Source organism: Mustela putorius, unplaced genomic scaffold (assembly GCF_011764305.1).
Source record: "Mustela putorius furo isolate JIRA1106 unplaced genomic scaffold, ASM1176430v1.1 tig00003834_pilon_pilon_pilon, whole genome shotgun sequence".
NCBI classification, from domain to species: domain Eukaryota; kingdom Metazoa; phylum Chordata; class Mammalia; order Carnivora; family Mustelidae; genus Mustela; species Mustela putorius.
Genome location: NW_025421987.1, coordinates 79116519 through 79260697, shown reverse-complemented (window position 1 = coordinate 79260697; position 144179 = coordinate 79116519).

The following is a 144179-nucleotide window of genomic DNA, read 5'->3' as shown; positions in this document are numbered from 1 at the left end:
GACACTGATAATGTTAAATAACTCTCATCTTATAGGCATCTCTCACAGATTGGCAGAGCAAAAACACTCAAGAAGAGATAGCATATAGAGGCATCTTATCCACAAGGGAAGATATTCTAGGGGCCATTTTGACCCTCTCTGCCAGACCAGGGCCAAGCTAAAAGCAATCTTCAAAGGAGGGTAAGCTTCCAACAGTGGTAGGAACTGAGGACACCCCGGCATGCCATCCTGCACAGCGCTGGTAGGCGTCAATCACAGCGTGGGCCTCATCTGGCTGGGAAGTACGCTGTGTGTATAGAAACTCAAGTGCTCACCCTGAATGCCTTTGTTAAAGAATTCACACTTCAATTTTCTTATTTCTTTGTTTAAGATTGAGTAGAGGAAGAAGACCTGGAAGAAGCAAAGACAGGAGAGAGGAAGCTTTGTTACCCAAGAAACACACTGCCCTCACCACCACTCTCAAGCTCTGGTTCTTAATTCCAAATGAAGTGTGCAAGGTCTGATAACCAGTTTCCCTGTCTCTAGGCTGGATAGCCCCAGGACCTGCTGCAAGGGTCATCATGAAGAATAAGTGGGATAAAGCATGAAAGATCCTTGGTTTTGCACCTATAGAATAATAAATGCTCGTTTAAGGGTAGATATTATCATGGTGATTAGTGGTGTTATTTTCTTAAATGGGCTTAGGTGAACAGATGATGAACTCACCTATCTTATACCAAGGAGCGAGTAAGAGCTCTCCTCTGGAAAATGGGTATAAACATAGCCAAACCAAGTCATATCACAAGGCAGCAATCCTTCAAAGAATCAGCACAGCCCTCTTAAGGCAATGATGCCCAAAACCGGACAAGGGCCCCCCACCCAGAAGGAGAATTACAGAACAATATCCCTGATGAACATGGATGCAAAACTTCCACCAAGATACTAGCTAATAGGATACAACAATACATTAAAAGGATTATTCACCACAACCAGGTGGGATTTATTCCTGTGTTGCAAAGGTGGTTCAACATCCACAAATCAATGTGATATGCCACATTAGTAAAAGAAAGGACAAGAACTATATGATCTTCACAATAGATGCAGAAAAGGCATTTGACAAATTCCAGCATCCATTCTTAATCCAAACTCTTCACAGTGTAGTGACAGAGGAAACATACCTCAATATCATCAAAGCCATCTATGAAAAGCCCACAGCAAATATTCTCAGTGGGGAAAAACTGAAAGCTTTTCCCCTAAGTCAGGAATATGGCAGAGCTGTCCTGTCCGCTATCACCACTGCTATTCCACATAGTCCTGGAAGTCCTAGCCATAGCAATCAGACAATAAGAAGAAATAAAATGCATCTGAATCAACAAAGAAGAAGTCAAATTCTTACTCTTCACAGATGATGTGATACTCTATGTCGAAAACCCAAAAGACTCCACCCCAAAACTGCTAGAACTCATATAGGAATCCAGTAAGGTGTCAGATTATAAAATCAAGATATGGAAATCAGCTGCATTTCTATACACCAACAGCAAGACAGAAGAAAGAGAAATTAGAGAGTTGATCCCATTTACAATTGTACCCCAAACCATAAGACACCTAGGAATAATCCTATTGAAAGAAGCAAAGGATCTATACTCAGAAAACTATAGAACACTCATGAAAAAAATTGAGGAAGACACAAAGAAATGGAAAAATGTTCCATGCTCATGGATTGGAAGAACAAATATTGTGAAAATGTCTATGCTATCTAAAGCAATCTACACATTGAAAGCAACCCCTATCAAAATACCAACAATTTTTTTCACAGAGCTAGAACAAATAATCCTAAATTTGTATGGAACCAGAAAACAAACAAACAAACAAAAACAAGTAAGCCAAAGGAATGTTGAAAAAGAAAACCAAAGTTGGTGGCATCACAACTCCTGACTTAAATTCTATTACAAAGCTGTAACCATCAAGACAGTATGGTACTGGCACAAAAACAGACACATAGATCAATGGAACAGAATAGAGAGTCCAGAAATGGACCCTTAACTCTATGGTCAACTAATCTTCAGCAAAGCAGGAAAGAAAAAAGACAGTCTCTTCAACAAACAGTGCTGGGAAAATTAGACAGCCACATGCAGAAGAATGAAACTGGACCATTTTCTTATAGCATGCACAAAGATAAACTCAAAAGGGAGGAAAGACCTACAGGTGAGATAGGAATCCATCAAAATCCTAGAGGAGAACACAGGCAGCAACCTCTGGGAACTTGGCTGGAACGTCTTGCTAGACACACCTCCAAAGGCAAAGGAAACAAAAGCAAAAGAAACTATTGGGACTTCATCAAGATAAAAAGCTTTTGCACAGTAAAGGAAACAGTCAACAAAACCCAAAGACAACTGACAGAATGAGAGAAGATATTTGCAAATGACATATCAGATAAAGGGCTAGTATCCAAAATCTACAAAGTACATATCAAACTTAATACTGAAAGAACAAATAAACCAATCAAGAAATGGACATGAACAGACATTTCTCCAAAGAAGACATTCAGATGATCAAAGACACTCAGCAATAGGGAAGCTCAAAACAAAGTCACCTGACACTGGTCAGGATGGCTAAAATTAACAAGTTATGAAGTGACAGATGTTGGCAAGGACGTGGGGAAGGGGAACCCTCTTAACACTGTTCATGAGAATGAAAGGTGGTAAAGTCATTCTGGAAAACAGTATGGAAGTTCCTCAAAAAGTTAAAAATAGAGCTACTCTATGACCCAGCAATTGCACTACTGGGTATTTACCCCAAAGATACAAATGTAGTGATCTGAAGTGGCACCTGCACCCCAACGTTTATAGCAGCAATGTCCATAATAGCCAAACTATGGAAAGAACCCAGATGTCCACCAACAGATGAAAGGATAAAGAGGAAGTAGTATATAAATATATATATATAATAGAACATTACTCAGCCATCAAAAAAAGAGAAATCTTACCATTTACAATGACATGGATGAACTAGAGGGTATTATGCTAAGCGAAATAAGTCAATCAGAGAAAGACAATTATCATGTGATCTCAATGATATGAGGAATTTGAGAAACAAGACAGAGGGAAGGGAGGGGAAAGTAAAGCAAGATGAAGACTCTTAATCATAGGAAACAAACAGGGTTGCTGGAGGCAAAGGGATGAGGGGATGGGCTAACTGAGTGATGGACATTAAGGAAGACATGTGATGTAAGGAGCACTGGGTGTTATATGCAACTGATGATCAATTGACCTTAACCTCTGAAACTAATAATCACTACATGTTACTTAATGGAATTTAAATTTAAAAAATAAGTAAGAAGGTAAAAGTAAAAAAAAAAAAAAAAAAAAAGGAAATTAAAAAAAAAAAGAATGGCAATGACATTAGCTATGGATTCCCTACACTGTTTGTCACTTTAGACTCCACGGAACACTCATATATGTTTGCAGTGTTTCTCCTTTGGGGCAGGACAAATTATCATGTGGGACTATCCTGTGCATTGCAAGACACTGAGCAGCCCTGGCCCCTCCCACCACACAGTCATTGTAACAACCCAAATAACATACCCCCCACCCCATTTCCAGTTGCTGCATGGAAGACAGAAGTGCCCTCCTTGAGACTTTCTAGTACGGCGTGTATCTTTACATCCACTTTACACTTGGGGAAATTGAGGCATAGAAAGTAATGGACCCCGTTCATCAAAACACAGACAGTAGAAAAATAGGAAATGACATAATGCATGTCACCAATACTAATCAGCTGCGCCAGAGGAAGGAAAATTAACTTCTTTCCAACTACACACAACCCTTCCCCACCCCCATAGACATTCACCCAGTGAAAATCAGTCCTAATGAGTTACTGATAATGGAACTGTATTACATCCCTCAGGGTTGAAGACAGAAAAAGGTTAGAAGTGCTGAAAAGCACTCAAATTTTCTTTCAGTGTACCTAGCTATAACAATAGGGACTAAAGAGGGAGAGGAGGAAGGTCCAGGAAGGGAGAAATCACAATTCTAAAACCTGCGTACAAGGAAAGCAAATCCCTCAAGTGATCTCACACCCATTTCGTTCTCAGGTTTTTCATATCTTGCCCATTCATCTGTGAGCAATAGGTCACAAAAGGATGTTTACCAACCCGCATCCAGTTACAGCATTTGTAATTTGTAATCCTCTTTAAATGACATAAATATATTTCCTCTCAGCCTCTCATTCTGTCATGTGGTATTATGGCATTTAGAGGCCATTTTTTTTTTTTATTGGCAAGTATTTTCTACTATTTTATTGGAGTCAGTGAGAGGGTACAAGTCTATATAATGAGATTTATTATGCAGTCAGCTTTTCAGGAACAGATTTCTTTTCAGTAGGGAGAGACACCTGTGTTTAGTTGTGTTCCTTCCACCTTGTATGAAACAGACTATATGGTGGTGCACTGTGCCTGTCCGGAGAGACCACTGGTTTGGTCTAGTGGCTTTATTTTAAGCCTCTGAATCAACTGTTTAGCTTGAAAGGAAACTGTGGCTTCTGCTATGCATCAAGCTCAGACTTTGTTTTTTCGAAGTCTTCAGAGCTGAAAGCCAAGCTTGACCTGACAAGCTCTGAGACTTGACTCTTTCCTGCATGCCTTGGACCCTAAGAATTAAAGAACACCTGAGTTCTTGCTAAGATAAATAGAGGCTTCTGAATTCCTTTATGTGCCAGAGAAGGTTCAACTTCCATCCAAGCTCATCTAATATTTGGCTGACTTTTCCTACTGTTTCCCCCATCTAGCCATACTTTTCATTGCTTAGTAAAAGAAAAAAAAAAAAAAAAGAAGGAGGAGGAGGAGGAGAAGAATCCAAAATTAGAAATGTAAAGCTAGGATCATAAAAAAACATTCAAAATGATTTCAGCAAATCTCCTACACACACGTACACACACACACAGTGACCATGGAGACCAAGGTGGGGGAAGGGCAGGTGGTGATAAGGTTTGCATTTAATTCTGAAACCTAAAAAATATCTTAAAGTCACATGGGTTTTCAAGTCAAACACATTTGGAACACCAGCTAGCCATATGCCGACCCCTGGGTGAGGTACAAAGGGAGAGCTAGAGAGGGACCAGAGTGAGCAAGGGCAAACAACACGTCCCTGAAGCGTTCAAGGCACTGGTCTTCCTAGAGTGGGAAGGGCAAAGGACAGCTCTCACACTTCTCTGGGTCGACAGGAGCTGACTGTCTAGCTGGAGGATGAGAGACATGGAAGTAGGAAAAAGAAAAATCCTTACAGATAGCAAGGGGTAGCAGGGGGTCAAAGGAAGGACAGATTCCTAAACAGTCAATGGAGCATCTGATCTTCAGCAGTGCTAAGGAGCTCCTGCTATCGAATGACAGAGGAGCCAAATGACTTTTTTAGTGGGAACATGTGCCACTTTATTAGAGACAATCCTCGTTTAGAGGTGTTCACTCATTTCTCAAGCAGTTTGGGGGCACCTAGCACGCCAGTCAATGGCGATATATTTTGTTGGCATGTTGCACTCAAGTTACTCGCTGACTTTACAGATGGAGTGTTGTTCCCACTCTTCATTTGCACCTTATAGAAGGAAAAGCCTTCTGTACACTTTGCCACATGCCCCAGCAGGACTTTTGCATCCAAGAAAGTGGAGCACGTTCATCTACTCCAGCGACGCTGGATGTCACATGACTTACTCAAGCCAATGGAATGTCATTCGTGAGACAAGGTTTTAACTGTATGTGCACCACTTGCCTTGGCCTCTTGTGCTTGCCATTTCTATAAGAAAAAATTGCTCTAGAAGTCACTGGTTCATAGAGAAAGCTTATGAAAGAGACTTGTATTTGGTTCTCAAACTTGAGGCCAGCCTTAATCAGTCAAACCACAGCAAATGTACAGAGCCGAAAAAGAAAAATATTGGTGGCTATAAGCCATTGCGATTTTTAGGGTGTTCGTTTGACAGCACTATTGCAGCAATAACTTATTAATACCCTGACCCATAGTATGATGCATGTAAAATTTGTGACAATGCCTTCTAGGGTGACCAATTCCCCTAGTTCCCCTAGGACTACCTCTGTTTTAAAACTGGGAAGTCCTGCATCCCAGACAGACTGGGACATTTGGTCATTCTAGTGCCTTCCTACTTCCAATTTCCAAATCATTTCTGCCTACTGGTGTCAGCCAGAGTTCTGCTAGCCAACAGACACCCCAGGCGCTCATTCTGCTTCCGACGGCTCTTGCTGGCCCAGACCCCACACCAGCACTTCTGCAGCTCCCTTTCTGAGTCTGCCCTCTATGAGTCCTTTCCCAAGTGCTAGACCCACCTATCTTCTGTTTCTCTGCAAATCTCGCCTCGCTCCAGTAGTCACTAGCTGCCGTTAAGATGTATTTATCACAAGTTGCCAATGGTGATGTGTTCTTCCCAAAGATGTTTCTTTTTCAAAGAAGACTCCCAGAGTGGCAACGCCTTCACCCAGGGTTGGCAGATCTGCGTGCTGCTACTGTCCCCATCCCATACCCACGGCAGACATCAGCAATCAGTTATGACCCTCCTTCCCATTAAGCCCAGATGTACACTCAAAGCCCTGCTCAATACGGTGCTTTTAGTATCCACTTCAAGTATATTAGAGCTGGAATAGAAAACGAATCCCATATGTCAATCCTGCCTTAGGCCAGAGGGGGAAGAGAATGTAACTCTGGTGGTGAGAATCTCACCTGATTCTACTTCTGAGGTGAGGTGCAGGTAGAGCACAAACAGTACACTGAGCATCGAGCCGCCGGGAATCCATTTCTGTGAGGCGGATCGAGTTACTGCGATTTTCCTGGGCTCAGCTTTTTCATTTGTTTAAAAAGAGAGCTAGAGAATTTCATTAATTTCATGGCCATTAGGCTAAGATATTTCTCTCTGAAATATTATGACTTTAAAGAATTTCTTTGGCATTATCCAATTCTTTGGGACTGAGGTTCTATGAACTCATCACAGAGGGGGCTTCCTTGGAAGGACAGAGGATAAACAGCTCTGCTGACAGGACGGAATGAGACCACGGCTTTTAAAAAATTCCCTTTGTTGTAATGTGTTCTAGAAAAAGGCAAGGAAATGACTTATGTTTTCTCATCAGTATCATTTCATACTCTATCCTCTTCCTCATCATAGGCCCAGGGCAGCTTAACCTGTGTTCGGGGGTGAGGATGGAAGGAAACCCCATAAAGAGGATTTTCCTGTTTCCCTATTAAATGAACAGTGAAGACACTGGGAAATCACAATAAGTTGTTGGAATCAGAAAATAAGGGGTTTTTTTTAAATTTTGTATAAACCTATAATGTATTATTAGCCCCAGGGGTACAGGTCTGTGAATCACCAGGTTTATACACTTCACAGCACTCACCATAGCACACACCCTTCCCAATGTCTGTAACCCGCCACCCTCTTCCTATGCCCCTCCCCCCAGCAACCCTCAGTTTGTTTTGTGAGATTAAGAGTCTCTTACGGTTTGTCTCCATCCCGATCCCATCTTATTGCATTTTTGGAAAATAAGTTTGAACGTGAAAAAGATGAAAGAACTTGACAAGTACCTTAAGCCCTTTAAACTGGTATGTATGAATCTCTAAAACTGGAGAAACACACATACCTGAGGAGGGGAATTCATTATGCTGTCATGGGGGAATTCATGAGAACTTACCTCAAGCATTTAACTTGATGTCTGGTACATTATGAGTGGTCTGCAGATGACTGTGACCATTAACACTATCAAACGTATAAGTTTGTCAGTTGCCTTGTAAACAATCTGAAGAAAGACCTATAGCGTCCTAACCTCTAAGAAAAAAGCCCTGACATCTAAGAAAAGGGCAGCCAAGGAGATTTGTCCAGGCCTTGGAGCACTGGAAATGTGCACACTTTTGAAAAGAATCAGCCATTGGGCCTTCCTTACCTGGATCAGTATCAGAGAATGATGAGCCCATCACTTCCAAGCAGGCATCCCTCAGGACAGCTCTGTAAATTTTATTTATATGACATTCCAGGGGGGAAATAAAAGTGATAGGGATGAAAAATATCAACATTGCCATAAACTAGGGTCAGGAAAGAGAGGACTGACCACAAAGAGGCAAGAGGGAACTGTTCAGGGTGATGGAGACTGTTAAGGGCTGAACTGTCCCCTGCAAATATGTTGAAGCCCTCACCCCCAAATCTTCAGAATATGACTGTAATTTGAAGATAGAGTCTTTAAAGCTGTGATGAAATTAAAATGAGGCCAGGAGGGTGTACCCTCAACCAACAGGACTGGTGCTCTCACAGGAAGTGGAACCCTGTGACACCAGAGGTTCACCCACAGAGGAAAGCATGTGAGGACACAGTAAAAAAGCACCGTCTGCAGAAGACTCAGAAGAAACCACACTTGCCAACACCTAGATCTTGGACTTCCAGCCTCTAGAATCAAGAGAAAATTCCTGTTAAGCCACCTAGTCTATAGCATTTTATAAAGGTAGCCCTAGAAAACTAATTTAGATCTAGCCTCTATTTTTATTATGATTGTGATTACAGGATTATTCATATTTTCCAAAACTCATGAAATTGTATACCTACAAACGGTAGCTTTTACTGTATATAATCATATCTCAATAAGCCTAACTTTTAAAAAAGTTACTAGTCAGATTTTTTTAAATTTAGCAGGAATGATATCTCTGTGAAGAATTTCCTAAATAGAACTTAAAAAAAAAAAAATTTAAATGGAATTAAACAACTGAAAATCAAATACTACTCTTTAAGTTTTAATTTCTCTAGTGCAAACAGTTCTACAAAGCTAGTAATTATGATGTAATGCAATCTGTACTGTTACAGGAGTTTTCTTGTATTATTTGTCTATAAATGTTTACTGGTTCAAAAGGATAGACTCATCCTTAAAGCTATGTACCTAATCCATTATCTATTAAAATTAACTGTCAATCTATAGCCCCACTTATTTGAAGATTTTAAACTATTTAAAACTGTTTTGCTTCTAAGACTAGACATTCATCATTATCAAAAATTAAAACTTTATTCCTGCAATAATAAACATACATTTGTATTTTAAATGGACAGAGATTTCGTAATATAAAGCACATTACACATAGGATGTTTACCTATATTTTATGTGATTATTCAGATAAATGTGTTTTGTTTCTACTACTGGTTTTAGCATGCTAATAATGCATGATAATACAATCGTGTAATCATTGAGCATCCCAAGTTCAGAGGTGCCATTCATAATATTGAAGTGGGACGTTTGATTACTCAGCTTTAAAGGCCATGGTCAAGGTCAAAGCTAAAGCCAAAAAAGCAATTTGGCCACATTCTGTATTGAGGTTAAAGCAAAAATTTAGTGCATTCCTCTATGAACTGAATTGGAAATAACTTATTCTGCAATTCTGTTTATAATGATCATCAAAGGTGAATCTATCAATATTCAAAATATTCATTCTGCTAGATGAGAAAAAGCAGACAAGATAAATGTGTTCTCGTTCACATAAACAAACAGGTCTGCAAATATACACCTCCAGGGAACATCACCACAGTCATCCTAAGCACCACATCTTCCATTCCCCTAAATTCAGCCTTCCTCTTGTAGCAGACCGTCTCCCTTGACAGGTCTCTGAAGCTACAGTTCAGAAGCGATTGAATTAGAATTGCAAGGGAGTAACTCTGCCCTTTCCTTTTTCATGCCTCAAGATCTTTTGGGAACTCTTGATAATTTACAAGAAATTTTTGGCAAGGCAGCCTCACCAGCAGGATTGGCACCCTTCCTGGGCCCGCCTGTAACTAACTTCATGACGAATGCTTTAATAATATGGCTGTTTGCTGCCTCTCACCCTTCAGTGCTTTACTCTGAAGACATTTGTTTTTTAAATCTAGTTGAGGAGAAGGCCCTGAACAAAGCTGCTTTTTCCGCGATTCTTTCCATGGCCTGCCCACGGGTCAGCATTTAGCAATGCCAATACCTCAAAGCATAATTATCAGATGAGAGATTTCCTCCTGAGGCAACACAAGCTGTTTCTTTCTGCCACAAGGTAAAACGTGTGCACTATTCCATAATCAGGCAAGTAGGGAAAATCATTGCTTAGCATATGCACAGCCCAGAACACAAATTCTACCACCAATTGGTTACAATATGAATTTAAGTCAGGAGAGCCAATTTACTAGTCTGAAAATCCCAGCCAGGAAACGGTTTCTTCCTTTTCTACCCAAACAGCCCTCGTGCACAAATAATAGTGTCTAGGAAGTAGGGATCTTCTATTAGTATTGGTAACTACTTCCTGGCATAGCCATTGTCTTCATAGCCGCAATTACCTTGGGTAGGAAAATGTACAAAATGATTCCCACAGATTGTCCATTCAAATAGGCCCATCATTGCAACATGGGAGTGAGCTGGAGTGACCCTAAAGCTAAGATGGTGCTCAGAGGAAAGAGAGCTGGGGTTGGCCAACTTCTGTCTAGCTCTTCTCTGACCTGAATATGAAGGACTAAGCAAAATCCCTTCCCCTCTCTGAGCTTCACTTACTGCTGAATGGGGAGAGTGACATGTGGAAGTTCTTGGCCAGCTGAAGTGCCATCCAAACATAGGAGATGGTCAGTAACAGAATCACAGCACAGTTTCCCATCAACCCTAAACAAAGGTGTGAGTAGCACAGTCCCTAGTCTGGTGCTACATAGGGTGGGTATAGTTAGGAGCCCAGTAGAGATTGAACCCCTTCCTGTGTCTCACCCCTGTGTCCTCACAAGAGGACTTTTCCTTTCCCTGCACCTTATGCTTTCAGAAATTAATTTCTTCAAACATTATTTGGATTCACAGAAAGCAATCCCAGAGTACACACCCGATTCTTTAGACAAGTGCTTCTTCTCTTACAGGCATTAAATTCAAGATCTTGAGGCTGAAAGCTAGGTAGACATTCTCCTCATACCCTGTGGGGATTAAGTAGTGGCCCCCATGGTACAATGTTCAGACTTACAAACTTATATTTTATTCCTTCTGATGAATACTAGCACTATGTAGTGGTGGGATAATCAATTAAAGATACTTTCAGACCTTGGGAGACTGAGTTATAAGGAGTAAAAGTCAAACAGAAACAGATGATGTGAAGAGAATGTGGAAGCATTGTTTGAGAAAGGAAGAAATATTGACTATAAGTGGAGAAAAGTAACTGGAGCTGAATGAAGACGAAGTAGAACAAAGAAAAATGTAGACATTCAAAAAGAGAACAATGACAAATATTTGTTGAGTAAATATTTATCTTAGGGAAATTGTTAGGGAGTACTAGAGTTTAATTATTAAAACTTTCAAGAATCCATGGAATTCATCTCACCAGCTCTTGTTGAAACCTGCTAGGAGTAGAACCTGTGCTCTCCACAGAGTAGAACCTGTGCTCTCCACAGAAGCATAAGCAAGAGAAGAGACGGGTGATATGCGTTCAAGTCCCAGGGCCGCCCCTTCACTGCAAGACTCCCGACATGGAACTGAACTTCTCTGGGCCTGGTTTCCACATCCTTAACATGTGTGGTTGGATGACAGCAAAAGTACAAACAGGAGATCCATAGGCTGATCACTGAGTAAGCCAAAACTTAAACATTTTGGAAACCATTTCCTAGAATTCCAGACTTCTGGATTTTCCAAAAGAGGTCACATGGGATCCACTTCCTACATGGCAGCAATAGGGCTGGAGCTGATTATATGTGCCAGGAAACTCCTCCTTCGCAAGTGGTGCCTGGAGTCTTCAAATGTGCCCCTACCTATGCTTGGACTCTTTGCTCTGCCTCACTCCTGTAAATCTCGTGCCCGGAAACTGAACCATTAATTCACACGTGAGACACCAGAGGGCTGTTCCCTATCAGCCGGCTCAGGGCCCAGACTCCATATTCTTGAGAGGTCTGCAAGTAGAAATGAAAATTTCAGTGCAGTAAATTCTCTTCCCACTTTGTAATTTCAATCACCCCATTCATTACAGAAAAACACTTAAAGATTTGGATCTAAAAAATTGAAACGAACGTACAGATGATCTAAAAACTCTTTAAACCTTCCGCCTCTCCCATGTTGCCCTGGTGTTTATTTCAGCTTCATGCTCATCCACTTGGCTTCCTGTCCAACTTAATTTCTGTCTCACAGTCATATTACATGGACTTTCCACAGTAATTAATTTCAAGGTATAACATGAAACTGGTTCGTTCAAACTGCACACATCAGAAAGCAAAAATGCTTATTTAATGAGAGTCATAGCTGGACGCCAAAGACAGAATTCTTGAAGCTTTAGACAAACCTGAAGGACTTCCTGCAAACACTAAATCTTTGTCTTTTAGCCCTTTTTAAAACTACTTCCTTAAAAGAAAATCTATTTTGACCAGACCTCACACAAACATGAGGTTAAAAATGTTTGCCTGACACTTTCCAATCCCCCTGCTTTGAATGCAGCAGTTTGTTTTGCTGCCATATTTCTTTCAAGCGATGTGCTTTGTGAAAATTTTAGATTCATCAAAATACCTATGAGCAATTTTTTTTTAGTAGAAAGTGTTAGCTAGCTGCTTGCATGCTTTTGAATGTGAGAGATCTTACCATATGTTGCCATATCATTTAGATTATGTCTAACTGATGCCAAAAATCTGGAGGAGAAAAAAAAAAAGGAGATTCTATTATCTACATGCTTTATTTGCAAGTCACCAAACAGTTAGATCACCCAGCTGTGTGGCACCATAGAGCTAAAACATCTGGGTGATTAGCTGAATTATTCATTTTCATCAAGATATTTTGTCCTCCTCTAGACAATATTGGAGCGTCACACGTGGGTGTGCGTGGTGTATGCACGTGTTTACATATGCAGAGGCATCTCCAATGACAGACTGAAAGAACGGATTCAAATGCGGAATGCAAGGTCATACTCTTCTCTCGCCTCCGGCTGGATATTTCTAACCACCCATGGCTCTTTTCCATCTGTTCCCCACTAACCCTCAGAGTCAGGTGAAAGCAAAAACTGGGCGATCGGCTCCCTGAGGCCCAGAGACGTTGCATCGCAGCCACAGCCTGCAACCCAGGGCTGTGCGCTCTGACCCTAGGCACGCCCCAAAGCTGGTAGCAGAGGCACGCCCAGCGCACTGTGGGAGGGCCCAGAACCAGCCCACAACCGTGTGACTATTGGGTCACTCTTTGAGAAGCGTGTATTATGCTCTAGGCTTAATGTTTTCTTGTGTGATCTCACTTAAGTCTCACACTAACACTATCAGGCAAGAACAACTATAGTCTCGGACACCTCCTTTCTTTTTTTTTTTCTTTTCTTTTAAACAACTAAGAGGACTCAGAAGTTAAGCTCCAGTAAGTGGTAATGTTTGCGACTGAAGACAAGTCTCACTTCAAAAAACACACAATGCAGCCAGCCACACTGTCTGGGTCTGGGTGGCATCTGGCCCTGGTCCTCAACATGCCACTGGAGCACTTTCAAAGCGTGCCATTCCAGGCCTGAGGGGAGTCCTGGCGAAGCCCCTTCCTGGCAAGACTATAAAGTGGAGTGACAGCAACAGCCATCCCCGTGCTGGTCCAAACCTTTACTACTGAACCTTAGTTAATTCCCGAAAATCTCTGGACAGGGTTAGCCTAGAAGCAGGAACTAGAGTTACTGTTTTCACAACCATGGCGACGCCATCTGATCGCCAACCTAGGCTCAGCACAACCTGAGCTGCCATACTTCCAGAATTTTCCACCGAGTGTGATCTCAAATGCTATGCTTCATTGTCTGTCTGTTTTGATTTAGAACATGGAAAATTAGACTGCTAAGCTCCACGGGAGACTGACCTCATCTCTCAGCTCGGTATGTCTCAACTATTTGAGGGAGGGGTGGCTGCAATTATTTTTAAGGCTCACTATAGGACTTTTAATACAGCTCCATTCAACTTGGTGTTTAGGGAGGCACTTCTCCAGGAAAAATAATAATAATAATAATGCCCTTTTTTTTTTTCGGTTTTTGTTCTTGGAATCTAGGCAGGCATGATATATCACACCATGGTACCCTGAGGGAGACAATAGAAGGAACTGAACACAGAAAACTTTTGAAACAAAACAAGCAAATAATTGTCATCCCAATTATTTCATTATGGCTGACAATAGAATAACACAAAGATCTGAGTAGCTCCCAGAATGGCACGACAGCCATAAAAAACTCAAAACACAAAGAGCCATTTCTAAGAGACAGCAGAATCCATACAATAAGCAATGTACAGTAAAACCTTGTTATTCGGAGCACAGCTCTTTCTTCCCCAAATAGTATGTAATTCAAAACAATTCCCACTCCTCAGCTGCCTAGACTGTCTTATTGTTATTGTATTAAAATACAAGCTTACTTTAACCTGGCTAATTCAAAGTCAAATGCTGCCAGCCCCTTACGTGCTTAACTAAGGAGTTTTACTTCCACTTTGTTTCATCTCCTGGGGTCTAACTACCCCCAAATCAGTTTCACAAATGTAAGTACACAGAGTAAAAGAAAATCACCACATTGAGCAGTAATAACATATGCAGGAACATGTTAAATGTCTGCTGTTTTGTGACACTCCAAATTTCTCTTAAAATTTTCCCTTATGTTTAGATATTCAACTACAACGTGAATACATTCAAAGTCTAGGAAAGGAAGAAGGTAAGAGATTCAATCTTTCACTGGTAATAAGATCCATTAACAGCGCACAATAATATCTCATAATAATACAATTTACTGGTACTAACTACATGCAAAGTACTTTAAATATATTATCTCATAGAGTCCTCACAGTATCAGCCTCATTTTATTGGTGGAGAAAGAGAGGCACCAAAAGGTTAAGAATCTCGCCCCCAGACCATGAAGTTTCTCAGTGGCAGGGACCCCGGAGGTCTCTGTTTGAGAAGACAACAAGGAAGCCCTGAACTCCCGAGGTGGGACACCATCTTCTTTCCTCCCCCTTTCATTCTGTCCTCACAGCACCAGCACCAGACCTGAGGTCACCGTCACAACCCTGTGGAAAAACTCAACCTCTGGGTCTCCCATTCTATCCCTGATTTGCTCTTCCCCAAACATTAGAGAATTTCCCAATCCACAAACAATAATGATCCCTTTAATAGCTGAGCAAATTCCAAGAGCATCTTGCAGCCACCACTTTGAGACCAGGAGAGAAGGGACAACTCTCATATCTGGTGTCCTATAAGGATTTCAGGCCGCTCACTGCCCACACCCAGGTTACTCAGATCTTATCAGGGCCTAGCTGATTCTAGCGGTTACAGTCCGCTCTGAAACCTGTCTGCTCCGCTACTTAGAATTTTCAGTGGAGCCCGCAAACACCTTTTCCCCAACATAATTCTGACTGGACACAAATTCCCAATACCACATGCCCAGGTTATTAGATGAGGGTAGCAGATCCTTGCCACTTGCCCATGTTCCTTCTGCCAGATTGACGTTCCCGGCCCCAGTCCAAGTGACCATCTTCATCTGGGAAGCTATGCCCGTAGCCAGTGATCTACCACCTCAGGCACAGAGGGCCGACCCCTTGCCTGAATGGGCAGCCATCTCCAGGGTGCAGCCGGGGATAGGTCTCAGCTGAAGCAAGGCTCCAGCTGAGACTCCCCCTCTTCCATTTCTTACCCTTTTTCTGTTTTCCTCACTCTCCTTCTCCTGAGGGCACCTCCTCCACAAATCACCCTCAGGGGAATCCCGGACTTGGGCTCTGCACCTAGGAACTAAGACCCTGGTCTTAGCTGCTCTTCCAGATCCAAAGCTCTAAAACTCACCCAGTCCTATCCACAGCATCTAAAATCTCCTTCCTCAAATACAATCTTCAATTCATTCAAGCTCCTGCACCATCTCCTTCCTGCCTACAAACTCCTCAGCCTGATCAATTCCAAACTTCCATAAAAGGCATCATGTGGTATGTTTCAATCTCTATATAAAGCTTTTCCTACCTATAGAAATAGAAAACATTCGTAATTTACCATCATGTTCCTCAGCAAGTTATACCAAAAATCCACTAGACGGTGTTCTACCAATGTAGCTGCAGGTTTGTGCACCAGGAAGAAAGCCCAGGTGGAGGTCTAGGAAGCCTCCGTATCACTCTATTGCCTCCTGGGATTGAAGAGCAGACTTGCCTCTGGTGCCACAGCTGATAAGATTACCTGAGCCAGGACAATTGCCCAGTGAAGATTAATACCATTCATCTTCAGGTTGGACTGTGAGCAAACTTTTGTCCTCAAGTCGCAAACTCTGCTTTCTTGGCTCTGAGACCAGGGCACCCTTCCAATGGTGTGAAACATGGGGACCACACACTTCTTTCAGAGATTAATGGTATGTGTACATGCAAGCCTGTAGGCATGTGCATATGCACACACACACACACACACACACACACACACATACAGTAGCTCCAGCTTGGGGAGGGCTGAAGGCAGCAGGGCACGCTGGCCTGGGCACTTAGAAATTTTCAAGAGCTGAAAAGCAACACATTTCCTATCTAAGTAAGGTTTGAGTATTGCACTGAGTGGGCACTAAAGGTTTGTAGGAAGACAGTGAGGTTCTGATTCTCCCTGCAATGAAAATTCCATCCCATTGTTATCCAAAGATTCGCTATCTAGTCCAGAGAAGGGAAATCAACTCTCCAACTCTCCAACTCATGAGACAGATACAAAAACACCAAGTATTTTCTTTTTTAGGTGTGCCTTACTTGTTTTTCAAATTTCCTTCCAGGGTGTATCTTTTCCCCATTTCTATTCAAAAGATAGGTGTTGTCTTGCTATCTCTTTTTTTTTTTTTATTTAAGATTTTATTTATTTATTTGACAGAGATCACAAGTAGGCAGAGAGGCAGGCAGAGAGAGAGGAAGGGAAGCAGGCTCCCCGCTGAGCAGAGACCCTGATGTGGGGCTCGATCCCAGGACCCTGGGATCATGACCTGGGCGGAAGGCAGAGGCTTTAACCCACTGAGCCACCCAGGTGCCCCGCTATTTCCTTTTTAAACAAAAAGAGGGCTGAACTGGAAAGGGAAACCTCTGTATGTGACCTTAGGCAAGTCATTCTCTCCTTCTCTCAGTCTCATTTCCATCATCTGTGAAAAACAAGGTACTGGACCAGGTTCATCTAAGCCCCCGTCTTTTGCTAATGTTTTATGAGCTTTACTGGAACCACAGAAGTATAGGCCTAACAGAGGCAAATTACCTGGGTTCATATCCCAGACTCACTACTATTGATGTCCTTGTCAAGCCTGTTTCAACCTTTGCTGGATGTGGATAAAATGAATTTCTCTCTCATGGTATCAGAGTACAGATTTAATGGCATAAATATATAGGATATGTTTATAACTCTGCCAAGCACATGCAAATATTCAATAAATATTTAACTGTTATGATTCATCCTCATTTCCCCCCCCAAAAAGGCAGCTTGATTTCACCACTAGAAGGCATTAAGCATCGGTAGCCCCAGATATAACAACATTTAACATTTATTGAGAATTATGCACTACGTGCTGTTTTAGGAATTACATAAATTACATAAATTATTTCATTCAAACCACATCACAGTTATATGGGGTTCAAATATTTTCCTCTATTTTAGGGATAAAGAAACTAAGGAACAAAGAGTCTTAACAAAATAAAAATGTGCACATGGTCATACAGAATTCATTTTTCAATAGTTCCAAACCAGCTCCCCTGGACAAGAAGTCCTAATTTGGAGCATGTGCCATTTTCCTTGGTGTAAATCCCCCTGCCATGGCCAGTTAGTTCCAAGCTACCCACGTGGCACCACTGAATGCAGAATTGGGAAGAGATGGGCACAGTTGGCTCTCAGGAGCCTATGGAAGCACCCCACGCCTCTCTGGATGCTGCTGGAATGCTGTGGAGGGAACTGTGCCTTCCCAGGCCACACCACTGACCTTCACCGAGTTTTCACAGCCCCCATTCCTGTGGCTCAGCAGTACTCAGAATGCAAAGTCATGCCTTCTCCTAATAAAACATCTAATTTTAAAAAACAAAACTATTTTGCTTGTGTTTTAGAGTCCAAGTTTCACTAGGGTCTGAGCTACTTATTAACTGTGCATTCATTTCCTTTTTGTTAGTGGACAGGAACCATTGTTTCATTGCTAAAGGACTTAGAACTGATTTCTCTTATCTGCTTCTGTGTGTACCGCAGTTAATACTGTAATTTGCAAGGTATAATAAACAATGTTAAAAAAATGGGTTTTTCTCTTCATTTATAAATTTAATCTAGTCATCCACAATGTATAAATTTCCTGGTTGGTATGTTTCAAAATGTCTGGAATGCACAATTACTGTATATGATGAAAAGTGTATATTGTGCATTTTTCTTATTCAGTATTTCATGCAAATTAATGTTTCTCAGTTGAAATTGTTGATTCATTTCTGCTGGCTTTTTAATAACACATTACCAGATGTTTCTAAATCTCTCCATACTATTCCAATTGTTGATCAAGCCTGATGTACAGAATTTCACCCAAAGAGCCTTTTCTTTCTAGTCCCAATTTAGACTAAGCATTGACTTAGCGTTTAAAATTTTACTATAAGAATAAATACAAATATTCTGTTACTAATCCTTTGTGATGGCTAAAATACCATCTTGGGTACCTTAAAGCAGCTTATAGGATTTTATTCATAGATAGCATGCCTGTGACAAGCGAGGCGTCAAAGTAGAATTGTGCTTCCCCCCAAACCACTAGGTTTCTTCTAGGCCCCTAGCCTTCCGGGGCCACGATTCTGATCTCAGTTGCATGGTAGTGACCCACGCTTGAGTTGGGAGAGCCTCCCTAAGCAGTCTCTGTCAGCATTCAGCATTAAGAAAAGCCAAGTCCAGGACCCAGGAGGCCTGTCATGCCCTAACCACACTCTTCTCAGCTATGCAAGTCCAGTAAGAAAAAATTGGGTTGGATGTAGAAGCTGCCTTTGGCATTTTTCTTTTTTGTATTCTTTCAGCACCCAGGGCTTCGCTCAGAGGTCTGAACCTCTGAGAGCTTCAAACAAATAAATGCAAGCTTTGTGTTCCTTTGTTAGCAACTTGAGTTCATCCTAGACCCCATTACCAAATGTCTTCATCTTCACTGACAACTGTGGAGATGGGCCCAAAGAAGATACTGTTCAAAGGTGGGATTCAGGGACTGTCACAGCAGAAAGTTTTTAATGGGAGGACATCTCCCCCCACCCCGCCCCCAGTCTTCACAAGCACACTGTGTGCCCAGCTCTTCCTCTGTTTAGGGCCCCACCTCTGTGTTCCCATCCCCCCCTCCACCTTGGCGCCTCACCTCCCTAGTCATTCTCTTTGCGCCATTGACAACCCATCCCCCTTTAGAGAGGACTAATGTCCAGTTCTTTCCTCTTCTTCCACCACTAGTGACAGCTAATATTTACTAAAAACTCACCATGGGTTGCCCAACTTCTAAGTGCTTTACACACACTAAGTGATTTCATCCTCATTCCATCCCTGGGAAGTAAGTACGATTATCCCTCCCCCCCTTTTTTTTCACATGTGAGGAAACTAAGACACAGAGAAGTGAGTAAGCACCCAGGTACCCACAGCTGACAGGTGGCAGAGCTCATCTGCTCTGGCTGCCTGGCTTCTAATTGCGTGCCCTCCACCATCGTACCTGACTGCCTTTCTCAGGCAGTGTGCAATGTCACTCCCTTCACCTCTCCTCATTTTAACCTGAGGAATTGGATGGCATCCTCTCCCAACCTGTTCCCACCCTGATGCTGAGTCTCTCATTCAGGTTCCGGCTCTCTTGCCACCTCTACTAACCTGAGGGCAGAAACTCTCATTGCAGTCATATTTTCTCTTCTTCTTTCTTTTTTTTTTTTTTAAGATTTTATTTATTTATTTGTCAGAGATAGAGCAGAGAGCGCATGCAGAACAGGAAGAGGGAGAAGTGGGAGAAGCAGGCTCCCCGCTGGGCAGGAAGCCTGATGCGGGACTCCATCCGAGGACCCTGGGCTCATGACCTGAGCCGAAGACAGACACTTAACCAACTGAGCCACCCAGGCTTCCCATCAGGCATCATTTTCAACACCACATGCTACTTCTGTATTTAAACGGCACAGAACCAGATCTTTTCCCCCACCACTGGTGATAACTATTGAATATTTTTAATAAGGCTGTCTTGTTTTTCAAAAGAGAATAAATTGGAAGAAGGTGTTTTTCGCCCAGCTTCATCATAGGACTAGGTTACATAAGGAGACCTGTGTCTATGTCTGCCAGAGCTGTTACTTCTCTGGGGTTTCAAAGGAGCCTTGCCCCCTCCTGATGCTGAATTTTCTTCCCAGGGGAAATGCAGGCAAAAGCACTGCTATCGGATGATCTTTTTTAAAAACTCTGTTCATTTCAAAGTTGCCACGTAGCATTGGTTTTACTATTAATATCCAAACACAAGGAGAACATGTGAGAAAGGATATAATTGGACAGTATATTTAAAGAAGGTAGAAGTGAAGAAACAAGATGATTTCAGATAATTCAACTTTCCAAACAATACTTTACAGAGATGAATACAAAATGATCCATTTCGGCATCAACAGGTACTGAAGACTGAACTCCCTGAGAGACCAATCCCTAAATCAGTAATCCAGCAAATACATACTGAGAGCCACGGTGTAAACTTTGCTAAGCACTTATTTTTGTGCCCACGAACTGTGTTAGCCAATATACATTATCTTATTTAATTCTCACAACCAAATCTCTGAACAATGGGACTCATATCCCATTTTATAGATAAGAAAACAGAGGGGAAAGTAACTTGCAGCTGATAGTGGGTCAGGCAGCTGATAGGTCCAGATTTATCGGACTGTATAGGCCCAAATTCTTCACATTGTGCTTTTATGATTCTCCAAGAACTGAAACAAGAAAGGGAAATAGGAGGCATTTATTGCTCTCAAATCGCTTACTGGTTGATAGGGGAGATGACACCCTTCGGACCAACTATAGTGCAAGGTGAAGGGCAGCCCATCATCCTGGAGAGGATCTAAGGGAGCTCAGAAGAGGGAAAGAATGTTTCTGACTAGAGGGATCACAGCCAGCTTCATGGAGGAGGTGGTATTTAACTGAATTCTAGGAGATTTTTAACCAAGAGGTTTGAAGAGAAAGCATCCCAGCCAGAGGGAACAGTAGACACCAAGGCCCAGAAAAGCAGAAGCTGAGAGGGTGAGTCTATGAGGACCTTGGAGAAACAGTAAGAAACAAACCAAATCATGCTCACCACTGTGTTTCTAGTACTTCTAATAGGTGCCCAGGAAGAGGTAGAATGAATGAATGAATGAATTTGGGTACTACTAGCAGAGAACAGGCATTGGAAGACCTTGAATATCACAGTAAGAGACTGGATATTCTTCTGGGAGCAATGTAAAACATAAAACTTTTGAGAGATACACAATCTGAGCTTCACAATTGTTAGGAAGTTAGTCAAAGAATAGACTGGCTAATAGAAAAATTCGAAGATAGGAAGTTGATCAACAGTCTGGGCAAGAAGGAACGAAGGTGGTGGCCATTCAGACAGAAAAGAGGAATGGACGGCCAAGGGCTAACCCCAGAAGACTTCCTCTTCCCCTACAGCTCCTCCTTCCTTACCTCATCTGGAGCAGTAGAAAGCCCTTACACTGATGCAAATAGCGCTGTGTGTAAATAGTGCCTCAACAGAAGATGAAAAACAAAGAGTTAATTAATCATCCTAACATTTTGTCTGTAAGGTCAACCACTGGATATTCCCAAACATCAGCCTGGAAGATTCCAAATATCTACCTGTTGGGCAACAGTTAAAGTCCAGATATCCCAATTTTGGACTGAGGTGTTTTTATTGTTTTTGCCTCAGGGTTTTTGTGTTGGGTAAAGCCAAGATCATCTTCAAATTACCACCAAAGTAACACTTTGCCAGTCAAGCACCACCTATTTCAACTTTCTGCCCTGACCAGGGATCTACATACACTTTTCTAAGCCCAAGTCATGGTCCCATTTTCTGAATTTTGTAGGAAAAAAACAGGGAACTATAGAGCTTGGCCCTGCACCCTACAGTTGCAGTTGGGAAGGTCTTCACTGCTGTTAGCATTCCATTTCAAATTATGAGGAAAGAATCTCTGAAAAATGCTTCATTTTGAAATATTAGCCAATACTAGCAAGGTGACAGAGAAACAGGGCTAGAGAGGGCCAAAATGACAGCTCTTGTTTGGTCTCCTTCCCTGTTCTTCTTAAAGAAGAGAATAGAGAACCCAGAATAGAGAACCCAGAAGATACAGACCACACGTGTCCAGTTCCTTTTTCCCAGGCTCACTCTTTTGGTAAGCCCATTTTGCCATGGAGTAAAGAGGGAGACTAGGTAAGTTCCTCCCAAGCCTTCAGCTCTGGAGAATGAAAGCTGCTTCTCATTGGAAATGCACCCAGGTCTAACTTAGATGAGCACTGATTGATGGGACCTATGTCCACTATGTATTATTAAGAGAAGAATGTTTCAGAGCAAAATTAGGGAAGGGAACTATACTTCTACCTCAAAGTGTTAGTAGGGCTCAACTCTCATAAGTGGGATTAGGAGTATTTTTTAGTCTTCTTTCTCTTTATCTATACTTTCACATTTTTAATCAAACAAAAAATTGCTCTTGCAACAAATTTTTACTTTCAAAAAGTGTAACAATAGGTACAAAAACTATATTGACAATTGCTGAGTACTCAAGCTCTTATGACAGTTTTGTGACAATGCCATGGTTTACCAGAAACAAGGCTGGGACACAGCTGGAACTATGTGGAACAATTTCCCAGCCCAGAGCTCCCCACTCCTGATGCCTCTCATTTGTCTTCACCACAATCACTGCCCATAATTAGGACACATGAGTTCCCCCAACAGATACCCGATTTCCCTCAGCAGTAATAACCAGAAGCACAGAAAGACTATCTTCATTCTCTTTTCTCCCAACACATTTGTGCTCTTTGGTCCAGACTTTCTGGAAACTAGACAACATTCATCACCCTCATCTATTAAAATCATGCCAATGCTGGTAACCACAGAGGATACTTCCTTATCACAGAGATACCTAAAGTTCAGCATCCTTCTCTCTGGCCATTACAAAGTCACTTCGAAGCAAATTTTCCAAACATGTTGGTCTGTCTTCCAATGACCAATCAAAGTATTACCTTGCTCACATAACTTATGAATGCCACATGTAAGAAACAGACACTGGGAAGGACATGACCCAACCACACCACAAGAGTCTTTTTCCTCTCTGTACTCACCCCTCTGGTTCAACTACAAAGAAAACAAACCAAAAAACAGAATCCCTTTCAAGGTCTTGTGTCCTTTGTAAGCAAATCTGTCACAAATGGAATGCATCTTAATTTAATTTACTGATGGCATGTAATAGAATGAGGTCAGAATGCATTTTTCAGATGTTAAACCATTTTGTCCATTTTCCCTACCAAAACAACTTTTCAACCCACAAGCTCGTTTAAAACTGTTTTCCCTAACTTTTCTAAGTACCAAGAGTGATTATTAAAATTTCAATAAAAAGTAGAATGTTGACCTATACTCTTCTCATAATTGACCATTTCTAAAACAAATCAAAGTGATTTCTAGGTCACACAGACAGAAAGCATATCTTTTAGAATTGAGGTGGACATGAGCTCCCTAGACGCCCTCCCCAACCCCTGTGTTAGCTCCCTCTTCTCACAACATGTTGTGCTGATTGCCATCTGCGGTTTTGGCTTCACCTAACAATGTGAAAACTGCCTAATCTTCCCATGCAGTTGTCAACTGTAGCCTCATCTTTCTTGTAACAGCTCCTCAAACAAAAGAAAAACAATAAAAGAATATGCTCTCCCGTTAAGCTCAACAACGAGCACAACAGTTGAGTAGCTCACTTTCAGTATGACCGGTTGGGGCCTAAGGATTATTTTATGAATGGCAGCCACCATCATACAGAAAATGGGACCAAGCTAAAGGACAGGTTTATAGGTCAGAGAGCTAATGCCCACAGTGCTAACCCAAATGCCTGTAGGGGCCCAGCAGGTAACAAAGAGCAAGGGAAATTGAGAGTAAGGCACAGGGAGAGATGGAACCTGGGGTGAGGGGGTGTAGAATGCGCCTTCCCATTGAAAGGTGACAGGTGATTGCAGCCAAGTGCCAACAAGAGTTCAGTGCTGTCAAATCTGATTTTCCTACCAAGAAAGACCTGTCATCTTTCTTAGATGCTTAAAGTTAGGATCAGCTTAACAGGGAGGTTCCAAGGGTAGTTAGATGCTTTCCCAACAGACATTCAGCTTTGCCTGCTGGAAAGGGCCATGCCTAGGAAAAACACCCCAGCAAGCGCTGAGGGAACCATAGCCAAAGACCAGTAAAATATCCAAAATCTTGTCACTTCTATACTCAAAAGGGATGACTTCCAAGAAATATTTTGGAAAAGAGTATTTTGATATTTCTCAGATGGTATACCATAATAGTGACTGCCTGTACTGTGTGTCTTAAGGCCCAGCCTGAAAGATGGTTCAGCTTGCCTCTTCTCAGGGAAGAACCACTTAAAAAAAAAAAGTAACAAACAATCAGGGAAACAAGTAAATAAATACGTTTTACACAAGTCTCTTTGATCCTGGGAAGATTCAACTGGAGAAGGCTTCCCATAGGTGAACTGTGTAAATTCCCTGATTTACATTATTTATCACACACTAAGTTCATGACCAATCCCTACCCCATTTCTGTTCTGTGCATCCCAGTCATCCTGCCATTAAAACCATTTCAATAGGGGCGCCTGGGTGGCTCAGTCATTGAGCATCTGCCTTTGGCTCAGGTTGTGATCCCAGAGTCCTGGGATCGAGCCCCACATCGGGCTCCCTGCTTGGCGGGAGGCCTGCTTCTCCTTCTCCCACCGCCCTGCTTGTGTTCCTTCTCATGCTGTCTCTTTCAAATAAATAAATAAAATCTTAAAAAAAAAAAAAAAAACCACCCTCCAAATGACAATGTAAGAAAATACATATGTCTGGAGAATATGCCATGGTATTACTGGTGTGGGAGTCCCTAATTCTGCCTGGGAGATAGAGAGGGGGACATCTGAGCCAGTCTTTAAATGACTGAAATATAGGAAGGATTGTTCCAGAACATGACTCCTGGTCTAGAATTTCGTATTCACAAAATCCGTTATCAGGTTGCAAAGTGATTACCAAGTAAATTTTTTGGCTTGTTTTCATTTGTTTGTTTGTTTGGTTGGGCTTTATTTTTATGAGGAGCACCAGAGAAATTTATAAACTCTTTTGCAGAGTCTCATATTGTCCTTGAATTTAGTTGGGGTCAAATTATAAATGTTTCTCATCTCTTTCCCTAGCTACTTTCTTTAAATAGGATCCCATAAAGTGACACAATGACATTTAATAATAAACTCAATGCATAAAACTGCTGAGGTGTTTGAAAAATATAAAAGCTTTATGACAATACATATCAAATGATACAGAATATGAAAAGTCCTGGAGCATTAACAGGATTGGCTAGAAACAAACCTATCATAAATTAACTTCAGTTTTATGCAAGTAGAAATGGCACTTATATGGAAACAGAGGAAGATTTTCAAAACCAATACTTTTTATGTTACTGGGTTCATATCCCAACACCATGGATGGCCCATTGTCATCTGATGATTGTGCCAGCCTATTTAATTCTTGAGACCTTAATTACGGTACTTCCCAGGAGATGAACTATGGGTGAAAAACCATGAGTTGGTTTTTCCTTTTTTTTTTTTTTAACACAACAAAGTAGCCAGAAAAACAAGTCTAAGATTCTATTAGAAAGAAAGAAAAAGAAAGAACGAACGAACGAAAGAAAGAAAGAAAGAAAGAAAAGCATGTATTTTCAGATTTATCATGCCACATGCCTTCAAGATAATTATCATTTGTCATTTTGGTTTATACATTTTAAAATCTGATAAAAGATAGGCAAAATTAAATCAAATGCTTTTAGCAGGCACTTAATGAATTCCCCCTACTAATGTTTACATTACTAGGCTATCTATTTGTACATCATCTGTCATTTGTTTCCAAAGGGTTCTATTTTCTGATATGATACTTACAGTGTGTTATGAATCAGCTAATTATGCAATAACCTTTACCAGAAGCAAAACCAAAATTACATGGATTTCAGGTCAGTTATTTCTAATCCTCATTTTAAATTACATCTGTCTCTTAAGTCAGGAGACGAAGAGAGAGGCAGTTGGCAAACAAGCCACCTACAGCTAAAACCAACTGATGGATTTGTTTTGTTGGACGATAATAGTTCATAAGAGCTGTAAAGCAAATGATTTATATTTTCATAAACTAAATCCCATGTATAAACACATGATTTTCATTCCTAGCTCGTCGTACAAGTTGGTCTGTACTTAACGGTCTCTGCCTCGTGAATTGCCTATGATATAGAGAAATAATCTCTAATGATTTCCAAAATGCTCTCCTTGGAAAGGGACGGATAATAGAGGTGAATAACCCACTGTTTCAATATTTATACCTGTTCAAATGGGTTCAAAAATCTTAATTTTGTTTTTCTAGTTTTCATTGAATGTATGAGGTCCAAAAATTGCCTCTGTGATAGAAAATGTTCTGCCTTGATGGATTCTGTGATCTTTGGGCAAAATATGTTGAATGATGAAATGTCTGCCCCTGTTTTCCTCTTCCTACCCCCACCCCCACACTCCCAGCCCTACTCTCTCCCTTGCTACCTTTACAGTATTTGGCACATTCATGATTCCTAGAACACCAGATGAATGTAGAGCAATTGATGCTGAAAACAGGGTGAGTTAGAATGACTTCCTTCTTCCCATCACTTGTTAGCATTTGAAGAGAAAAAAATATTGTCGGTTTTGGTAGATGGGCCATGTGGTCAGCCCACACATTGGTTTGTGAACTAATTGTTCCAATTAGATGAGTCAGTAGAGATTGGAATGTTAATTTCCTCAAGAAGATATTTGTCACTGTGGTTCTGAAGCAAAGGCATAGTGCTTATTACCACCCAGCTCCAAGACAAGGAAACCCCCTGCTGTGATCTTCCTCAGGTGATTTTCTAGAATAAAACGGTCTCTCACTATCACTCACTTGTACCATGTAATACAACCTGCATAGGAATGCCGAGAACTCCAAGTGTGTCTAGCCCAGTACATTTACATGTTCTGATCTAGAGTTTCAGGACCCTCCCAGGAAGGCATAAGGAGCTGCTTGATCTCCTCTTAGGCACTAACCTGATTTTCTTTACCTATGGCTCCTTCACAGACCCACCCCTTTAAGCAAAGCACAGTATTGACAACAATCCACTCACACAGCTAACAGAGTCTTGGCAAAGAGAAACATCTATTTTTAAATCCTTCTGAGATCCTTTGTTTCTGTCAGATGGTCTTTCTTTTTCTTATTTTTTTTAAGATTTATTTATTTGCTTATTTTACAGAGGCAAGAGGGGCTGAGGGAGAGGGAGAAAGAGAATCTGGAGGAGACTCTGCTGAGCATGGAACTGGACACAGGGCTCCATCTCACAATCCTGAGATCATGACCTGAGCTGAAATCAAGAGTCATATATTTAACTGACTGAGCCACCCAGGTGCCCCATCTGAGTATTTTTCTGATTCAAGGAGGGAAAAATGTTTTCTGCACAATTAGCAACCAGATTGTCACCTATCAGATCTAATAAGGGCTAATATATTCTTAAATGATGAAGATAATTGTTACAAGGAGGCAAAGGCCAAATTTCTGAGTTTTCAGAAATTTGAAAATAGCCGTGAAAACATAGCCTTTTCCCCCAGCATCAGGTAAACCACCAGACTGCATTTTCAAGGAGGGATTACAAACCCAGGGGCCCACCCAGCAGGACCAGGATCCTTTGGCGAACAATGTGAGCGCCCATTATGACAAAAGCCTCAGGGAAGATACGCGCCCTCAAACTACTTTTTTTTTCTTTCCAGAGCCAAATTTTTGAAAGAACTTTTTAATCCTGGCTCTCTTCACCTTTACACTTCCCACTCAACCCTCTTATTGAATTACTGTATTCTCACCTTTCCTCCTCTCCTTATAAAAGTCTCCCCAACTCCTAATAAATCCTGTGTGTCCCTACATTGAAGGTGCCCCTTTTTGAGATGTCTTTGTCAGTCTCCCCACCCAGCAAAGCACTCCGACTTGCCACTGGTGGAGTACAATCTATTGTCATCATCTACTTCTAAAGGTAGCCTTAAGACAGAGTTTCATACAGACCAAGAGTCTGGCTCTCAGGCTTACAAAATCAGAAAGCAGATTTTGACAACACATCAAGAACACAGTCATTTTTTAATAACAACTCATATTAACTGAGCTCACAGAGACCAGTGTATGAATCAGAAAGTCAATTTATTTATAATAAAAATAACTGCCTTTTGTACCAGAGGATGCCCATTGCTGTCCTGCCTACAGAAGTCAAAACTCTCTCAGGTTGCCTGGAGAACATGGGACCAGATGCAGGCAAAAAAAGGAAGTCCTGGGACGCCTGGGTGGCTCAGTTGGTTAAGCAGCTGCCTTCGGCTCAGGTCATGATCCCAGCGTCCTGGGATAAAGTCCCACATCGGGCTCCTTGCTCCGCAGGGAGCCTGCTTCTCCGTCTGACTCTGCCTTCCACTCTGTCTGCCTGTGCTCACTCTCGCTCGCTCTCTTTGACAAATAAATAAAATCTTAAAAAAAAAAAAAAAAAAAAGGAAGTCCTACAATTCAAATATCATAGCTTCCTGCTAAGTGTGTCTTCACCTCCAGCAAAGTCCCAGCCCTGCGGTGAGACCCAAACTAAGTCTAGCAGATAACCCTTGCTCCCTTTACCCTGGAGGGTGCTTCAACAGGCACACTAACAACATTTTCCTCTAGACTCTGCTTTTCTATTTTGTATACGTTGGTCAACAAGCAGTCTAATCAATAACTTTCTTCTAGAAATTTTAATGTAGGTTGCAATTCCAGTCCTCCTGACCTTGGACATAATCTCTTTTGCATAACTCCAAGCCCCTCTGTATTGAATCCTCAGTTTGTCTTAATCGACCCATTTCCAAACTCTGGCCATTGTGACCTGTATCTCCTACAATGACCAGCCTGGCTCCCAGAATCCCTGCAGACTTAAGTCTTACACCAAATCTATTAACGGTCTTGAAGAAATTAAAGAATCCCAGGGCTGACAGATTCTATACTCAATATCAAGTCAGCCTTACTGTTGATCTGGGGAGGATTCTAGGTCCCTTATCCCCTGGAACTAAGCCCTAATGTCAACAGCCCATGTCAGTCTCTGGGAACATGCTTTGTTCCCCTGTGGCTGAATCCTTGCCCTGGGCACAGTTGCTTTTGGACAAGAGTCTTGCTGGCCGCCTTCATGACAGGTCTTGGCTCCCCCAGACCTCTCTGACACCAGTATCTGCCCTCTTGCACCTCCCTGAATGTGCAAGAGGGCAGATACTGGCAGACACTGGCAGACACCGGTGTTATCTGCTGCTCTCCCGCTTACAAGCCCATCCCAGCCCCTACCTTGTTCTGATAGGGGTCATCTCATCTTCAGCCTCAGGCCCTTTTCTTTCCCCATCTCTGGTTCATCTTTTTTCTCCTACCAGACAGAGACAGAAACAATGAGATGAATTAAATTTTCTTTTTCCAACTGTTCATCTCGACATTAAGTAGTCACATAATAACTCATAAATAAAGATATCACTTAGAAATTCTTCACTTCTCATTGGAAATATACCGAAACAACATGAATTCAGTCCAGATTAGCAGGCCTTCCCAGAACACTGGCTTAGGAATCAGAAAATATGGCCTACTTAATAAATGTCTATTGTCAATGGAATACAGGCCTTTGCTTCTCTACTCTGAAGTTAAAATGACAGGGCTTCCCCCAATTCTATGACCACAAAAGGATCAATTTTATAGTGTATGTGCATGTGTATCTATTTGTATGTTTATAACTCTATTTTCTCTGGAAAGAGAAAAAGTGTTCTACAATTATTTATTAATGATGTGGCTTGTTAACTTGAACCAGAGACTATTCACAAGAAGGTTTTAGGTTGAGAAAGTCCTATAAACACTAATGCTACAAAACAAAAGAAATGAGATAGGGCCTCTCCCCACAGCCCACTGATCTATGGCCACAGGACCGGCTCAGGCTGGGGCCCCCAGAAGGGGAAACAGCTGCGGCCTGCTGGACTAGCACAAGCTACATCACACCAGCCAGTGTTGCAGAGGATCTGAGGCTACCCAGAAGCAGCTGGGCTGCCCCCCAACCAGATTATAAATTCCTCAAGGGCAGGGAACACATCCTTTATAGTTTTCCTGTATCCATATGGTGTGGGGTGGGGGGGAGATTTTTGAGCTAGCAACCCAGCCAGAAGCTGAAGAATGTTATCCGCCCCCATCCCCAGCCAGCCTCCTCCCTTATAATCACAAGAGGAAGACATTCAGGAATAGCTTTTAAGAAGTGCCTCCCTCCTTCCTAAGAAGATATGTAAGTAGTTCAGGTTCTCCCACACTTGAAGAGGAGACTCAAGTCCATTGATGTATGGAGTGAGATGTTCCTATATCAGAGGATAACAGGCCAGCCAAAATGTTCCGTTATATTCACTTCCCATTACCGTGATCTGCTGAGCTAGCAGCATCCCCTCCCCATATAAGGCTTACTGAAGGGAAGAGCCAGACCAGAGACAGACCCTGTTCAAACACCAGCTGTGTGGTTGGAATCTCTGTGACTAGAAACAGCCCAGCCAGAATCAATGGGGCCTTGTCTGGACACCTGCATTACAGTGCCAGTGCTGGCCAGGGTCAACTCAGCCAGAGTATTTCTGATGATGGTATCAGGGTGGGGGGTGGGGAGTGGGGGGTCCACTCAGGACTTCGGAAATAAAAGGATCTACTGAGAGATAGGAATATTGAACATCATACTCAAGTATTCTCAAAACTTAATTTAGTCCCCTGTCCGGCAGATTTCAACAAATTTGAACACCCAGCCAGGTGAATGGGCTTATCGCTAAGTATGGTTAAATTCTTCTAGCTTCCCCGGTGCCTGGGCAGCTCAGTCATTTAAGCATCTGCCTTAAGCTCAGGTCATGATCCCTGGGTCCTGGGATTGAGTCTCACATTGGGCTCTCTGCTCAGTGGGGAGTCTGCTTCTCCCTCTCACTCTACCTTTATATGCTCCCTCTCTCTCTCTCAAATTTAAAAAATACATAGATAAATAAATAAATAAATTCTTCTAAATTCCTTGACTGGACTAGAAATGAAGTTTCAACTTAAGGGCCAGTTCTCTCTCTTTCTAATTTAATGTTGCCTTGCTCATCATCATAATTATTACCATTACTAAAGTAATCCACGCTTGTGAGGAAAATAAAAATGCAAACGGTATATAAGGAAATAAAGTAACATTTTCATATTCTTTCTGACCCTTTCCCCAGCCCCAGCTTGACCCTCCCTGACCTATTTCCCAGAGAAGATCCGTATTAGGTCTGCAAAAAAACACCTCAAAATATTGCACACATCCTGTACAAGGGTATATGCACTGAAAACCCATACACACACATGAATACAAACATACACATATTCCTACACTCACACATATACACACACCCATACGTGTATACATCTCATTTTCACAAACTGACCATGGTCTACTGTCTGCAACATATTTTCACTAGAGAGATCTTTGGACTTCAATATAAAAACAAATAGATCTCCACATTCTTCTAAACAGCGTCCCAGTATTCTGTGACCCAGCCACATCATCAGCTATTCTGTGGTTCTCTTCTTTGCATCATCTTTCCTTTGGAGTCCAAGGTTACAATAATTCTTTCTGAATGTATTTAAGCTCAGTTTCCAGTGCGTGGAGCTGATTTCTCCCATTGCTGCCCCCACGACTATTGTTACTGGTATGACTGGCTGTACTACTGTATATTGAAGCTATCTTTGTCTCTTTGCCTTTGCCCTGCATACAATGCTGTGCATGGTGGAGACGGCCCTCCTTGTTGTCATGCCTCCTCTAAACGTCTTCTGTGTTTCATGCTCTGCATCTCCCTGTGCTGGGTGGTTTCCAGAGACATGGTCTATCTACTTGGCTTTGCTGACCATGCTCCCTTCCCATGGTTTATGTTCTCTAGGCTGCATTTTTACTTAGTCCCTGAAGGATAGATTTCAGGCCTTGGGCACTCTCTGGGGAATCACACCCTGACTACATAGCTACAAGGTCCGTGACCTTCCCATCTCTAACATTCTAGTTCAAATGACACATCTGCTGGGTCCAGACTGGCCTTATCCTATCATATTTCTCTCAAAGTCTCTGCTGCCCAGGTATCCTCATATTCCAGAGGAAATTCACTTTATCCCAAGTTTCCCAGAAGAATTTCTGAGTTAAGAATCATTAAGGAGATTTTCACCTTACCCCCACCCTTCCTTGAAATAAAGGTCTGTTGTAAAAACATTACTCTTGCCCAGCCTTGTGGGGCCAAAGAACAAAATTATGCTAACGCAGAAAATAGAGCTCCTCTTTGAACAGCTCCTCTTTGAAAATATCCCTCCAGAAAAGTCTCCTTAGGATCTTGGATTTTGTTAACACCTTCCTATAGCGTCATATTTGGATTCCACCAGCTCCAAACACATTAACATTATTTAAATGGCAGATAGCAAGACACATTGGCTTTCCTGCTCCATAGGCAGTTGGGAAGGGCAGTAGAAGAATGGAATGCAAAGAGCCTCTTCTAAAATCATACTTTGCAGCTGTGCAGCATATCATAATGACTTCACAAAAAAAGCATGCAAAATCTCCAAGAAGATGTCAATCACATGAAAAAAAGAAACAATAATTAAAGCTCCCAACTAGCCAAGAAATCCTTTCCCTCTTCATTAATGGCCCAAGACTTTTTTCTCTTGAGTGGAGGGCGTCCCTTGTGTAGACACAGCTTGATGGCTGTAAGGTTCCAGCTGTTTAAGTGGAGTCAGCCAATATCCATCAGGATGTTAGACAATTGCCAGGAAAACTCTGACAAGCAGCTCATTTTTCATCTAAGAATTCGATTGAAATTCTATCTCCCTCACCCGTGCAGTTTAATTTAATCGATAGAACATTACACTATGTCACATTTAGTATTAAAAATAAATGATACAGACCAGATATTTGAACACTGGGCATTTGTTTTCACAGGCATTTTGACTTTCCAGTGGCAAACATCCCAACTTGCAGTGCAAGAAAAGCCAAACACGAGAAAAGTGTCACTTCAAATTAAGTAGCTATCGCTTTACATTTATTGGGGTTTTGGTCCCACACTTTCCTAGGATTTCCAATCCCTTTCAACTCAACCAAAGTTCTCATTAGTGACAAGGCCTACAGAGAAATGAAAATGCTTGACGGCACAGCCTTTCACATTTATGGATTGCCGTTAGGAGTCGAACATGACAGATGTCTTGGGTAGAAAAGGAATATTTGCAGCAGATTATATCACCACTGTTCATTCAAGCAAACTGAAGCGGCATCACAGCTTAGAATTTCAAAACGCGGAGTAGTTATTTCAACGTATTAGTGGACTTCTGGGTGACGATCTGTTGCCGGAAGTAATAACCCCAAAGCATAAATCTAAATGTGAGCTAAATCCATGGTTGCACAACGGACCCCCACCCCCGCCAATGTTTTCAGTTGAGATAGAAGCAGAGAATTTCTGGGCTGGAAGGAATCTTGGAGATAATTTGAACCCAACTGTTAAGTCCTCCTTTTTTAAAATCGAGGAGGAACTTGAGATACCACAGCCTCCGTGCCATGCTCAAGGTGACACAGTGGGTGGCAAAGCCAAAACTCTAAGCCAGCCCTGACTGATTTTGATGGAAAGGTCATCTCTCCTTTCTTGATCTCCAGAACAATAGCAACATTCCACCTGCTCGTCAACCTTGATCCGACTTTTACTTTCGGCATAAGTGCGGGCTTCCAAAACCTTCTCTCCCGGACTCACTTTCTCTCCCACACACTCGTAGGCCTACTCCTGACTTCTCAATATTTAACATGACTAACATGACGTGTCTTCTCTTTGGTTCCTCAGACCTCTCTCAGATCACTCTCCAGAATGACTCGGCATCTGTTCCTTGGGTTCTAAGATGGACACCTCCATGCTACTGCCTGGCCCATTCAGGTTCCAAATTTTCCGTGTCTTCTGTCTTCTTCCCTATTTAAACATCCCAGCGGAATCAGCCTTTGGCTGGGATATCCTTCTTCCTTGTTGTCAGGACCTACACTATCAGCAGATTTTAAGTGTATTCCTTTCCGTCCCAGACACACACAGGCTCCATCAGAGGTAGGCCATTATGGGTGATTTCAGTGATACAGCATTTTATCATCTTTATTTTTTCATGGTTTTTAGGCTTTTAAATTGACAGGTTTTTTTGTTTTTTAAACATGTAGATAACTACGCCTGCTGATAGCAAGCATACAAAGAAATGGAAATTATCATATGCTACTGGTGAGATTATAAATTGTTACGACTTTGTAATGTAACCCAATACCTTAAAAATGCATGTACCCTCATTGGGAGGGAGACAAACCATAAGTGACTCTTAATCTCACAAAACAAACTGAGGGTTGCTGGGGGGAGGGGTGTTGGGAGAAGGGGGGTGGGGTTATGGACATTGGGGAGGGTATGTGCTATGGTGAGTGCTGTGAAGTGTGTAAACCTGGCGATTCACAGATCTGTACCCCTGGGGATAAAAATATATGTTTATAAAAAAAAAATAAAAAAAATGCATGTACCCTCAGCATTACTCTCATACCAAAACCAGACAAAGATGCCACAAGAAAATTAAAGGCCAATATCTCTGATGAACACAGATGTGAAATCTTCAACAAAATAAAAGTAAAGCAAATTCAGCAATACATTAAAAGGATCATATACCCTGATGAAGGGAGATTCATTCCAGAAATATAAGGATGGTTCAACATCTGCAAATGAGTCAATGTGATGCACAAAATGAAGGATAAAAATCACGTGATCATCTAAATAAATGCAGAAAAAGCATGTGACAAAACTCAAACCCATTTATGATAAAAATTCCCAACACAGTGTGTATAAAGGGAACATACCTCAACATAATAAAGGCCATGTCTGACAAACTCACAGCTAACATGAACTTAATGGTGAAAAGCTGAAAGCCTTTCCTCTAAGATCAGGAACAAGATAAAGATATGTGCTCCCCACAGTACCAGAAATCCTCTCCAGAGAAATTAGGCAAGAAAAATAAAATGTATCCACATTTTTTTTTTAAAGTAAAATGGTCACTTTTTGTAGATGGCATATTACACCTAGAAAACCTAAAGACTCCATCAAAAAATTGTTACAACTAAAAAGTGAATTCAGTAAAGTTGAAGGATACAAAATCAACACAAAAATCTATTGTGTTTCTATAGAGTAATGACCAAAAAATGACAAAAAAAAACGAAAGAAAACAATCCCATTTATAATTGCATCAAAAATAAAATACTTAGGAATAAATTAAGCCAAGAAGGTAAAAGACATGTATACTGGAAACTACAAGATATTAATGAAAGAAATTAAAGGCAAAATAAAGATAATCCATGCTGACAGATGGAGGAATCAATATTGTTAAAATATCCATAATTCCCAAAACAATATACAGATCCAATTAAATACCTATCAAATAATGTTTTTCAAAGAAACAAAAGTAATTAGCCAAATTAAATAGCCAAAGGAAACTTGAAAACAAGAACCAAGCCGGAGGCATCATACTCCCTAATTTCAAACTATATTACAAAGCTGTAGCAATTAAAACAGCATGCTATAGGCATAAAAACAGACACTTAGATCATGGAACAAAGAGAGTTCAAAAATGAACCCATGCATGGGGCTTCTGGGTGGCTCAGTAGGTTAAGTGGCCAACTCTTGATTTCAGCTCAGGTCATAATCTCAGGGTCCTGGGACTGAACCTATCGAGTCAAGCTCCATGCTCAGTAGGGAGTCTGCTTCAGGATTCTCTCTCTATCCCTTTGCCCCTCCCCCCACTCACTCACATGCACTGTCTCTGTCTCTCTCTCTCTCTCTCTCTCTGAAAGAAATAAATCTGTTAAAAAAAAAAAAATGAACCCACGGTCAATTAATCTGACAAAGGAGCCAAGAATATATGATGCCAAAAGAATAGTCTCTTAAATAAATGGTGCTGGGAAACTGGACAGTCACATGCAAAATAATGAAACTTGAACACTATCTTACCGCATACACAAAGATTCAAAATGGACTAAAGATTTTAATGTAAGACCCAAAATTATAAAACTCCTAGAAGACAACTGCCTATGTTAATGCATGTCTTGGTGAAAAAATTTTTTAATCTGACACCAAAAGCAAAAACAAAAGCAAATATAAGTAAATGTGACTACTTCATACTAAAAAGCTTCTGCACGGCAAAAAACACCAATAAAATGAAAAGGCAACCTACCAAATAAGAGAAGATATCTGCAAATCGTACATCTGATGAGGGAGCTAATATCCAAAATATAAATAACTCCTATAGCTTAATACCAAAAAATAAGCAATCCAATTAAAAATGGGCAAAAAAAAAAAAACCTGAAAAACCTTTTTTTAAAAGAAGACCTACAGTGTCTTGGCCAACAGGTACATGAATCATTAATGTCATTAATCATCAGGAAAATGGAAATCAAAACCACAATGACGTATCACCACACAGCTGTCAGAATGGCTATTTTCAAAAAAGGAATGTGTTGGCAAGGATGTTGAGAAAAGGAACCCCTTTGCACAGTAGCTAGGAATGAAAATTGGTGCCACTAGTGTGGAAAACATTACAGAAGATCCTCAAAAAATTAAAAATAGAATTACTGTATGATCCAACAATTTTATCTTTGGGTATTTATCTGCAATTTGGGTATTTTTGTCTACAGTTCTATTACCAGAAACACATCCTAAGCAAGTCATCAGAGATACACATGTGCTCACTATGACAGTTTTTATCGATGGAAAATATTGGAAACCACGTAAATATCCAAAAATAGAAAAATGGTCATGTAACTCATGGTACCTTCATACAAAGGGACTCTAATCATTGAAAGTACTGCAGTAGAATATATGACATAAAAAATCACATTCGCATGAATCACATTCACAATATAATGGCATTTTAAGCAGCTTATAAGAGTGTGTGTTATAATGCCTTTTATTTTTTTAACTTACAGTTACAAACCTGGAAATTTATAGTCACAAAGCTTGTCAGCAAATAAAAAATGTTTGCTCTGGTCACCCTAAGTAGTACGATAGCAAGTGATTATATTTTATTCTTTTCATCGATATACTCCAAAAGTTCTTTGGTAAGTCTGTTGCTTTGTAAATAATGTTATAAATTATATCAAAAAGTTACCCTGGAACAATATTATGACCTAGTCACTTATTTATAATAACTATGTGTATGTATTAAGCCCTGCTAGGGACTCCCATATACTTATAATTTATACAAAGATGAAACAGAAATCTCTGATCTCAAGCAGCTCACAATCCAATAGGAGAGAGATAAAACCAACCAACAGAGCTCCTGTTTGATGGGGCGAGTACATGAGGAGCACAAAGGAGGGCATATAGAACTCCGAAGGAAGAGCTGAAGAGAGGGGTCTGGTAAGCAGGCATTCACAGAGTTAGCCACACAAGAGCACTCACCCAAAAGCACACCCCCTGACTTCAGGACTTTCTGACGTGCTCCTATCAGCATATTAAAGACAACCCCTTTATGAAACTAAAGGAGAAAAACATGGCTTTTTGTGGCAACTAGAGATTTGCCTCGCATCAGACTCCCAGGTGGCAAAGCTCAGCCCTGAGAGTGACTGAAAGAATGGTCAGAAGCCCCAACTCCAATTCCCAAGGCAGAAGAGGGATGATCAGCCTCCCAAGTAATTCCATCTCTTCACGTCTCTTTGGAGAAGGTCTCAAAGCAGTTCAGGAAGCACCCAGTTCCCTGCCCCCTTCCCCTTGGCCTTGTTGGGACCACAGGAGGCTACTGTAAAATCATCTTGAATCTGCCAACAGCCTAGAAATAGCTTTTCTTCTTGTGGGGGAAGGTGGTGAAGGAGATAGGCCAAAAAAAAAAAAGTGCCTTTATTAGGACACTTTGTTCATTTTGTAACTATTTCAATAAACACCTGTGCATCGGGTCACATGAGAAGATAAAGCAGAGAACTGACAAAAGCAGCTTCCCCCTAACGTCATAAAAAGAAACAGACTCATACCGGGACTTCCTTTCCTCCTAAGCCAGCACTCTTTCGAAGCACCACCTTCCCTCCAGCTGTTTCCAGGTGCCACCATGTGGTTTTAGAATGAGCATGGAGACGATCCCTGACTACGCCCCTAGAGTTTCCATAGCTTTTCCGCAGGGTTAAGGGTCAAGGCACGTCAGCCATGTTTTTAGCGTGGTGAAAGTAACTAGGCACAACCCCGCCAGTCCTCATCAAGCATGCAAGGACGAGAATACCACCAGAGCCCTGTGCCCACACGTCCTCTAGTCTAAAAAGCAGATGCCCAGTAGACGCTCAAGAACTTGAAGATCTCCCCAGAATATAAACAAGCCTGGATGTCTCTGTGACATTTCCACTGAAGCTACGGATTGGCTCCTCCTGCTTTAGTTCGCCAATGACCAATTCCTCCCACTGCTATTTTAAGGCTAGGGCTTTTCTCCTCCGGGAATTGGCTTCCTCAAACCACTTGATATACAAGTTCTAGTCTCTTAGGATCCTTTAACGTTTTTGCTCTAAAATTTAAAAATAACCTATTTCCGATTATTGTCATTCATTGCCATCGCTGGAAAATGTCAGCAAAGGGCTAGAAGTAACCTCCCCAGCTTCTCTTGCAGTGAAACATTATGTTCTCAGAGTTGTTTATAACAGGAAGAGAACTTAGAATTAGGTAATGCTGATGATTTAGCAGTCCCCTGTGTTCCAAATACTGACAGACGCTGAAGCTCACAATGTAACCTTTGAGTACACATAAAAAATACATGATAAAATGGGTAGTCCCGGCGCCCGATTTCCCACAGGCCACCATCAGCATTTGGAGGCGACAAACTTTCATGCCTTTGATCACAGGAAAGTATGAGGAGTGATTTTGCTTAACCTTAAAAAAAAAAGGGAGAGCTTGCTAATAATTAACTATATAGAGCCTCTGGACTTCTCTAGAGAACCTTTTAACTCTTTCAAAACTACCTTACAGGATGGATCTCTGATGGTTTTGTAGAGCACAAGGGACATATATAGCATGACATTTAAAAAAAAAAAAATAGGCTAGCCCAGTTTAATATTCTTTTCAACGTGTTGAAAATTTTATCCTAATACCTATTAACATGTTTTGCGAGATTAGAAAATTTATTTATTTATTTATTTTACTTCTCTCTCTCCTCTAACTATCTGGATTTGCATGATATGCTGACATGGTCAAGCGCTGACAGAATCCCGTCTACTTGTGACCTGACATCCTAAGAGTCAGCGAATTGATTAGTCACATCAAATGAGTATTTTCTGTACTACTGACTGAATTGACACAGTTACCATCTTTTGGAACTGTGTATTGAGGGGACCTTAAAGAAACCCATAATGTTCCACAAAATACTGAGAAGACTTTAACATTGGATCTCTTCTTTTCCCTTCTCACCTTTTGGCTTCCAGAAAATTAAAAATACGTAATTATCTTAGAGTTCACGAGAATTCTGCTTCCAAACAAACCCCTCAGTTTGGAGTTACAAAGTCTCCACAATAGATTTTACTGATAATAAAAATAATTGCCTTCATAATTCAATCCAACTTGTATTTTACAAAACATAATAATAGACAAATACAAACCAGTGCATATATTCAGTTTGCTGGAGCTTCTAAAAGAGGTAGTTAAAATTTCCTCCAGACAATAACGCATTGGATTTTTAGATCCCGCAGCCCACTATTAGATTAACAGGCATTAGCGTAGCTGGTGTTTGATCCTGGTACAGATAGATGATTCATATCTGCTCACCCACTCTTAATCTTGCAAGGTAAAAAATTAATGAGACTGCTACTCTAACAGATATGTATTAATAAATGATCACTTTAAAAATAAACAAAAATCTCCATGATAAAATTTGTTACCCTCAAATTTTAAATGATAAGATACTCATTCACCTACACTGACTTGATGGTCTGCTTTAAGATCTCAAAATATCGAAATAAGCTATGACAACATCAACAAAGACCTCTTAATTCAGTAGTAGGTTAAGCAGATAGGACATTAAACTGATCACTTTGAGGCTAACACTTGAACTTTTCTATATCTGATATGTCATCCCTCTTTTATGCTAGTCCTGGGTAAAATTAATCTTTCAAGCCCCCCGCCTTCACCTAACAAGTCCCCTCTCTTATCAGTACTGTCCCAATTCCACATTTAACCAGAGAACTGAATTTGGAGTGAGGTGGCCTCAAATTACATATTGACCTATCCCTATCTAGCCGTGTAAACTTTATTTAGCACATATGAACTCAAATTTCTTCTTTGGTAAAGGGGTTTTGCACCTGCTTGGTTTGCCTTTGTAAAGATCAAATAAGACTTCTAGGACTTTTTAAAATATGTGAACATGATACTATGTAAGCTCCTTCCACCAGTGAGAATTAAATTCAGCTGATGACACAGACAACCTAAAATCACAATGACTTCAGCCCTACGACACAAATAAGAACTTCATTTCTTTCTCACAAGAAGCATGGAGGGAAGCTTTCTGGGGTTGGCGTAAGGGACCAAACTCTTTCTCTTTTGATGATTTTCCTCTTAATGTTCCACCATTCTTAGCACCTGACTGCCTAGTTACAACCCAGGTGGTTACCACCATCTCTGCATTTCAGATGGCAAGAGGAAGAGGGGGCATTTGCCGCCCTATAAGGGTACTTTCAGGAGTTGCACAGGACACTCCAGGTGGTACCTACCTGCCAGAGTTCAGACGCATGAATGTGCCTAGCTGCGAGTGGGGTTGAGAAAACACATGCCCCATTGAAAACCAGACATCCAATCACAAGAAGGAAGGAGATGGTGGTTATAGGCCATCACCAGCAGTCTGTGACCTTTTCTCTGACCTCTGTAAGAATGCTCCATGTTTGAGGGCCACCTGACTTTGAACCCTTGTTAAACCTTTCCTCTCTGGGTTACATTGCTTTTGACCTCTATCTCTAGTTTTTAGAGGACATGGATCACACAATAAACTAACTATGAGAGAACATTTAAAAGCAGATAACAGTTTACTATTGCCAACATTTCCAACAGCAGAGCTCTTTTACAACTTCTTCCTACCCCGTCTGTACCATTCACTGCCAAAAGTCACATTTAGCCTTGCAAAGCATTAAACTAATTACATAAATTCCTTGATTAAAACTTCTAGCAGTACCCTCTGGCTAAGGAGATCACAGGTTCCCATTTGTCCAAGACATTCCTGGGTTCGGCCTCTTACCCTTAGTATCCCATCTAGTGTAGCACTTGTCCTGGATTTTTACTTTTTTACCAAAGGAATATTAAGTTATCCTTACAAATATTAATACTTGTACAAAAATTAGCCATGATGTGCTTACTGGACCTCTGCTTTGGATTTCCAGCATCTGCCATAGTCTCTTCTAGCACTATGCGAGAAGCATGTGCAATGAATAGATTTCTTAGACTTTGATTAAATCAGAAGGATAACCAGTAATAATCCAACTCTCTCTTCCCAGTCCCTTCAAGATCCAACCTAAGTTACGTCTCCCAAGGACAGCATATATCATTCATAATTCATTCTTTATAATTCATTCATAAATTGAACTGCATTTTGATACATTTGGGGTAGAGTCCGTTAACTCCTAGTCCAATGTCACTGCCTTCAAAGTAGAGGAAGTTACCAGGCAGACAGTTGGCTAGTCAGGTGGAAACATGAAAATTATCTTGTGCAGAAAATAGAGACTGAGAAACCCTGCTCAAGGGGACACAGAGAATAGTTAGAATGTTCTTACTACAAAGGTTGATCACTTGTTGTATAGTGTAGAGCTTTATATTTTATTATTAATGTATTTCATTTTGTCTAAACCTTTCCAGTGCCAAGGAAGTAAAAAAAAAAAAAAAAAAAAAAATCAAACTGAATGAAAAATTAAGACTGAATTTCCATTTTTCAAGAAAATGGGTGACTCATGCCATTAAGTAACTCATGCCAAGAATTTGCCAAGAATCACCATCCACTGTGTGTGCTACTGGTATTACCAGCCCCCTGAAAACCCAATGACCCAGACCTTCTGAAGAAACACCAGCAACTCCTCCAAAAGTTAAGAGGTTTTGCCCAAACATGGTAATTTAGTATGTGCAACCAGAGAAGGCGAGTTTCCATATCCCACCGTAAAGCATGACTTTTCATTTCCAACAAATGGCTTTTCTAAGTTAACATGGCTCCCTTTTTATTCCAAGCTTTCTTGTGCAAGTATGAAAATAAAGTGATAGTTTCCTGTGTGCTGCTATCTCCCCTAGCAGAAGAAAAAACTTCAATAACTTATGTACAAGTTTCACATCAGACTTTCTAGCTTCAAATAGAAAGGCAGTTCATTCAAAAGGGGTTCAAGTGCCTTTGACTTATGAAACAAAACCGTTCATTAGGCAGAATTGAAACCTCTGACATTTTTACAAATGATGTTGTACAGTTAAAATTTTCCTTATTGCAAGTAGCTGTGGTGGTAGTAAACCATTAGAAATTTTGATGGAGCCTGGCACTCTGGTAAAACAAAAGATCTCAAGGAATCTTTTTAAAAGACAGGAAGGATGCAAACTCTAGTTAGAATTGGTTGTGGTACCCATGTAACTCATAAGTTTGTCAGAACAATCCATGGTATAATACTATTCAAAAAACAATAGTATTGGGGGGAAAAAACACAATAGTATTTGAGAATTGTAGATCTCAAATGTTATATATACATATACTTATATAGTTACAATTATTTAAAGCTTTTAGTGAATTTTGATTACTAAAAACAACGCTTAAAACAAGGAAGCCATTGAAACTCATCCCTCTAAAAGCAACAGAAAAATTGAACTAAAAACAAAAAAAGATGACAAGAGTTTAGAGGGTATGTAAGTTTCAGTTTTGAAATTCTGTAATTGTCCCCCAGAATAGATTGCTTGTAGGGAGAATCATTTGATAGAGTTATTTTTAATTGGGTAAGTTTTCATTCTCTTCTGGAGGGGTATAAAATTGAGAGTGCCTGTAATTTTGTAACATTTATATTTGGCAAAAATTCGACATCATAAACAGAGAACTTATTTGATGATTTTTGTTAAACAGATATTTGTTGAAAATACACTGAATCGAGGGGAAAATAGCCTAAGATGTTTACACATTTCAATAGGAAAAAAAACTGAATTAAGAACATCTTCCATTTAGCATAATTTGTTTTGAACATTCCTCAGTGCCTTTAGGGAGACTATTTTCTCAAAAAAAAAAAAAAAAAGTTCACTGGAGTTATCAAACATTCTAATCTAGGTACCATAAAATAGAGCTTTAAACATTACTATTTTACTAAAACATTCAAAATAAAATCACATTGAAAAATATATTCAGAAAAACACTCATCACCTGTTGTTAGAGATCATTATAAGTAAAAAGCAGATTAAAATATGACTATATCAAGAATAATTGTTTTGCTCATATTTTTATCATTCACATAGCTTTTAATTTTGCTTTGCTGTACAAAATATTTTTATGTTTTTAATAAGCATTTTCTCTTCAAAAAGTTTAATGGAATCAATAGGATGGTCAACAAGCATCTAAAAAACTAACTTCTAGCAACTTTTAGCATCTTCTTTTACTCTCAGAAGTGTCCCAGTTTGGACAGTAAGTTTTATGGTCACCTTAGCGACAGCCAACAGAATAAAACCACATTCCTTGTGACATGGCTCTCTGAATCCTTCCTGCCTCCTCTCCACATTTCCTCCTCAGCCCTCTCCAAAGCCTCCCACACTCATGCCACACACCGCTGCTCACATGGCTGGGGGCAGAGGTCACCCATGCTGCTCTGCGCCCACACCTGCAACGCCATGTGCTTTCATAACCCTGGTGAATTCCCACTCCACCCTAAATCCAAGTCGAGGATCTTCTTCCAGCTTTCCCCGGCTTTCTCCTCCCCACTGCCCACCCACAGCACTAATGACATGCTGATCCACGTGCTCCCGGAGTTTTCCAGATGACAACCCTGACTGCCACAGTGCCACTGTTTTGTTTCTGGTCCTTCTTTCTGCCTGGATACAGAAAGCTGAGAAGTCATAGACATAGACTTTTTCATCTGTGTACACTGAGAGCCTAGCCATTACCTGACACGTAGGGCCCATTAGATACGCATCTGTTCAATAGAGTGTGTTGTATTGGAAAAATGGCCTTTCCTAATCTCCCGTTCTATATTTATACTTAAGGCCTTCCCAGAACTTGGTCCACTAGTGGCTGAACCCTAGCAAGGCCTGGTATTCTCTGGAGGCTGGTGGATTTATGATCATCTACTGGCATGCTCTTGCTAGGTTTCTAGGGTGAAGAGTTAACCTAGTGATTCATACAACCACATAAAAATCAGATAGCAAATATGTATGTACACACACACACACAAAAATGAACCCGGATAAATAGGCCAAGAATGGGCCTACACACAAAGTCTGACAAAAATCTACAACCACCAGAAAGGGTAATAAAGAATATAATCTAATTTTCTCCTTAAAGTCAGCCAGAGCTTCCTTCTACTGGATAAAAGGGTCTCAAGAAGAGCCTCTGTCAAAGTGAATTGATGACCCAGAGCATGGTGGGCCTCCAGGTTGTGTTATAGATAGAACTTGAAGACACCTATAGGTGTGAGTAATGCGTGTGTTATTGACACATTGAACAGATAACTCTGTCTCTTCAGATGTCCACTGTCATCAGGAATGTTAAGTATTGCTTAGGCAACAGTACAGTGGGAATGGAAAGGCTTAGAGCTGGACAGGTCTGTCAGCATCTTGACTTCATCTCTACCTGAACCTCAGTCTCCTCTTCAATAAAAATGTGAACATTGCCTATCACTGGGAATTGTTCAGAGAATTAAAGAGCTGATCAGGGCTTGGCTAGATAAATGAAAAAGTTGCTCTATTTCTTCTAAAGCCCATCGTATTGGACTCCCAGCTAACCTGCTACCATGAAGCTCCCCTGATCCTTACGCTTGGAAGTCACCCAGGCCCCATCACTGCCCAATTCTCTTGGTGGCATTTTCAGCACAGCCTGCCTCCCTAGATCCCAGGAAACTGTCCTGCCCACGGGTTTCTCTACTGCTTTATCGCAGGCAGAAAGCAAGAGGGAAGCAGGCTTCTGGGAGCCCACCCAAATCTGGCTGGATTCCACATTCAGCCCAGTGATTCATATCCTTTGAGTTGCTGAATGAACTCCAAGTGTTACCAAGGAATTTCACAATTCACAGCAGGTAGATGCAGAGATTACAGAAGCATTTTCTTCAAATTAGTGACAATGTGTATTTGTACCCACAAGAATAAGTCACCTTGGAAAGCACTGTAGCAGAATTTTCTTCATATGTCAGAATAGATCGCAAAACACCAATGTCACTTTATCACCTTCTAGTGCGTAGGAATGCACACATGCATGAGAAATCTTATCACAAGGGTCCAAATTTACCAGCAAATAGTTTACATCTTTTTAAATGTGAACAGTGAATTGATATGTATAAAACTGAGTAGACTGATGAATGATTAGGTTATTCGATAAATTCACTTTAGATAGGATTTAAAATCTTTCAAGAGACATTTTTTCCTCTCATCAATACAACTGAATTTTTTTAGTCTCTCTAGTACGTATGGGGAAATTTTCTTTTTTTAAGTTTTTATTTTCATTCCAGTTAGTTAACATACAGTGTAATAGTAGTTTCAGGCATACAGCACAGTGATTTACCATTTCCATACAGCATCCGGCACTCATCACGAGTATGTTCCTTCATCCCCATCATCTATTTCGCCCCTCCCCCACCCATCTCCCCTCTGGTAACTATCAGTTCATTCTCTAACATTGGAGTCTAATTCTTGGTTTTCCCTTTTTTTCTTCCCCTATGCTCATTAGTTTGTTTCTTAAGTTCCACGTGAATGAAATCCTATGGTATTTGTCTTTCTCTGACTTACTTTGCTTAGCATAATACTCTCTAGCTCCATCCGTGTTGTGTCCATCATTGCAAATGGCAAGATTTCATTCTTTTTTATGGCTGAGCATTTCATTATGTGTGTGTGTGTGTGTGTGTGTGTGTGTGTGCAGTTTCTTTATTCATCAATGGACACTCACATTGTTTCCACAATTTGGTTATTGTAGATAATGCTGTTATAAACATAGGGGTGCATATACCCCTTTGAGTTACTATTTTTATATTCTTTGAGTATATACCTAGTAGTGCAACTTCTGGGTCCATAGGGCAGTTCTATTTTTAACATTCTGAGGAATCTTCATACTGTTTTCCACACCGCCTGCTCCAGTTTACATTCCCACCAAAAGTGTAAGAGACTTCCCCTTTCTCTGCATCCTTTCAAACACCTGTTGTTTCTTGTGTTTTTTAGGTTAGCCTTTCTCACAGGTGTGAGGTGATAGCTCATTTTAGTTTTGAGTTGTATTTCCCTGAGAATGATGTGGAGCATTTTTTCGTGTGTCTGTTAGTCATCTGTCTTCTTTGGAAAAATACCTATTGAGGTCTTCTGCCCATTTTTTAATTGGATTATGTGGGCTTTGAGTGGTGAGTTTTATAAATTCTTTATATATTTAGGGTACTAATCCTTTATCAAACATATCACTTGAAAAGATCTTCTCCCATTCCATAGGTTGCCTTTAGTTTGGTTGATTTGTTTTCTTTGTTGTGCAGAAGCGTTTTATTTTGATGCAGTCCCAATAGTTCATTTTTGCTTTTGTTTCCCTTGCCTCAGGGGACTTCTTCTAGTAAGTTGCTATGGGAAAATTTTCCTATCTTTGGCTTTCAATTTATTATTTTTTTCTTTAATGGACTTTAGTCAGCTCATTAAATCACACACTGGATTTCAGTTTCTCTTACTATTTTGTAGTTCTAGAAGATTTGGGTTTTGTCTTTTAATGTTTTATAATATTTCATTTAAACTTGTGTTAGTGTTTTAGCTATATCCCTTGCATAATTTGTTCTCATGGTGGCCCTGGGGATAAGAAAATGCACTTCTAATTTTTACAATCTAATTCGATTTAGCATTTTATCACCACCAGTAAAAAGAAACCTTAAACCATATAGGTTCCCTTGCCTTCTCCCTTTTACCTTGTAGCTATCATAATGTTTTACATCTGTATGTACTGACACCCCACCAAAGTTATAAATTTTGCTCTTAACTGTCACAATTTAAAGAACTTAAAAGGGAAAATATAGTCTTTGATATTTATCTATTTTATTATTCTTTAATTTCTAAAGTTTCAAATTTCCCTTTAGTATGATTTCTTTTTAGCCTAATTAACTGTTAGTATTTATTTTGGAGCAGGTCTGCTGGTAACAATTGCTTAGTTTTGCCTTCCTTCCAGATCTATTTTTATGGAATATAAAATTCTCGGTTTACAGTTTTCCCCCAGCACTTTATACATAGTCCCACTGTCTTCTGACCTCGACAATGCCAGAAATCTGCAGTAATTCGCATTCTTGTTCCCCCATATGTGATGTGTTATTTCAAGATTTTTTTCCTCCTTATTTTTGGTTTTTAGCAATTTAATTATGATATGTCTAGATTAAGTTTTCTTTGAGTTTATCTTGTTTGGGTTTTGTTGAGCTTCTTAAATCTGTAAAGTCGTGTCTCTCACCAAATTTAGGACGTTTTCAGTCGTTGTTTCCCAAGTTTTGCTTCGTTTTCTTTTCTGATACCATTTTTTTTTTCTTTCTTTCCTTCTGGAACTCAAATCACAAAAATGTTAGACATTTAGCTATTATCTCCAATGTCCCTAAGGCTTCACTCCATTTATTTATTTATTTTTGCTCTGTTGTTCGGATTGACTACTTATTACTGATCTGTCTTTAAGTTCACTAACCTTTGGTCATCTGCATTCTGTCCTGAACGACCCAGAGAATTTTTTTTAAAGATCATTCATTTTTCAGTCCTGACATCTCTACTTGGTTCTCTGCTATGTTTTCCTATTTCTCCATGTAGAAATTCCATCTTTCCATTAAGTGTTTTTGCCTTGATATGAACACAGTAATAGCAAACTGAAGTCTTTGATGTCCGAACTCTGGCTCATTTGGGGATTGTTATGGTTCTTTTCTCCTTGAGAATTGGCTGCCTTTTCCCGATGGCTTCTGTTTGGGGTATGTTGTATAACTTTGAATTGTATAGATGTTTGGAGTACTGTAAGATTTTAGGCCCTGCTAAAGGTTTCTGGAGAATTTTTATTTTTTGTTTTAGCAGGCAACCAACCTAGTTAGGCCTAGAATGCAGTCTATCTCCCCTGCCTGGGACAATGGCTCCACTAAGAGTTTGGTTTTCAGAGATTTTGCCATACTGCTTTAGGAGCATCCCATACCTGCATAGGTCCAGCATGAGGCTGGACCTTACTCTGGTTCAACCACTAAGTAGGAGCCTCTTTCTTCAGTTTTTCCTCTGATATTCCCCTACACACTCTCTAGAGCCCCTTTTTTCTAACCTACTGGCCAGAAAAATGTGGTTGATCATTGAGTTTAAGCTGTAGCCACAAATCTGGAACCAGGACCCAATCTTAACACAAGATAGAATATTTTCAAAGGAGAAATAATTGGCAATTTACTTCTGTTGGGATCACTTCAAATTTTGACTCCCTTTTCTCATCTGCCTGTTCTTAATAAATTTTCAGGGTTCTCAAGGAAATACCTTTTGTGTTTTGTTCAAGAGTATTAGTTGTAATCATTAAGAGAAAGAGGCTACGCTATCTTGGCCGATAGCAGATTTTAACTACTTGGTTGTTTTTCAAGTCTTCCCATACATTTTTCATGTTGTCTTATTCTTTCCTTCTAGGTTCTTCTTCTTCTTTTTTTTTTAATCTAATTATTTGAAGCAAAATTATTTTGTTGCCTATCACAATGTTCTATGATCAAGTTATAGTTTATTAAGTTGAACTCTTACCTTGTCCATTTTGGGATTTTATAGCATGAGCTCATCTTCATCAGAATCTTTGGGAATCCTTGGCAACCTGGCAGGGAATGCAGTCCTTCAAGGAGGCTTTGTCTTTGCTTTTCCAGAAGTCCCTGATAACTCACTAACCAGAGATCAGTTAAATGAAATTTCTCAGTATCATGATTTCTAGACTAGACAGATGGCATAAGTTGGACTCAACACCTGTGGGTATTATAGTCGGATATTAATTTGTCAAAAAGGTTTTTTGTTTTGTTTATTGTTTTTGTTCATTTTCCCAGCAAGAGCTGAGGGAAAAGACCATTTTTCTCACCATCTCCCCAGGCCAGTAAGCAGTTTGTCTAGTTTCTTTTTCACAAGGGGTACGCCAACTATCAGAGCAGAGCAGTAAACAAGTAGAGAATGGATCTGAACGCAGTGAGTGAGCAATACCTTCTCTGACCAAAGAAGCTGAGGCACAAGGAGGCCCCGATATTCTTGTAAGCAGATCTCAGGAATGCGGCTTTTCTTACTATATTTCTGCATTTGCCACTACCATCCTATCCCTTGGAGTGCTTTCCCCTCATACCAGCCAAGGCTTAATTTCTTCTTGCTTAAATAAATACCGAAGAATAAATACCCATTACTTCAGGGTCATTATGCTGAATTATGCTGCTCAGAGTCTCAATAGGCATTAAGTCCCCAAAGTGATATGGAAAAGACAGACAGACATGAACTGAAGGGAAGTTGTTTTAAGTGGTCTTTGCTACCCCAGCAATGAGGACCATTCCAACTTATAGTCTGGAGGAAAACATATGTAAATCCAAGTTATAGTGCACATTTTTTTCTAATTTCCCAAATGCATACAGAGGTTACTGACCTTCAATCACTGGTCAGACCATAAGAGTTGTTTCGTAATTTCTTCAGACCCTCTGAAGTTTGGGGTTTACTGTTGGGGGTAAATGGTTTCCATGGATCTCTCACTATTTCTGCACATTCTGTAAGCAGAGATACTGACTGCCCTTTGTTCTGAACTGTCTTTTCAAGGATATTCATATAGCAAACAGCCTTGAAATACAGATACTCTATCTCCCTCTTGAGCAAAGAGCAGATTTGCTTACAGTCTCAGAAGATAGAGGTAGTGTTTCCCTGTGAAGCAAAGGGCAGACATGCCTACTGTCCAGTATAATGATGAAAGGGTCTCTCCAGGGCAAAGATCAAGTGTGCTGGCTTGCACGTATATAAAGTTCAGGTGCCTTAAGTTCAGGGTTCTTCTGTAGCAAACTCACTGTGTTTGCAGGTATCTTCTGTCCTCTTCGCGATGCCCCGTGAGAATTGGGGGTTGGGGACTGGTGTGAAATATGCCAATTCTCTGGCTAATACTGTTCCTTTGAGTAACATACAGTCGTATGCCTCTGGTTCAGGAGTCTGCCCATCTATAGCCCCCACGAAACTGTGGCAGGCTCAGCTTGCAGGCAGGGTAAAAATCCTAGACCTTCAGAGTTCTAAGCAGTTATACAATGCCTCTCTGGGTCTCCCCAGGCTTCTCCTAGTACTTATTTCTCCTGCGAGGGTGGCAGAGCTACCACTTGTTTGCACAGCACCTGAGCATGGGCAAACCGGGCCCTCTCAGGGTTCTGTCCCTGAACTATGTTTCTTAGTGCATTCACATGGATGCCAGAATTGGTGCTGGTTTGTTTCATCCTCACAGTTACACACATTTCTCTGGTGTGCACACATTCTACCATATCTCAATAGATCCAAGCAGCAGCAAATACATCAGATCAGTGTACTCTATGGCCACCATATACCTCTATGCAAAGCCTGTACAAGTGCATTAGCAAAGCCCACGTTAAGTTTGTCTATAAAGTCTTATTTTGAATTCCTCTACCACAAGAGCTAAGGTTGACTACCCCTGAGCTACCTATTAAAATTTCCTCATTTCTGAACAGGAGAACTTCTGTTCAAAGTGACTCAGGGAGCACTCTGTTAAAATATTTTTTAGAGGCCACTAAATAAAATTTGCTTCCTGTGTCAAAGGCTGAAAGGGACCAGGGATTAGGCTTGGTCCGTCAATATCAAGTATCACTGTGTCTCTACATTTTGGTTGTGTTTCACTGACAGTCTGCTTACTAGGTTGTTAAATTCTAGGACTGACTCTTGATCGAGTCTGCTTAGTCTAGCAATGCATATTAAATAAATGAAATGTGTTATGTAAGTTTCCTGGCCATCTTATTTTTCTTTTGTATTATTTACGTGGTACCAAAATCTGTTCCAGTTGCTATGGATGCCTAACAATTTACCCCCAAATTCAGTGGTGTAAACAGCAATGAATCATGCTCACTAATACGATGGGTCAGAAATTTGGATGAGGCACTGTGGGGACAGCTGGTCTCAGCTCTATGAGGTCTGAAGCCTCAGACGGAAGCCTCAAAGGCAGGAGGTGGAAATATCTGAAAGCTTCCTCAGTCAGGTCTGGTGTCTGGTGGTGGCTGTCAGTGGAGGGCTTTGATGGCTCTCCACCTTGACCACTCCACGTGGAGGGAGTTTGTGCTCCCCCACTGCAGGGTAGCCTAGCTTGAAGGGCAAGTGTCCTGAAAGAGGAAACAGATGGAACCTATATCCTTTTTACAACCTAGCCTTGGAAGTCCCCTTTCCCACTTCCGCCACATCTATTGTTGATCGGAGAAGTCAAGACTGTCCATGTTCAGACAGAGAGAAGATATACCTCAGCTCTTGGTGGGAGGATGCCAGTCGCAATTTAAGAAATGCATGTGGGATTGGGATATGTATATTGGTGTGACCATCTTTGGAAATACAATCTGCCACAGTATGTATTTGTGGTAAATTCTCACAATAATCCTACAAAACAGATGTTTTCATATTCTTCATCTTGGAGATGGAAAATGGAATTTAGGCAAGTTAAGCAACTTAGCCAAAATAACACAACCATTGGTGACCCAGTACCCACCCTTAACACATGTAATGCCTAACCACTCCATTATAAGAACCACCATCAGGAAGCTTACCCATATTGGAGCTTTGTTTAGACCAAGAGTTTTTCTTCTCATAACCAGAGATCACTTCAGTTTCTACCTGGGAACAACTTTTCAGGACTCTGTTACCTGTCTAGTTGATCTGGTCGTCATCTCCAAAGTATCACTGCCTAGCTTCGCACAGGACTCCCCCCTATGCTTCATTGTATTTCAACTGCTCCTGGGGTAGCATTGGCAGTAGGAGCATAGTGGAACGTAGTACAGTGATAACATGACTAACCTTTGGAGGCAGAGCCACGTGGCTTGAAATCCTGGCTCTAACCCTTCTTTTTTTTTTTTTTTTAAATAAAGATTTTTATTTATTTATTTGACAGAGAGAGATCACAAGTAGGCAGAGAGGCAGACAGAGAGAGAGGAAGGGAAGCAGGCTCCCTGCTGAGCAGAGAGCCTGATGTGGGGCTCGATCCCAGGACCCCAGGATCATGACCTGAGCCGAAGGCAGAGGCTTAACCCACTGAGCCACCCAGGCGCCCCTAACCCTTCTTTTTTTGATGCAGTACACAAGTTACTTAGGTTTCCTATGTCTCAGTTTCTTAACTACTGAAAAGGGAACAATAGTATACTTCTAGAACCTGGTACAGAAGGAACATATTAATAAATATAAGCAAAAACACCTCTGGCCCCTGCCCTCACATTCTTACGCTGCTCCACGGGAACTTTCAGTTCACTGTAAATAGAAGTTCCCAGGTGGTGGTGGCTCATGAATGCTTACAAATTCTTCACCACACGATGCCCAATTTAGGCTTCGTCTCTTCTAATCCAGACCCCTCCTTGGAGGACAGCCCCAGGAAGTCATCACCACTGTGGACTCATCGGCACCTTATCATTACTCCAGTTATAGGAGCTCCCCCAGGAAAAGGTGGTCTCCTAATGAGCCTCTAACAGCAATTTCGCAGAATGCCTGAGAAGTGCAATATTCAGTCTATTACTGGGGAAGATGCTCCTCCATCATCCCACTTGGGTCACATAAAAACAATTTTTTTTGTTTTTGCTAGCAACTTCCCTCTTCAGAGGGCTTGCACGTGAGTCTTCGGGGCCAGTACAGAACAGATACCCTTCTGCCTCTACCTAAATTCGTCCTCTCTTAATCACTCAATCTTGCCTTCTTTCTTCAGCCAAAAGCAAGAACACATGCAACTTACACAAGCCTCTTCTTCTCAGATCTGTCCACAGTTTTACAGATTCTCCTAACCTAACAGTCACACTACCCTTTATGGGCTCACAGTCTTCTGTGGTTCCTCCCATCTGGGATTTTATGTCCCATGCAGCCTTTCTCATCTCTTGCCTTTCCCCTTATCCTTTGCTTCTAGAAGTCATGGTACATCTCTGGGTGGAAACCAGCTGTAGTTAGTGACTTTCTCTAAAGGCAGCCGTTTTGCTTTGACCACTCTGGCACCCAAATTCTTCACTCAAAGAGAGCAAATGTATGTAATATAATGGGGGGGACGGATCTTTGCACATTTCATAAGGAAAAAAAAGCCCTCAAGGACTCAAATTCCGTGTGGACAGAGAAACGATGTATGATTTACATGCCAAAAACTTGAACTAACTTAAAGATATACTAAACTGCAAATAACATCTAGCCCAGGGCAAATGACAATTAACAACTCCAATCACTAAGAAATTATTTTTAAAAAGCCATTATCCAGATGTGGCCCAGGGGAGAATCTCTGCCGTGGTCCTATTGCCACGTCCCTTCCCTGTCTTCCAGATGTGGGTCTTTTCTTGCCCAGAGCTCAGTCCTTCTGTCCCAGTCACTCACTGTCTGAGCTGAAGCAGCCACCCTCCGGTGTCAAGACTTCAGGCCAGTTATGTAACGCCATCTCTCTATACACATGTAATTACTCAGAGCTCACTTTTAAGTCAAATTCCTCATCAGTTCCATTTGTCAGAGCTTGCTTTCTCCAAATATGTTCTGCTACCTCCTATCTCTGCCTGCACATGACCCTAAATAGCACCTCCGTCCACACCCTGTGCCACCATGAAGAGATGAGACACATTGTATAGCCCCAGGCTTTTGGTGAGAAGAGAGCTACTTCCAGTTTGGATCCTACAAGAAAAGCTTCCCTTGTTGCCCAGATCTGATACTTCCTGTGTTTCCATGGCAAACTTCCCTCCTGGATGCAGCTGCTTGGAGGGCTGGGGAGAAGAGAACTATTTAACCGTTTTGTTCCCATGATGCACATTTTGTACTTTTTTCCCCCTGCACTCCACATTTCACTTTCTCTCCTTGTGCCCTTGGGAAGTGCCTCCCCACCTCCCCCATCATGGCCACACAACATTTTTCCAGTTCTCAGTGTGTGGGGTTACTCAATGCCAAGCCCTGGAAAATCATAGGTTTTTGGCAGGAAAATACTGGATTCATAGTGCCACCAGAAAAGCATCTTTTCAATAATTCTTCCATTTCTTGTTGGACTGTCTCAGTCCCACTAGAGTGAGTAGTTCTTTAAACCCCCAAGCCTGGACCATTGGTCACCACAGGAAATCATCTGCAGCTATGAAAACCAATGCATGTAATGAGGAAGGTATTTTTGACATTGTTAATAGATATATTTTCATTTTCCCCTGAAAGTATGCTCCTTCACAGCCTCAGGCTCCCAGCTTGGCCAAAAGGCATACCGCTGCAATGAATAAGAGGCCATAGATCATGTTGGAGTCATAAATCTGACTTTTACAAATCTGCATCAAGATAACAGTCATGAAAGCCAAGCTCTGGGTAGAGAGAAAAAGGACACTCCAAAGGGTCTTAGCCTCATTTAACACAGTTAAGAACCAGTTCTGGCTGACCAGGGAGACTCACCATGTGCCTGAGATGGGGAGAACTCAGGACAGAACACCCAGAGGAGGCCATACATGTGAATGAGCATCATAGCCTTCTCTCTGTGCCAGGGCCTGCCCCCACCCCCAACCCATGAAAACCTTGAAGAAGGCTGACATCAGATGAGCGAAAAGCCAAATGGAGAGGTGCTTTGCCTCTCTTCCCAATTGGTACTCAGATCAAGCTACCATGGAAGAGCTGCCTCAGAGGGACACTGGTCATACAGTGTGGTAGGGGGCAGAGGAGACCTGACTGAGCCCCCAGAGGCTCCCTCAGCCATCATCAAAGGTCAAAAGTATGTATAAATTTCCACACAATCTAAGAAAGAAGGCAGGCTATATCTGATGGTCCCTCATAGAGATCCTACCAAAGGGTACTATGGGGCATCACAGGAAAGGCTGTTGGGCTAGAGTGTCAGGTGGAATGAACACTCCCCAAGAATGAAGGGGACACCAAATCAACAGAGAGGACAGCCAAGCCCAGCTGAACCAAGAGACTACGGAACACAAGTTCAGCAGCACCCTGCTTCAGTTGCTGAGAAACCAGGCAGAGAAGGGACACCTCTGCAGAGAACAGAAGGACCAGAGCAGTACAGATGTGGATCTGATGTGCCTCTTCCACCACCATGAGTCAGTAGGCCTTCCTCTTATGGCATATTGAAAAACTACCTCATAAAAGGAAGAGAAGGAAACCTGAAATTCTGACTGACTATTACCCAAATTTGCCAAGTTTGGCTAAATTTGGGGTTTCTTCTCTCCTTGTGGTAGACAGTTTCGAAGATGGCTGCCAATGGTCCCTGCCTCCCAGTGTTCATGCCCTTGTATAATCCACTTCCCTTGAGTAGGATTCAAACCTAGTGGCTTGCTCCTAACAAACACAATACAACAAAAATGCTAGAATGTGACTTCAGATGTGAGGTTTGAAAGAGATTCTGGTTCTCAGTTTGCTCACCTCTTCCTCTCGCCTCTGCTTGCTCTGATGAAATGAGCTACAATATTGTCAGCTGACAAGTGGAGAGGTCCAGGTGGAAAGGAACTAAAGAAGGCTCTGGCCAAGAGCCAGAGAAGAATTGAGGCCCTATGCCCAATAATTCAAAAGGAGTAGGTCCTACCACATGATAGAGATGAGTTTGAAACATGGCCCCTCATTCTAGATAGACTTCTGCTGAAATCCAGCTCAAGTAACCAACTCATCCCAGTTTCCGCAGGACTTTCCCAGTGTTAGCACTGAAAACCCCATATCCCAGGAAACCACTCCATCCTGAACAATCCTAAACAACTGGTTGCCCTAGACAAAGCCCTAGATGGCATCTTGAAGGCAGCCTTCTAATGGACCCCTAGTCAGAGGGCCAAGCACAGCCTCATCCAGATCCCTGACCTAGAACTCAATAAGCTTTTACATGTTAGTTTTGTTTTATGATTTTTTTTTTTTTTTTTAGAGAAAATGCACACGCATGAGCAAGGGGAGGAGCAGAGGGAGAGGGAGAAGCACACCTCTTCGCAGCACAAAGCCTGCGACAAGGCTCAATCCCAGGACGCCAAGATCATCACCTGAGCAGAAGGCAGACATTTAACAGACTGAGCCACCCAGCTACCTGTACCCTTAAGTGTCAGTTGTTTAAAGCTGCTAACTTTAAGGTAATTTGTTATGCAGCAACTGATAAACTAATACACTCCCCATTACCCAAATATTATAAGTTCAAGTGAAAGAGCAGGTCGGTTATAGCAGAATAAAAGTAGTACATTTTCTTTATGCATCAGCATATAGTGTGCAGGGAGTTAGCGATCTCTCTCTCAGTGTACTACACTTGTGAACAATTGACTCGAGAGCCGTTTCAGAAAGAATGAAGAATGAGGTGTACCCCTATCTTCAAGAAGTTTAAAAGCCTATCAAGAAATCCAGACATAATCACCTGACAGAGATCCAAAATTGCTATCACAATCTTAATAACCCTTCTGGGGAATCTATATACAGAAACTAAATGAATTTTCCAAGTCATGCAATGAATCTGTCCAATAGGTAGAAACAGAACCAGGATTTCTCCCTATCTCAGGAAACATATAAATCATCAGGCCAACATAGTTGGAGTAAGAACTCCTAAAATTATTTGTTGTCACAGGAAAGGTGGCTTCATGTGGCCAATCTACTATGCAGAGATAAGCTCCACACCATGCAGATTGGCACTTAAATGCTAGTTTATGCTTATGAGACCTACAAAATAATATATAAAGATCCTACATACTTTCAGTGATAGGTCCCCATATATCATAGGCAGTGGATGAAGGATTGATTTCAGGCATGGGAAAATAGGCCACAAGCTAACAAAATGCTCTAATCTTTAATGAGATAAAAATAACAATAGCCATAAATATTTGGACAGTGTTTTATAGCTGGGGAAGACTTGCAGACACTTTCATTCCGATATTCTTATACTTGAACTGAAAGACATTTAAGGCTAAAAGAACTATTATGCTCACTTAATAAATGAGAAAACTTGAAGACTTAAATGATTTTTCCAAAGTCAGAGACCAATATCCAATGCCAAACATCTCCCACTGGCAAGTGTGGCTCTCTCTCCCCCATCAGCAGAGGGAAAGTGGAAATATTCATAAAATATCCAGTTTCCTACTTTGACTGGGAAATGATCTAGAAGGCACTATGGAAGCAGAGAGGATCTATAAAGTATATTGATGAGAACAGCAGATCAGTTCCACCCCATTGTCCCTACAGTCCTAGACCCCCAAGGCACCGCTCTGGTAACAGCAGCTGTTTAGGCCCAGGTGTAGAATAAGCTTTTGTTTGAGTGGTCTCAGGAATAGAAAATCTTGGATTACTGAAAATAAATTATGTGAGACGTTTGAAAAACACATGGCAAAAGTACACTTTGGCGAGTGCCTTGAGGAATAGTAAACTTCAAGTCAACAGACAGCAATTGAGTCCACCTCCACTAAGCTAGGCAGTAGGAATCCAGATCTGCACTAATATGGGAGCCAATGGCCACATAGAGGTAATAACATTAAATACATTCAAAATCAATTCCCAGTCACACTAGCCCTATTCTAAGGCACTCAATAAGTACATGAGGCTAGTGACTAGACATGGAACTTTCCATTATCACCAAAAGTTCTGAACAATGCCACTTGACTCCTGGGAAGAAATAACCAAGTTCCTCCCCAAGGAGCTCACATACACAGAGACGAAACACTCTACTTCAGAACAATAGAGGAGAAGTCTGGCCGGGCTCCCTAACAACACCTTCTGAAAAGTAATACATAACTAGTAATACATAACAAATAGATGTGAGCTAATTAGAGGTTTTTCTCAGCCCTTTAAGAGGTTAGGACATATATATTAAAATTCATGCCTTCTGTTTTCTTCATTACCAATATTCCATAGGAACAGTCACACTGGCACAGTCTGTACTGTAGAGGTGTATATCCTGTGCACGGCCATCCTGGAGACTGCACCAGTCACCACAGCAGCCACAGACCCAGCTGCCCTTTAATCCCTGCGGAAGGCTGGCCAGATTCGCAGAGCCCAACTGCTGACCCAGTCATTGGCTGGCTGTGCCCGAGAGGAGGCAGAGGAGCAAGTGGAAACAAGACTTAAGGAACCAGGGATCTGAAAAACGGAGTGTTATAGCAATGAGCTCTCAGGACCCACCCTTCCTAATTCAAGGCCCTGGCCTCGAGCAGCTTTGTGTGGCCTCAGAAGGATGTGGACAGAGCAACCAGCCACCCAGCTCGGCTCCCCACCACTCTACCACCCCACACAGCCACATCCTGGTTGCCCATCAGAGGCAAGCTTCTCCTCGCCTCTGAAGCATCTCTGCTGAGCCGGACAGAAGTTGTCCTGATATTCAGTAAGGATCATAAAGGTCAAGGGAACCTTGGAAGTCCTCTGTGCTATACCCAGGATCTCAGAGGGAAAGCTGAGGCCCAGAAGGGAAGGGAGGTACCCAGGTTCACCTGAGAAAGAACATCAGTTCAGACATCCATGAGATGGAGTTAATATTCATTTCCATTGGCTAATTGAATTTAAACAAATATTTAAAAAATAAAAAAACACACAAAGATATTCATTTCCACACAAAGATGATACGGCAATTATCTCACCAACAAAAAATAGTCACCGATTTAGGCTCCTAGTGTCCCGTGCCACCCTGCAGTAAGGAGCACCAACACTGAACCATTTTCCTGTGGGCAGGTTTACTATTCCTTGTGTGCTGCCTGTGTTTTAATAAGGGCACAATCACAAATCAACAAACAGCTAGCTGACACTTGGTCATTCTTCATGGGAAGCATACCAACAGAAGCCTATATTAAGTATAGATCCCTATAAGACCAATGCAATTTGGTGGGAAAAGGCTCAAAGCCTGTTGCCCCAAATATTATAACTGATAAAAATTGCTGCTATGATAAAACCTGATTCACCCAGTTCCCTGCCATTCTTTATTCTTTAGGGTCTTAAAACATTGCCAAATTTCAGCCACATAAGCTTCAGATGTAAATAGCTAACCCATAATGATCTATCAATGCCTTAATAAGGATTAGGGAACAGCCACCCAGGTTAAGAATGGGATACCAGATAAACCCTACAGTTTTGGCTCTTTGGGGGGTGGAAAATGCATCTGCAAGGGGAAATGGAGGGCTCAAGACTAAAACTTAACCTACAAAGAAATCGTGTACAGGGCTAGCCTCATAGCTAATGGTGATGAGGGGGGAGCTTTTAATAAGTCACTGGCTCTTTAAGTCACAGACTAGAAAAGTCAGCCACTGAACTGGTTATGGATCTGTGGGTACAGCACCGTGAAACATTTCATCAGGGAACAGAAAGCTTTCTGGAATAAATAAACCAAATGAATGCCTAGGAGTGGAAATGTTAACTAGAGACGTAAGTTCAGAGTACAGCTGTGTCCAAATGAGTCGGGCTTCTGGCCCAACGAGCAAAGTCTGTGAAAGATAGAAGAATTACACTGCTTTTCCTAAATGCCAGCAGTGGATTTTTGCCATGTTAATTCAGATTTTCTGGGAGGAGATAGGGAAATTAAGAAAGCAGAACAGAATGGTTTTAAAACAAATATTTCCAAGATTATTGTGCTGAGATAGAGTTGTGTTTTTTATTTATTTTATTTTATTTTATTTTACTTCTGGCATTGGAATAAGCAGCCATCCTTCAGAAGAAATGCCTCAGATTTATTTCAATGACCTTATAGTCTGGGTATGATGGCACCAAAACTACACTGACTTTATTAGATAGTATCTAATGAATCATATTTTATTCGTGTGTTTTGGGACAATTCATAAGCTCTTGCTCATTTGGGCCATAAGACATCCCTGAACAGACCTTGACGCCAGGGCCTCCATTCTGCACTCACAGTGGAGAAGGCTTCCAAGAACCATTGCTGGACATTCCTGTTTGCCAAACTATTCATCACAGTTATCTAGCAATATGAAACTTTTTGCCAAAGTCATTATCACAATTATCCAGCAGGATGATAAAGTCCTCAAAGTATCCATCATTACTTATATAAGCTTTGGGTAGAAGATAAATCAATTTCAACAGGCTTCGATTCAAACTATTCTTAATAATAACCATCATAGATGGACAGAGTATTTCAAGTATATTTTCTTCTGCATTCTATATGGTAGGCACTATTATTTTCTCCCACTTTATATCTGAGGTCTGGGCAGTTTTTACCACTTATTCAGAGGTACTATATATCTGGTATGGTGGAAGGGCCTTTAGAAGAGACATGGGAATGCCTCTGTTGAAAAAACTCATCTACAATGAAGTAGATGACCAGTTCTTGGTTGAATTGAGCAGGAAAAAAAATTACCAAGTCAAATAATCAGCAGACAGTACATACTATATAAAATAAAATGCTGACTCGTGAAGAGACCCTAAAGTCCTATTGAGAGACAGCAAAGAAAACCCAAATTGGAAGGCACAGGGAAGCCTGTTGTACAAGGTGCAAAGCGAGCCGGCCTTTGGAGCAGCTGGACTGGTACAGATGCAAGAGCAAATGTGAGGCCAGCAGAAGGATGAGGCGATAACGTGTGTGAGCAGATGAAGCCATCCTGAACGGTCAGTGCGGGAAGAAAATAGTAGTCCACTTCTCAGTTTATTCAACTCTCATTTCCGTGCTCTCAAGGAACTCAAGGGACATGTAGATCGATCCATGTAAATCCCAGTGGCAGAGCTGATAGGGAACTTGGGCCCTACCCCGTCTACAATGCTCCCATGAACACCATGCAGAACACCATGAATACCTGAGCTCCATAGTTCTCAATATAACCTTGACTGAGCAGGAACAGATGGGGTACTAAATATTGGGGCAGTCTGGTCACCGGGGAGCTCATGTTAAACCCACCTGAATGTACTTCTTATGAAATGTGGGGACCTGGAAAAGAGAGTGGTAATAGACATAGTAAGTGTTAAAGGGACATAGGAAGGAATTTTCCATCTTTCGAGGCAGAAAAGACTACTGAACAGCAACATTTGCTATGGGTCCTGTAAGAAGAGTGAACGACAATAGCTAGAGAGAGGAAGGGAGTTGTGGACAAAAGAAACAGTGGGAGCAACTGCCCATACACACAGAAGGATGCTTCATATGCTATTAGAAGAAAAAGTAGCCGAACAGAGCTTGAGCTGAGAGGAGTCGAGGTCCAGGAGTTGAGGAGACAGAGTCAGCAGCAGCAGTTACGAGGTCACCAGATGGGAAATAAAATAAGGAATTTCAACATAATTGAGGAGCCATAGAAGAGCTTGGATCTCCTAATGAGGTTATTTGATGTCTGCAGATGGCCAACAGACACATGAAAAAGTGCTTCACATCACTGGGCATCAGGGAAATACAAATCAAAACCACAATGAGATATCACCTCACGCCAGTCAGAATGGCTAAAATTAACAAGTCAGGAAATGACAGATGCTGGCGAGGATGCGGAGAAAGGGGAACCCTCCTACACTGTTGCTGGGAATGCAAACTGGTGCAACCACTCTGGAAAACAGCATGGAGGTTCCTCAAAATGATGAAAATAGAACTACCCTATGACCCAGCAATTGCACTACTGGGTATTTACCCTAAAGATACAAATGTAGTGATCTGAAGGGGCACGTGCACCCCAATGTTTATAGCAGCAATGTCTACAATAGCCAAACTATGGAAAGAACTTAGATGTCCATCAACAGATGAATGGATAAAGAACATGTGATATATATACACAATGGAATACTATGCAGCCATCAAAAGAAATGAAATCTTGCCATTTGCGATGACGTGGATGGAACTAAAGGGTATCATGCTTAGCGAAATAAGTCAATCGGAGAAAGACAACTATCATATGATCTCCCTGATATGAGGAAGTGGAGATGCAACATGGGGGGTTAAGGGGGTAGAAGAATAAATGAAACAAGATGGGATTGGGAGGGGGACAAACCATAAGTGACTCTTAATCTCACAAAACAAACAGGGATGCTGAGGGGAGGGGGTTTGAGAGAGGGGGGTGGGGTTATGGACACTGGGGAGGGTATGTGCTATGGTGAGTGCTGTGAAGTGTATAAACCTGGCGATTCACAGACCTGTGCCCCTGGGGATGAAAATACATTATATGTTTATAAAAAATAAAATTAAAAAAAAAAGATCAAAGTCAGTAAAGAATGGATGTGTGGGGGCTGAACTTAAAGTCTCCTCAGTGGTTGAGTGATGATGTAATCATCAGAGCCTGAAGTCAGGAGAGCAGTGGACAAGAGAGCAATGGACAGGGCTCATGAGGCCCAGCAGAGATAGATCAGCTGGGCTTAGTACCTACAATGACAATTTTGGATTTCAGTGACTTGGTGAATGGTGGAATCACTGTAGGTTGGGAAAATCAAGACCAAAAGCCATGAGGAGTTCAGTGATACTTGAACTAGAAAAAATGTGGTAATTCTGAACACATGCTAGAAGAGCCTCAAAACTGGGTGATGTGGTTTTCTGTAATGACTGTGTGGTCTGCTCTGGCTGGTGGCTCAGGGGAGTAATAGGGACAGAGGACCTCTGGGTCACTGGTTCAGAGTCACCATTCTCAAGTGTCTGAACCTTGTTCACGTATCTGAGCTGTTCAATGTCTGTGAAAAGAATTAGAGGCCTTAGTTTAGGTTCTTCTTTATAACTGACACCCTTGTTAATAGAATTTTTTAAATAAACCAACTCTAGTCCTTGGGTTACCTGCTAGAGACGTTCTGAGGCTAATCAGAGTCATTATTTTCCTCAAGAGCATTCAACTGTGTCATACCTGATTTGTTTGAAATGTTTAAAAATAAATAAGTAAAGGGGTGCCTGTGTGACTCAGTCAAGTGTCTGCCTTTAGTCAGGTCATGATCTCAGGGTCCTGGGATTGAGCCCCACATCAGGCTCCCTGCTCAGTGGTGAGTCTGCTTCTTTCACTCTCATTCTCAAGCAAATCAACAAAATCTTTAAATAAATAAAGGATAAGAGTCAGAAAAAAAGGAGTGCTAAGCAGTCATTTATATGGCTTTTTCTCCTTCTATCCCTCCTGCTCCTTTTTCTGTGGTCACCTTCCAAAAAGTTAACTGCCACATTACAGGTCTCTGTTCTTTTCCTTTCTTTATCAATATTCGGTTCCAAGTAAAACATTTGTCCTGCAATAGCAGGTCTCCTTCCTTTTGGAAGGTAGCAGAGTGGCACCATAGGTTTTTTTTCATTTTAAGAAATGTGTTTCTTCCTTTCAAACCCAAAGTTCAAAGTGGGAGAAGGATTGTCCCTGTCATTAAGTAGGACGCACAGGTCATTCCTGAAGGCTTCTACAGCAGGGGACTCTTCAAGAAGCAGGGGAACCCAGGACCTCCACCAACCCATGTTTATTTCTCTTGTCCCAGTGTGTGGACTGGCCCAAGGCAAACCACCATAAAAGAATGAAGTGTCACTAGACTTGTGTTTGAGTTTGGACATTCCTTGGTGGCGGCTAAAGCCGCAGGAACTTTGGCAGTATTTTCAAGTTACACCCATTCCCCATTGCAATGCAGGTCTGTGAAATAATGCCTTAGCTTTGCCAAAAACCACAATGATTATCAACAGTGTCAGTAATCAAGAAAAAGCACTTTTCCACAGCCCACTGACCAGATCATAAAGAATGCAAAAAGGAGTAGCAAAAATTGATTGCCATTTCCAAAGATAATTTCTAGCTGAATTAAATTAGTGTAGGGTAACAGTGATACAGAATGTGGGCCTGGCACCTTCACAGTCAACATTTTAGGTTTAACTTAAGAATTTCTGATTCGTTAGAAAAGTTTTTTTTCATTACGATGAAGGGGCCATGTGGACTCAGCACTATTACAATCTGAGAAAGGAGAGGGAATCCACAAGCAAGCCACACACACTAAATGCAGAATTACCACTGGGTCAAAATAATGGGTAAGAATTTACATTACAGATAGCTGCTTACCATTTAGTTAATACAAGCATGGTTGTTTTAATTTATTAAGCAGCTTGAATATTTTCACTGCTCCAGTTTAATGGGATATGGTCATTGGTTTGCTGTTGTTTTAAACCATTTGCATGAGGGAAGGAAGGCTATGGATTGCAGAAGCGAGGCCAGATAGAGCGACTAAACCAGATCTCCCCACACTCACAGATATCCCGATATCATTTCTTCAGTAATTGCTACTCAAACCGGCAAGATGTTCAGCCCTGTGCCCCTGGAAAATCTTATTCAAATTCAGTTTTTCACTAGTCACCTCTTAATGTCAGAACCAGGAAGATCTCTGGTGAAAAACATCAGGCCTTATTGGAAATTAATGTAGCATAAAGGTAATAAACTTGAGACTTGGGTCTCGGGCCTCCTGCCAGGATTAGAAGGTATGACTCAGTGGCTTAAAACCTGGTTGCATGTCAGCAGGACCTGGGGTAAGATGGGGGAAGCTTTTAAAAATACTAATGTTTGACCAACCCCCTCCAGGGACCATTTAATAAAAAATCTGGTGAGGATGGCCCAGGTATCAGTCTGGTTTGAAGTCCCTTCCCCCACCCTGGGTGATTCTAAATGTACAATCCACTTGGAGAATCACTGTTTCAAGTTCTGGAATGCCTGTGAAGTGGGAATTCTATGTGTACTTGCCTAGAAGTATTTGCAATGTCTTAAGAGCCAGTTACGTGTCCATGGAGTCACCAGGGGAATTTTTTATTTTTAAATGCTGACACCTGAGTCTCACTCCCATGGATTTTGATGGTCTGTGAGTGGATGGTCACTGCTCGGTGATCCCAATGTATAGCCATATTGGAGGACCACTGTTCTCCATCTAGATAGGAAACTGGTAAGGACTGAGCCTGAGGAGGCCTCTTAGGAGTATTAACAAGATAGGACTCTGTAGCCAATAGATGTCCCACTAGAAAAAAAAAACAAACAGGGATCCCTCCTTCTATTATCAGAACTGTCAGATGCTGATGTCTGGATTATGCAGAAATAAGCACATAAATGGGTGTCTATTTTGAGTAATAAGATAGAGTTGTTTCCATAGAAACAACTGACTAAATCATAATGGCTAATTAGATAAGTGATTTCCAAAATCTATTTGGATGATAACTAATGTAATAAACTTCAAACTTCTTATTTAGTGACATAGTTTTTCATTCTCATAATGGTCTGTTGAGGTTTGGCACTCTAGTCAAGTAACGCCAGGTTTAGGGGCGCCTGGCTGGCTCAGGGTGTAGAGCATGGGACTCTTGATCTCAGGATCATGAGTTCAAGCCTCATACCGGGCATGGGGCCTACTTAAGGGGGAAAAAAAAAAAAAAGGGAAAGGAAATGTCAGGCGTTTAAACCTTAACATTCCAAGAATTACTGAGTGAAGACAAAACTCACATCCAACAACAAGCTTGAGTTTGAGTCAAACAGACTCAACCCCCCTCCTCTGCCATTTATGAAGCAGCTGGCCTAGGGAAGATGACTGAACCTTCACACCCTGGTCCTCTCTCACACCCTTGACTTTCCATCAGTAAAACTAAAGTGAGACTGTCCACCCCACGGCATTCTAGTGAGCATTAGAGAGAATTTCTGTTAAAATGCATTGCACACAAAACATAGTTGTTACTAGAAAAGTCCTAGAACAAGTATTTAAATCATCATTGCCGAAGTTAGGGAGCTATTCAGTGTTCACAGGACACCAGATTTTAATCTCTCTCAACAAGAGGAAGGAATATGAAAGTCAAATGACTCCTCATTTCCAACTCATCAGAACACTGAATCTTTCAACAACGGGGTCTGACCACCCTAATTTTCCAGCACTTTTGGAGATATGGGGTCTCATGACCAAGATATTTGGTTGGGGTCATCCCTGGTGCGCTTGCCCTTCCTGGCCACACTGGATTCCTTCAGTTCTGCTCAGGGGGGAGAATGGTGTATTCTCAATGTGTCTTCATTCCTCCCTTTTATTTCTGCCTCAGTACAACTGCCAAACATGACAAATTTCTGAAGCTTCGTAGAAACAAACATTGCTGCCATCCATCTGATGGACTCCGCTAACCAAAGAAGCCCGGATGATCGCTCAGAACCCTCTGTCCCTCTTCCTCCTTAACAGAATCACAGTGTTGGAAAGACTGCACCGTTCATTGCTTGGACCCCCTTCTTTTATACATAGACGTATCGGAGTAACTACTGCGGTGTGAAGGTTTTTATTGACTGTGTGTTTTTGAAATCAGGGTACTTCCCAGTAGCCCTGGGAGGAAGGTGTTGTTATAGATGAGTAATAAGGGGCCCCGGAAAGATGGGACTCCCCGGAGGTCACGGAGCAGGCACACCTGGGATGAGAATGAAGTCCTTCTCACTCCTACCTCAGTGTTCTATACAGGAGGCAAGTTTTCTGCCTTCTGTTTTTTCTTAGGCTGCATACGGCACCACCGTAGTGAAAGTGCCATCCATTTACAGCACAGAGGTGAAGGGATATTAATTTTTCCTGAGAGACTTCCTAGCAGATCAATGTTTTATGGCGAAGTGCAGGGCTGACAGCATTCTGCAACCTTTCCAGGCGCCACACCGTAAAGCTAACTAAAGTGGTCCTAGGAGGGTCCCCAGCTCCTCGACACAAACACTACCAGTTCCATTATGATGGAATTCTGAGGGCTGCCCCCAAAACAGCCAAAGCCACGGTTCTTATCTCTAAAAGTCTGATGTGCTTGATCCAGAGACAGGGCCACCCCTTGGCCCAGCAGGTCAGACCTCCCAGCTCTGAGTAGAAGATGAGAGGAGAAGGAGGCCTCCCTCTGATCACCCGTTTGCCTGGGGATAAGTACCTCAGAAGAAGCAGTTGGGACCAGCAAGAGTCTATGAAAGGCAGGAAGAGAAGACCACTAGAGAAGAGCGACCTGCAGGTCCATAATCTGTCAGCACTTTAGTCCCAGCTAAAGAAAGCAGCTCAGTGTAGTTTCACCAAAATGTGGTACACGTGCTCTGGTGTTCCAAAGATTTTTAAAGGTACAGTAATCAAACTTTTTAAAAAGTTATATGCTGGGGCACCTGGGTGGCTCAGTGGGTTAAAACCTCTGCCTTCAGCTCCGGTCATGATCGCAGGGTCCGGGTTCGAGCCCCGCAATCAGGCTTTCTGCTCAGCAGGGAGCCTGCTTCCTCCTCTCTCTCTCTGCCTGCCTCTCTGCCTACTTGTGATCTCTGTCAAGTAAATAAATAAAATCTTTAAAAAAAAATAAATAAAAAGCTATATACTTTCTTAAATGCATCCATTTGAAAATAATGCAACTACCACTTTAAACCCATGACTTCCATACCCGTGGCTGCTTAGGATGAGGCTAAGTTTACGTAATTGGAAAAAAATAAGTTGACAAATACTGAATAAGTTACGGAGGGGACATGGCCTTGGTAAAAGAGACACTAATAGAAAAATGACTGAAGTTTGGGAAACGAGGGTGTGCTGGTGAGGAGACTGATGAACCTTGGGAGTTACAAGGCCTTGAGCTTGACCCTGGATTGCACTCTTGTAATGGGGTGGGATTTTGGGCAGCTTCCCCATCCAGGAGAGGAGGATAATGACACTGACCTCATAGGCTAGTAGCAAAGATTCAATTAAAATTTCATTTACAGTATTTCAACACCTGCTGAGCCCCTATCATTATTGTAACTGCTGGATAGATTCAATAGATTGAATGAAACCAGTCCCACCAAGCGAACTTCCCCAGTGACCTTTAGAGAAGCTTTGCAATTAGACTCTAGACCCGGGGGTCAATGATGCCTATACTGGGCCTGTTCTCCGGTCGCTACTCCAAGACCATCATGACTTCCCTGCTTAGGACCACCTGCTCACAGCTGGCAGGAGGCAGAACTTCTGGAGGGCAGAACCATCCCACGGAGGTGCAAATCCCTCCGAGTATGGGTGCAGACACTCTGAGTTGTATTCCTGAACCCCATGGAGGCCTCACAACGCGTTTGTGTTCCAAACGCGCTGCTGTGCTCCATCAACAGGCCAGAGTAGGGACAGACTACATCTCGACCGCAGTGAGAAACACGAGAAGTTTGGAGAATGGCTGCCTCGGGCTGTCTTGCCTCGGCTATCCACGCCTGCAATCCTGGGAGGATTTCTTTAAGAACCCTAGGCTAGCAGATGGTGAAGATGAATGGAAGCAGCCACTGCCTCCCCCAGCGAAAGTTCTGAACAGGCAGCGTCAAGCCCAGATCGTCACCTGCCTGTGAGGTTCAGCAGCAAAGCTCGTATCTCAGAGATGAAACAAAAGAACACCTGCTCTCGCCCAGCAGACTCAGGGCCCGCGCTTATCAGCATTCTTTTATCGGAGACATCACATGGACTCCGTGGAGAAGACTTAGAAGACACAGAAAATATTTCTTAAAAAGTTTCCCAAATGTCACGACATAAAAACTGTTAACATTCTGAAGTTTCCTTTCATGTTTTTTTAATAGTTGTCATTGTGCTATTTATACTCGGAACATCTTATTAACATTTCCCTAAATCATTAGGTTTTCAAATATTTTTCATATTGGCTAAATCACTGTATCATATAAATACACTATATGTGCCTCACCATTCCCCTATTATTGGGTATTTCCATTTTCCCTTTTTTTTTTTTTTTTTAGATTTACTTATTTTGAGAGAGAGTGTGAGCAAGTGAGTAGGGGGAAGGGCTGAGGGAGAGGGAGCAGGAATCCCATGAAGACTCTGCGCTGAGCACAGAGCCTGATGTGGGGCTTGATCCCAGGACCCCGAGATCATGAACTGAGCCGAAATCAAGTCAGACGCTTACCGAATTGAAGCACTCAGACGCCCCTACATTTTCATAACAACTCTAACATATATATTTTTGCATCTATTTTTGTCCACATTTCAAATTACTTCTTTGCATGTGATTCCAGATGTGGAATTAAGGGGTTAAACAATGTTACGTGTTTTGAGGTTCTTGATAAATATACTGTTCAACTACTTCCTGGAGGGAGAGCACTTCCAGTCCTGAAACAGGATAGAAACTTGCCATCCCACCAAATTCTTGCCAGTGGATTTATCCTAATTCTTTGCTAATTTAGCAGACAAAAAGAAAATGATGGGTTCTTATTTTCTTCTGCATTTCTCTGTTGCTTTCAATTTTCTACATGCCCTTAGTCATTGTTTTGCCTCTTTTGTGAACACTCCCGTCACATGTTTTGCCCTCTTTTGGGGGTGGGGGATGCTAATATCTATAATTAAAAGTATTCTCACTTCACTTCTATTCAGGTTCATTCTAACTACCTTTTTCCCCCCACACTGAAAGAATAGTATATTACCTTTGTGTATGTCAGGGTAAAAAATGCTTCATCTGTCATTTTATTTTTGTGTAATTGGAATGTAAAAACTTTTCTTTATGGAATGCAACCTGACACTTCAAGTTGTTTAGGAAAATGTATAATGGGTTAAGCTTATTTTAAATGGCTTTGTGGTTATCACTGTTTTGAAATGTTTTACTTCAGGAGTTTTAATGTGATAGACTAGATCTAGTTTGGGTTTAAAGTCCAAGATTCTGGGGCGCCTGGGTGGCTCAGTGGATTGAAGCCTCTGCCTTCAGCTCAGGTCATGATCTTAGGGTCCTGGGATTGAGCCCTGCATTGGGCTCTCCACTCAGTGGGGAGCCTGCTTCCCTTCCTCTCTCTCTCTCTACCTGACTCTCTGCCTACTTGTGATCTCTGTCAAATAAATAAGATCTTTAAAAATAAATAAATAAATAAAATAAAGTCCAAGATTCTGGGATTTGGGGGAATACTAAAATAAAAACTGACAACATGGTCAGTTGATTTACTTTCAGGCATTATGTCTCTGCACTAATTTCAGACAAACTACACCTGAGATGAACTAAGACTATGTCAGAGTTAACTGAGTTTTACAGAAGATAAAGGCAATAATTACAGTGCTCATAAAAGAAACCTCTACAGACAGATGGTCCAGATCAGATCTCTCCTCCAGGAAGCCTCCTTGGAATGCCCTGGGCAGGATTCCACTTTCCTTCCCTAATACACTCACAATTTATTGTGTGTGCCCCACTGACATTAGCCACTGAAGCCCGCCCTGAATTGGTGACATGTGTACGTCTCTCTCCATCCTAGAGGGCAGGAAAATTTTGATTGTATATCCATTTGTGATTCCAGTATAGTGCTTTCGGTATAGATATCCACTCAGTAAAGATGGATTGAATTCAACTAAACTTTGAAAATTTGAGAAGGAGACTATGTGGGATAGGAGAACTCCTGTAGGCATTTGAGTCAGACTCAGTGAGCTTGGAACCTGCATCTAACACTTAACCATTTATGTGACCCCAAGCAAGTTAACTTAGCCTCCTGAGCTGCTTTGTCATCTAACATGGGAATAATAATGCCTACCATGATAGGCCTTCCAGGTTGGCTAGCCTATCACCCATTTTCAACCCATTTCATCCTTACCTTCCTCAACTATAAAGTTTAGAAAGTTAAATCCTCAGCTTCCCACCCTGGAAAGGTCATGGGCCACCGTTTTTATCAAAGAGACAAAAACAGAAATGGCCCAGAAATTTCTGGGCAAGCTCTATGTTCTAAATAAGCCAGTTCACACACTCTAAAGGGAGATGTCAACATGGTGTCTACAGGTTCAGCACCCACGTTGCAACCATGAGGCCAAAACATGAAGACAACTGTCAAATACTAAGGAAGATGGAGTGAGAAGCTACACAGAGTCTGGAGTCTTAGGGGCATCACGGAGACCCAATTCCAAAACTGCCTTCCTCTGGATTTTATGTAGAAGAAACTCTTCAAATTTATTTAAGCCATGGTTAGTGGAGTATTCTATTATTTACCCCTAAATGCATTCCTAAGGGACTCTATCTTACTGATTACTGTAAATAAATCATTTATGTCAAGTGTTTAGCACAGGACCCAATACATCATAAGAATTCAGTAAGTGGTAGTTTTTAATAGCCCTGTAGAGTGGGACATGCTGATAGATGGCAAGGTATTTTGGACCACAGGGTGAGTGAGAATCTGGAAGAAGTCACTGAAGGAGAAGACAGGGGACAGAACAAGAGGGAGTTGTAGGCCATGTTAAAGACAAGAATCCATGCTGAGGGCAATAGGCAAAGAACCCATCAAGAAGGAAAAATGAGACTAGATGGTGCTTAATCGGCTTCTGGAGTTCAAATCTTCTTGACCATCAATCCCCCATCTTACTCCTACGCTACAGGATCAGACATACTTCAGAATCCATGCCTGATTCTAATGCTTTCTGAGAAAACGAGAAGACTCATGTAAATTGTTCCCAACTCAGCTTCTATTAGCAGGTTACTCTTACTTTGATATCCCAAAGTCTGACATCTCTGTCTTATGCTCCAATGACGAGACAAACCCACTTCCCTAGGTGATGTCCCCAACCTTGCCTCTGGCTACTAAAGACTTATGTCTTATTTCTCCTGAGTACCTGCCTTGAGTACCTTCATTAGTCACCAGCCCCAAGCTCCATAGCCAAGGACCCAAAAGGCTACTTCCTAACAGAGATGGGTCTGACCAGTCTTCCTCCCCTTCCATACCTACTTTGAGTTTACATGGCCTGGAAGAGCATTACCCAAATGTGCAACATAGAATGTTAATTACTCAAGATATTAATAACTCAAAACAATTTCATGACCAAGTAAAAAAAAATTAACTTGTTGAATAAGTTTCTACCCTATAACTTGTCAAAGCTCCTTTAATGCTATAGTACTGTACATACATACACTATAATGCTTTGCAGCATTTCTACAGTTATCTGCCAATCTTATTCCAAATTTCAAGAGCTAGTGCATTATGGGGCATACTTTGGGAAATTGTCTTTGAAAAACAGTCTTCTGACTTCCCTCCCAAAGCCAGACATCCACTCTCCCTGTCATTAAACTGTCTTTGCTCTTATTATCTCCCCTGAGCCTCAAACTTAGATTCCAGCTCCAATGACCTTTTTCCATTCCCTAATCAAGCCAGTCTTCACCAACCTCTAGGTCTTTGCACAAAATATACCCCCTGCCCAGAAAGGTCTTCTGCCTCCTCCCCACCAAGAAAAGTTACTCACATTTCAAGACCTAACCTGAATAGCATGTCCACAGTGAAATCTTCCCCGATCATTCAGGGCCAATTACTCTAACCTCTATGCTTCAAAAAGACTTTGCAATTGCTTCTGTTGCAGTATTTATTACACTGATTACAGTTGTGAGCTCACCTTCCTTTTTCTCTAAGCAAACTATTAATTCTTCAACTAGAGTTTGTCCATTATCTGCCCCAAGTAATCAGATCTTGAGTAAATGTAGATTTTATGAATTAGAGAGTAAAAGAGTGACTATCTTGAAGTCCCCAAGGACTTGCCTCTACATAACACCTGTGATGGAGATAAATTAGTGTCAGATGGATTAGTATTATAGCTACCAAGGTCAAACCTAAGGAATAAGATCAGGATGCCAAGTAAACTCCTATAGTCCCCAATACAATTTTTAAAATGACAAAATAAATAAATAAATATTATACTTAATGGCTAACAAAATGGAACCAAGATGTTCTGGGTTTTTTGTGGGGTTTTTTTGTTTGTTTGTTTTTTTAGATTTTAGATTTTATTTATTCATTTGAGAGAGAGAGTGTGTGCTCACATGTGAGTGAGCAAGTAAGCAAGAGGGTTGGAGGGAGAGAGAGAAGCAGACTCCCTGGTGAGCAGAGAGCCCCACACCTGGGATCGATCCCAGAACTCTGAGATCATGACTCGAGCCAAAGGCAGACCCTTAACCGACTAAGCCACCCAGGTGCCCCCACAATTCCACTTTTAATATAAAATTGTAATGTCAGGGGCACCTGGGTGGCTCTGTCCATTAAGTGTCCAAATCATGATTTCAGTTCAGGTCATGATTTCTCTCTCTTTCACTCTCTCTCAAATAAATCTTAAAAAAAAAAAAAAAAAAACTAACACCAATAGTCTGTCAGCATTTTATGTACCATGTGAGTGGTAAGGGTTACCTTGCATGTGGTCATTCCCTGCAATTTAACCCCTCAGAAAGAGGATGGCCACCCCCATGTAGCTATGGAAACCAGCCACTGCTGAGCACTTCAGGCAGTGAACTCCAGTTTGCATGGCTTGGACCCCAGCCTCACCAACTGCACCAGGCAGGGGCAAAAGCTTTCCCAGCCATGAAGACATCTTAAGCTCACTATGTCACAACCACAGCCTCCCGCCTAGGACCCCAGCCCTTAATTCTGCCAAGAGAAGAACTGATGCTTCCCCAGTCATAACCACTGTCTTGCCAGGATAAGGATGGAGGCAAAGTCCTGTGAGGTCAGTTTGCCGTTGCATCCCAACTACTGAACATTCCAGAGGAGGAGCCGGTGCTTCCAATTCATGCAGCTAAGAAAGCCCATGGTCCCAAACCTGGTTCCCCTCCCAGAGGCACAGTCCCAGCCTGGTCAGAGTAAAGAATGCAGTCCTGGAAGGCCATGAACAATGGAGGTCAAACACCTGTTCAGCACCTGGCAATGTACCGTCTGGCCACTTGCCCTTATTTGCCCAATAAAATGTAACCATTTATTGCACAGTTCCCATGGAAGAAAATGAAGTCTGCTTTGTTTTGTGGCCACTTCTTTCTCTTCTTTGGTGAGAGAAGAGCCAGGAACAGAGGAATTGATAGCCTTGCCTCCTCCCCAACAGAAGTCCTCTAGCAGCCTCGGGGCAATGCCCACCTATCAGCCACCTGAAGAGTTAGGAATGTAACTCACCTTCTCCACTTCACATTCAATTTATTCATGCTAGTTTCAACCAACACCTACCATCACAAGGGTGAGCATATCACAGCAGAGCAAAGCTGGACCAGATGGTCCCTGAAACTGACAAACCTAGAAAATATCTGGCTATGTAACAGGGAAGATGTTTAATCATTGGAGAAGGCAGACTAGGCTTCCAGACTTTCTACTCTTAGTGACAAATAGAGGGATTGAGCCTTTTCACTCTGGTAACTAATATGTACTTCAGACTGTGAAGTTGGACACGCTGGGGCAGTGGGGGAGGGGTGTCATGTATTTGATTCCTAAGCAATAGGATACTGTGGGGGAATGAAGGTAATGAGAAAAGCTATCAGTTATTCAGCACCTATTGTGTTCCAGGTACAGTACCTAACATTGCTAAATGTTATGTCATTTAATTCCAAAATGGAACAAAGGTATCTGTCTCCCATTCTATGAATGGGGAAACTAAAAACTCAGGGAAGTTCTAAGTTCACAGTTAAAATAGCAGTGAGTCAAAACCTGATTAAAACACACCAACCTGCATCCAAAAATCCATGATCCTCCCTCAAATTGTAGCTACTAGTAGTAAAATAGTCATGGATCAACTTATCATGGAATAAGAGCTTGGGGAAGTAGGCAAGCCACAAAATACAAATAACAAACACCAGTGTCAAAACCTAAATTTAATCATTTTCCATTGACTTTTCACATTGGATATGGCTGTACATCGTTTCCCTGCATTAGGTTTACATGAGTCTGTGAACCAAACTGCCTACTTAAGTCTTTTTCAGCATGAAATTTTAATCAATATTGTCTTCATTTTTTTCCTAGTTGTAATCCTATCCTCTCTGTTGATGAAAATTGATGATACACATCTAAATATGAACAGCAGAAAAACTCAGGGCAGCAGCAAAGGCAACCAGAAGATCTAAGAAATGGGAAAAACTGGTCTTTATAAATATAATTAGTGGGGCGCCTGGGTGGCTCAGTGGGTTAAGCCGCTGCCTTCGGCTCAGGTCATGATCTCAGGGTCCTGGGATCGAGTCCCGCATCAGGCTCTCTGCTCAGCAGGGAGCCTGCTTCCTCCTCTCTCTCTCTGCCTGTCTGTCTGCCTACTTGTGATCTCTCTCTGTCAAATAAATAAATAAAATCTTTTAAAAATAAATAAATAAATAAATATAATTAGAAATTAAAATTTCTGGGGCACCTGCATGGCTCGGTCGGTTAAGCATCTACCTTTGGTTCAGATCATGATGCCAGGGTCCAGCGACAGAGTCCCACATTGGGACCCTTTTCAAGGGGAATCTGCTTCTCCCTCTGCCAACCCCCACTCATGCCCATTCATTCTCTCTCTCTCTCTCTCTCAAATAAAGAACAAAAACTAAAACTTTCCCTTTGAGATAGAAACTGTGTCTGCTGTTATCATGGTCAAGGACCCATGTTCAAACATCAGGTTTACAAGCCCATGTTCTAGTCTGTGCAGCATCCCTCCACCTTCCTTCACACAGCCTTCAAGACATAATTATCTCCCAGACATCCTGGTCGCATAATTCTACCTCTTCTACATTTCTTTAGCTCCCTGTGCATGATCATGCCTCTGCCATGACCACCGAGGTTCTGACCCTTCCTCTAAACCCGGAGTTCCTAGAGGCAGGGTCTGGCATTCCATCCTATCTTTATCCCCCAGCATGCATCTAACACATGAGGACACCCAGCAGAAGCCGGACTACTCAGAACGAGTATTTTCCTCTTTAGGAGTAAGTGCTCAGATAGATGATAGCCTTGCAATGTAAGATAATGATTTATGTTAACATTGGAATTTATGAAAACTATACATTTATAGATCATTATACCCAACCACAAACACCATTAGGGCCCAGTCCTAAATTTTGTAAATTAAGGCCATTCGTAGTCAATCAATTATACCTCAGATTGTGACCCAAGACAAAGTTAATTCTGTGGCCTTCCTGTATGTCAAACAGAAGCTCTTAAGCTCTGGAAGTTTCTGAAATTATTTCATGGTTGGTAATATTCACCACATACTAAGCAGTAGTTGTGTAGATTTTCCTTAATTTTAAAGGACTATTGATAATTCTAACTTCACCATTTCCTAACTGGTCTCCTTTTTTTCCAGTTTCTCCTGAAATGTGTTTTTTAAATCTAGGGCTTCTCCTAGAGCTGTAGGGCCTAAGCAATCATTTAATATCACGGAGCTTCAGTTTTTTTCTGCTTGACCACCTATAAACTCTGCCCTCCTGATTCCATGTGAGAAGACACAGAACCCTGACACTTGCCAGACAAGAGCAATCAGCTTTGCAGATTCCAAATACGACTCATGTAGATCAGAGGATATTTCATGTTCGAACAGCAAATTAAATACTTATGGGATGGTCAAAAATATTGTGTCAACAGTGAACCAATCAAAAAAACCAATGTCCTACTAGGAAAAAGTATATCCTGTTGTAAATCTTACCTTCAGTGGAGTGTACATAAGTAAACCTGCAAAGCAGAAGGGAGCCAGAGCACAAGAAAATCAAGAAGGAAAGGAACTATCCATTAAGAATTTCTGGCACTTAATGTGGAGGTCAAAAGAGCATGCCTTCCTCAGATTCTCAAAGCCAGAGGGAGGGACCATGCTAGGAGCCTTGCGGATGCCTTGTTTTGCTGAATCAGTAACAGTTACTTCTGAGAAGGTCCCAAAGGAATTTCTTTTACATTAGTTCCATTTATTTTCCCAAAGATACAGAAGAATGTCAAAACACCAGCAATTATTCTAAGGCCTAAAAGTCTCAAATGACAGATCTTGCTGCCACATCCATTCTCTTGAAACAGGAATTTTATCACACCAACCGCTGCTCAAGGACTTAAAGCATCTCCCTTCTGCTCTCAGATCAGTTAATGCTATTGCGCTTCCCATTGAGTGCACAGCCCTCTGCTACATAGAGGAGTAACTGAATAACTTTTTTTCTGAAGGGGGAGGGACAGATGGAGAGGGACAGATGGAGAGGGAGAGAGAGAATCCTGAGCAGGCTCCAAGCCCAGCACGGAGCCCCTCACAGGGTCCAATCTCACAACCCTGAGATCATGACCTGAGTCAAAAATCGAGTCAGACACTTAACCAAATGAGTCACCCAGGTGTCCTTGATTAAATAACTTAGTATTTTAAAATGTTTAGTGAGCAGCTGAGTGGTAGAAGCCATGGTGGACACTGGAGGGAATGAGCAGGTGAATAAGGGTCCTTGCACTAGAGAAGCACGAAGTTTCCTGGAATTGGCAAATGGGTAACCATAACCACAACCAACTATAATCATTTAACACTATGGATAAGTGTGCAGAATTCTGGGCGGCCTAAGAGAGAGCATCACAGAGAAGTCAACACATCAGCTGGGCTTCCAGGAGTGAGTGGGCATTAACCAGAAACGAAGCAGGGAAAGGATGCTCCAGGCTGGGGGAATAGCATATACCATGCTGACCTATGTAAAACACAGAAAACAGTGAGAAAAGCGGACTACTGCTATAAACCATTTGGTATTTTAGTAAATGTTAGAGATTATTTATGTTTTAGTACAGCAAAGATCAAGAACAGTGAACCTCAGTAGATTTAGCTTCTGTTATCCCAGGTAGAATGGAGGATAGAAAACACAAATTTCAGAGAGAGTGCAAAATCAGAATCTCAGGTTCACTAAAAAGGGTGTTGCACCTCAATCAACAGCACTGAAATTCACAGCCTTTCCCCAGCCTGCTCATAAAAACAGGTTCTAGCTTGTCTTCCTTGTCAAGAAAAGTCTTAGACCAGTTACTGTGGGCTTTGAAATGTGAAGTCAGGATGGGGGAGGAGACAAAGCCTAGAGGTGAGCCAAATAGATCACAGAGCCCGGATGAACCAGCGCAGGAGGAGTTCACAGGAAAGTATGGGGAGCCATCAGCATGGCATTGCGGACACCCAAGGAAAGAAATTCAATTCTGAAACTATTTTTGTTAAACATTAGTATATTATGTCATTTTCCTTTGATTTTTTTTAAACCAAAATATTGTCTGAAACTGGGCTATGTGGGTCATGGCTTTACAGGAATCATATTAGCTTTGATAAAGTCATATTAGCTACTATAGAAGGGCTTAATTTAACTTCTTCACATTCCTTATCCACAAAATGTGAACATACATATCTGTGAGATTTGATGAAGATGAAATGAATAATTAACGTAAAATTATGGTAAGTAAAAGAAGATACTTTCTTTTCCATTCTTATTCACACACTTTTCAATTGTTTATTCAATTCATATAATCACCTGCTGCTGGTATGCCCTGTTAAAGCCGTTTAGGCAAACCCTACCCACCTTAAATGTTTATTGTTTCTGTATGCCCAACATGCTTGCTCCTTTTTCTCCAGCTGTGAAATTGACGTGACCTTGCTGAAGCTTAAGGTGTATAATAGGACAACTTGATACACATATACAATTTTTACCACAATAAGATTATGCATCCTTCACCTTACAGAACTGCCTTTTTTTATTGTTATGGTGAGAACATTGAAAGCCTATGCTTACTTTTGCTTTCCAATATACAATATGGTGTTGGTAACTGTAGTCACCTTGCTGTACAGTAGGTCTCCAGAACTTCTTCCTCTTACAGCTGGGAGTTTGTACCCTCTGACCAGGGTCTCCACATTCCCCACTCCTGTCAGCCCCTCGTAACGGCCATTCTACTGTTTGAGAGTTCAGGTTTAGATTCCACATGCGTGACCCTTCTGTCTTGTCTTAGGACAACAGCCTCAACCCCCTGCCTACAGGTGTGGTCCATAATGAGGTGGTCTCTTCACCCAATACTGATCCACTTGGCAGACCTGCCACCCCCACCAAGTCAATCAGAGTGCTCTTTAGGATTTTTTCCAAACTGGAGATGGGAGACGTGCTTTTTTCCCTTCTGAACTTAAGATTTAAATATTAAGTGTGAGTACAGTACAACCTAATTCCAGCTACCAACTTAGAGAATTTCAAGAGGATGAACCAACCCACAGAGAGAAGAAAACAGAAGGGTTGGGGGGAATGGTTGTCAAATTCCTGGCCTTTCTAAGGGCTGATTATAGGAATCAGTAAATGGAACCCTATTTGCTAAGCTAATTTGAGATGATTTTCTCTCCAGTGATAATCAAAAAATTCAGGCTGACACAGTATCTTCTGAACTAGCACTCCATTCCCTTCATCCTGAAGGGCCAATGGTCAGAAGGGCCCTTCTGACTCCTTGCTCTGCACTGCTGGCCCAGACACACAGCTTACCTCTGCCCTGTATATATACCAGGGTCATGTGAACCTCCCCTCCCCCAATCACTGTGCTTCTTAATGCCAAATGCCTCATCACTGAGGGATTATGAGGTACTCAGTAAACGTGTTGATCAATCGAATCCCCTTATCAACTGTTAGAACTAAGAAGAGGCTGAGACAATCAATTGGAAATTTTCTGGACACTCAGAAATGAATAGTTCTCTTTTCTTCCTATAATAGTTCTTCCTGGGAGGAAGCTGGAAGCTGGTTATATAAATACATACTGAAATTCTTCCTAAATTATCACAAAATGGTAGCTCAAACTGCCTACATATTAAGTATGTACATATATAAATGCACTCAGATCTTATAAAAGGAAGGATTCATGCTCAGGATTCCTGAGTCTGTAATTCATTGTCTCTGAAGACACCAAAGCATATCCTATAACCTAGACTTTATATGAATACAGCAATAGATATTCAACACCTAAGAAACATGCCTATTCTGCTTTGGGCAATTTACACTAATGTGAGAATCTGGAAATGTTTAGAAGTTTAGCCATGAGGATTTTCATTATAGCCACTGTGAAAAATTTCAAGAGATTGAAAAATACCAGATGATTTATAGGGGATTTATTAAAGAAATTGACAGCCTATTCATACAATGGGATTCCATTTTTTTAAAAATCAGGATAAAGAAGTCCACATTGTTAAGTTGGGAAAAAAAAGGGGGGGGAGGGTAGCAAATGGTACATCTAAAGAATGGTCCCATTTTTTGTGTTGAAATATATATATATAGGTATATATACAGGTAAACATAAAGGCTGGAAGACTAGACATCAAAATATTAACCATCTGTATCTCTGGATTATAGCATTAGAACTGAGTTTTAATCATTTTTGCTAATCTTTATTTTACTCGTTTTTACTCATTTTTGCTTATCTTTATTTTGGGAATTAACTATAAATATATGTTATTTCTGTATAATAATAAAACAACAAGAATGATTTCTTGAGTATACAGAAAAATGTCCTTAGAGAACATCTAGTTCAAAATCCTCATGTTGCGGGCGGAAATAGAAGCCTAGAGAAATAGGTTCTACCTCAGCAAATGGCAAACTTAGCGCCCCACAACCAAACCAGGTGGCCATCATGGGAGTTGTGTTTAAAAATCCCAGCTACCTGGGGCGCCTAGATGGCTCACTGCGCTGGGCTCTGCCTTCGTCTGGGGTCATGATCTCAGGGTCCTGGGATCGAGCCCTGCATCGGGCTCTCTGTTCAGTGGGGAGCCTGCTTCCCCTCCCTCTCGGCCTCTCTGCCTCTTTGTGATCTCTGTGAAATAAATAAATAAAATCTTTAAAAAAAAAAAAAGGAACCCTCCCAGCTGCCTTCATTTAACTCTGCATTTGGAAACAACAGTCCTCTCACACACACATACACGTACAAGTGGGAGCAGCCACAAGCCAAAACATACCTTGAATTTCATCTCCTGCATGCATTTCAGCGCTGCCAAAGATAGCGCCAACATCACCTCCTAGCATTGTAATACAGGAGGGGATTTATTATGGAATGGAGACCACATTCTTCAATTAATAGACAGAATATAGGTTTAATATTAGTGAAGTCATATTTTTGCAGCTGCCCTAGTTCAGTTCTCCCACAGCTTAATTTGCTACCTTGGCGATTTTAACAAATGGAAAGATGATGTGTGTTCATTTATAATAATTGGCTATGGGCTTCCACTAACTTACAAAAATTCGAGGATATTCAGGAATCATAACAGATCCTGACCTGTAAGTTCAATTTCCAATGGTAAAAATCCCCTGACCAAAGTGGATGTTGATGACGAACTAATATGCTCTGTAACAATCTGTTTTGAGCATTGAATTGACCTGTAAGTGTTCCAGATACTGCCTGACGAAAATGGGTTTTATTATTTTCCATTAGCAGCTGCTACAGCAAAATGAACTGCCAGTCCACAAGGGAAATAAAAGTGCCTCTTTCTTTGCTGTAGCCTCTGCTGCAAATGTAAACAAAGCAGGCTCCCCCTCCTCCTACCTTCCCCCTGCCCCCCATCACCATGTTGACATTTCCACACTCAAGGGCCATGGCTAGCAAATCCTGCCTGAGCCCGTGGCATCTCATTCAAGCTTAATGGCACTGAATTTTAAGTACTTACAGAGCACCTACTACGCACTCAGCATTTTGCTGATGTCAGGACATGGGCAAGCAGGCAGACCGTGCAGGACGTGAACACCACAAAAAAATGCTCCCTGCCCTGAAAACTATCCCTGAACCTTCCAACTGGTGCTTTTTTATTAAAAGAACAAATGCCTACGCTGTTCGTTTATATACACGGATCTCTAATTACAGCAGCCCCCCAAAATAGACACCATTGTCCCTGCCCTACAGAGAAAATGAAACTGGGGAGGCCACGTGACCAATTAATTTGGGCCTCTTATCGTCTCACCAGCACGGAAGTCTGCACCCTTAGAATAATCTGAAGGATCGCCAAGTGCACAGGTTATGGCAGGGGAAAGTCGCTGTGACGGGAAGGACCAGAGACTCGTCAGGAGACCTGGGTACTATCCCAACCCAATCTCTTGCCAGCTTCTTGTGATTCAAGGCAGGCAGCCAAACTTCAGTTTCTTCACCTGTAAGAACTAACACCTCCCTCGTTTGGGAAGAAAGGTGTATAGCCTCCAGATGGACGTCAGCACCTGAAGATGCTCTGCGGCTCACTTCACCTGTGTCATGAGAGGTCTCCTGGACTGGCGCAGTGCTCCCTGATCCTGGGTTGTTTCTCACATGCTGAAGTCCCTCAGCATCATCTTTGGCTCTACAGGTTAACCACATGCCTCATGCAAACTTTCCCATTTCGGCATTTACGTCCTGCAAAATAATCCCCCTTTGGGGCAAAAGCATACATACCTGCATAGAAGGGAGATACACAACCATTTAAAGAAATAGTTTCTCCAAAGGTTTCTTGGGTTTCCTTCCAGAGAAATGGAAAAAATCTCGCCAAGGTGATACACAAAAAGAAAACAAAAACCAAACACCACCTCTGCGGGCTCTGCTCCTACTTACCAGCTACAAGGTAAGAGGCAGAAGAAGGCATGAAAGCTTGATCCACAGTTCTGCTCTCTGAGCACTCTTCTCTCCCTTCCATCTCCCTGGGTGATCCCCAGTTCTATAGCTTCAATACTCCCCACATACATGTGATTTATTGAATCTCGGTCTCTCACTACAACCACTGTTACCTGGTTTCTCCACTGCCTGCCAACCAGCAATACCCAGACACATTCCTGACACCCAAGCTGAGAACGGCAAACCCCAAACCTGTGTGTACCCCTGAGTTGTCTCTGTTCATGGTACCCCCATCTTCTCGGGCCGGACCAAAACTAGTAGGCAGCTTCATCTCTTTCTTCCTTCAGGCCCTTTATCAAACCTATCAATTCCTCTCTCATGCATTGTGACCCACCCCTTCCTTTCCCCCATTTCTACCTGTCCTAGTTCAACCCCCCCACACACCTTTTTTTTTTTTTTAAAGATTTGAGAGAGAGCACAAGCAGCAGGAGTAGAGGGAGACCCAGACTCCCCACTGAGCAGGGAGTCTTACACAGAACTCCATCCCAGGACCCCGAGATCATAACCTGAGTCAAAGGCAGAGGCTAAACCGACGGAGCCACCCAGGGCCCCCATGTCCTAGTTAAAGGCATACTGCAGCTCCCCAGGACTCCTATCCTAGCCTCTTCACTGACTTCCCTGCTTTCTGTGGCTCTCCGCCCCATGTCATTTTATGCATAATACAACTCCCACAATACAGCTCTGATCAGGTCTTCCCACTCCTGAGACACTGCCAGCACCACCGCTGACGGAAGAAAACACAAATTCATAGAACGCCCTCCGCGGTTCAGTGGCCACTAACCTCGCTAGCCTTGGGGCCGCTGCTCCCGTGGACATTCCCATTTTTCAAATGAACTGCGATGGTGGACACGGGCTCTTTAGTCTCCTTCCCTTCATAATGTCACCCTCTTCCCTGACCCCGAGGACCCTTCTTTCTTACGAACAACAACACTGCAAAATCCTCCCTCCACTCTGGGGCCCCGCTCAGTGTCATTTTCGTGTGCCGCCTCCTGCCTCGCCGGACCGTTGCCCTGCAGCCCGGTGCACTGCGCCCCCGATGCCAGAGCAGCGCCCTTGGTCTCCCCGGCGGGGCCGGGCAGGAGCTCGCCTCCAGTGCCACTCGCCCGGCCCGCATGTCACTCGTCAGGTCCTTTCCTTACACCTGGGTTCCAAACCCAACAATGCGCGGTTTACGTCAACTACCCTTCAAAGACACAGAAGAGAACCCAAGTCCCGACACTTACCGCCTATTTCAATTTCGGGTGCGTTTCATCCTCCGCCTGCTTTACCCCACCACGGACACAAATCCCTCTGGGCACTCTCTCCCTGGCCCCCCACAAAGTATTTGGCATTTCAGGCCAGCTGGCAGAAATAGGAATAATTCCTGGCCCTCCGTGAGCTTCGAGCTTCGAGGACTGTCTCGGCAGCTCCCCGCACTCGCCCCGCTCCCACCCCGCCGCTTGAAGACGGCTTCTTCACGCACACGCACCCACCAGGACTCAGCTGAACGTTCAAGGGGCCCCTGCACAGCGCCCCAAGTCCCCTCGCTCTTCAACTTGCTCTTTTCCAGGGACCGAGCCTGCAAACTCTCGCGGCCGCACCCCGGACTCCCCTTTTCATTTCTCAGTTCAAGCGGGGGCCTGACCCGCCTAGCGTCCCTCTCCCTGCTGAGGGCCTGGAAACTGTGCCGGCAGCGAGGCGACCATAGGGCCCACTCGTCTCATCCATGTACCCACCCCACCCCATCCCAGGCATCACTGCCCTTCCTTACCTCATCCTAGAATCTGAAAAACTGCTACTTTCATCTGTTGGAGCCCTCTTTTGTGTTGCTCCAGGCAGTAGAGCAGCTCCAGCTCCTGTTACACCCTCCTGACCAGAGCGGTCATTTTGAGTCCCGTAAAGATCCCTTTCAGCTGTTACTTGAAGAAAGCTTCTAAACAAGGTGGATCCAACTGGAAATTGCCAAAAAGATTCAGGCAAAAAGAGTCTGGAGGTCGTGCCAAAGCGAGGGCCAGGCCTACCCCAGAGGACCACAGTCAAATCCTCAGTTGCAATTTTCTCCAAGAAATTAGTTTGCCTGGGTGGCTCAGTGGGTTAAGCCTCTACCTTCAGCTCAGGTCATGATCCCAGGGTCCTGGAATCAAGCCCCACATCAGGCTCCCTGCTCAGTGGGGAGCCTGCTTCCCCCACCTCTCTCTGCCTTCTTGTGATCCCTCTCTCTGTCAAATAAATAAAATCTTTAAAAAATAAATAAATAAAAGTACAGAGCTTTGCGTACATATCTGGAATAGAATCCTGAGCACCCAAATCTGTGAGATAAATTCCTTTGTATGATCTGAGGACTTGAAGAGCCATCTCCTTAATTACAAAGAACTTTTACATACCAACCCCTTACTTCCAATCACTCTATCAAATGTGACTATAGAAGGCTATTGTGGCTGTGATGCATATATTTTCCAATAAACCAGAATCCAGAAAATACATACATACATTCCCTAAATGGGGCCTATACAATGAAGGGAAACTTTTTCTCATGCCTTTCCTAATTCCCTTCCTTACTTCTTCTTATCTCTACATTGTTAGCGTCCCACTTTATCCAAAAATTGGAATTCCTTAACCTTTTCTCTAGGCACAGCTGGGGTTGTTACAGTGGAAGTGTGGCACAAATAACAACCCCCCATTCCAGCCCCACCTTTTAATCAGCCAGACAAGTTTCACTAATTTAAAACTACTGATAACCATCCTGTCCTAGACCTCATCTACGCCTCTCATCCATGGTAGGCCCTCTGAGGACACAAAGACACCGTCTTCCATAGTCTCGGGGGAAGACCAAGTATAAATGCAAAGAAAGGTCACCGGCAGGAAAAGAGCCAGTGAGAGAGTGCAGATGCCGGCTCTTCCAGGACCGCAGAGGAGGGGTGAGGGTTTTACAAGGGAGGAATCTGAGGTGGAAAAAGAAGCTGAGTCAGTTGCCCAAAGTTAACATTAAAATGAAGTTAAGCGTCAAATGAATATTCTAGCCCAGTTCTGTTGGTTGCCAGAGTTCATAGGCTGTACTGCCCCCAAACTCTTATGTTTCTACCATAGATGGGACAATTCTGGATGGTGTCAACTTCGAGACCCTCCGCAGAATTCTGGATGATGGTTGTGTAGACAGCACAGTTTAGGTGCCCAATGCCAGCACTCTGACAAGTTTCAGAATTTTTGTTCTTGAGCTTTGGGTTGTGGTGTTCTGAGTTCAGCTATAAACCCCTGGTTGGGTAGTAATCCTGTTTCTGCCTCAAGCATATTCATTGGAAGGACTCCCTTCTCTTCCCAATTATTTAGTAATAGTTCTTGAACCATGATATCATCCCAGAACTGAAGTGGCACCACCCAAGGCTGCCAGGCCCCTCTGAGTGAGGAATGAGGTCTGAGAAAGCTGATGCATTGGCTATTCTTTGAGACTAACTTCCATTAGATCCACACTTCAGCTTTTCTATCTTGTTGGCTGAAAATTTCTAGACAAAAATTACAGTGCGTTTCTTAAGGAAGGGAGGGAGGGAAGAAAGAGAAAGAAAGAAAGAAAGAAAGAAAGAAAGAAAGAAAGAAAGAGGAGCGAGGGAAGGGAGAGAGACATAAAAGGAGAGAAAAGAAATACTAGTCAAGGTTCAGAGTAAAAGGGAAAATCCCTAGGATCACAGCCAATTGTCATGGGAGAAATTTTTCTTCCTGATCTATTTTTGGCAGTCAGTTCAACGTCATGCATCATTGTTTTACTTATGGCATGTACAGTAGCCAGAGAGAAACCTATAATATCTTTTCTGTCTGGTGGGAATCTTATATTCCTATGCACGGTGACAAATGTCCTGATCACAACAATTTTTTGTCTCCAGGCATCACAGTGTTTTAAATATCTCCAAATCTGTGGAACACAGTTAAATGGAACAGGACTCTTACAACATACCAAACACAGAGACCACAGGACAAATTAGCAGAGAGTTCAGAACAGTTGGAGCTGCCTCATTTTTCCAGAGGCTGTCAGGGAGTGCAGAGCCATAGAGCAGGAGGGATGGTGAGGAGAGAACAAAGAATATCCAGCCTACAGAAGGCTCTGTTCTGAGAAACTGGTTTTTTTTATTTTTTTCCTCTTAAAGTGAGAAAGAGTGCTCCCATATTGAAGCCAGGGCAGAAAATTAGATTTAATCATGAGAAAAAAAATAATTACAAATGGCTTAAGTCGGCTCAAGATCAGCACCCCTTTCTCCTTTATTTTCATTTTAACCTTCAGAAAAGGGCCATGTTTTGAAGTCATAGCTTTTGAATCACCCTAATTCACTGCTTCGGTTGTTTTTATCCTTTCGTGGAGATTTTTTTTTTTTTTTTTTTTTAATGTGGACTCTTCACAGGAAAATATCTGTGACATTAGAAACTGACTCACGTTTCCTAGTTTCTCATGAAACAATGACATATTTTCTCTTTGATGCTCTCATCTAACTCCACAGGAAATTTTACTAGCGAGCTGCTTTCATCTCTTTCCTGGTTTGAAGATAAATGATCCTTGGTCGCCTTTAGACCTGCATAAATCACAAAGCAATCTGCTAAGAGATGCCTGTGGCAAGCAGCTTCAACTAGAATCAAAAGGACAGTCAGAAATATCCATACTGCTTACACAAGGGGTAACTGAGGCGGAGGCCGTCATCCAAATACTGCATCCCCTGTTCTTAGACTTACAAAGCATGGCACACAGGGGCTGTGGAGGACCATGACTGAGCTCTTCCCTGGCACAAAGCCCCATGAAATCTGTGACAGGTAACTAAGTTCTCTGTTATTCCCGCTGGAAACCAAATTCTTTCAAGAACTGCATTGATTATGGGCACGTGGGTGGCTCAGCCATTAAGCATCTGCTTTGGCTCAGGTCATGACCCCAGGGTCCCAAGCTCAAGTCCCGCTTCAGACTCCCTGCTCAGCTGAGAGCTTCTCTCTCTCTCCCACTCCTCCTACTTGTGCTCCCTCTCTGTGTGTGTGTGTCCCTTTTTCTGTGTCAAATAAATAAATAAATAATCTTTTTTAAAAAAAGGAAGGAAAAAAAAAGCTTTGAGGAAAAAAAGAAAGAAATGCATTGATTAAGAAATCCATTTCTTTGGGGTGTTTTAATTCTTGTTTATTTTGTGTCTTATTAGAAAGACAACATGAATGGGATACCAACGAGAAGAGGGAGAAAAAAAAAAAGCAATCACCCATTATCCTGCCACTCAATGTATGAAAACATCTCCATTTGCTTGTGAGGGCGTGTCATTTTTCTAAAAGGCCTATTGGGGCAGAGAGCTCCTGTTCCATCACTTGCTTTTTTCGCTTTAGGAAGGCATCTTCTTTGTTGCAGAGTCTTTCTACTTGCCCAGGAGTGAAATCACATCAGGTGATTGTACCTATATTTATTTCACATGCACCCTATTGGATCGTGAGATTTTATTATTTTTTTTTTTTTAAGATTTTATTTATTCATTTGACAGAGAGAAATCACAAGTAGATGGAGAGGCAGGCAGAGAGAGAGAGAGAGGGAAGCAGGCTCTCCTGAGCAGAGAGCCCGATGCGGGACTCGATCACAGGACCCTGAGATCATGACCTGAGCTGAAGGCAGCGGCTTAACCCACTGAGCCACCCAGGCGCCCGGATCGTAAGATTTTAAAAGACAGCATCAAGAAGTGGTTCCTAGCCCAGGCTCTGTGAATAAACCGAGCTTGAACCCAAGTTCCACCATTACAAGTCCAGGGACCCATTGATTACTCTCCATCTCGAGACCCCCAACTTTATCTGTATATAAATGGGAACAATGCTAGCCTCTCTTTGAAAGGGTTATCATGGGAACTAACAGACACAGTGCATGTAAAATCCATAGCATCTGGCCTGATTCATAGGAACCACTCAATAGATGTTGACTGTTTTTATTAATAATAAAGAAATTTGGGGTCCCCTAGGTGGCTCAGTCATTAAGTGTCCAACTCTTGATTTCGACTCAGGTCATGATCTTGGGGTCCTGGGAGTAAGTCCTAGGTCAGGCTCCCCACTCAGCAGGGGGTTGGCTTGTCCCTCTTCCTCTGTCCCTACCCTGCCCCCACTTGTGCTTTCTCCCTCTTTCTCAAATAAATAAAATCTTTTAAAAAATAATAATTTTTTAGCTGATACAATTATGTAAGCAGGTAAAAGAAAAAAACCTTCAAAGTACTTAAGAGGGTTGAGATCTGATCTGTAATTTTGCCCATTGTTGTACAACTTTCCGACTTAAAACTCCTCTCTTCTCCACACAAGGTTAGTAGCCAAAGAGCCTGCCTTAGCAGGCCAAGGTGCAGGGCTGAGCTCTGTTCTTGGCTTAGGAAGGTGGGATCGCTATTGGCCTAGTCACCCAGGACTTGTAGCACTGAGAGGAGAAACAGGCATCCGTTAAGTCCAACTACAATGTTGTGTCTAAAGGAAATGAAGGCCTTGAGAAGTGAACTACTTGGTCGAAAGGTTGCAGTGAATGGGGCTCAACCAGAGTCCCCCAGGTTACCTTTACCTTTGTTCATGGCTTCCTGTCTGCTGCAAGTCTGGCCCCGTTTACAAAATAAGGATATCTACAGGAACTCATGTAATGAGTTTAGCTTCCCAGCCCTGAAGTCTTTCTTGGCCTCCTGGCTTCTGCGGTGAGGTCACCTTTCCTGGAAATCCCTTTCTTGCAGTAAACCCTCAGGCAATGAGATCAGCAGAGCCAAAACTAATGATTATGGGCTAAGTAGAATAAGTGCAATCTTTGACTGAGCTCTGTCAAAACCACACTCAAATCAAGAATATCATTTTTTCATATTTCAAAAACAAGGGACCTTGGTGTTCTTCCGTGTTTACTCTTTTCCTCTGCTTTCCCTGTTGCCTTCCGTCTCTCTGTGTTTAATTATTCATTCCTTTCCGCGGCCTAGAAGAACCGAATTTTTCTAATAGATTGTTTCAAGGCAGTTAAAATTTGACCTGAAACAGGAAGTGCTCACTATTTCACAGTAAGGAAATCTATTCTTGAGAAGACAATCATAACCTACCAAGAGGTTTTACTAAAGGACCAGCAAGCATCGGAATTACAGCTTATCTACAAACCTATCACTATAGCGAGTCAGGAAAAAAACTGATAAAGTTTATCAAAGTAATCTTTGCAAAATCCTGAAAAATTGTCCGGCTTCTACCCCGTCGTTGGCTTTACCCCACAGGTGTCCTAACTTTATTTTACTCATCAGCATGTTAAAAACATATTGGTTTTTGGCTCTATCCATTTTTAATGGAGAATTTGAAAGCTATGTGAACAACAGATGTTTAGGATTTTTTTAAAAAATCGAGCTCCAGAAGTTTATAATTTTCCACATCCACTAACATAACTTAGCTTAGTTGAATGTCGCCAAGTAGAGAGCGAGAAATAAAAATGATGTCCAGTTAGCCATCATTTTTAAAGCTTTATTTATTTATTTATTCAGAAAGGGGGAGAGCAAACACAATGGGGGAGGGGCAGAGGGAGAGGGAGAAGTAGACTCCCTGCTGAGCGGGGAGCCAGACTCGGGGCTTGATCCCAGGACCCTGAGATCTTGACCTGAGCCGAAAATAAGAGCTGGGCACTTAAGGACTGAGACACCCCAGAGCTCCAGCCATCTTAAATATGGAAAATAATTGCTTCAAAAGTGGTAGTAAATGCTTGGTTCGCTTGAAGAGACATCATGTCACTGAAGTACAATATAGCTCAATTTACATCAAATTTCCACAAATGTCAAATTAGTGTTAGTTGGTTAATAAGATGTCACCGGGCTTACTTTTTCTCTTTGTATAACCGCATAAGGTTTGTAAGAATAACTCATTTCTCGGGGCACCTGGGTGGCTCAGTGGGTTAAAGACTCTGCCTTCAGCTCAGGTCATGATCCTAGAGTCCTAGGATCGAGCCCAGCATCGGGCTTTCTGCTCTGCGGGGAGCCTGCTTCCCCCTCTTTCTCTCTCTGCCTGCCTCTCTGCAAATTTGTGATCTCTGTGTGTCAAATAAATAAATAAATAAATAAATCTTTAAAAAAAAAAAGAATAACTCATTTCTCATGCTCGCTCTTGGAAAGACTCATTCCTTGTTTGCTTTCCATATGCCGTATTCTCTGCCATGCAGACTCACCTCTCTATAACCATCCCCAACTCACAGTCAGGGAAGAGAAGCTCCACCTTGTACATCCTAGTCAAATAAAATCAATACATATTTATGACGCAGCCACCGTGTGCCCACTATAATACAAGCTGATGTGAAAAATGAATGACCTCTGCCTGAATCATGGGATTCACAATGCACATCGTATTTCTTTGTGACCCTGGTAAGTGCGGCCCAAGTGATGAGCTCAGAACAGCCTACAACTATCATGGGCTCTGGGCCAGCCTTTTCCACCTTTTAGAGAGTCGCCACAGGCCAGGGCAGGCCCTTGTGCTGAGAAGCCAGTCTCTAAATCTTCTGTATAAGCACCTCTGGTAGAAGCTACCATTTACTGAGCTCCTGCTTTGGGCACATTGAGTCTTTGCAACAACCTTGTAAGGTAGGTGTTGTAATCCCTCCTTTACCCATATGAATATTGTGACAGAGACGTTCTGGTGGTTTCGAGGTTAAATAGCTTTACAAAGTAGCAAAGCAGGAATCTTAACTCGGGCCCAAGACCAGTGGCGAACTCTTCAGTCAGATTCTAATCCCCTACATTCCCAGAACCTTCCACCTCCTCTTTGTCGGTGCCTCCAAGATCCTTCCATTCAGGAAGATCAGGCTCATTATAAAGAAATAGGAAGAGAGAGCTTTAAGCCAGAATGTAAACTTCAGTTCAAGCCATCAACAACCTCTCTTTTACTATTATTATTCTACTAAGCTGTATAACATGAAATGTTGTTGCCAGAGTTGTGCTAAAGATATATTGACTAAATATAAAACTAGCCCATTAACTTTTAAGAATTTTCTTCTCCAAATCCCATGAGGAATATGTAAATTAATTAAGCTTCAGTGTTATAAACCAGAGATAATCAGTCTTACCCAGCTGAAGAGCCACTATGTCATCCAAGAGTCAGAAAACTACCAAATAATTAAGCACATTTCTGATATTAAAAAAAACATAAACATTCTATTATGAAATAACAGTACATTCATTCAAATGGTGGAATAAAGTTCGCTGCCTGATTCTCGATATTTTTCAAACCAGGAAGGAAGGGGTCTGGAATTCATGTCAGGTTTCCCAGATTCATCAATTCCTCCACCATCAACAAGGCTGGTGATCTGATGTCAGGGAACATACTCGCTAACTCAGTATTAAGATTGATCATTTCAAAAAGGTAATAATAATAATAGCAATGATGCTACTTTTAATGTATTTAGTAGTTAAGAGTGTGACTTTGTTTTTCAACAACCAGGGTCTGTATGTCAGCTCTATAACTTCACAGAAGATTATTTAACCTCTCCAAGCCCCACCTGTGAAATGGAGCTAAAAGGACTTTCTCACAGGGTCATTGCAAAAATCACATAAGGTACTGCACTTGGCACGTTGCCTGGTACACAGAGACCCCTAGTCCGTAAAGGGTTGCTATTTTTCAGAGGTGTTTATGGAAAAGAGAAGAAAGTCCCTGGGGCTCTAAGAGTTGGGTTTCTTGGAAAGGCAAGGATTGGCTTGGAATTTTCATCTCGAATTTCTTTCAGAGGTACTTGGATTCAGTATTCATCTACCATAACTCCAAGCGCACATCGTAGGCCATTAACACATACGGTTCCAACTCTCGCACGTGAACAGGGATGGATGCTCAATAGGAATGGCTGGGTTTTTATGTTTTAAGTGCTATTTTTCCCTGAGGCTTTCAGCATATCACTCTAGCTCAGAAATAAGTGGCTCACGTGTCTAGAAAACCATGCGCTGAGGCTCATTGTCAGAGACTCTTGTTTATTCACAGAAAGGTCATCAGCTTGGAAAGAACCTTGTTTTCACTCCAGGCTGGTGTGTATCCCTACAGAGAGTTTGGGTGCTCAGTGGTGCTTACTGCAAAGCCGTCCCGAAGTCAGCCATCGTCTCGCCATTGACTCATGAGATTAATAGGCATTATTGTGATATGTTGCACAGGAAACTCCTCTTGGTTCCCTAAATACATTCTCTTTGTGTAGTGCCACAGGACATGGAAACTGAAACACTGAAGTAAGTCTTTTTTTTTTTTTTTTTTTTTGTGGTTCTATCATGAAGAACTTGTGGTTTTGCTTTTTGGTCTCTTAATAGCTATTACCTAGGCCCTGTTTTGCTTTAAGGTCCGGAGTCTGCCCAAGATAATTGTTCGGTTTAACAACAGTTCTGGAGGAGCTCACCAGCCTGGATGTGAGGAGACTCCGGCTTCTCCAAAGGGGCTTCTCACTGCCTCCCTGCATGAGTTACGGGAATTAACCACGCTCTCCCCACCTGGATTTCCCCGCTCCTAAAACAACAGCTATGGTACCTTTAAGATGCCCCACCCAGCTCTGAAGGTCATAATTCTACTCTCTAGCTTTCTTTTTCAAATTTACCGCTTTGCCAAATAGTTCATTTCTCTCATGATGAATAAATACTATGGAGTAGAATTAACAATTGCTACCTAGAAGATATAATTAAGTTTGTATATTATTTTCTATAACTAATATGCACTGGATTTTAATTTTATTCATAATTACTAACTTCAGGCTTAAAATATCTGTGTATTAAGTAGGAATATTGCACCACTTTTATAGGCTCTTCTTCATATTAATAAAATAACATAATAAAACACCACCCACACAGATGATAAGCCTCATTTTATCACTGGGAAATGTAATTAGCAAATTAAAGAGTTGGACTTACACTTCTGTTCCTGAGGTTTTGTTCTCATTTAAGTAAAGCCCATGGTCTAAATCACAGTGATTATAATGTCGTACTAAGTAAATAAATGTCTGCCTTTCACAATTATTTTTTATTTCCCATTTTGCATTTTCAATATGAAAGCTAGATTTTGGATACACTTTGATTTGCTGAAGAATTTTCTTAAATAATATCTTCTGAAAATAGAAGGGCAAACACACATGCCAAGCATGGATTTTTGCCCCTATAAATATTAGCTTGTGTCCAGGTGGCATGCAAATAAAAATATTGGTGCTTTCCATTTAGAGAATGTTATACTTTCCCTATTATCTTCAAAAAACATTTCTTAAAAGAAAGGCTACTGTCTTTCATCTGGCTTCTCTGCAGGTCTCTGGAATAACAAGATAATAGAAATCAGTTTCAGGAAACACAGGAATTCTGAAATGAGGGGGAGATACAACTTCCCAGGGAACATGTGCCCTCAGATCTAAGAGTCTTCGGGCCAATGCCATGAAACATAAATGTACTGTGGTTTGCAGACACCCTGGATGGCGCAGATGAAAGTTCAAATCCTAGCTTTGCCACAGACAAGTGGTGTGATACTGGCCAAGCATTAAATCTTGGCAAGCTTCCATTTCCTCATTTGTAAAATAGTGCCTCCTTAATATGATTGGGGTGAAAATTAAATAAGATAATGTACATCACGTGCTGGTACCTACTAATCACCCAAGAATTAGTGGAGATTATTGTTATTGTTTCTATTGTCATTGATATTTTCATCATCATCATCATCATCATCATCATCATTAAATCAGAAATAATGTGACCCTGGAGGTGAACACACACCATGGTTTCAGCTATGATATTCAGCCAACAGCATTAGTTTCCCTCAGAGGGTCCTGCTGTGCCCAGGGTGAGAGAATTGGAGCTCAAAGACATGCAGAAAACCGACAGCATGGAAGAACTTTAAGGTTGTTGCAAACTTCTTCCCAGCTCTGCCTAAGGCTGCATTCCTGACTACCAGGTTTGTTTCTGCCCTCACACTTATCCATTTCTCTGTTCCCGGGCCAGCCGTCCTTCCCTACTTTGTATCCCTCCTGCATGAGTCATCAGAACACCCTAGCTCCGTGACAGATAAGGTGGATAACTCCCCTTAGGTCCCTGCTCCTACAACTGGGAGAAGAAAGGAATTAAGAGATAGGGCTCAAGCAGAGGCTTGAACTCCCACAAGTCACACCCACGCACACGCCATTATCAATTGTAAAACCAATTGAGAGAGTGAGTGACCAGAAATATTTTTCACGAAATAGGACAGAAAATATCAGCATATATACCATACAGTAAGCAAAGTATTATTATGTTAAACTTTTATTTCAGTTACCTGTACGTGTTCATGTCTGTCCGTGTCTTTGTATACATGTGTGTAAACTGGGCTGTGATATAAATGTACTTCTTTTTGTTCTCATTTGAAATAGAAGGCCCCTTTTAAGGGTCCCTTTTGACTAGAATGGTCCCTTCAAACTAGGAAGCCTGATTCAGTAACCCTCCCAGATCTGTAGCACTGGGATCAAAAATGGCAGAGTAGTTATGGAGGCTTTGATTTTATTGGGTTGGTCTACAGTTGTGTTTTGTTTTGCTTTGTTTTTTTTCCCCAATAAGAAAATAGATTGTGTCCTCATCAGTAAATAAGTATGCTAAAGAAATATAGGATCTACCATCAATCTCCCTGGAAGATGAGAGGTCTTCCAGGTAAAACAGAACACAGTGTAAATTGAACCCAGTGACTGGTGTTTGAAGGATGCTTTGGACTCCATGACCCACTCCTCCTCAGCTCAGTCGGCTACTTTTATGCACAGTGTCTCATACATGGAGACTAGGCCTGCTTACAAAGACCCGAAGAGAGGAGGGAAACAGCTGGGGAGGGGTGAGGAGGGGGGTTGCTCTCCCAGCACCCACATATGCAGGAGCTCATATACTTACATAAGAGCACACCCGGAAGCCAGCAGATGTAAGACACATCTACAGAGCCATACTCTGTCAGGGTTCTACGGGCCGATGGAAGTATGTGCAGGTCCACGACAGAGCAGGCCTGGGAAAAAAGCCCTCCAACACCTGTTTTTCACTCTGATCCTCCTTGGCACAGAATAGGTCACTTCATTCTCCTCCTCACCTAGGCAGTTCATGAGTTTACATTGAGAACTATAATTGCCAAGAGGATTAGACACCCCAAACTTCGGTCAGTATAGATTCTCCCATTTGAAAACATAAATAGGCAACTTTTATAGTCGAAGGGCTTAGCAAATATGACACCGCTGCAAGAAGAGCTAGTCAGGGTTTCCTATTTGCAGGTTCCACAGGCAGTCACAGCCCCAAGTGCTCCTGGGAGAGTCCAGCCCTCACTCCCCCTTCAGAGTTCTCCGCTCACCGCACTCCGATGATTACATCAGTTCCTCAGATGAGGAAACACATCAGCTTGGGTTAAGCTACCAGAAGCATTGTCCTACACTGTGACCACACCCAAAGCACTCTGGCTATCTTCCCAGGCTTCCAAATCACAACCATACGTGTATAGTAATCACGACCATTACTACCAAATGATGGTTTACTCTCAATCACTATTAGTGAAATTTCTATCACAACACCCAGAGGGGCATCATCATTCAAAATTCTGGAAATACTTTACCTTTATCACCATATATGAACACAAAGCTCCCCATACACACACCAGTGTTCAGCATCTTCTTTTCATTCTAGTTAGCCTTGAGCAGGGGTTGATACTAAGGTGACTATTTGCTTTTAATATTATTTAGTTGCAGGCACCTAGGTGGCTCAGTGGGTTAAAGCCTCTGCCTTCACCTCAGATCATGATCCCAGCCAGGGTCCTGAGATCGGGCTCTCTGCTCGCCAGGGAGCCTGCTTCCTCCTCTCTCTTTGCCTGCCTCTCTGCTTACTTGTGATCTCTGTCAAACAAATAAACACAATCTCTAAAAATATATTATTTAGTTGCTATTCTAGTTCATTCTCCATGTTAGTAATGTATTAATAATTTGAGCATGTGCCCTATGACAGTTTTGCAACTGGAATAATTTTTAAATTAAAAAAAACACACACACACGCACTATAAACAAAGCAAATGTTTTCAAGTTGCTTTCCAAGGCTCAGTGCGATTAGTCACAGGCTTATGAATGCAACTCCTTTATCCTTCTATTGAACATGAGTCATGTACGCTTTGTGGCCATCATTTCAAGAATAAATACATTGCACCTCCCTTTGTGTGTCTTCAGTATGGACAAAGTCTCCTGCTTCAGGAATTTTGATTATTAATATGTTACCCATAACTTTAAAATCAAAGCTCTAGACACAGTTTCTGAAATTAAATTTGGTCTGATTTTATGATTTTTTACAAAATGTCTATCCAATCAGACATTGGTCATCCCTGCACATATAATTCAATGTTAAAATAAAATAGAAATGTAAAAGGAAGTAATTCCGGCCCTCTGACAAAATTTCAAATTCATTTTAAGTTACCAAACCACGTTTAAATAAGAGTCCTGGGGAAATTCACGGTCTCTGACCCCTCCCCCCATTTCACTCCATCACTCTGCACTGCCCCCAACGAGCAGGATTCTCCAACTTTACAATGAAAACAACAGTGCATACATACACATCACTGAACTGAATGTGGGCTAGCACGCACACATGTGCCCTTGTTAACCCCTGTTCAGCCAGTGACTCGATTTCTGTGATGTGTGTATTTTTACTGTATTCCTGCTTGGAGTCATTCCGTCACTATTCATCAGTTCCTGGGATTTCTCAGTTCTTTTATTGATTTGTGCAGACAATAGGTCAGAATATTTAAGACTGCTGTTATCTCAAAAAAAGAGACATATGGTCCAGGAAAGAAGCAGGCATCCCTCTGCAGGAGTGAAGGCATTGACTGAAGGCACACCCACGGCACCTTGTCCTGAGCGCTGGGTCAGGCCCCGTGCAGCTGTCAGTTAGAGGAGGGAGATTCCAGTGATCATCACCGTCACAGCTACAGTTCTTGAATATTTACTGTGTTCAGTATTCACTAGTGCTCTCTGCACGATCTCACAGAACACTCAGAAGAGCCCCAACAGAGCCTTTATTAGCCCTGTGGCCCAGACGAGGACAGGGACTTGGAGAAGTCACTTAGAAGGGTTAGAGCACAGATCTGAACTCTTCCGAGGCCAGGGATGGCGCTCTGGGACTTCAGCCTGGCCCTGGACCAAACATAATGCCCACGAAGCCTTCACACCTTCTGACTTTCATTCCCGCCTGAGCCCCTGCGTCAGTTTTTACATCTCCACCTGTTTCTGAGTTCAAAAACTAAGAAAATATCTGTAGTGTGGTGGGCAGTGAGGAGGCATCTTTTCATGTGCTCCTTTAAACAATTCTCATAACTAATGCAATTTACCATTCCTGACTCCTCACACTTTCCCCCTCAACATGTGATTTTTTGATTATTTATTATTATCATAATTAACATTTATTGGACACATGACGGTGCAAAATATGGAGGACGACAGACTCCCCCACCCTTTTGGCTTATAATCCAAATATTTAGATTGTAAACACAATGTTTTTGGCAGGTTAATTCTGTGTGAAGAAATAGAGCATTTGTAGGAAATGTCAGATGCTTATTTTATGATCAGTGTAAGGAGTAATTTACCCCACACAAAGATCTGGACTTGGCAAGCAAGCCCTGTCTACCTACCCACATGTGAGGCAGGCAGGAACAATGCTGCTTTCTTGCCACAGTTTTTAGGAAATAGATTTTTAACCCTCAATAAAATGCAGCAGCAGGGAGGGGGCAGGGTAGAGGATTACTGATGGCCGGTGCCGCTGCTGAGCCAGAGGCATTAATGGAAGGCTCTGCTTACCCGTCCTCATAGGAAGGAATAAATCCAGGCCAACTCTTTGGTACTGAAGAGATGCATAAAAAGTGACAAAATTTGCCCACTTCTGCAAAGGCCTGTCTTGCAATCTGCAGGGTGAGACTGGCAGGACATGACACACATAACTCGCCCCACCATGCTGGCTTCCAAATCCCCTTCCAAGGGACAGACGGAGGTCCACAGATGCAATGTTCTCCATTTAAGAAACTGCCAATCTCACGTGACCAAATGAGGACGACTGTAAGATGGAATGGAACACTAAATACCCAACCTCGCGTTTTTACGTCACAGCACCCAACTACCAAAAATATGGATCTCGTGAAGGCCGGAGAAATTCCAACGCTGGGGTGACACTGCAGAATGATGGCGCATTTGCACTGAAAGGAGACCCTGCACTTCCACAGTTCAGAAAATGGGAAGGTTTTTTGTTCATGACTGATGAGCTGGCATGAGTGTGAAATCTACATGAACTACAGAACAGATAGGAATTCTAGTCCAGTACCTTCATTCTATAGTGAAGGGTGAGATCTTGGGTATTGCCCAGGTTCACACAGTTGGTAAGTAGCAAAGATGGGAATGAATACAGATTCTCTTGGTCATTTGATCCAGAGCTTGTGCCAAAATGCCATGCTGTCCATGCTTTTGAAACCCATAACACAGATGTAGGCAGGACTGAATACGTACTCTGGAGTCCTCCCCAGGTTCCGAAGCATCTGAGCATCTCCACAAAGTTGGTGAACCCAGAGGTGAGATCTCCCAAACCATTCACCATGGACAGTCCCACACAGATGCCAAGTTAGCTCAACAGAAGGCCTCCGCAGGGCTTATATTCACCTGCAGGTAAATCTCCCAGCCAGGGTCCAATCCTGTTGGTCAGAACCTATATCCTACTGGTTGGTAGATATTTTGAAGATCACCCCTGCGAGCTGGGAGATCCTGAAGGTAGGAGAGCATCACTGACCTATAATTGTAGGAGGCAACATGGCAGCTTGCCAAGTGCAGATCATTCAAGTAATTTGGGGGGGTGGGGTGGGGAATGTTAACATTACTCTGAAAAAAAGCAGTAGAACCACCCCTTTTAGTGGTCCTAATTTTCTTTTTGCTCTAACTTCTGGCTGCATGAGAACAAGAAATCTAACAATGGTAACATTCTTACTGCTTTCATTACAGTCTCAACTACCAAACCACTATTGGAAAGTACATTACAGTCATTAAAAGGGCACGCTGTCACCACACTGTCACCCTGTTCCGGCACCTTGTTTACTGCACTAACTGAAATTATAAAAAGAGAGGGGTCCACTGGGTTGATCCATACCTGATCTAGAATTCCATTATTATAAACCAGTTGCTCAATTGAAAAAAAAAAAAAAAAAAAACTTTCAATCTCTCAGCCTATTGGTGAAATAATGAACTCCCACTGCTCTGTAATAAATCTTTATGTGTCAATTGGATTATAAGAGAGCTTGGAATTTTGCCCCTTGGCATCTAGCATGGTACATGGAACTTACGCTTTCTCCTCACTCCACCATAGGAAAACCTAGTGCTGTTTAAGGCTTCAAAAATACTTAGCGTTGAATTACACACATTCTATAATGCACACAAATGTATTGTTTCTAATATTTGAGTAGTGCCATGCTTCTTTTGAGATACGTGGCATCACGAATGATCAGAGGTTGCTCCTTAAGAGAACAAAGAGGTAGAACAGAAATTAGATAGAAAACAGTCCCCATAACAGGACCCTTCCTAACCATGGCTGCTAAGCATGCCATTCTTGATGAATCTGTCTGGATTATCACAACTGTCACTTAACTTCTGCTTTATCATAACTAAAACAAATAAAAACAAACAAACAAAAAACTGTAGTGTGATAATCAAAGGGCCAAAATTTTTTTAATTAGCCTTTCAGAACATGCCCACAATATTGGCAAGTGCCTCTAAGAGCAGGAGCCTTTAGGGATGATGCCACACTTTGCATTAGGAAAGGTTATTTTCTGCTGTGACACAGTGTTTGTGATGTGACATTTAGATGATTTTTAAGAAATGGCTACTACATAAATTTAGCAATCTATGACACTTGTAACATGTCTTATGCTTTGAACATAAAGTTCTCTTCTCCCCTGGTGTTTCATTTTTTTGTTTGTTTTTTAATGGCATGTTATAAGTGATTATTTTCAGTTGATTAATAAATGTAATGTCTTCTTTTTACATTGCATAGAAAGCAAAGGATAACCTGCCCCTTCTGAGTCAGGCACTATATGATCCTGGGGGAGGATGGAGAACACTTCTCAAGGCTGAAATATATAACTTTTCTGAAGGGGGGGCCTCGCCCTTTTATATATCACAGCCTGCTCTGATACAAAGGTCATAAACCCAGGGGGCGCCTGGTGCCTCAATCAGGTAAGTGTCTTGACTCTTGATTTTAGCTCTGGTCATGACCTCCAGCCATGGGACTGAATGCTGGATTGGGCATGGGGCTTGCTTAAAATTCTCTATCTCTCCCTCTGCCTCTTCCCTCAACTGTGTACACACATGCACACACACTCTCCCTTTCTTTCTCTCCTCTCACTTGAAAGTAAATAAATATTTTCAAAAAGCAAATATATATATATATATATATCACACTACAGTTTTTTGTTTGTTTGTATATATATATATAAAGAAGGCCAAAGTTGGTGGCATCGCAATTCCAGACTTCAAGCTCTATTACAAAGCTGTCATCATCAAGACAGCATGGTACTGGCACAAAAACGGACACATAGATTAATGGAACAGAATGGAGAGCCCAGAAATAGACACTCAACTCTATGGTCAACTAATCTTCAACAAAGCAGGAAAGAATGTCCAATGAAATAAAGACAGTCTCTTCAACAAACGTTGTTGGGAAAATTGGACAGCTACATGCAGAAAAATGAAACTGGACCACTTCCTTACACCACACACGAAAATAGACTCAAAATGGATGAAGGACTTCAGTGTGAGAAAGGAATCCATCAAAATCCTTGAGGAGAACACAGGCAGCAACCTCTTCAACCTCAGCCACAGCAACATCTTCCTAGGAACATCGCCAAAGGCAAGGGAAGCAAGGGCAAAAATGAACTATTGGGATTTCATCAATATCAAAAGCTTTTGCACAGCAAAGGAAACAGTCAACAAAACCAAAAGACAACTGACAGAATGGGAGAAGATATTTACAAACGACATATCAGATAAAGGTCTAGTATCCAAAATCTATAAAGAAACTTAGTAAACTCAACACCCAAAGAACAAATAATCCAATCAAGAAATGTACAGAGGACATGGACAGACATTTCTGCAAAGAAGACATCCAGATGGCCAACAGACATATGAAAAAGTGATCCACATCACTCAGCATCAGGGAAATACAAATCAAAACCACAATAAGATACCACCTCACACCAGTTAGAATAGCTAAAATTAACAAGTCAGGAAATGACAGATGCTGGCGAGGATGCAGAGAAAGGGGAACCCTCCTACACTGTTGGTGGGAATGCAAGCTGGTGCAACCACTCTGGAAAACAGCATGGAGGTTCCTCAAAAAGTTGAAAATAGAGCTAACCCCTGACCCCAGCAATTGCACTACTGGGTATGTACCCTAAAGATACAAATGTTGTGATCCGAAGGGGCTCGTGCACCCGAATGTTTATAGCAGCAATGTCCACAATAGCCAAACTATGGAAAGAACATAGATGTCCATCAGATGAGTGGATAAAGAAGATGTCATATATATATATATATATATATATATATATCTCCATCCTTCTAATTCCATCCATGTCATCGCAAATGGCAAGATTTCATTTCTTTTGATAGCTGCGTAGTATTCCACTGTGTATATCTCTATGTATATCTCTGTGTATATCTTATGCTTGGAAAAATAAGTCAATAGGAGAAAGACAACTATCATATGATCTCCCTGATGTGAGGAAGTGGAGAAGCAACATGGGGAGTTTAGGGGATAGGAAAATAATAAATGAAACAAGATGGGATCAGGAGAGAGACAAACCATAAGAGACTCTTAACCTCACAAAACAAACTGAGGGTTGCCAGGGAGAGGCGGGTAGGAAGAGGGTGGTAGGGTTATGGACATTAGGGAGGGTATGTGTTATGGTGAGTGCTGTGAAGTGTGTAAACCTGGCGATTCAGAAACCTGTACCCCTGGGACTAATAATACACTGTATGTTAATTTAAAAAGTAATTTTTTTAAAAGTTCATAAACGTTTCATATCCATTTCAGTTAATTCTATTCGCAAACTTACTCCATCGTGTGAATTAGCCTACTGAAAAATATGATGCTGCTTCATATTTGTAATTTATCTTCTCTTTAAAATCAGTAACACTGTCCCTTTTCTTTTTCCACATAACTGTCAAAGCAATCCTTGAAAAATGACTCAGGGAAAGACTATCTGAAATTCATTTCAGAAAGGCCAACCATTGGATCACAGTGTTTCTGTCTAGTCTGAGAATTTGGAGCATCATTGCTAACTATCTGAGCAGAGCAATGCACAACATGTGTTAGTTATTTTCTAGATGAATACCAGTTTGAATTTACCAAACAATTCAGGTCCATAGGCCCAATTCATACCTAAAGAGCACCCTAACCACATTCCCTAAGTAAAGGAAAAGAAGATAAAGCAAACAGAAAAACCTAACTGGTCTTTGAATTTTGTTTTTTAAGATTTATTTATTTTATAGAGAGAGAAGCACGAATGCCTGCGAGCAAAGACAGGGGCAGAGGGAAGGGGAAGCAGACTCCCCATTGAGGGCGGAGCCCCATGGGGGGCACTATCCCACAACCCTCAGATCATAACCTGAGTCAAAATCAAGAGTTGGTCTTTTAACTGACTGAGCCACCCAGGTGCCCGGGTCTTAGAAGCATTAATAATCTTAAGGGAAGCATTAATAATCTCCAGGAGAAGAGGGTTCATCATGTACTAAAGAAATTGAAAAAGTTGAACGGTGCTGATGCAAAGTGATGGGGGTGTGGCCTATGGCAGCCTCGCTGGACTGAGTATCCAAAGGCCTCACCCAGACTCTCCCCAAACTAGCTCCGTGGTGGCCCAGTTGCTTCCCTTTCTTATCTGTAGAATGATAAAACTGGCCTTGATTCCCAAAGGTCCCATTCAACTGGAACCTGTTGAGGCTGCGAGTCTAAAAGAGCCTTGGGACGGCTAGAGTAGAAGGAAGAGGCAGATTGTATATGGGGCTCAAGCGCTCTTACCAGGTCGAGCACTAGGAGCCAAGAAAAGGCAAAAGAAAAGTCGACACAATTCTGAAGAAAGTTAACAACTAAGAGCAAAGTTAATTTCCGAAGGTGGAGGAAGTAAAATTGGCACTCAAGACAAAGAAATGTGAGGAAAATATGGCAAAAATTAAAGTGTTACTCGTGAGTCTGAGTAGAAAAAAGAAAGTGTCCCATGAGGATTCAGGCCATTGTATATTCTTAATACCAAATTCTTAAAAAGAAAATCAATACCTCCTGGTAAAATCTATTAAAAAAAAAAGAAAGAAAGAAAGAAAGAAAGAAAGAAAGAAAGAAAGAAAGAAAGAAAATCTATACCTCCTGGTTAAAAAAAAAAAAAAAAAAAAAAAAAAAACACTTTTTTTTTTAAACATAAACTCATATCGTCCTTTATCTATCTGTCTGGGAATTGAGCCAAACTGGAAAGTTTGGTCTTATACAGCATGTAATAGGGAATCACCATTACATAGTGGGACAACAGGATAAAACACTACCTGTCGCTACCCACTGAATGCTTGTTTCCCCGCAAAATTCCCATGTTCAAGTCCTAACCCCCAACAGTTAGTTGGTAGTAGGAGGTGGGGCCTTGATTAGATCATGACGATGGAGTTTTGATGAATGGGAGCCAAGATTCAAACATGAGCTGTAGGATTCTGGAGCCTCATTCCTGCTTCTTCGAAACAAATAAGTGTTTCCTATTAACTAAGGTAATTGCTGCAAAGGTAATCTGGTCCACGGGGTCAGGGAGGGCCTTCCTGAGGAAAGGACTTCAGAACTGAGGGTTTTATATTTTAGCACACCTGCAAAGGCAATTTCTTTGAATCTGAATAGCCACGACCTTTTTTTTTTTTCCTCTAGAGTTTTAATCCGGCCATGACCCCCTCTTTGAAAAACCCAATTTAAAGTCTCAATCCCACAAGTTTAGACTTTAGAACTGATACCTGAAGATGAGCAAGAGGTAAACAAGCAGAGAAGGTGAGAAATTTGGGTGGGAAAGTTGCTCCTGGTGATTATCAAATAATACTCTTTACTTTTAGTCACAAAGGCCTTTGCACCATTATCACAAACAGGCACCTAAAATTGCCTTAAGTACACTTTTTAAAAATTATTTTATTAATTCCAAAGGAGTACAGAATTATCTTTTCACAGAAATTCAGGATTCGACAACCATTTCTATCTGGGCTGTCCTAAAGAAATATTCTCTGAGAATCATTCCTGGATGGCAGAGCTAGGAACCTGGAGATTCTGGTAATGAACCCCTTGCTTCCAAATGGTGTGATCAAGGGAGCTGGGGTAATAGGGTTTTCAAGGTGCTTGGGTCTTCCGTATGGGGAGGATCATGTTCTCCTATAAATAAGAGTTACAGGAAACCACCCTCCTCTGACCTTTCTCCCAGTCACTAGGTGGGTGCTCACGGAGGGAGGGCAGACAGGATTCTTGGTCCTGGGATGAGGAAGAGGCACTATAAATTAGCATGGAGCCCATCACGGTCACAGTGGAGCAAAAAGAGCAAATGAAGTGTTGGCTTTGGCCACTGCTCGCTTGAGGAGAAGTCTCCCCGGGGCCATGATTGGCAGGAAGCCCGGATTTGTGCGATGCCTGTACTGCTGCTGCATCCAGGCAGATTTCCATATGATGTGATGGACAAGGGGGCATGCATTTTTGTAATGTATGGTATGTATTGAAAACCAGATCTGGACTAGTTCCAAAATACATTTTGCAATTCTGGGTCTGGGACAGTTTTTATGTTTTGTGCTGCTTCTTCCAGAAACCAAGCCTCCTCTTTCTCAAGGAGAGGAAAAAGAACATGTCCCTAATTCTAGCCTTAGGGTTATTTTTCTAAAGGATAGAATGGCCAGTGTCAGCCAAGCATTCCTAGAAAACTGTTCCCTTTGCAAGTTATATTTTAATCATGACTTCCATTTCCAATGATGAGTCTAGTAGGGATTTGATGGAGCAGGGCATTGAATAATGACACGGTTAGCCATAGAGACTCTATGCCTACTTCCCCTGACCTGCCCCAGAGACAGAACTCAGGATTAGAATACTCATCAGAGGGGAGGGAGGAAGGAAAGGCCACTCTTATTCATTGACACTTGCTTAACAACTGACACTCTCCTTCCCTGTTGATCAGAACCCCCATTTCCAGAGGAGGACACCGAGGCCCCTGAGCCTTCACAGGACACCTTAATGTCTGCATTAAGAAGGCAAGCAGACAGCACTATGGAATGTGATCAGAGCTTTCACAGGCCCAGCAGAGTGTTTAGAAACATCTCGGGGGGTTCATGGAAGCAGTACACACAGGACCCGCAGAGTCTGACCTCTCTGAACTTGTCACCTAGCTTGTGAAACGTCTGAGCTCACAAAGAAAGGCCACAGTCTGACATTCCAAGTAGTAACACGTGTGTCTCCTCAGCGCAAGCACTCACGTCCAAGCAGCTAGCTTGGGACATTCTGGAAGTGACCTAGATTGACACAGGGTGGCCTGAGCAAGAGGACGAAGGGCAGGGGGTGAGGGAGTATTGAGGGCACGTGGAAGGTGAGGAAGCTGGCTGCAGATGGAACAGGCGTCTCCCCACTGCCTTCTGCCAGTGAGGCGAGTTTGGGGAGAAGGTTCATGGAGCCAAGTTTTCCAAAGGAAAACCATCCGGTAGCTTTTAATCATCCTGTTGCTTAATAATGAAGAAGAGACATTTATTTGTTTTATTTCCCAAAGATAAATGAGCGATTGACCCATCAAACCCTCTGGAGCCAAACTTGGCCTCATAGTCTCCTTTGTCTTTAGACCCAATCTTTTCTTTCTTTTTTCACTAACTTTAATATGTTGGTTATTAACAAGTAACCCAAAAAAAAAACCTAGCTTATAAAAACTTAAAGTATTTTAAAGTATTAGCAAGCCATGAATGTTAGTTAGGATTACTTTTTTCTTTTTTTAAGTGTGTAACACTTAAATGTAACATTTGTCTTACTTCAACATTTTATTTCCAATTAAAAAACACAGTATGTTTGGTTTTGGTTTTGTTTTCTTTTAAGAGAAAATACACACACATTCTGAAAGGTTGTGCCTTTTTTTTCCCTCTCAGGGTCCCGGGCAGCAGCGCCAACAATAGAAATCAGCATTAGGAACACGGAACTCCCTCATCAATGGGGTCAGAAACATGTCACAAGTAAATGCTGAAATAATGACTTTTTTGGACATCTTTTTTAATTAGAGCTGAAAGAGTTTAGAAAAAATGATAACCACCTGGCAAGCCAGCTCCTCTTTGAAAGCTGAATTAAAATCAAATGAGAGAAATAATTAGGACAGCTGGAAATAATAAAAACAATAGATACCAGACACATCTTTGACAAAACACAACAAACCAAAGAGTCATTACAATGTAAAATCTTAATTGTGTCATAGCTCACTAAATCCCTCTCCTTTTTCCCTCCTCAGTTCTTGATCACAGTGAAAAAAAAAAAAAAAAAAAAAGAGTGTATCAATATGCAAAGCCAAAAGGCAGTAACATTGTTATAGCCTGAATGGGCCCAACAATAAACAGAGGTAGGTGTTGAAGCACATCCTATCTAAATAGAGGCGATCCTGTAATTCGAATGAATTACTGTTTCTCCTGTTCTGTCTCTTTGGGGAGAGTGTTTATCTTTACTTCTTGCAAGTTGTTTGCGGACTAGCACCAACTTTTTGATGTATGTATCAAGTCTTAATTTTTTTTTTTTTTCCCAAACGCGGGTCTTACTTGGATTCTATTGTTCTGATTCAGAATTATTCCCAAACTATTGCAGGCCTCCATAAAGAACAAAAACAACCAACCAACCTCACCTGAGAGGATTTACACCACTCCCCCAAAACGCAGAAGCTTCTGTAGTCACTGCTACTCTAAGTAGCACTTTCTTTTCTATTTTGCCATGATGTGGGGAAGGCTAAAATGCTAACAGTGGTTTTCTTTAGGAAATGGAATTTCTGGTCATTTTAATTTGGATTTGCATTCTTTTCTCTGTTTACTAAAATCTTCATACTTTAAAGCCAAACATAATATCATGGAAATTCTTCAGTCCTATAAAGGCATTTAAGAGGGGGTGAAATGACCCAAAAAGACATTAACAATGTCTGTACTGACAGACGTTAAATACAAACGATAGGCAATGGGAATGGAACTCGGAGAAATGAAGTTCGCAGACTTTGCAACTCCATTAAAGTGCAAATCGCTTGTGCTGTGAGTTAACTGTAATGTAGGGAAGGTTCCCAGAGCAAATCAGTGCTGTTACTGACTGCACAGAGCGGAGCATATACCTCTGTGTGGATCTGGAAATCAGGTTATCTAGATACTCAATGAATGACATCCTACATGGCCATGTGAAAGCCACTTAATCTCCTCAGTCTCTTTGCCATCAGAATATCTCCTTTTCCACAGGCGAAGCTTCTGCTTAAAGTTAATGGAAACTGAGAGAATTGGGACATCTCTCCCTTCACTTTTTCTCTCTGTCAAACCAAGATAAAGGTTTTATTCAAACTTTTTTATTTGAAGATGAGCAGCACCTGAATGAAATTTGGCCGTGATCAGAAATCTTAAAAATTAGAAGTTTTCCAGAGACCCACATAAATGATACGATAATGCCTTGAAGAATGAGAGGGGGAAATCATTCTGAACAAAAATAGAGCTATACAAGCAGTCTTCCTTGAAATAAAAAAGGGTTTCTGCATAAACGCCTTTATGAAAGTAGTGCCTACCAAGAAGGAAAAAAACGTTTAAAAGAAATTTCATTTAAAGAGTTAATCAAAATGATTCAGGTTTTTACATTTTAACACACCGGCAAAGGCAATTTCTTTGAATTTGAATAGCGGTGGCTCCTTCAATCTTTTTTAAAATTTTTCCTCTAGTTTAATCTGGCTATGACCCCTTCTTTGAAAAACCTAATTTAAAGTCTTGCTTCTACATGTTTAAAACTTGGCTTTAATCTCCCACAGACCGTCCAATGTGAAAAGCAAAGGGGCATAAGCAGGAAGCGTTCTGCTTTAAAAAACAAAACAAGACAAAAAACAGCAATTAACTAAAATTAATTAGTAATCTTGTTTGAGTCATCTGATATCTATGAACCCCATAGTGATGCTCACCAAATATTTGTTCAGTGAATGAGTGAAATGAATAAATGATCAAATCACCTTTTCTCATCCTGTTACTTGATGACTTGCTCTCAACTTCTATGCCCTAGCTGTCTTCTTTTAAACTATATCAGCAGTTCCCCCAACAGGTCAGCCCATGAGCACTGACACGTCAACTCACGCCAACCTGTAATGACATTTTCAAGAGCTTGCCAGTAGTAATGGGAAATAAGTTAGGGTAATCCAGTTGGTTTCTCATGAAGCTAAACATACCCCATTTCAAGGCATCTCTGATAGTCTGAAAACAAGTCCTTTATATTTTTTTGAGACAGAAAAGTCTTTTCTTTTGTAAATGATTTTTTTTTTTAAAGTAGTCATTGTGGGAAGTTTGAGAATCTTTTCTTGGCATAATATAAAGTTCACAACCTTATGTCAGCACCCTTTGTTTGTTTTTGTTTTCTTTTGTCTTGTTTTTCTATTTTATTGCCCTGCAAACTCAAAGTCTGAAAACTACTGGCCTCCAGAATATGCATTATTTCAGGCACAAGAAAAAAGAAGCTTTCTCTTTTTCCATCCCCAGATTTGTCAGTCCTGGGAGAAGAGAGTCTATCAGCTGTTCCTCTCCATGAAACTTTTCAAACCATTCTATCCCTCACTATTATCCTGCTAAATGCAGAGAGGCAGCCTGGTAACCGCTTTCTGTACACTCGCCATCTCTCCTAAGGAGAAATGATGTACTGGACGCAGCTCCATTGACTGTGTTTCTCATCGTCTCTTCTAGAAAACTGCCTTGCAACCAGTTCTGCGACAGACTTTTAACCGAAGGCCAGCCAATTCATTTTCTAACCAATTACCAACAAGATCCCTCCTCTCAAAATCTGAGCTAACGGGACATAGAGACAGTCTGTGGTGGATACTGTGCCTGAGAGGCCAAGAGGGAAAGCTGGGGCTAATGCAGTCATGCTGAGGCACATGAAACGGGAGTGAGCAGGAGGAGTGACCAAGAAAAACAGCAGAGAGGACTTAAAGAGAGAACTGAACACCTCAGAAGCCACCAGAGCAGCTTTATTTGCTATTTCCAATTCCCAACTCCATTGGGATTCCATGAGTTTCTTATTTAACCCCTTCTTCTGCTATCGCCCTGTTTGTACTGGAGCTAAGGGTTATCTGTTCCATCACTGAAAGGACATTTCTAGAACTGCAAACATGGACTAATTTCATGCATTCTCAGAAGAGGGACTTCCCATTCTTCCTTTGCTTTTTTTTCCCCCTAGTGATTTCCTCTTCCTTATTTCTGTAATGACAGCAATATACAAAACATCAATCATACTTCCTTCTTTGGTCCCTTTCAGCACTGGGCAAAAATATTTTCCATGTGTAAGGAAAAGCCCAGCCCTCAGCCCTTCTCCTCACTCTGCATTCACCCTTAGCCGCCTTCAGCATAATCTAGGTTTCATCATGTGCCCAGCCCCAGCGGGACCCTCTGCTCGGCCTGCATAACCAGGTGAGGCATAGCGAAGAACCACAGCCCCTGGACCCCACAGAGAGCACATCAGTGACTCCACTAGAGAGCACATCAGTGACTCCACTGGGTGAAATTTCCCATTATTGTCATTTTTCCATTGAGACATAACCCAGAGAAGTAAAGTGACCATTTAATGTCACACAAGGAAGGAGCAAGGAGAATAACATCTTATTTACTCTATTTACCTACTCTAAACGATAAAATGTGATCCCCATTCCCTATAACAGGAAACGGAGCCTCATAAGCCCTGCCTACAATCACATAACCAGTAAGAATTGAGGCCCCACTTTGCATGAGACTTATTAAATTTCAGTCTGTATTCATTTAATAACACATCCTCTGCCTCCAAAGTTTTAGTGTTCAAACCACACTTAAACCCAAATCACATGACTTCTGACTCCTGAACAAGTGCTCTCTCCACTAATTATCTCTTAGTTATCCTGGTACAGGCTCAGAGAAAAAGGTACAGAGATGTGGCGTTGGGTGGATGATAAAAAAGGAGGGCAGCTGAGAGTTGGCTGATTTTCTTCGCTGGCCTTCATCAAACAAGGACATGATTCAAAAGCGATCGTCGGGTTGTGGTCCTGAGTCACTGCCCACAGGGCCCAGCCCCATGTCCAGCTTTAGGGTAGACAGCCACCAACGTGGCCGCCAATAATGCCCACCCTCTAGTATTCCCACTTCTCTGCGGTCCTCTCCCTCGTGACATCTGGGTTGGTCTAGGTAACCAACAGCATATAACAGAATAATGATACGTCATTTCTGAAAGCAGGTTATTGAAAGAGCGCAACTTCTGTCTTGAGTGATCTTTCTCTCTCTTGGTCTGTTTTGAATCACTCGCTCTGCAGGAAGCCAGCTGCCGTGTTACTAGGTTACTTGGGGAGCCTGCAGAGAGCTCACACGGTGAAGAATTGAAGTGTCCTGCCAACTGCAGCAAGGAACTGAAGCCTGTCAACAACCACTTTGGTGAACTTAGAAAAGAATCCTCCCCAGCCGAGTATTCAGATGAGACTGCAAACCTGGCGAACAACTCACACGCAACCTCATGAGAGTCCGAGCGTTAGAACAACCCAGCTCAACCGCTCCCAGATGCCTGGCTCACAGGACAGAAACTGCTGTTTCAAGGTGCTCCATTTGGGTGTAACTTGTGATGCAGCAATAGATAACAAAAATCAAGCCCTCTGATTTTTTTCCCAAGTACTAAGCACTTCTCCTACCTTGGTCCACTCAGGTTGTTCCCACTGAGGGAAGAACACTTCTTCTCCTTAGCCTTCCATACACATTTGGGTCAATACACTAATTCCCCCTCTCTGGCTGGGGAGTAAGCTATGTAGCTAATTCACAAATATTTTCCCTTTACATATGAATGTGGTTTCAGACAGTGCATTTTTCAAAAGCCAAGACTATCTCTCTTTTTCCTTTGTGCTATCATGTTTATATTCCCTTTAGCTTTTGGGCTCTTTCTCTCACAATAAGTCAAAAGAAGCCAGAGAATTTCAAGAGTTTGAATTCTCTCCTGGGCAGAATATTTAAGTCATACATTATTGTTTGTTTTCAGGCAAACCTGTACAATTATGCAACATAAATTCTTTTAAAGCATCTGGGACTTCAATTCAATTTAAAATCCTGTGGGGTTTATTACCAGAATGAATGATTATAAAATATATGCATGCAAATGAAGAGATAAAAAAATTAAAGAGCATATGAAATTTAATGCAAACTACTTGTAATTCCAGGCCAAATTGTTGCAAAAGACAGTGGCTATACAATACCATGTAAAAATGTGGTTTATAATAATTTATGACTTGAGAATGTGGTTTTAATATTCTACTGTCATGACTATATATTAGAATCCAGAGTAGAGAATTAGTTTCTGGTGTTAATAGGAGGGGGAAGGGAAGACAGGTTTCCCCAAAGCTGTCATCAGTTTTACTGTCAAAATAAGGAACCTGACTTCACCCCAATGGTACAGCATAGTGAAAAGCTTGTAAAGATGGAGGCACTCTGTTTTTCAGTGTTTTTATTCTCAGAGTTCATCTGGGGACAATCTAATTCAATTACTATATATTAAGTGTCAAAAATGTGAAAATAAATATATTTGAGACTCTCGGGGAGTCAGAATGGACAGAATCAAGATTAAGCCTTAATAGCTAACCTTGTAGACCGCATGATCCAGAGAGACAGGCAAGTATATGCATAAAGAATCCAAACCAGAATTGTGTAAACCCTTGCAGTACCAAATAACAGATTCCCATGCCCAGACCAGACTCCTGTTCTGATCCATCCTCCAACCACTGCCTGAGTTAGTCACCCAAAATAAAAAGTCACATGTTTCTCTCTTCTGCATGAAGTTCTCCATTGCTTAGACAATACAGTCCAGACTCTAGAAGACCCTCAACATTTGGTCTGAAACCACCTTTTCATATTCAGATAACACTCTAGAGAACAATAGGTAAGAAAAAAAAAAAAAGTGGTACCACTTGAAACGACTGAGGATTCCAGCTTAACTCTCCAAATAATGTAGGGGCATCTACTGTTTCTTATAGGACTCATCCCTTCCTAATTTTTGCCACCAAAAGAACTGATCTGAAGAATAGAGTCAAGATAACCAGCCAACAAGCAGCTGAGGCATTTCTTTGTAAGGACTAGCACAGGAGAAGAAAACAAAAGGATGCATTATTACAGAAGAAATGAACTGATATGAGCATCTCCTTTCCCAAACCCCTCCCACCCCAGTCCTAGTTCCCAAAGAGATCATTGTGCTTCTAAAGGTCTCAGTTCTGTATACTTCATCCAGGAAGAGAAACCTGCCCTCGGATCACCCTTGAATATAGAGGGAGTGGTGAGCTTCAGAGATAAAGACAACTGTTTGGGATTCATTAGGCTGAGGCAGCAAGATCTAACACTATGAAGGCAAGAGTTGAGGAGCCGCAGGATGAGAAGGATTTTTCTTTGGATCTGACTTTTTCAGTAGGTCGGCAGTTCATGCATGATGTGGAAACAGGCTATTCTCTCATGCATCCCCATAGTAAGCCTGTAGAAACAGAGCAGATGTGGAGCCCTGAGCAGTCAGTGGGAGCAAAATGCATGCCTGGACTCCCAGCGGCACCGGGTAGAAAGAGGAGGAGTCAAGACAGCAGCACCATAGACTAGTGATGGGCATCTTTTTCACTGTGCTCCATGAGCACCAAATAAAGTTAAATTCTTGTATAATCTCAAAGATAGAGAAAAGATTTCAGTCTCCTGCCAGTCAAATGATGGGGAACTCAGAGCAATTTATATTTTATTTAGAGATTTAAGGAATGCACCTTCTATCATGTCCTAAAATCTTTATATACTTGACCTAGTTCAGGGTTATCCCCAGGTAAGAATGCTCAGATCAGTGTGTTTCCAGATTTCTGTAGATCCTTTTGCATGCCAAACCCCACATGCATGGGTCTACAAAGGAAACCACATTACACTTAATGGAAAAAACCGTTTCCCTATTCTTTCTTCCTTATTTCTGTAGACCACAGGCTAAATCCAGCCTGCTGCCTGTTTTTGTATGGGCTTAAGCTAAATATGATTTTAATATTTTTTAAAATGGTTAGAAAAAGCAAAACAAGACTAATAGTTTGCAACACTGGAAAATTACATAAAATTCAAATATGTAGTCCCTGAATAGGAAGTCTTATTGAAACACCCATGACCATTTGTTTACCTTGTATTACCTATGCTTGCTTTCACTACAATGGCAGAGTTGTGTAGTTAGACACTATGGTCCACATCAGCTAAAGCACTTATCATCTTATTATGCATTCCTGGTCCTTTACAGAAAAATTTTGCTGACCCCTGCTTTGCATATGTGGAGAGTAACAATATTTAGGAGAGAGTATGACATACTTTATTAGGAAACCAACTGCCTGATCGACAGACAGGAAGCAGATTCTAGCCCTTGTCCCAAGACTTGCCCTCTGTCCTGTCCTAACTAGGAAAATGGGGAATGGGCCCCAAATTTTCCTGGCTGGAGAGCTTCTGTCCATGTAAGGACTCAGAACAATGGAATAGAAAGGTAAACAATACGCAAAGAAACCAGGGAGGCACCAGAAACTTTGCAGATCTGGGCCTCTACCAGCTACATTATGACAACATGCCCCAATGAAGAAGGTGAGCATGGGGAGTAGAGCAGGTCAGCCAGCCTGGGCCGATAAAGGAGCTCCCCAGCTTCCAGTCCTGAAGGCCCACTTCCCTCCTTGCCACACGGTGGAAGGGAAGAGGAGGAACAGGTTTAGATGCCGTACATGACATCTTGACTGAAGAAAGGTAGAGCAGGACAACAGGAAAAGCAGCCTCCTCTCAGGTGTCCAGAGCATACGTCCCAGCCCTGAAATAAGGAGAGTCCCAATCAAGCGTGCCTTCAGAGCGGGGTGAGCTCCGTGTCCTAACTTTGTTGGTTTTCCTCAGTATTTATAGTCAACTGGAAAAGCAGCTATTTTATATATTGAGCAGGGAGGGACAAAAAAATAATCTGGCAACTAAAATATATGCCTCAAGGAACTGGGTTTTTTTTAAAGATTTATTTATTAGTTGAGAGAGAGAGAGAGAGAGAGAGAGAACAAGCAGAAGGGGCAGAAGGAGAGGGAGAGGGAATTCCAAGCAGACTCCACGCTGAGTGTGGAGCCGATGAGCGTTTCAATCTCACAACCAGAGATCATGACCTGAGCTGAAACCAAGTTGGATGCTTACCCAATTGAGCCAACCAGGCACCCCGCAAGGAACTGTTTCAAACCGTTTTTTTTTTTTTTAAAGATTTTATTTATGTATTTGAGAGAGAGAGAACACCCACAAAAGCAAGAGAGCAGGCAATCAGGAGGCAGAGAGGGAAAAGCAGACGTCCCCCTGAGCAGCAAGCCCACCTCAGGGCTGGATTCCAGACTCTGGGATCAGGACCTCAGCTGAAGGCAGACACTTAACTGACTGAGCTACCCAGCTGCCCCTCAAACCAGTTTTTGTGTTTTTTTAAGTTTTCCTTTTTAGCTCAAAATTTTAGATATTGATAAGAATTCTCACTAATGTCATTTTTTCATACTCCTCTCCTGACCACCTTTTGTTTCAAATTGAATTAGACAAGCTGCTGATTCAGAACAACACCTAATTGTTTTTGTAATCCTTTCATTCCACAAACATTTATTAAGGACTTATTAGGCACCAGGCACTGTGCCAAGCATAAGTGGGTGAAAACAAAATGAATAAAATAAAATAAAGTCTTAACCCCAAAGAGATTTGCAATGTAGTAAGAGAGATATAAAATAAGATTACAAATAACCAATATTTAGTGCTGGGATGGAAACCATATGAGTATGTGTGCCTCTGAAACATAAATCTGCTGAGATATTTGGGTGAAAAGCTGAGCATGTGGACACCACAAAACAGAATAGCCCTTGCCCTCGGCTATCAGTGTGCACTTGTGAAAGGAGGTTTCAGAACCAACTGCCTAGATCAGGGTTTTTCAAAGGTTGGTTGGAAGCGTGCCCCCATCAGAATAACACATGATACTTGCTAAAAGGCACTCTGGTCTCTCCCTATTCTGCCAAACCAGAATTTCCAAGGCAGGACCCAGAGCCCGGACCCAGTAACAAGCTCCTTGGGTAGTTCCTATGACACTGTCCAGCTTGAGAAAGAGACTGGACGAGTGGCTCTTAAACACTGCTGTTCATGGAATTACCTAGACCCCAAACCTATGAAATCCAAGAATCTGGGAGATGGGTCTCAGGCACAGACAGTTTGCAACTGTCTGTGCCTGAGACACCTCTCCAGGTGATCCAACTTGCCACCAAGTTTGAGGGCCAGTCTTCTAGAAACACTGCTCCCAAAACTTTGCACAAAGAAGACTATGCTCCATTTCAAGGGGGAAAAAAGAAATTTCCTCCTTTTCACTGATGTGTCTAAGTAGACACTGAGTAGCCATTTCTTCCTGCTGTCTCAGAGATACTACAAGGTCTTAACTTCATAATCCAAACCTGAGCCATTAATGTAAGATCATGCATGCACTTGCCAGGCACCATGGGAAGAACTAGAGAGAAAAGATGAAAAAGCAGTTCAGCAAAGGTGACAGACAAGAAACAGCATGAAAAATGGTAACATTCAGGGTGCCTGGGTGGCTCAGTGGGTTAAGCCGCTGCCTTTCGCTCAGGTCATGATCTCAGGGTCCTGGGATCGAGTCCCACATTGGGCTCTCTGCTCAGCAGGGAGCCTGCTTCCTCCTCTCTCTCTCTGCCTGCCTCTCTGCCTACTTGTGATCTCTCTCTGTCAAATAAATAAATAAAATCTTTAGAAAAAAAAGAAAAGAAAAATGGTAACATTCAGTGTGTCCAAGGGGCTTCAGGGACACAGAAGCACCTGACCAGCCAGGAATAGGGGGTGCCAATGGCAAGCTGGGAGGGAAGGTCACGGCAAGTCTCCTCGGGGAAGGAAACGCTTATGCGCGTTGGATAAGAAGAAACTAGCCTCACAGAGAAGGAAGAAGTGGCCAGCCCAGCAGACATCAATTGCAAAGGCAGAGTAATAGAGTAATAGCTGAGGTGTTCAGAATTTCTGGAGTATGATGTAGCTGTGAAGTGTCCCCAGCCTAAAAGATGACTTGGGCCATGCTACCAGTCCCCTCAGGATCAAGAAAATCAATGCTCTGGCCTAGTGAGACTTAATTCCAGCTATAGAATAGAAGCAGTTGGGATATTTTAAAATAAGTCCAGGCCATCCCCCCAGAGATACTGATTTCATGAGACTCGGTCACCTCAATTTTTAAACAGGCTTCTTGTGGATTCTAGGAGCTAGAACTGAGAGTCACAGGTAGACTCTCAGTAAGCAGAAAACTGGCCTTGACCTTTGGCTATGCTGGCTGGAGTAGGCTAGGGCTGCAGTCAGCAGGCTGCCCCCTCGCCCGGCTCTCCCCACCTGTTTACCTTCCTTTCAGTCCTGGCATGTGGTCACTTTATTGCCTTCAACAGGAAGAAGCCCAGGCTTTGGGGTTCCTATGCCAGCCATTCACCTTGCACAAAGGGGTTGAGTGAGTTCTGGCCGCTCCCAGGCACTCAAGCTGCCACACCTGCATTCCTGCATTCCTGCGAGCATTTCTACAAGCACACTATCCTTCCTGGGGGGGGGGGGGGGGGCTATGTTGGACGTAGGTGGATGCCCTGTAGCGCAGTAGACCTTAGAGGTATCCCCAAGGAATAGATGTGAGTATAAATTCATGAATTCCGCCATAGCGCAAAACAGAATTTCTCTCATTAAATTTAGTGAAAGGAACTGAAACATTGTAATCAGATGCTTAATGAAAATAACGGAATATGTAAGAAGGAATGGAAACGGTGAAACCCACATGAGAGGGATGCTGGGCGGTCAGCTCCATTTACACACCAGCTGAGTGACTCCTAGGCCACTGCGGCCAGACAGCATGTGATTCAGCTCTATGCTTGAGCAGAAGAACAAATTGCTACACGTCATAAATCTTCTGGGTCATCTGCAAATAGTTGAAACCGGGAATGTTAAATCTGTGAATGCCAAGGGTGCATTCATATATCAAAATGAACATTTGTGCAGACAACACAGAGCCCAAGTGAGAGAAATGTGCAGCTGCATTTATGTGCAAATGGGATAGATAAAAATCTATCCACTGAACCTTTGAAACAATATCTCTACAGCCCTCCATATTTCAAAGTCAGTGATAGGTATAATGAACAGATTTTTCTGAATCAAAATCAGGGCATGTGATTTGAGAAAATATTCTTTTCTCAGTTGTAAATGGATTTTTAAAGAAGAGTTCCCCTTGGGATCCTAGGAGATCCAAAAATCTACAAAAAGCGATGCTAAAAAGGTGGGAGATGGGGCTCTCACAGCTCTTGGACACACAGGAGATTGCATCAGAGCCCTAGCCCTGGGAAGTCCGTGGCTGTTCCAGAGATGGCCCAGCGCCCATCTGAAGGTACGTCTGGACAGGAAGTGCAGCAAATGTGCAAGACAAGTCAAAATGAAGAAGCAGACCAAGGCAGTTGCATAAACATCTAAGAGATTAGACTCTACCCCAGGAAGAAGTGGGAGAGAGAAGAAAGAGAGCTGGGGTGGTGGAGGTAGGGGGAGGTAGATTTTAACTGACTGAATGAAAAACCCAAATCCACAGAGAAAATTCTCAGTTGGATTGAGTTTACTTGGAAAAGACAAATTCAAAACTTTCTGCTAAATCAGTAATTACATTTTTATTATAAGAATGTAAAGAAGATGGTTTGCACATCCGTATATGTGATTGGGAAAAAAAAGAGCCACCCCTCAGGCTTTGTTTATTCCTCCTCCTCAAGTGGAAAAATCTCTCCTTTCACTGGGGTCAGGGCAAGAGCTGTGGCCTCTCCCCGAGAGCTCCTTCCATAGCCAGTGCAATGGAAAGGGCCACAGTAGGGCCACCGGCAGAGTCTGGTGTATCTATGCATTCATTCCTTTGCTAATTCAACAATGATCCTCTAGGGCTCCTCCCCTAGAGTCTTGGAGTTCTGGATCAGGAAGTCAAGGGGAAGTTGGGGAAGCCAAAGACAAGCACAATGGACTTTCCTGTCGGTAGACAATCCTCTTTAAAACCCTCTTTTAAAAAGAGGGTTGCTGTTGTTGTTGTTGTCATCATTGTTGTTACAAAAGCCAGCCTTGCCATGTGTCAGGGAAGTGAGTATGTGCCTGCACACACACACACAAGCACACACCCCAATGAGTGTAGAATGTAAACCTGAGTGGCTTTTCTGGAATGCAATTAAATACTATGTATCAAAGGTCTTTAAAATGTGCATACCTTCTTAACCAGAAATTCCAGTTCTAGGAATGTGCTTAAGACAGTGACTAACAAGATCGATATGGTGTGCTGGTTAAGAGCTAGCCGTTGATGTCAATGGATCCTGAGTTGAGGTCCCGATTCCTGAGGTCCTGACTAGCTGAATCAAACTGTTCTCGAACATGAACCTGAACATCGTGGTATGTGAAATGGGAGTAATAATCATAGCCATTGCAGAAGGCTATGGTGAGGATAAAATGAGCGGAAACAGTTCAGCACTGGCACACCTGGCAAGATGTGTGACATGGGCCAGTTCAATAAATGTTGCTGTTGGCCTTGAGCCATACTATATAATGTACAGAGAGATGATGAAACAACAGTGGTTTGGAAAGGGGAAAAGCTAAAATGCAATGAAAATATCTTATGATAAGTGATTCACTACACAAAAATTATGATATATCCAGATAATGATTAAACGGTCCTTTTAAAATGTTATGGAAAGACATGTATTACTATAGACGGATGTTCACAACGTATCATTGAGTGAAAGAGGTGGGTCTATAAACTACCACCCACAGGATGATCAGCTTTTTGTTTATACATGCATATATATGCATAGAAAAATATACGGAGAGATAGACTCTAAGATATTAAGATCATTGCCTATAAGTGAGATTACGGATTTTTTAAGTCTGTCTTATCTTTGGCTTTTTGTACTGAATATGCATTGCATTTGTAATAAGCAAACATTTTTTTATAAAAATGTCACTTTTAAACTGGAAATGCTCCTTAGGAAGTCATAGGTAAATTTTATCAGGTAATAAAAATCCGTCACAGAAGAATTCCAGTTAATAATGTAGAAGAGATGAAGGGAACAGAAAATCACTTGGAACACTGCAGTAATGCTCACCACGGGCAAGACCCACCAAAGGATGCTATAATCATGGGTGAAATTTTAAGGAGTGGAATATTGGCACAATTTGAAGGTATCTCCCTCAATATAGTTATGAATTACCATGGGGGAAAGAGTAGCTTTACAGTGGAGAAGACTGGCAGATGGCACGTGATCAAGGCCAACATCACCACCAATGAGACTTATCAACGTCATGAACCCCTTGATACACTGATATACATCAGACAAGCTCACATTGAAAGACATTCTATAAAATACCTGACCAGTTCTTTTTAATAGCGTCAAGGTTATAAAAGACAAGGTAAGGCCAGGAAGCTATCCAATGCATGACATGACCACCAAGGGCAATGCGAAATTCTGAATTAGCTATTAGAACAACTAAAGGAGGGTAGTGGCAGAACTGGGGAACCCAAATAAAGTCAGTAGTTGAGCTAAGAGGATCGTCCTACATTAATTTCTTAGGTGTGATAATTTCTATATGGTTATATAGGATATCAATATTTGAAGAAGCTGGGTGAAAGGTATATAGACACTCTTTGCACTATTTTTGCAAATTTTTATGTCTAAAATTATTTCAAAATAAGAAGTTAAATATAAAGCAAGACTGGATAAGTCTAGATACCTGGGATTAGATATTATTGAGAAATCCCCAAGAGGGCCCAGACAGAAAAGATCTTAGTCCTGTAACTCCTCATATTTGAATAGAAAATATTACTTTTACAGCTTGCTAGGTTAAAATTAGAGTAAGGCAAACATAAGGGAAGGTAGCATATTAGCCATAGAGAACATAGCCACAGAGAACATTCACAAATACTATCAATTCTCAACATTTCTCTTGAATTGTCACTCTTCAAAAGCCATAATCTCCCCATTCCAGTTCATTGGTGCAATTGTCTTTTTTAAGTAACAATAATCCTTTTTCTCATATCCTGTGAGTCAACAAAAATTAAAGATGAAAGTCCTTCGAATTTTAAATATTTCAAAAAGCGTCTTTACTATTGCCTTTTTTTCCTCCCCCAAAACAGGTATGAAATGTTTCTTCAGTGCCTACCAAATTGATATCTGAATCAGAAAAAAAATCACCAATCTAGACAGGCTAGTAGACCTTCACACTTCCTAAGGAAACATGCTTTACCTCCCAGTCCAAACCTATCGGTAATTAAAACAAGTAGCAACTACAAATGCAACTAAATTTATTGGGATTAACTCTATGTTTTCTTATATTTTCACCATCCCCATTTTACAGTTGACAAAACTGAGGCTTAAAGAAATGAATTAGGTTTTTTTTTCAAGGTTATAGAATATGTGGTAGAAAAGGTCCCAGTTGCTCTGCTATTCATTGTTTAGAAAACTTCTGTGAATGTTTTTGAATTTCACTGGTATTAGAAGTCTACCTAGCAATATCTGGAAATCCAAAACTGCTAGTTGAGGAAAAGGTGCCTACTGGAGTAGGAGTCTGCTGGCATACGTCACCTTTTCTACCTCGTACAAGGTAACTAAGATTACATAGATCTGATTAGAACAGGGCAAACAAAAACTGCAACATGCAAATCAACTGAAGGACCAAGGGGGAAGCTTGCTAATCTGGGATTTCTCCTTAGCTATACAGAGATCCATTTTACATTTTAAGATGCAAAATTGCAGCTGACTTATGATGGAGACTAGATTCTCTAATCACTGTAATTCCACATGTGTAAATTTTTACTGTAGGGAAGGTACCACCTCCTTGTGGGCACTCTCTTCCCTCCCCTAAGCCACCCCACGTACATCTGCCAGATTAATCTTCTTAAAGTTTTAATTACTTCACTCCTCAGCTGAAAAACCTTAAATGGCTCCATACTGCCTTTGAAGTATTATCTCAATTCCTCAATGTCTGGCTCCAATTTCTCTTTCCAATAAAGTTTTATCATCCGATAGGATAATTTCTGAAACAACTAACAGAAATCTCAACTCACCCTGGCCTAAACAGAAGGGAACTCATGTTCTCATATAACTGGGAGGAGACAAGTAGAACTGGCTTAATCCAGTATCTCTGGTTCCAGTCCCCAGGCCTCTCCCTCTCAAGACTCCCTTCTCTCTCTTGCCCCCTCTCCTTCTTTGTCAAACACAATGAAATGAAAACACAAGTTCTTGCTTTCCTGCTTTGTCATGGAACATCCACCCTCCACCCTTCAGACCTACGTCTTCCATGGCCCATCCCTCTGTCCCAGCAGAGAGCCTTGCCCTCTTTCTCTGTGATTCCACAGTACTTTACACCTGTATATAAAGGCCCTTGCTACATCCTGTCTTGTAAAATCGCCCCTCATATCTATGTCATACTAGCTGTACTAAACTGTAAGATCCTTGAGGGCTGAGTCCAAAGCTAGCCCCTCTCCATATCAGCATTTCCTGACTACTGCTTTGTACACAGGCTGTTGGCAAATAAGCCAATCAATCAATGAACAAGTGAATCTTATGAGAAAATGTGCATGGTTGTTTGTCCTAAGGCACAATTTTCTCTCTTTCATTCGGCAAGGGCCTAACACAAATTAAGCCAAGTTTTTGTTTTTTAGTTAAATGTGCCATTCTCAGCAAACAATAAAGAGGATGAGAAAGAAAAAGAACGAAAGAAAGGAAGGAAGGAAGGAAGGAAGAAAGAAAAAGAAGCAAGGAAGGAAAAAGGAAGGAAGGAAAGATATATTTAAAACCTTGTGTTGAAAACCATCAGAGGACACTAAGGTTTGTAGGAGGAGTTTTCTGCAGAAAAGAAAGTCAAGCAGAAAAGCTCTTCCCAAGCCAGAAATGATCGTGGGACCCAGACTCAGTCTGCTTTGTGCTCATGATGCTTACCTGCCCATCAACCTCTTCTAGGTAAGACATCAAACAAAAACCAGCCTCCTCTTGGCATCACTCACTCTCTAAACCCTTCAGAAGCCTGAACCTAACCTGTTCAAAGATTTGTCTCCCCAGAAGTAGAGTCCAAGAACAACCCTCCAGGAAGTATGGCCTAGGGGAAGTCACATGGCAAAGTCAGGCTCCCCTGACCACCTCCCTGCCCAAAGTCATTATCCATGTAAACCACATTGAAATCTATGTTCTCTCACAGCAAACTGGGCACTAGCCTCTTTCAGTTTATAACAACAGTAGAGAAGACAGCAAAGGGCAACGTGATGCCAGAGAACTATGTGGGAGGGACTTAAAGTCTGTTTTGGTGTAGGATGAGCTCAGCTGTCAGATATGGCCTGGCATTGGGATTCATTCCATCACTCACCCTAAAATATTTAATAAGTGCCTGTTAGGTGTTAGGTGCTATGTGAGTCATGAGCTTCCAACCTCTTTGGAGCCAGCTGAAAAAGCCAATTCCATCTTCCCTCAAGCCACCTCCCTGATCCATGGCTCAACAGCTCAAGTTTTCTTGAAATGTGAGTGTAGGGAGAGGACCTTATAGGAAGGTTCTGCCTCAAGTCCCAGAGGAGAAGGGGCCACATCTCACCAGAGGCTATGGTTGTGCCAAGCCAGCTGTCTATGCCCCATGGGTTGCTAAACAAAGGGGAGAATCAACCCTCTCATCCCTTGTGAGAAGGACTGAAAGAATATATCACTTATGACTTTCAAAAAAAGCCTCATTGTAGAACATGGAACAGTGCAGTCCTCTGACTCTGCTGACCAGGGGAATCACTAGCACCAAATGAGGGGGGTCCCCATGGTAATGGAAAGTGACTCAGAAAGACAACTGCTAAAGAAGAGAGGGTTCCTTCTTTGATCACTTATCCACATCTTGAGATTATTAAGAAGAAACAAACATTTATTGAGAATCTTCCATTCACCAGGTTCTCTGCCCTGGAAGACATATGAACCAAGTACCACACACCAAGATCAGCACAGAGAAATAAGCATGGCGGGAAAAGGACAAACTCCACCTGGAGAGTCAGAAAAGACTCAGAGAGGAGGTAACACTGAATCAGTGAAGGATGTAAACATCAGAGACGTGCCAACTCACAGACTTTTTCCAAGCATCCAAAGTAACGCAAGTAGAAGCAGAGATGTGAGTAGTCTTACTATAAATAGAGGAAAAGTTGAAAAAGGACAGGTCAAGACTTTTTGGCTAAATATGGGGATACAATCATTGCAAGAAGACAACCCAAGTTGCTAATCATTTTTTATGGACAGTAACTTCTTTTCTGGGGGCTTCTCTGTCTTCTCAGATCTCTGTTGTTTGTGGGTAAATATCCACCTGCTATCTTACAGGATTCCTGTTTAATTGGCAACCAGCTGCCTCTGGGAAATAAGATATTATGTTCAAGTTTGACTATTTTCCCACCTCCCTCTTATCACTGAGACAAAGACTGAATAGAGAACATATACTCTTAAAATAGATAGGCTCTTTAGGAAATAAAACCAGCCATGTGATATAAAGTTAGTGCTAAGAATTCTAGCTTTTCTAAGGTATCAGGTCATGGTAGGCAAAGACTCTACAATCATGACTAGGAGCAGACCTAGTCAAATGTTAGTGATCATCTCTCAGTCACATTAAAGAATGAGTTGCTTCTTGAATTGCTTCTCTTGAGAGTGTTTTTATTTGAAACTTTTATGGCCCTCAGAACTTTTAAAACTCTTCAGTAGCAAATTGCTGTAATCTGGGAGCTGGCTTTCTGGGTTAGCTAGCTGCTACCTGTCTGCTGGCGGTAGAGTTGGTGGGATATGCCAGAACACAGGTGTGCTTCGGAAGAGGGTCATGCACACGTGATTGGACACATCATGGGGAAGACTGGCAAAGGAAGACAAACAAAAACATCAAGGCCTCACTGATCCCAAAGAGTTAGGAAAATCCCTAAAGCAAAGAATAAATAATGGAATCCCATAGGCCCTGGGTCCATGGAGGGGAAGAGGTGTACCTGTGGGGGGGGAAGGTGGGTGTGGAGTAGGGCTGTGTCTGGCCTGCTACACGAACCCTCCTTCCCAGAGGTCTTACCATTCCCATTCACGTTAACAGATAAAACAAATAGGTAATTATGCTAACCAGAAAACAACAAGATCGTGATACAGATATAAAAGCACTGTCTTATAGATGTAGATTAGCCCCCAGAGAAGTTCAGTGGCCTTCTTAGAGTCCCAAAGAACTTAGTAATACAAGAAACTGCACAGCAAAACTTTCCAGACTATGGATGGAAATTTCCCTACAGGCAGCTCCTCTTATCCTGGGCATTTTGCTGCACTTGAACGGGGGCAACAAGAAATGCTTCATAAGAGTGTGTGTGTTCCCTCCAGGTCATCATAAAAATTGTAATAAATCAAAACATTTTGGAATTCAAGAAAATCTAATAAAGTTCAATTCCTCCTTTTTATAGAAGAGGAAGACGTGACCTCAGGGAATACAGTGACCTCCTTAAAATAATACAATTACCAAAGTATGTGAAAAAGCCACAACGTACACTTGAGTCATCTGGTCCCAACTTCAGACTATCTCCACCTCAAAAAAAAAAAAAGAGAATTAGCAACAATAAGAGGAACAAAATCTCTACTTTTTCAAACATAGGGAACATTCTTACAAACACCTTCAATTTCACATATTGGCCTTGGACTTATCATGTGGAACTAATCCATATTTCCGAACTATTGCTCTCCTTGGTGAGGACCCTTTGCCTGCTCCCTGCTATATAAAGTTAACCTTCTTTTAATGACTATAACAGGGATCCAATAGCTCTAGCTTTCCAGGAATCATTCCATCTTCAATTCATCCTTACCCATCTTGGTTTTGTAAATTCACTAGATAAACTAAAAAAAATCTTTCCTCTCCTAAGAAACTCTCTCTGAGGTTGTAGCTTGGTGAATTTAAAGCTCTATGAGGAGAGAGCAGAAATAAAAGCCAGTTGGAAAACAACCAAGCCTCTAGCAGAATTCTGTAAGCCTGTGTGCATATGCTCCCCTCCACTACAGCAGCTCAATATTTGCTCTTGGTTTTGACCTGTTTTCATTTCCTGGCACCTGCTTCTGGGCAGTGTCCATGAAGCCTGTCCTGGTTGGACACATCAGAGGTTGTCACCCATCTGTGTAAGGGTCAAGCCCATAGGTTCAGCCTGGGGACGCAGCTCAGATGTCCACAAGAGGGGTCAATGTCTCATGGTGGTGTTCTGATTCTTCCTACTCTTGAGGGGAAAAAGAGAGAGGCGAATTTAAAAAAAAAAAAAAAAAGGTGTAATATGTCTCCTTGAAAGGCACTGAGACTCTAAAACCTCTATTTGGGGTCTAATTATAATGACTCATATTTATTGAGGTCTCCCAACGCTCAGGACTGTGTGTACATGATCTTATTTCATGTTGAAAACATCTCTGTGAGGAATGCATTAGTCTTTTTTCATGATAAAGAAACTGAGGGTCAGAGTAGTAAAGCTGGGACTTGAACCCAGGGGAGTCTGCATGCTTAACTACTCACTATACTGCTCCTTAGGAGTTAAGACAGGTAGGAAGCACTTGCCCACAATAATACTGATGGAAGGGTGTCTGGAGAATATGCAGTCTGTCAATTCCCCCAGACATTTCAAATTTCAGCGTTGGATCAAGCAAGAACTCTAGCAAGCTGTACAGCCATCAGCTTGACACTGAAGGACATTATAATCTAACATTGAAGGACAAAACAAATCTAATACAAAGATGTTGCTGAAGGCATCATCCACTACCTTGACATAGTATCCTCCCTACCAAGACCCATGGGGAAATATTTCCTGTTACTCTCAGGATCAGGAAAAGCTCTATTCTCCTAAATAGTCACTTTGTTAGTAAATGTGAGCAGAGTAAATTCTGTTCCTGTTTGGTTTCCATCTTTGTTATGGCTTCTAGGAATTGTTAAGCCAAATTTATATACCACATCTAGAAACTCTCCAGGACTGTATACCTGTAATATGTCTTTTGGCATACTATACTCACTCCTTGTTTTATTAGTTTCTTACCTATATTTTCCATTGGTCCTGATTCCACAGCCATTAATTTTTTGCTCTCCTTTGTTTATTATACTATCTCTAATCTTTTATGAAATAAGGTGCTGAATGAATGAATGATAATAGTCAAACAACTGTCTTTTTTTTTAATGAGTTGGAAAAGATGCATGGCCCCTGTTCAAGTCCCTGAATTCCAAGTCAAAGGAAAGCCCAGATCCTGATCAACAAGACAGTGCTTGTGGGAACCCTACAATCAACAGAGACAGTAGCAACACAGAGACTAGCAAAGCCATGTAATGAGAGGGAAGTGTGAAAGATGACCTCATGGTAGCAAAGAAAGGAACATTAATGCTACCCCAAAAAGCATCTGAACCACCTTGAAGACCCTGCCAATGAGAAACAGAGAACTTTAGAGAACTGAGTTTCCACTCATGATACTATACAGGCTTGAACCTGAGACTTCCATTAGCATAACCCACCCACTCTTAATTCTAACATTCCAGACTGCAGTGTCCTGAAGACATAATTATACCCATGTAAGATTAAGCCATGTTTTTGCATTGGTTTGCCAAACTGGTTTGCAGTTTGTAGCTCCAGATCATAATTATGTTTTTAAGTACTACATTTATCTTGTATCTACAAATCATGAATGATTATACTTTTAGGGCCCCCTAAACGTTCTCAGAACTATGCTATTCAAATCATCCAAATCTCTAGTAGTTGATTCAGTATTACGGCCCTAGCAAACCCGGATTTATTGGTCTGTTCCAAATGGTCAACAGAGGAGAGGGAGTCCAAGAGGAAGGTAAATTTGGCTGAAGAGGAATCATATGAGTGGAGCTCTGGTTGCTCAGACTATGAAAACAAATACAGTCTAAATTCCGTGCTCAAGGTTCACCTGTTGGATCCTGTTGCGAAGACTGATTAAGCACATTACCTCATGCCCGGACAGTGATCTGGAGCTTAATAGTACATGAACTTTTTAATACTTTTCCTAAATGATTACATTTGCCATAAGAAAATGTCCTGTCCAAGATTGGAAATATCTGGAGGAGACCTTTATATTCCGGAATCAATCAACCAACTACCAAGAATTTATTGGTCATCACTATGACAGCCTTATTGGTGAAACCATGAAAGAAACCAAGATCTGATTGCTGCCCTCAAAGGACTTACACCTTATTTTTTTTTTTAAGATTTTATGTATTTATATGACAGAGAGAGAGATCACAAGTAGGCAGAGAGTCAGGCAGAGAGAGGGGGGAAGCAGGCTTCCCATGGAGCAGAGAGCCCAATGTGGGGCTCGATCCCAGGACCCTGAGATCATGACCTGAGCTGAAGGCAGAGGCTTTAACCCACTGAGCCACCCAGGTGCCCTGGACTTACACTTTAGCTGAAAAGCCATTATTAAAAATTAGAGAGTCCTTATAATCAAAGCATTTGGCATTAGTGACAAAAGTTTAAAGAGAGAGAGAGAGAGAACACTAGGAGCAGGTCTGTTAAGGCAGAGGCAGAATTTGAGCTGGCCTCAAAGAAGAGCTAAAATTTAACAAAAGAGCAAAAAATGAGAGAGTTTATTCCAGGTGGAGGCAAAGAGGAGAAAACTCGAGACACAACTAGCAGTAGTAGTTTTGATCTGATATTGGACTTCCCCATCATTCTGTCTCAAGAGACCCTGCCAGATACTCCAGGCAAGGAAAAGCAATTCTTTCCAGACCACACACCTCATAGTTTTGAAGAAAGGGCTCTAGATTTTACTTTCCTTGTTTACTACCTGGATTTCATTCTATTCGTTTCCCTTCCATGTGGGCCTTACTACCCCACTTATATTTTCGGCTATAATTCTGAAAGCATACAAACTCTGTCAGAGTTTGTAAAGAATTTTGAAATACAGTTACTCACAAATTCTTCAACAGAAAGTATCGCCCTTCTGGATAGCTCTTTTGCAAGGAGAGTTTGCACAGGGGTGAGGGTACATCTTCTAATTCTAAAATTAATATGGCTCCATTTTCCCCCATCTGCTTCTAGCCACCTGGGAGCTCTTCATCTTTCTTGGAGATGACGATGGAATTATCTAAGAAAAGGGGGAATTCACTTATCCTTGGGGACAGGGACAAGGAGATCATTGATTCATAGCCTGTAGACATCCAGTCCCCCAGCAGCCAGTGATGTTCCCGTAACGAGAGTCTACATTCTCCTGTCAAGCTAAGGGCTTTCGAAGCACCAGGGAGAGGGAAACAGCACGTTGTGTTTCTTCATAATAAATCTCCCATCTTACTGTCTGAGACATTTTGCTCTCCTGAGGACACAGGGTCTGTTTCTCAGCATTTTCCATTTGGGCTCTTCCTTGCCTCCTTCCCATTTCTATTAAAACGGTTTACAGGGATCCCAAAGAGGGAACATGCCACATCAGGTTTGTTATTGTCTTTTCTCCCCCTCCCCTCTCCTTTCCCATCTCATTTAGATACTTTTTCTTCCCCCACCCCACCCCCTTCCTGGTCTCCCCAGTCATCCATCATGACCCAAGGGACCGCTTTCTATAGGTCTTCAGAGAGAAACGATTCCTGGGTTGGAGAGTGAAACAAAACATTATGAGCCTCTAACTCAATCTCAATTACTAGTTGGCACTACGTTTTATGAGTGAGAAATGCAATAAAATAGCAATTTTTAAATTTAACTAGCATTATATAATGCAATTATTTATTCCAGAAGCCCTGTTGTTTATATATTGCCTGCGTTATTGATTAGTATGAAAAAGGCAGTGTACAGGAAGCCATATAAATCGATCATTATTTAAAACAGTTAATCAAATATCTAATTTGTTTCTATGAATCTCCCTCCAGTAATCACGCTGCCTCTCACACAAGGTACCAGCGGACTGTAATCCAAATCCACACACCAACACTAGAGCAGAAGAGAGTCCAGCAAGAGACGCAAAGAGATGATTCTCATTCTATTGTCTGAAATGCTGGGAAGGCATTAAAGCAGAAGAAACCACGTTTTTCTTCCACACACCGCTCCTCACTTTGCTCCCACCCTTCATCACGTGGGTGAAGCCATGTAAGGATTACAATGATCTGTCATCATTATCACCCACATGATGACGGGGCCGCTACCCACGGCCAACGAAGCTTGGATGCTTCAGGAAGTGAAAGATGTTCTTCTGAGGGATTCTCGTTTGTTTGTTTTGGGCTTTATGGGCTCCTTCAGGCAGAACGGGGGGAAGGGGGAGAAAAAGAAATGGAAATTCAGTCAGGAAAACAATTAACTAGCACAGCTTCACTGCACCGGAACATCAAATCATATAGCAATTAGAATCCCACAAAACCCCCGGTTTGGTTTCACGCGCATTTAAGGATGAAAACAGATATGTAGACGGCACGGAGGCTGGACTACAAATGAAAAAATCCAAGAGGCAAACATTATAAAATTTCATTCTCTACCTAATCACATCTCTAGAATGGTGATTTGAGCTCAGAGTATTTTTAGTCTGTACACAAGAAAATTCACCTTCTCTCTCCTCAGGCCTTGGTAGATTGCCAGAGAATTGTCTGTCACTCTTTTTCTTTTCCACGTTGCATTAAAAAAAGTGAATGTTTGCTTAAAAATATATTGTCCTTGTTCACTAATAAAGAGGTTAGTTAACCCCCTGCCCTCACAGATTACCGAAGCTTTAGTGGTTAAATCCAGGAAAGTAATAACAACAGCTTCCCCCAAAGCAAAGCAACAGTGCTTTTAAAAGGCACCTGGGTGGCTCAGTGGGTTAAGCCTCTGCCTTCGGCTCAGGTCATGATCCCGGGGTCCTGGGATTGAGCCCCGAGTCGGGCTCTCTGCTCAGCGGGGAGCCTGCTTCCTTCTCTCTCTCTGCCTGCCTCTCTGCCTACTTGTGATCTCTCTCTATCAAGTAAATAAATAAAAATCTTTAAAAAAATAAAAATAAAAAGGCAGACGGATCTACTAACCTTTGTGTTGTTAAGTCTTACCATGTAAAAAAGGAATTTACTTTCTTTTTCTTGTGAAAATATCAATACAGGTGACATAACCTGCAAAATATTCATGTTTCCTTGCCATTTTTTTTTTCCTAATTGAGTGTTTTTCTCTTGGAAAGTTTTCGGTAGAATGGGAGTTCATTTATAATACAGCAAGCATTTCTCAATACAAAGCAATCCACGAAGGTTCATTTTTCCCTGTCTACTTCTGAAGGTATTTTTGTTATTTAACTTTAGTTTAAAAAAGGACATAAGCGACTAAGACATCTGTCTCCTTTATTTGTTGAACTAAGCTATTTTGGAATAATTTGAGATTTACCAGAAAGTTCCAAAGGTAATACAGAATTCCTGCACACCCCTTAGCGAGTTCCCCACTTTTTTCTGTGCATTTTATGTTATTATTGAACATTTGTCCAAACTAAGAAGCTGATATTAATAGATTTCTAGTAGCTGAACTCAGACTTTGTTTGGATTTCACTGGCTTCTTATTACCGTTCTTTTGCTATTCCAGGATCCAACAACCTACATGCTACCTTGCCCCGAGTTCCATGTTCCCTCAGTCTCCCTGATCTGTGACAGTTCCTCAGTCTTTTCTTTGTTTTTCACAACTGGTCCAATACCTTGTAGCCGGGTTTCCCTCAATCTGAGCTTCTCTCTTGTTTTTTTCTCACGATGAGACCAGTGTTAACGAGTTTTTAGAAAGAATAACCCAGAGACAAATTGCCCTTCTTGTCACTCCATATCAGGGTACCTGATACCCATATGATGTCACTACTGACATTAGCCTTGATCCTCTATGAAGCTAGTGTTGGCCAAGTTTCTCCACTCTAGGTTTACTACTTTACTCTTTCTTTCACCTACTTTTTGGAGAAAAGTCACTGAGTCTAACCCCACTCAAGAAGGGTAGTGTGTGAGAACATTTTGGAGAGAGACAGTCTGCATGCATTATTTGGAGGGGGGTATCTCGGAATTATACCATAAGGAAAACTTGTCCCTTCTTCCCAATTTAACTATTCCAAAGTTGCTTCTCTTAGTTTTAAAATAAGAAAGATCACTGAAGTGATGAACATCTTAAGTATATAAAACACTAAGAAAACACATCAGGAGTTTTAATCTTCAAAGAAATATTTTTGTTTCCAAGACCTTTTCAATAAAACAGATTAAATATTCACATAATGTGCCCAAGGGAAAGTGCACACATGAAGTCATACACCCACTCTCTGATCTTCATCAAAGTTCTGTGTGTATTATATAAATTAGGTGTATGTATTCCAAGTAGATTCTAAAAACAAGTAGCCAGGGAGGCACCTGGGTGGCTTGGTAGGTTAGCAGTTGCCTTCAGCTCAGCTCAGGATCCCAAGGTCCTGGAATCAAGTCCCGCATCTCTCTCTCTCTCTCTGCCTGTCACTCCCCCTGCTTATGCTTTCTTTCTTTCCCTCTCTCTCTGACAAATAAATTAAAAAGATCTTTATAAAAGAAAAAAAAGAAGTAGCCATTTGAAACTTAGACTGAAACATTTTGGTTCAGCAAATATCCTAGTCACTTCTCAACCTTATGCAACCACATGATTATCTTTGCAGAAAACAGAAGAAGCAGTGTCCACAGCCTTCTCTGAAGGCCCCATTTGACATCCTATGGCACTCCAAGGACAGCATGTCTTGGACATTCAACACAACCACTCCATCATAACTACTCTCTATCTTTCGCTATTCATTAAGTCATTACCCATGCCATCGACAGGCATTTATTTAAGACTATATGCCAAATGCTGTACTGGGTCTTGGGGCAGCGTATGGAAAGAAAGGTTATAAGAACAAGTAAGGGGCTTAAAGAATAACGGGTTCTATGTGAGACACATTAATGGGGTACAAAGTGGGCTCAGAGGAGGAAGTAGTCCATAACCTGAGGAAGGACAGCTTGAATGGCTACATGAAGATGTTACTGAAATTGAGTCTCAAAACTGTTTCCCAGGCACCTTGCTGAGATGGACAAAGGTAGGCGGTATAAGCAAAGGATGATCTAATCCAAAGGACAGCCTTGAGCACAGGCACTGAGAACTTGCAAGAGTTGATGATGTGAGATCACATACCTTCTGTGAGCTGCTGATCAGGGATCGACTATTTCTAATAAGATCCTTGGAAGGGTCATGGCCCCTAACAGAGGCTATGGCTTTCTTGCTCCTCTCAGTGGTTTACAGGGTGGAACAAGACAGAATAATTTACCAAATGATGCATGGAAAGTACTTTGATGTTTACTCTATGAACAAACCAAAAGATTATACCTCATATCTCACCCCAAGGTAGAAAAGAAAAAAACAGAATAAAGCACACATTTAAACAACTATTAATCAGGCTTCTATCATCTCCAAGCACTATGCTAGGTATTATTATTATCATAACCATTCTATGATAATGAAACTCAGTCTTAAAGCTTAACATGGTAGGTTATACACCTCGTAAGTGAGGAAAAATACTTTAAATCCAGTTCTGATTTTAATTGAGATTGATTTCTCTCGCTGATTTTTTGCTTTTTGTTTTTTGTAGGTAGTAAGCCAGGAAACTTACACATGAAGCTTGTCTTGGGTGACTGTAAGAGGAATAGATCTCCTCATCCACTTGCCGGAGTCTCGAGTTTATATAGCAGACTTAGCAAGGCTCAGTCATGTATATAATCCAGATCGTCTCAATAACATATTACTCTCTTCAGGCTACGTCTCTAAGGTGGCTCCTGCTGTGGAAACGGTGGGCAGAACATACACTCCAAGGACGGGCAGGATGAGGAGCCTGGGTCCAGCTCTAGGGTCAACCAGAGGTCACATCCTCTCCTCAACCTCCTCCAACACCACCCCTCATGACAGACTTTTATAATCCCACACGCCTCCCTCTTCTGCAATGTGTCCTAGGCAGTCAGCAAAGGGTTACTCTAGCATTGAGAGGTGTCTTTGCCGGCTACGAGGCTACCCTGGAGGCTAGCATAGCAACAACATAGATTCGTACAAGAGAAAACACAGATGAAGATCGCAATTCCCAAAGTGATTTTGTTTCCCCCCCACCAAAAGCCCATGATCCAAACCACTGTTTATTAAGTCCCCTAGGCTGGCAGGGATGAGGGGGTGGGGGTCAGATCACTCAGGATGTTCACTTGTGTTGAGATTTAATAAAATGATACATTAGCAGACTCTTAAGGTATGAACACATGGCATTCTGCTCAGATAATGGCCCAGATGACTATTTGTGAGGCAGTAATAACGTCCAAGGCCATTCTATTTTGGAGGACAGCTTTTCTCATTAGAGACATTAGACTGTTCAGTAAAGACAGGCTTTGTCCATCATTTAAGGCTTGCTGGGCTAATTTAGTCAGACTTCTATGTGTGCTGTAATGTCCTCCAGGCCGATGGAGGGAACAAAGACAGAGGCCAAATGATTGCAACAGTGAAAATAGAATGTTCCCACCTGGACTTGAAGAGAAGGAAGTTGGCAGATTCTTCCCTTGTGCCCAGGGAAAACCCAGGGTTCAGTGACCCAACCACCCAGGTGGAAGCCACGGCCAAAGATCTGTACCACACAACCACTGGGTTCCCGTCAAGGCTACCCAATAAACACCTGGGCAGACCAACCAGTTAGTGCCAACCAGTCACTCTCCATGAATATGACAGAATGACCACACAGTTCTGGTAATCTCTCTCCCATATTCCTGGTACTGTTGGGGCGATTCTGTTTAGAGTAATTTTTCTGTTCTCAACATAAGAATGCATGAGTACTCAACTGTCCATAACCTGGGGTAAGCCACATGAACCCATCCTAAATCTGGTGTTGCCACCCATGGCTCTGACAGTGGTATTTTCAGGACACTTATCAGCAGTTTGATGAGCTGTCTGTGTAGCTTGACTGACAAAGAAAGAATGCCAGTGGCTGGTGTTATTGTTAGTGTGTGGCACAGGTTAGGACTTTGGATCAGTATTGGTAATAGCAGATGAATTAAGAGTACTAGCCTCGGGGCACCTGGGTGGCTCAGTGGGTTAAGCCTCTGCCTTCCGCTCAGGTCATGATCCCAGGGTCCTGGGATGGAGCCCTGCGTCGGGCTCTCGGCTCAGCAGGGAGCCTGCTTCCCTTCCTCTCTCTCTGCCTGCCTCTCTGCCTACTTGTGAACTCTGTCTGCCAAATAAGTAAATAAAATCTTAAAAAAAAAAAAAAGAGTACTAACCTCAGCTTGTTTCTTCTTAATGTACTGCCATTCTGCAGTTGATACCCACCATGGCAATCCTAGCACCCTAGAGGGGGCAGCTGCCCACACACCCTCCAGCTGGGTCTCCACGCCGAGAGATAGATGATATTCACAAAGTTGTTGCAGTACCTGAGCCAAACTGGGTCTATCCGTCATGTTTATTTCCTACAAGGCGAGAGGATCACAGCTGCTGCCACCCAGCACACAGGAGGTGATGGGTGATGGCATTGAGGGTGGAAAAAATCAATGTGAAGTCAACAGGACTTTAGTCAACTGAGACGGAGACTGAGCAGAGTCACTACACTTCGGCTCAAATCTGAGTGAAACACCAAGGATCTAAAAAGGGTGAAGGAACGGAGACGTAGAACGTGACTCAGAAGGGCACAGTCAATGGAAATAAGAGACAAGGACCACGTCAAAATAAGTTGAGGGTCAAACACTGCAAGAGTCTAGGTTCACTGAGCTCCCTGCCCGGGAGGGAGTCCGCTTCTTCCACAGTCCTTTCCCCCACTCGTGTTCACTCTCTCTCAAGTAAATAAATAAAATCTTTAAAAATAAATAAATACATACATAATAATTTTTTTTTTAAGAATCTAGATTAAAAATTCTGTCTGGTAATAAGCCCCAGTAAGTAGGAGCTGGGCTCAGCCCCCACAAAATAAGGCTGGTAGAAACAATAGAAGATGTTCTCCCCACTCCCAGATACATCCGGGGCTCACCAGGGGCTCCCTTTTCCCTGAGTAATGGTGTCTTCTTTAGAATAGAGAAATTCAACAGCAACACGAGTTCCTCTGAAACAAAAAGTTAAAAGTAAAAAATAAATAAATAAATAAGCCAAAGAAAAACTACAAGAAACCTTGCATGACTATATCACTTTTAAAGTGAAAAGGGATTTTTTTTGGGGGGGGGGTACAGGGGAGCAGAATCCTAGAGAGTAAAAGTTCACACCTTTACTTGTGGGTTGTTACCCTAGAGAACACTACCATCCCTGTGAGATGTGAGTAGTGAACTGACCTTCAAACACACCCTCCCACTCAACCCCAACGTGTAATTTCCAGAAGATCCCTACATTATGGTCACTAATGGATTAGAAAAAAACGGTATCTGGAAGCACTCTAGCTAGGAGGCACACACCCGACTGGGAGTGGTCCCCACCAGCAGTTGAGTATAAGAGGCCTTGATGGAGGATGGCAGCCCTGGGATGTCAGAGAACTATACTCAGCAGGTCACAGGGGCTTTACCTGGGCAGAGTGAAAGCTGACAGCAGCAACCTTCACCTTCACAATGTCACGGAGGACCAGTGCCCTCTCACTACAGAAATGCCCCTTCACCACGAAAGAGGTGGTGAGCTGTACAGGAAATCGTACTATTTCTGAAAGACATGGAAAAAATTGCCTTTTCTCTGTCCCTGTTACCTTACTCCCAACCCTAGGAAAACATTTTATAAGGTATTTCTCCTTCAGTCCACTGCTTGTTGGTGAGTATTAGTTATCTAATGCTGAGTAACAAATTACCTTGAAACCTAACAGCTTGAAACAACAAATGTTATCTCGCCATTTGTGTGGGTCAGGAATCTGCGTGCAGCCCAGCTCTGGTTCAAAGTCTCTCCTGAGGTTGGGGTCCAGCCATTTGCAAGGGCTTCAGGCCCAGCTATGAGGATGCCTTGCCACTGGTGCCTCTCCACAGGGCTGCCTCACAGTGTGGCATCCGGTTTCCCCCCAAGGGCAAAGTGATGTGAAAGAAAGGGCGACCCAAACCAGGAGCCAGAGTCTTCCTCACCTTTTCCAGTGAAGGAGGCAATTACAAAAACACCCCTTCTTTTCCTGCCTTCATTTTGTCACCAGTTGAGAGATAGACCCGGGAGTCAGGGAGATGAGGAACATTTTCACAGATTAAGTGGAGAGCTTAATATAGACTAAAAACAAGATACATGTGGATACATTCAATTCTCAATATTGGTTGTAGTTACGGTCTATAAAGCCATCATGAACCCTCAGTTAGCAAAGATTGAGACATTATTCCTGGGGGAGCTCCAGCACTGGGTTCTTGCAAGCCTCGGATCCCAACATTTTTGTCAACCAATCAATACAAAACCTTATCTGATGTGCGTTTCTGTTTCAAGATACCTTATTTAATATACACTGTTGATTCGCTAACATTGAAATCACAGCCAACAGCTGCTCTAACTCATGCCTGAGTGAAGCTCACACGTTTTCTCCGTGAGGCACCTCCCAGCCTTCTTGCAGTAGGAACTAGACAGCACTGCAGCACTACCCTGAGGGCCATTTTAAGCCGTGAACTCTCCAGTCAAAAAGCACAAAAATGTGAAAAATGTGGCCCCACATGGGCTGTGAAAGGACACTTGTTTACAGTAGGAGAGGTGAGCCGACCGAGAAGGTGAAGGGTTGCACTGTTGGACCTCCGCCAGGACCGTTCGTGTCCTGCGATTCAAATTTGTCACTGCTCTGCACATGTCCACAAAGGACCCAAAAACACCACAAATATTGATTCAGGGTTACAAGTAATTTTTAGTGAGTAGGCAAATTTGCAAGCACAGAATGGACAAATAATGAAGACTGATGACGTACACACACACTCTTCAAGGGCAAATGACAAAACAAGAATTCCTTCACAGAGGTCAGGTAAGAGAGGTATTAATTATTACATTAAGAGACATTGTAAATTAAAACAAAAAGGCAAGTATCCCAACAGGAAAAAAACCAAAAACAAAAAAAAAGCAAAACAAACAAACAAACAAAAAACAGAACAGACCACATCCAAGGACTTGCTCCGGTAATCCATGCTTGAAGAAATGTACATAATTTCTAGACAAAGAAAGCTCTCTGCAATGTTTCAATGATACACCACCACTTTCATCATACACACTCCCACACTGTGGGTAGGAGAAATAGTGCATAAGCCATTCTGGAAAACAGTGCAGCGAGGCTTTAGAAAGTTCATCTCTTTTAAAGTGGTATTTCCAGTTTCAGTAAAATACATAAATAAATTAGTGCAAAGATATATGACCATCAACATTCTTTTGCACACTGTTTAGAGTAGTGAAGGGAAATGTGGGGAAATGTTGCATTTCTAAAGACAAAACACAAATTAAATTATTATATATCTGTGGAATACCATAAATGTTAAAAATGGTATGATATGATATGATATGATATTGACATGATACAGGTATACTTTCCCTCTGTAATTTTATTTTAATTCATTAGAAAACAGTTACAGAGAATTGCTCCCAATGTATTTATAAGTGAAAAAATTATAAAACAATATTCACAGTATGATCTCATTTTCAGGTGCCCACAGGTATGGTCACCAAAATGTTAAAAAGGATAGTTATCTCTTTGGGGTGGGAATATCAGTGTTTCTTAAAATTTCTTGTCTTTCTTTTCAGATTAGGTCTATAATTACTGTTGCTCTTGAAGCAAAAACAGTGTTTTAGGTTACTGTCCTATCTGCAATGATCTTAGATTCTTGTAAAAATTGATCCTGTCTCGTTGCTTCCAAGATACTAAAGCATTTTCTCCATTTCGAAAAAATCAGTTGCGCTCATAGATTAATAGATTTGATCAGGAAAATGACCATTGATGGCTGGCTTATGAGATACTGTGGTTTTGCCTTCTATGTCCTTTCCTGCCTTTAGATCTATGCCTGTTCCCTGGATTTGAGCTGTAGAAACTCAGGCAGAAGGCTGAACTTCAGACAGGCAGGACAACACGTGGATGTGATTACATTCTAAGTGGGCTTTTCCTGCTCTCTGTGCAGAGCTCCATGAATACAATGTAGCAGTTCTGTGGGCCTTTGTCATTTCACACAGTGTAAGGCTGGCAGCTCTTCAGGACATCGTTCTCCCTGTAGCTACTGGGGAAGGTGTGGTAAGAGATGATGTCGTCTTCCCCTCTCCCCATATGGAACTCTTCTGCAGAATGTATGCCCTGCCATGTCCCGAGCTATTAATAGAGCCATGCTGCTCTCTCCCCTATGCTGTTAGAGTCTCTTTAAAAGATGCTGTCTAGATTCTAGATTTTCATGCAGATACTCTGATTCCCACAGCTTCTCCTCTCCTTCAGCCTCGCTGAGCATAATCTGCACCTTATTCTCAAATCTGGAGGAGTCTGATTTTTTATGACAATATATCCTTTAGGGATAGGTCTCCAGCCCATCTACATGGACAGGTGGCTCTCTTATCAACAAAAACTTAGGTTTTGTTGAGCAGGTCTGGTGAGCACCAGGTCCTTTGAGTCATGTATTATGGTGAGATACATTATCCTGGCCCTGAAAAAACTTTCTATCCAAAGAGGAGCTCACAAGTCCCCTCAGTTAATGTCCTCCATCTGGAGGAATTCTTCCACATGGGAATTCCCTGTTCATCTTCCAGGTCGCCTACCTCTTTCTACTGAGAGACTGAGAACTTAACCCCAGATCTTTCAGGAAAAGCTGATCTGAATAAACCCACTCAGATGGGCCTGTCTCATCCACCAGACACTGGGCGTTTTCCTGGACTCTCTTGAGCCTAGAGTTTCAAGTTCTAGAGACATCTCAGACCCTGGGTATGCTTTCCTCTTTCGCACACTAAAAGCCTGGTGGAAGCTAAGTGTATTGATTATGACACTGGAAGGATATTGAGAAATTTTCTCTCCAACTAAATGCTAAAAGGTGGCACGTAACCAGAGCTGGAAAAGTCAGTGTTTGTACAATACTCTATTATATGTTGTTTAAAAAAAGAGAGAGAGAGAAGCAAATCAATAATGATATTTTAAGATGTAGGTCATTCTTTTTTATGGGACTCCGCCTAACTTTGTGGAATAAGCAGGGCTTCAGAGTCGGGCAGGCGAGTTTCATTTCCTGTTTCACTACTTACTAATTCAGAGCTGTTGGGCCTGCTACTTAATATCTCTTCACATCACAGTCTTATAAATGAAGGAGCCCGTGAAATAATGCCAACCTGGTAGGGTTGCCGTGAGATTAAATGAGATAACACATGTAAAGTGTGCAGCAGCAAAATGTTCGGTTAGTCATTCCTCTTAGAGTTGTGAGTGACCTTGAAGGAAAATAACTTTCTGCTTCACTGGTATACAGTAACTCATATACTGAGCAAGCTTTACTGAACTGGTACTAAAAGCCAAATTCTCATAACCACTGACGAACAAGTGAGTGTGTGGGGTCGGGAGTAGCGGTGGGGGCCGGCGGAGGGAAGTGGAATTCAGGTTCACCATCCAACAGGAAAGGGGAAGCAGATTAGCAAACAAACAGGGTCAGTGGGATAACTTCTGGAGCAGATGTACTACACACAGAAGTTTACAGCAGGGCTCATTAATGTCTGATTGCTGCATTCAGGGAAGGCGTCACAGAGGAGAGGAAGAGCTGCTTCTTTTTCTTTTAAAGATTTTGTTTATTTATTTGAGAGAGCATGATGGGGGAGGAATGGGGAAGGGGCAGAGGGAGAGGGAGAAGCAGGCTCCCCGCTGAGCTGGAGCTGGAGACAGGACTGGATCCCACACCCCAGAGATCATGACCTGAGCCAAAGGCAGACGCTGAACCAGTGAAGCCACCCAGATGCCCTAGAGGGTCGCTTCTTAAAGCTTGGATGTGAGTTCCCAAACCGAGGTGGAAAGAGAAAGACCCTCAGAATTATTTGATCATGAACAACTCACGGAAGCCCCTCCTCTTAACACCATGCACATGGTAGACCCACGGTGACTGTTTAGTCTAGACAAGGTAAAGATGCATAAAGGTAAATATGTACTAGATACTGATTTCACACGTCTTAACCACTGCTACACCCAACATAAAGACTTTTTTCTCCCACTAAAGTTCATCTTTGTTTGACATAGGAAATGTGATCTCGTCATTTTTGGCTGATCATTTCCAGTTATTTTAGTCAATACTTTCATAGTTGGGATCCCTGGTGGCTGAGTCTGTTAAGCATCTGCTTCTGGCTCAGGTCATGATCCCAAGATCCTGGGATGGAGTCCTGCATCGGGCTCTCTGCTCAGTGGGGAGCCTGCTTCCTCCTCTCCCACTGCTCCTTCTCCTCTCATGCTCATTGACTCTCTCTCTCTCTCTCAAATAAAATCTTTAAAAAGAAATACCTTCTCAGTCATTTCAGGACATTGATTTGCACGTTCAGGATCCTGCTACTCTCTTACCGTTTTTCAGGGATTATCTTCTGGATATGTCAAATGGAGCTATTTACCTACATTGGTGTATATTTTAGACATAATATTTATATTTCTCATAATCCTAAACCACAGAGTACGTGCCCCATACATGAGAGCAACAGCAATTACCTCCTTCACCCTATCTAGATCAAGGACGCCCTTGGAACATGCTAGCCCAATGAAAAAGAATGTCACCTTTTTCAACAAGGAAAATAAATGGAACGGATCATAGAATGACACAGAGAAAGTACAGGCTTCCTCTCACTCTGATAACTGGATGCCCAAACCCTACAATTCCCTGCCTACAGCTACACCATGTGTCCTCGGCCAAGCTAAGCCCCACTTAACTGTGCTGCTTGGAAGAGAGCTCAAGTCACAGCTGACTTAGGTAAGACTCTTTTTTAAAGTATAGCAATGAAACACCAATCTGCTCAGCAATTCTCTGGATAATTATGACTGTATATCAATAAAATTTCAACCACAGGAATTTTATCTAATCAATTTTACTTGATCCATTTAATAGTTGTAAGGAATGCCTCATGCTCAGGAAGGCTTTTGTGATTCCCTAATGAGTTACTTAAACCTTCTGGACCTGGGAAGCTCAGTGTTAGCAGAAATAAATCAGTTCAAGGTCATTGACTCAGATTTTGGCCAAAGTTCCAAGATGGTGATATCACATCAACCTTAAAATTTAGCAGGACAGTTCCACTCATAGATAACCTTAGACTGCATTAACAAACAATTCGGCCAACTATTTGCTTACGTAATAAGGGGAGGTTAAAGGGGGTGGAATGCATATAACTACTTTGCAAGTTTCACCGTCTTCAGGCAACCCAACTGTAAGACACTCTGTGTGTGACTAAGGGGGAGAAGATCTAGAAAGAGTCAATGAGGTAAAAAAAAAAAAAAAGAAGATGATTAATGACAAGATTGGAAAACAGAAGATGAGCCACAGCTGACAAACCCAGAATACCCTGCAACACTCATGTTGTGTTCAGTCATAACACGGCAAAGAGATGACTGTGGGGACTTACCAAAATAATGTTAGAACTTCAGGATTTCTCCAGGTTTCAGAGAATGAGGGACCAACAGGCCCCAGGCATGAGAAGTCTCAGGTTACATGAGTCTTTTGTGGTTTCATTGAGGTTATGTTGAAGCCTAATGAAGCTGTAGGATGAGATCTTCCTTTATTTACATGATCCAGCCTGCCTGGCTCTTCTCTGCCCGCATTATTTTTTCCTAAGACTTAGGAACCAAAATAGGGGGGGAAATGGGACCAATGCCTAACTCAGGAGCTGTGCCTGTTGAGTCCCCAGTCCTTCCAGCCACTTCAACCCAACACCCTAACAACAGGATCATTTGATACTTGACACAGTGCTTTTAACCATTCTCTCTTTTTCATCAGTTCAAGGGAAAACAAACACTAAGTGTTCCAAAACCCAAACTTTCTCAAGTTTTCTAGTAAACTGAACCCTTAGAAAAACATGCAGTATCTTTCATGACTCCCCATGCTTTTTAAAAAGATGTAGAGCAAGAATCAACTAGTTCTATTTTTAACTCTTTCTCCTAGACTGTAGAAGAGAAAAAAAATTTTAAAGAGAAAATAAAGAGAAGAAGCAAGTCCAAGCCAGGACCCACTTACATACATGCCTCCTTACCATAGTGGGTAGGAGTACCTACCTTAATTTGTTCCTGCCTGTTAAACTTACTACCTGTTACCATTATTTCTGGATGAAAGTAACCATTTTTCATGTGCAGTTTGGGTTAGAATTTGTCATCTACGAACCTACACCACACTCCAACATAACCACTTCTGTGGTAATGTGAAAAAAAAAAAAATAGCTAAAATATCCCCCCAAAGAAAAACGGCTTCAGCATTGTAAGTACTTGCAAGCTACTCTAGAAAAACATTCCTATATAACAAATATTCCTGTAATTAAGCTGTGATTCAGGAAAAGTCATTGATGCCATGTATACCTGTTATTCTGCACTCCAAATGTTAAATTCTTTGTCAAATGTTAAAATATTGATATTACCATTTTCTAAGCCTTCATACCTACCTCCCGTTGATTTACTTTCTGTAATAATTCAGACCCAAGGCAACTTGAAAACAAAAAGAAATGCCAATTCATGTCAAATGAAGCCAGTTCTTAGGTGTCACACTTTGAAACAGCCTCAGAATCTGATCCACAAACATCTTACTGATCTGAAGAAACAGCAAGAAGTCAAAGGAATGTTTTTCAGAAAAACATTGTTCAGGATTCTCATAAACATGTGCATCTTTTAAATATCAAGAGTATGAATCTTGGCTATAAGATATTCAAACTCAAGCTATCATTTGTGTGACAGAAAGACAAATCACTTCAGATACTCCCACATTATGCTCCAAAAATTGTTTGCTGAGTTAGATGCATAGAAGCTGGAAACAAATTTTCCCCTTAAAACAAGATTTCAAAATAGCAACTAGTCCCTGAGACTAGTCCTATAATGTTGCTGAGCGATTAGCTCTTTGAAAAGTCCTAGCTAACACTACTGTATTTACCTGGCAAGAGCATAGCGGCTATTGCAATGTTATCCAATCTCATGACACCACTGGGCATAAAAATTTTCATTGTAAACAGAACACAATAGACTATAAATAATACTAAGAATCATTTTTATTTCTAGAAAGTATATGTGGGTGATATTCTTTCTTCCTGCATTTCTATTTCTGACTTGCAAATGATGACTTGGCTGGATATTAAAATTTTGACCAACAGCTGTACCTTTTCAAGTGCCATGGACATTGTTCTATTGTTGTTGCCTTTTTTTTTTTTTTTATTGTTTTACACTGGCAAACTGGAAATCCAGGGCAACTCAGATCTTTCTTTAGTTGAGAAATGTGATAATTATATCCCATCTTTAATTATTCTGTGTATTGTAGCAAAAAGATTT